Here is a 116408-nt window from a genome sequence, read left to right as displayed (position 1 = left end):
GTGTCTCGGGTTCGATTCCCGGCCAGGGCACACAGGAGAGGCGTCCATCTGCTTCTCCACCCTTCCCCTCTCCTTCCTCTCTGTCTCTTCCCCTCCCGCAGCCAAGGCTCCATTGGAGCAATGATGGCCCGGGCGCTGAGGCTGGCTCTGTGGCCTCTGCCTCAGGCGTTAGAATGACTCTGGTTGCAACAGAGCAATGCCCCAGATGGGCAGAGCATCACCCTCTGGTGGGCATGCCGGGTGGATCCTGGTCGGGTGCATGCGGGGAGTCTGTCTGACTGCTTCCCCGTTTCCAGCTTCAGAAAAATACAAAAAAATAAAAATAAAATGTCATAAGCTCTGGCCAGTGGCTCAGTGGATCAAGCATTATCCTGGTGCACTGAGTCGCAGGTTCAATGCCCGGTCAGGGCACCTGTGGGAAGTAGTGAGTGCACAACTGGATGAAGCACCTGAGTGGAACAAGTTGATACTTCTCTGTTTCTTCCTCCCCCTCTTCTCTCTCCCCCCATCTCTCCGCCTTCCTCTCAGTGGAAACAATATTTTTTTTAACCTTGTAAAATCTTGCAAGAAAATCACCTGCAAGGTCCTTTCAGCTAGCATTTTTTTTGAGAGAGAGAGAGAGAGAGAGAATGGGAACAGGGGGAGCAGGAAACATCAACTCAGACTACATGGCTGCTTCTCGTATGAGCCTTGACCGGGCAAGACGGGGGTTTTGAACCTGTGACCACGAGTATTACAAGTTGATGGTTTATCCACTGCGCCAGCACAGGCCGGACCAGTCTGTATTTCCTGATCGGCTGTTTCAAGCTCTCATCTGATTGGGCATGAGGGGCCACCAGTGCACGGTTTGCCCTTAACCTAAGTCCTTCAGAGATTTTCAACGCAGAAGTGCTCTTCCGAGAGGACTGCTCCCCAGACGAGTTCATTGACGTGATCGTGGGCAACCGAGTGTACATGCCCTGCTTGTATGTAAGTGGTACTAGCCTCTCCTCCGTTCCCTGTGGGCGGTGGGGAGCCCCTGCCCAGGCCCCGTTTCCTGAGTCCCCTTGACCCAGATGGGGACGGGCTTGTGTGAGGAACAGAGGAGCCCAGGGCTTTCTCGACCCCCCACGAGCCTAGTGGCTCCTTGAGTCTTGCAGACACGAGACGTCTCGCTGGACACTGAGGTTCTAGCCCCGCTGTTCCTGTCGTGGGGGGTGGCGGCCCAGGCCCTTCAGCCTTTCCCATCATGGAAACAGCTGGGAGGCCCCTTAGCATCAGCCATCTATGCCCCAGTGTGCAGAGGGGGCCACGGGCCAGGGTCCCGGCTGCGCAAGGACCCCTGTCCTGTATGCCTGTCTCTTTCCTCCCCAGCACCCACCTCCACCTTTCCATCCCAGGTTTATAACAAGATCGACCAGATCTCCATGGAAGAAGTGGATCGCCTGGCCCGGAAGCCCAACAGTGTGGTCATCAGGTGAGGCTCTGCCGTCCTGTGTGGGAGCCCATCGGTGAGGTCCCCTCTCCACGTCAACTAAGCAGAGCCTCCACGGCACGGCTGGGACTGAGGGGACAGCCAGCTGCTGGTGATCTGGGCTCGGTCCACCCTGAATGACACGGACGGTGTCGGTGATGGGGTGAGCTCTGGTGGAGGATACAAGGGTTTCGTTCATCAGGGTGCAGGGTCAAGAGGCTTTGTGACTCCTTCGTTAAACTCAGTCCCCAGAAGGTCCCCAGGAATAAGCCAGCGCTCTTGATACTCTGGGTGATGTGGCTGTCACCACAGAGCACAGGGAAAGGGAACTGATGCTATTAGGTGGGCAGAGCCATCGCTGACCACTGCCCCCCTGTGGTCCTTCAGGGCTGGGCCCTGAGCCATCTGCCCTCTGGCTGACAGCTGTCTGTCCCCTTCCCGTCATCACTGCAGGGCTCCTCCCCTGAGGCGCACTGGCTCGTGGGTGACTTCCCTGGTGCCCGTGCTCCCACGGGTGCCCTGCACCCTCACAGTGAGGCCTGGCCTGTGGGGAGGAAGGTGCTCAGGGACCCAGGGGGGCGACTGATACAGATGACGGACGAGGTCCTGGACGTGAGCACAGGGTCTCCGGGCGATGCCAGCGGCCACAGAGCAGCAGGGAGCCAGTGCCCCTTGCCCAGGACGGCCGCAGCTCCTGCCACGTCCCAGGCGCCCTTCGGGGACCATCTGAGGACACGCCCGCCTTCGGGTGTGGGAGCATCTTTATCTGCTCATCATGCTCAAAACAGCTGTGCAGAGGGCAGGGCCCGCTCAGGGGGAGGCCAGGGTGAGACAGCTATAAAGGATCAGCACCCCCCTGCCCCCTCCCCGCACCTGTCGCTGAACTCTGCTGGGCTGCCCTGGGCCACTTGGAAGCCCCTTTCAGACACCATGCACCTTTCACAGCAGCTGTGACCCCCTCCCCCCCCAGGAGAGGTCTGCTGGGCGTGACCACGACTGCCGACCCGAGGTGGAGGCCGTGGCAGCTGGGGAGTCGGGCTGCCCTCAGCACGCTGGGCGCGGTTCCCCTCACGCTCCAGCCGGGCCAGGTGGGGGCTGTCCTCTGCCACAGTGAGGGAGCAGAGGCCCCTGGCCCCTGAGCCCACGCCGCTCCTCTGACCGGCCCCTCCCTCCCCGGCAGCTGCGGCATGAAGCTCAACCTGGACTATTTGCTCGAAATGCTCTGGGAGTACTTGGCCCTGACCTGCATCTACACCAAGAAGAGAGGACGTGAGTCGGCCAGTGTGCACCCCCTCGGGGCTGCCTCGGTCTGCGTGTGGCACCCGGAGGGGCCCGTCGGCCAGTGTGCACCCCCTCGGGGCTGCCTCGGTCTGCATGTGGCACCCAGAGGGGCCCGTCGGCCAGTGTGCACCCCCTCGGGGCTGCCTCGGTCTGCGTGTGGCACCCAGAGGGGCCCGTCGGCCAGTGTGCACCCCCTCGGGGCTGCCTCGGTCTGCATGTGGCACCCAGAGGGGCCCGTCGGCCAGTGTGCACCCCCTCGGGGCTGCCTCGGTCTGCGTGTGGCACCCGGAGGGGTCCGTCGGCCAGTGTGCACCCCCTCGGGGCTGCCTCGGTCTGCATGTGGCACCCAGAGGGGCCCGTCGGCCAGTGTGCACCCCCTCGGGGCTGCCTCGGTCTGCGTGTGGCACCCAGAGGGGCCCGTGCCCCCAGCCCAGCTTGTCTTAAACCCGTCTCCGCTTTCCTCCCACCTCAGAGCTGGCACGGTCATCTACCGCAGGCCGGCAGAGGCCTGAGCCTGAGCCCTTACGGCAAAGAATGCCAAGTTCTGGGGCTGCTGGCCTTGGGGTGGGGGCAGTGGGCCGGAAGCTAGGTCCCATGTCAGGCCTGTAGGCGGCGGAGTACACAGCGTCTCTCCGTGACCCCGCCCCCTGCACTCACACCTCACGTAGTGGGGGACCTAGCTGCTGCGTTCTGGCAGTTTCCATCGACCTTGGTCTCGTAAGCAAGGGGAGAGATGTGGCCGCCCCCTAGTGATGCCAGCAGCTGTTCCCCCTGCTGGGACTCTCCAGATGCTCCATAGCCCATCTCGTGGGGAGCTCAGCGCTGACTGGGCTGCAGGCAGTTTGAATCCTGGACTTGGATTTGTTGTGATTTTCTCCATCGAGGCCGAGGTTATAGAAGACTGCCTGGGCTCTGCAACAAGGGTGTGCTAGAGAAGGAGGCCAGCCCAAGGCTGGAGACTGGACAGGAACCTGTGGCATGGGGCGTGCCTGGCTTACACCCACTCCCCGTCTTTACCTGTGCAGAGCGGCCGGACTTCACAGATGCCATCATCCTGCGGAAAGGGGCCTCCGTGGAGCACGTGGTGAGTGTATGAGGCCTGCCCGGGTAGGGGCTCCAGGAGCTTCCTCCATCCCCTCTGGGGTTAGGGGTCCTGCCGCAAGTTCTCCTGGCCCTCGGCTGACTCTTGGGTGACACACGCTGCAGGGACAGAGTGGCTGGGGTGGTCCTGCAGGAAACTCGGGACGTGTCCCAACTGCCGTTCTCGCCGCACAGCGAGCCTCCGGCCTCCTGTAAGAAGGATGGTGCTGCCCACCGCTGGTCAATAGGGGTGGTCGTTAGGGGATGGTCGATAGGGCGTGGTCGATAGGGGGTGGTCGTTAGGGCGTGGTGGATAGGGGGTGGTCGTTAGAGGGTGGTCGTTAGGGCGTGGTGGATAGGGGGTGGTCATTAGAGGGTGGTCGTTAGGGGGTGGTCGTTAGGGGGTGGTATAGAATGAGGTCAGGTGTGTGAAGCCCTCCACTCGCTGCTTGGTACATAGTAGATGTCCAGGAAGCCGTGGTCCCCACTGTCCTGTCCTGTCTCTGTGCTGCACGCTCCTCAGAGCCACTGAGGGGTCCTGTCAAGGAGGCTCCTGCCCAGGGTACTCCTGTGCTCATGTCACGTCGTCTGTGCCTGTGCTGGCCCAGGACTCAGGGGTTCCACGTCCTGTGCCTCAGTTCCTGCTGGCCTCTGGGTCCCCGTTCACCCCAGCCTGGCCTGCTGCTCCCTGCTGCACATCCTGCCCGCAGCCCAGGGCGGACTGTGAATGTGTTCTGTGCTCAACACAGTGTACTGAGCATCAGCAAAGTAGACCCGGTTCCCGCCAGAGCTAGGGTCCTTGAGGGTCAGCAGGTGCCAGACACGCGCTCAGAGCTGAGTGGTCGTGTGCCTCAGGGCTGGGGGGGGCACCAGGTCTGCACAGAGAGGCCAGGGGGGCTCGGGGGGCTGACCTGACGGGACCTGGAGCAGAAGCCCCCCGGCAGGGAAGCAGAAGCTGCCGAGGCCCAGGGGCGGGGGCTCCGGGGAGCCTGTGGGTCGGGGAGGGAGGAGGCACTCTGTGTCTGGAGCTCCGCCAGGCCCAGGGCTCCCCCTGTCCCCTGACCGTGGCCCTGACCACGCCCTGTCCAGCTGGGAGCACTGGGGGGAGAGCCCCTGACCACGCCCTGTCCAGCTGGGAGCACTGGGGGGAGATCCCCTGACCGTGGCCCTGACCAGGCCCTGTCCAGCTGGGAGCACTGGGGGGAGAGCCCCTGACCAGGCCCTGTCCAGCTGGGAGCACTGGGGGGAGAGCCCCTGACCAGGCCCTGTCCAGCTGGGAGCACTGGGGGGAGAGGAACAGGACACTGTCCTCCCGTGGCCTGTCCCCACTGCGTCGTCCAGCGCCAGGGATCCAGCTGCCCCTCCGAGGCCACCTCCTGCTGGCCTCCCCACAGTGCCGGGACTGACCTCCATTTCTCCCTGGGGTGCTGAAGGACAGGGGCTGTCCCCGGGGTGGGCGTGGGGTGCTGTGCTGTATGAGAGGCAGTGCCCAAGCGTGGTGACTCCAGGCTGAGGTGGGTGACCCGGCATCATCCTCGCCTGTCTCCCAGAGCATCTGTCCAGGCAAGGTGAGCCAGGGGCCGCTGACAGCCAGCCAGGTCCCAGATCTTCATCCGGTGGCTGCGAGACTCTTTCTGACCAGGCACCTCGGCCCTCGGGCAGACCTGGAAGCAGGACTCTGAGCATCCTGTAGCCGTGAGGGTGGACGAGGGTGCCCGGGACGGGAGGCCAGGGCCCCCGGAGCACCACCCGGGGAGTTCCCACTTCTGCCTTGTGCCCATTGCTTGGTGGGCGGGACGGAGCCTTCTTTCACTCTGTCTCTCTGCCCTCCCACCAGTGCCACCGTATCCACCGGTCACTCGCCAGCCAGTTCAAGTACGCGCTGGTGTGGGTGAGTCTGGGCGGGAGGCGGCTGGGGTCATGCCCAACAGAGCCCCCTGGTCAGGCAGGAGCACGGTGTGTACACTGCTCCGTGCAGTGTCCCGGTCCTCCCATGTGGGGACCAGAGGACCTGTGTGTCTGTCCCACTCCACAAGCTGTGTGTGCAGTCCCAAACTGGGCACAGGCCTCTCCATCCTTAGGATCCAGAGATGGTCAGACCGCTGCGTCCAGCTGACTGAGGCCTGTGGGGCCTGCCAGTGCAGGGGTACCCCACATTAGACTCTGGCATCCACACCCCCACAGCCCCCCAGTGCAGGGGTACCCCACATTAGACTCTGGCATCCACACCCCCACAGCCCCCCAGTGCAGGGTACCCCACATTAGACTCTGGCATCCACAGCCCCCCAGTGCAGGGGTACCCCACATTAGACTCTGGCATCCACACCCCCACAGCCCCCCAGTGCAGGGGTACCCCACATTAGACTCTGGCATCCACAGCCCCCCAGTGCAGGGGTACCCCACATTAGACTCTGGCATCCACACCCCCCACAGTCCCCCAGTGCAGGGTACCCCACATTAGACTCTGGCATCCACAGCCCCCCAGTGCAGGGGTACCCCACATTAGACTCTGGCATCTACCCCCACACCCCCACAGCCCCCCAGTGCAGGGGTACCCCACATTAGACTCTGGCATCTACCCCCACACACACACAGCCCCCCAGTGCAGGGGTACCCCACATTAGACTCTGGCATCCACAGCCCCCCAGTGCAGGGGTACCCCACATTAGACTCTGGCATCTACCCCCACACACACACAGCCCCCCAGTGCAGGGGTACTCCACATTAGACTCTGGCATCCACAGCCCCCCAGTGCAGGGGTACCCCACATTAGACTCTGGCATCTACCCCCCCACACACACAGGCCCCCAGTAATAGTGCCGTCAGACTTGGCCTCGTCAGGACTGAAGCTGACACAGCCCCTCTGCCCTGCTCCCCGCCCAGGGCACCAGCACCAAGTACAGCCCGCAGCGCGTGGGCCTGACCCACACTATGGAGCATGAAGATGTCATCCAGATCGTCAAGAAGTAGTGGTCCGGGCCAGGCCCCAGCCCCCAGCCGGCCTCCCTGGGGAGGCGGACCCAGCAGGACCCACTACAACCCCAACTGGAAGAATACAAACCTCCGTGTTCCGGGAAGGGGCCTCTCAAGTCTCTTTTTTTCCAGAAGTCTCTTCAGTAGACAGATGAGTGTGTGGGACAGGGAGACAGTTTGGGGGACTTCGGTTGGGCTGGGGACGTTTCCCCCGAGACCAGCCCTCAGACGGGAGGTCTGAGCTTGGAGCCCTGGGCCTCCGCTCTGCCCCGCCCCTGTTTGGGCGCTGAAGGAGCAAGTCACCCCCTTACTTCCCAGCCAGGGACAGTGCAGATGGCTCGCTCAGTGCTGGGCCTGTCTGTCCCTGGATGTGGTCGTTACAGTTACGGTACTGCAGCCTCGGCTCCTGCGTCTTCCCTGGTACTCGGGGAGGGTCCTCCCAGGACAGAACCCTCACCCCCTCCTTGTGGCCCGGTACTGGAAACTAGAGGTCAGTGGTTCTAAAGACCCAGCTCGTGACCTCCACAGCTGACAGCCTGAAGGGCCACCTTGTTCCAGGGCAGCCGGACCAACACAGCCCCAGGCCCCAGGCCCTGTGCAGACGCCTGGGTGGGGACGTGGGTGTCTGGGTTCTCTATTTTCTCTCTTAAGCCCTCAGATCTTGGCTCTCTCTGAAATAAAGGATGAAAACAATTTCTGTTCAGAGTGAGGTTAATTCTGTAAGTTTTCTGAACTCTCGCCAGGCTTGGTCAGCAGGTAGCAATGAGCTCAGTGATCTGAGGTGGGTAGATCCAGGGTGCTAGAGCAGTGGTCCCCAACCTTTTCTGGGCCTCAGACCGGTTTAGTGTCAGAAAATACTTTCATGGACGGGCCTTTAGGGTGGGACGGATAAATGTGTCACGTGGCCGAGACAAGCGTCAAGAGTGAGTCTTAGACGGATGTAACAGAGGAAATCTGGTCATTTTTAAAAAATAAAACATCATTCAGACTTAAATATAAATAAGACGGAAATAATGTAAGTTATTTACTCTTTCTCTGTGGACCGGTAGCAAATGGCCCACGGACTGGTACCGGTCCACGGCCCGGGGGTTGGGAACCACTGGCCTAGGGTCTTCCAGGACAAGGGGTTGCCCAGGGCCTGGAGATTCCAGCCGCGGTTCCTCCTGAGACCGGCCGGCCGAGTGCCCAGGCGGGCAGCACCCCCAGACGCCTGTACCTGGTGGGGTGCCGGGAGGACCCCTGGGAGAGCAGGGAGCCATCGTGTTCCTGCTGCCGTGGGAGGAGGGGCGGGGAGCCTTGGCACGGGGCCGAGGAGTGGCAGCCGATGTGCACCGAGCCCCTGCTGCACGCCAGGGCTGTGGGGCCCTCTCAGCAGCCTGGTCCACCGGGCAGCGGCCTGGCCAGGGCCACACGGCTTCCACGGGCAGAGGCGGCACTCGAACCACGAGCCGAGATGCCTGAGCCCTAGAGAAGGCTCCTAGAGGTCGTGTGCCTTTTGAGGGGTAAGAGGTGACAGGTTTGTGGGGCTGCCGGGCGCTGGGCCTGCAGAGGGGGTGGGGGCCCCCTGGGGGTCTTTGGGCCTGGCTGGAGTGCGGAGTGGAGCAGGCCTGCGCCAGGCTCTCCAGCCTGTTCTTGGCTCCTCTGTCAGCTGCTCAGCCCCCTTTCCAAGGACAAAACAGGAATAATAGACGTCATTAAATATGCATGGCGCCCCAGGCGGTAGGCGCAGTGGGCTGGGCCTCTTGCCCCCCTTCCCCCGCCATGCTGAGCTGCTGGTCGGGCTGGGCTGGGCCAGCCATGCTCCTGGGGCCTGTCACAGGACCCCCTTCAGGCGGTATGCAGGCAGGGAGCAGGCCACGGGACTCAGGTAAGGAAACCCTGGTCCTGGACCCTTGGGGTGTGCCCCTCACCCCTACCCCTCAAGTTTGCAGGTGGGAAGAGGGACGGGGGCCTATGAGGTCCTGCTCTGGGCCTCAGTTTCTTCATCTATAAAATGGGCATGATGATGCCCCTACAGGTTCCTCTTGGCATTGCCAAGACAGGTACATGCTCAGTGGCTCAGCTCAGTCCCTCACAATGGCCACAAGGCCAGACCATGAGGTCGTAAGTGAGGGTGTCTGCCTGGGTGGTAGTCACTGCAACGCCCTGCTCTACAGGTAGGGAAGGGCCCTGGGTTCACAAGGCATCAGACCCAGACCTGTGCGGTCCCCCTAGCTGCTTGAGAAAGGGAGAGAGGAGGCCATTGAAGCCAGGGGCCGGGTGTCCTCAGGCAGTACAGATAAAGCCATAGCCCAGAGGCTGCAGCCACTGGGCCCCTGTGCTCCTCACTGTGGGTGGTCTCCTTTCTGGGCCTGGGCTTTGCGTCCCTGGGTCGGGACCTCGGTGCCTCTCCGTGTCTGTGTGGAGTCCTTGGCCTTGGGTCTGCAGCAGGCTGGGTATGCTGTCTTCGCCTGAGTGACAGCCAGAGGCACCACACGAGCTGTGCTCACCAGGTTGATGCCAGGGGCAGCTCACCGTCTGTCCCTGGGGAGGTGTCTTTAGGGCTGGAGAAGCCCCACTAGCACCTCCCCTAGTTCCCTGTCCAACCCCACCAGGGTTAACTCCAAGGACGGGGCCCTGCCCCTGGCTGCCCCTCTGTTCTCATCCCTCCCCCACCCTGGGCCTTCTGCCTTGGAGCTCCGGCCAGAGCCACCGGGAGTCCGCTTCTGCTCAGACAGCTTGCTTGTCTTTCTGAAGGTCCCACTCAAGCCTGTCCCTGGCTACAGGGCTGTCCTCCCAGAGGGCCGCCTTCCCACAGTTTTAGGGTGCAGAGGAGCACAGGGCGTGAATGACATCCATCCATCTCTCCATGTGTCCATCCCTGTGTACTGTCCTCTCCGGCGTAGACTCCACAGGTCCTATTTCAGAGACTTCCCTGGCAGGAAACCCAAAGCCCACCTGTCCTCAGGGTCCCCCCGGCCCCGAAGTGCTGCTGGGGGACTTGCTCCACCAATGGCCGGGCACCTCTCCGTGGCACCGACCGCCTGGGGCTCCCCTCTGCAGCTCTCCGACCTGCTCAGCTCCCCTTCAACCCCTGCTAAAATCCTCACCTCCAAATACCCCACAGTCACCTACACCCGTCCCTCCCCCATGGAGGGCGGCTCCCCGGGGTCTCTAAAATCCTCACCTCCAAATACCCCACAGTCACCTACACCGTCCCTCCCCCGTGGAGGGCAGCTCCTCAGGGTCTCCACATGCCGGACCGTGGAAGACAAGAGGGTCCAACCTCCTCTCCCTCTCTCTCCCTCTCCCGGGTCTGTCCCCTTGACTTGCCACCTGCAGCTGACCCTTGAACAGCACGGCTTTGAACTGCCTGCCCAGGTACACTTACATACGGGAACTTTCTTCGATAAATATATTGAAAAATTATTTTGGAGATTTGCAAAAATTTGAGAAAACTCACAGACAAATCCTAGAATTTTCCTTAATAACATGTGCCTTTCTCTAGCCTACTTCACTGTAAGAATACAGTATATAATACGTATAAGAAAATGTTACTTGACTGTGGATGTTATCATTAAAGCTTCCGGTCAATCGTAGGCTATTATTAGTAGTTCAGATTTGGGGGGGGGGGGGTCAGAATTGATATATGGGTTTTGTGCTGCCCAGGGTTGTCTGTCCCCCAACTCCCGCTTTGGTGGCCAGGCCCCCCATACAGGCTCTCACTAAATGTACCCATGGTCACAGCTGTCCCCGGCCAGCCATGTCCTCTCTCGCCCTGCCTCCACTGTACACCCTGCTGGTCCTCCTCCACACAGGCCAGGGCTTAGGAGCTCTTTCCAGGGTCCATTCCCAAAGCAACATGAGGCAGTGGCGGACAACATAGACATCAGCTAGACTGCCTGCGCCCAAAGTCACGGTCAAGCTGTGTGGCCTCAGGCAACTTTCTAGACCTCTCTGGGCCTTCTGTAAAGTGGGAAGGCTAACGGCTGTCACTTCCCAAGGTTGTAGTGGGGTTTGAGTCAGTAGTCTGTGGCCTAGCAGTACTCAGCACTGGGCCCCATGGCTTTCTCACTGTGGGCTCTCGGCCGGGTGATCTAACCTCTTTAGGACCGAAACTTGCGTCTCTAACACGGGAGTAGCGAGTTCTAGGAAAACATTCTGCACTGAACCTGACACATAGTAAAACTTGGCTACTGTTGATTATTTTTAGTCTTTTCAAAATGCAAGTCTCTCCACAACACTCCTGCCAGGCTTAAGCCTTGCCGTGGCTCCCTACGACTTTTAGGGATGGAGACCCACGTCCCGCCCCGGCCTCCATGACTTCAGCTTCGTGGGGCCGGGTGCTTCCCGCCTCTCCAGCTGCCACTCACTCCACGGGCTCCCATCACTCTGCTCTCCTCACCACTTGGCCTTTGCACGTCCTGTTCCATCTGCCCGGAACGCTTTCCTCTTCCCTCTGACTGGCTCTCTCTCATCCTGGGGATCTCGACTGAGGGTCACCAACTCGAGGGGAACTTCTTGACCTTCCGAGGCAGTGTTCCCCCACCTGCGCTGTGACTGACCCTGGGATCTCTTTTCGCAGCTGCCGCTTCCCCTTTGATGTGGTTCTTTGCTTAAAGCCTGTGTCCCTCGCGACGTTGGGGCTCCACAAGGGGCAGAGGCCATGCCTGCTTCCACCCAACTCTCTGACCCCCCGCCAGCACCTAGCACAGTGCCTGGCACATAGTAAGTCCACGACCGAAGCTGACACCTGTGCTTCCCTCCTCCACTGGCCCTGCCCCACAGCCTCTGCATCTCAGCTCTGGCCTCTCCATCTCGCCCTGTTAATTATGGAAATCTTTTTTTTTTTTTAAGATTTTATTGGCCCTAGCCAGTTGGCCCAGTGAATAGAGTGTCAGCCTGGTGTGTGGACATCAGAGCACACGTGAGAAGCGACCATCTGCTTCTCTCCCCCTCCCTCTCCCCCTTCTCTCCCTCTCCCCTTCCCTAGCCAGTGGCGCGATTGGTTCCAATGTCGGCCCCAGGTGCTGAGGATGGTTTGGTTGATTCAAGCACTGGCCCCAGATGGGGGTTGCCGGGTGGATCCCAGTTGGGGTACGTGTGGGAGTCTGTCTATATCCCCCTGCTCTCACTTAAAAAAATGATTGTATTTAATGATTTTAGAGAGGAGAGAGAGAAATGCTGTGGGGAGGAGTGGGAAGCATCCACTTGTAGATTGTTTCTTGTATGAGCCCTGACTGACCAAGCCCAAGGTTTCAAACCGGCGACCTCAGCATTCCAGATCGATGTTGTATCCACTGCGCCACCACACAGGCGATGATGGAAATCTTGAGGGTACTCGTGACCCCCTGTAAGTCCTGTTGGCTCTACCTGCAAGATATACCACCTCCCCCCCCCACCCCTCCTGCCCCCAGCTAGGTCTAGGCCCCCACAGCCTCAAAAAGATCCTGTGGGCCCTGGCCGGTTGGCTTAGCGGTAGAGCGTCGGCCTGGCGTGCGGGGGACCCGGGTTCGATTCCCGGCCAGGGCACATAGGAGAAGCGCCCATTTGCTTCTCTACCCCCCCCCTTCCTCTCTGTCTCTCTCTTCCCTCCCGCAGCCGAGGCTCCATTGGAGCAAAGATGGCCCGGGCGCTGGGGATGGCTCCTTGGCTTCTGCCCCAGGCGCTAGAGTGGCTCTGGTCGCAACACAGCGATGCCCCGGAGGGGCAGAGCATCGCCCCCTGGTGGGCAGAGCGTCGCCCCTGGTGGGCGTGCCGGGTGGATCCCAGTCGGGTGCATGCGGGAGTCTGTCTGACTGTCTCTCCCCGTTTCCAGCTTCAGAAAAATACAAAAAAAAAAAAAAAAAAAAAAAAAAAGGGATCCTGTGAAGACTGAGGTCCAATTCCATCCATTCTCTTGACAAAAACACTCCCAGGGCTCCAGCCTTACCTGCAGTCAAAGCCAAGTCCTCACCGTGGCCCACAGTGCACTGCACACCTGCCCTCAGCCCCTGAGCTCACCCTCCGCCTTCACCCGCTGTGCTCCTGTCACCCTAACCTTGCTGCTCCTCCACCACATCAGATCAGGGCCAGCACGCTCCCCCTGAGGCCCCCTCACTCTCCTGCAGCTCTGGGCTCCAGTGTCCTTCCCAGCGGAGTGGCCCCTTCCTGCTTAATCAATTACACCTTTTACTTATTTCCATTTGTTGATACCCTCCCCCCACACACATAGGACATAGGTCAACTCCACAAGGGTTGGGTTTGTATCTGTTCTGTTCTTAGCTGTATCCCCAGTAAGACAGAGCCTGGTATACAGCAGGCTTTCAACAAATAGTTCTGAACGAATGAATGAGTAAGCAAACATAGGAGGGCCATGGGCCAGGTAAACTGAGGAATCAACCTCACCTCCCACGTGACGGCCCAAGTACCCAGGAGCCTAGCAGGCAGGAGGATCTAGCAAGGAAGGTGGCTTTGGAACCACTCAAGACCTGGGTCCGTGCTGGGTGACCTTGAACAAGTCACCTTACCTCTCCGAGACCGTTTCCTCATCCTGGAGAATGGAGGTGACAGCTCCCAACCCAGGGGCCTGTTGCAAGAATCTCATGAGCTAATAATAGTGGCCAGGGCCTCAATGTGGAAACCAGCTATAGGAGAGCCAGGGTGGCCACATAGAATGAACCCCCCACGCTGTTTTTTCCTCACATGGTCAGCGGCCACAGCCCAGAATGAGGCAGAATGTGTGGGCAGCACAGGAGGTGGCGAAGGAGAGAGTGGATGCCGCCCCTCAAAATCTCACAGGGCGAGAGGCCCAGTTTTCTGCGTGACCCCCGCCCCCACCCCTGCTCCCAGAAGCCGCCGATTGCTCCAGTTTCCATCAGGTTCCCTTCTGCTCCCTGGGGGCCGGCTGCAGCAGGCACCACCTGCCTTCGGCACGAGGTCCCGTGACTTGCTGGGCGCCCAGCTGGCTTTCGGTGAATCCTGGGGAGAAAGAGCAGAGAGACAAGGGGAAGGCGAAGAGGCAGAGGAGGAGGAAGAGGCCTTGGCCACTCAGACCCTTACCTCTCCGCTCCCCACCTGGGCTGGGAGAGGCCATCCACTGTCCCTGCTGCATCGCAGAGCAACCGAGGCCCCCAGAAGCCACCCCAAAGCATGGTGTCAGCAAGTGGCAGAACAAGCCAGAACCTCTCTGTTCTGGGGTCTCCTAGGTAAAATCCTAAGGGACCGAAGAAGTCGCTCTGGGACCTTACACAGAAGGTAGAAGACTACACAGGAGTCGAGTGAGTGGACAGCAGGACATTGTTAGCTGGAAGTCTTTCTTCAGCCACCCTGGGCCTTTTGCACGTCCTGTTCTTGGGTCCTTGGGCAGGAGAGGAAGGAACAGTGCGGAGACTTCAGGTCCCAGAGTTCTCCCTCCACCCACCCCCTTCATCCAGCAAGCCACAGCCTCTTCCTCCTGTAGCTCAGGTTCTCAGAAGTGGACTGGCCATTGGCTACACCAGAGAGGGCAGGGTCCACATGGCCACGCCTTCTCAGCCAGGGCTGGGACTGGGAGGCGAGGTCCAGGTACTCCAGATACGAACACTGTGGCTTCTGCAGCCACTTCTGCACGCAGCAGCTTCGCAGGGCCCTGCTTCCTCCTTGTGAAGGACACAGGCATGGTTTATGAGCCCCCAGAGAGAGCAACATGGCAGAACCAGGGATCAGAGCCGAGCCTGACCCGCCTGCTTCTGCGCCCTCAGCCCCCTGGCATGTGTGTCTCTCAAGACCCTGCTGCAGTCCCACTGAGATGCCCCCACCTTGCCCTACCGTCTGAGCTGGCAGCCTGGCTCTCCCCCATGCATTATTCATGCTCCCCAGAGCTGCCAGCTCTAGTTACACTGACCAAAGACCTGGGCACTTGCCCTACCTACTCCCCTTCCTCCCCTCCCCAGGGCTTGGAGGGTCCCCAGATTCCCCTCCAAGGCAACTTGGTGGGTTTTGAACATCCCACCTGGGCTCAGGAGATGCAGCTCCACTTTGGGCCCAGTGCAGAGGGACTGGGTGGTTTAGGCCGGTGGCTCCCCTCTGTGGGGCTCCTTGTCTTCCTCTGTGTCGTGGCAGTGACCCAAGCACTGGCTTCGGTGGGCTCAACCAGCCGAGGCCCAGGGAAGCCTCCATCCACCCCCTGGGCGGACACGGGGATCCTCATGGCAACTGCAGGCCAGGGCGGTGGCCCCAGCACAGGCCTCAGCCAGGCTTCCCCAGGTCCCGGGGAGACGGTCTCAGCACACTTTCCACCAGCAGCTTGAGGGTGTAACTCAAGGCGGCGTCTCGAGGAGATGAATTATGGATCCGGCCTCTTGGAAACCTGGTCCCGACCAGAAGCAGCTTAGCCGTCCCTCCCCAGGCCACCCAGGCCAGTCCCAGCTGCTCAGAACCAGAGGCCAGTCGTGCCGCCACAGGCAGGGAGATCCAGAGGATCCCCTTGTCTCTCCAAGTCCCTGAGCTAGTGACAGCGGGCCACGGCCCCCTGGGGAGCAGGCCGCCGCCATGGCAGAGGACGAGAAGAAAGCGAAGAAAGGGAAGAAGGGCAAGAAGGGCCAGGAGCCCGAGAAGCCCAAGCGGAGCCTGAAGGGGACCTCGCGGCTGTTCATGGGCTTCCGCGACCGCACCCCCAAGATCTCCAAGAAGGGCCAGTTCCGCAGCGCCTCGGCCTTCTTCTGGGGCCTGCACACCGGGCCGCAGAAGACCAAGCGCAAGAAGAAGGCGCGCACCGTGCTCAAGTCGACCTCGAAGCTCATGACCCAGATGCGCATGGGCAAGAAGAAGCGCGCCATGAAGGGCAAGAAGCCGTCGTTCATGGTCATCCGCTTCCCGGGCCGGCGCGGCTACGGCCGCCTCCGGCCGCGGGCCCAGTCGCTCAGCAAGGCGTCCACCGCCATCAACTGGCTCACCAAGAAGTTCCTCATCAAGAAGGCGGAGGAGTCCGGCAGCGAGCGCGCCACGGTGGACGCCTGGCTGAGCCGCTCGGGCTCCCACGTGGGCTCCCGCAAGCTGCCCTTCCCGTCGGGCGCCGAGATCCTGCGGCCCGGGGGCCGCCTGCGCAGGTTCCCCCGCAGTCACAGCATCTACGCGTCCGGGGAGCCCGTGGGCTTCCTGCCCTTCGAGGACGAGGCCCCCTTCCGGCACGCGGGCTCCCGCAGGTCGCTGTACGGGCTCGAGGGCTTCCAAGACCTGGGCGAGTACTACGACTACCACCGCGAGGGCGACGACTACTACGACCAGCAGTCGCTCTACCAGTTCGGGGAGGAGCCCGAGCCCAACCCGGGGCCCTATGGCCCTTATGGTCCCTACGGCCCTTACGGCCCAGCCTGGCCGCCCTACGGGGACCACCCCTACGGGTACCCCCCCAAGGACCCCTACGACTACGACCCCCTGGACTATTACGGTGGCCCTTACCACCCCCCGTCGGCCTACGGCTACGGCTACGGCTACGGCTACGATGACTACGAGCCCCCCTATGCGCCCCCCGGGGGGTACGCGTCTCCCTACAGCTACTACGACGCTTACGAGGGCGAGCCCTACCCGCCCGGCTACTACCTGGACCCCTTCGCACCTTACGCACCTTACGAGGCGCCCTACCTGCCCTACCACCTCCCGTACGACGTACCACCCAGCTTGGATCCCTACGGGCTGCCCTACGATGCGCCCTACGCGGCCCCCTACGATGCGCCCTACGCGGCCCCCTACAGCGTCCCCTACGCCGAGGGCCTCTACGGTGCCGGGGAGCAGGCCATCTACCCCCCGGGGCTGCCCTACCTCTATCCAGAGGAGCCCGCGGCCTTCGCGTACCCGTGGGCGCCGCCGCCCCTCCTGTCGCCCCACAACCCCTACGCCCACCCCATGGACGACATCGTGGAGCTGGAGGAGCCCGAGGAGGCGGCCGGGGCGCGGCGGGGCACCTCCTTCCGCCTGCCCAGCGCCAGCTTCTTCGAGCAGCAGGGCATGGACAAGCCCGCCCGGTCCAAGCTCTCCCTCATCCGCCGGTTCCGCCTCTTCCCGCGGCCCCAGGTGAAGCTCTTCGGGAAGGAGAAGCTGGAGGTGCCCCTGCCGCCCTCCCTGGACATACGACTGCCCCTGGGGGACGAAGAGGAGGAGGACGAGGAGGAGGCCGTGCCCCCCGCGCACACCCTGCCCTACGCCCACCCGTTCTGGGGCTTCCTGACGCCGCGCCAGCGGAACCTGCAGCGGGCCCTGTCGGCCTTCGGCGCCCACCGCGCCCACCGCGGCCTGGGCTTCGGGCCCGAGTTCGGCCACCTTCCCCCCCGGCCGGCCACCTCGCTGGCACGCTTCCTCAAGAAGACGCTGTCGGACAAGAAGCAGGCCCCGCGGCTCAGGGGCAGCCAGCAGGCCCGGCGGGGAGGCCCCGCGGTCCGGGAGGCGGCCTACAAGCGCTTCGGCTACAAGCTGGCCGGCATGGACCCCGAGCAGCCCACCACGCCCATCCTGCTGCGCCGGGCCCAGGCGCGGGCGCGCAACCGCAACAACTCGCACGGCCTGCCGGAGCCGCCGCTGTCCCCGCTGCCCCCGCCGCTGTCCCCGCTGCCCCCGCCGCTGTCGCCGCTGCCCCCGCCGCTGTCCCCGCGGCCCCCGCCGCTGTCCCCGCTGCCCCCGCCGCTGTCCCCGCCGCTGTCCCCGCGGCCCCCGCCGCCGCCCACCCACTGGAGCGCGCTGCTGCCCCCGCCCGCGCCGCGCCGGCCCCCCAGCCCCGCGGCCCCGCCGCCCGCGCCCCTCGCCCCGCCGCTCTCGGGCCTGCCCGGGCCGGCCTCGCCCTACGGCTCGCTGCGCCGCCGCCCGCCGCCCTGGGCCGCCCCCTTCTCCCCGCCGCCCTGGGCCGCCCCGGCGCACGTGCCGCTCGCCCCGCAGCCCAGCTGGTGGGGCCTCGTGGAGCCGCCGCCCGTGAGCCCCGACGTGCCCGTCGACCTGCTGGCCTTCCCCGGACCCCGGCCCTCCTTCCGGGGCTCCCGCCGCAGAGGGGCGTCCCCGCCGGCCCCTCGGAGGCAGGCCTGGCCGCCGCTGCCCTCGCCCCAGCCCTCGCTGCGGAGCCTGCCCGGGCTGGGCTACCGGTCGCCCCTGGGGCCCGCGTCCCCGCAGCTGTCCGGGAGGGCCCGCCGCTTCCAGCGGAGCCTGTCGCCCCTGCCGCCGCGCCGGCCGCACTCCCTGCGGGAGCCCCTGTCCCCGCTCCGCGCCTCGGGGCGCCTGGGCCCCCTGCCGCCGCCCCTGCTGTCTCCGGTCCTGGGCCTCGGCCGCAGGCACTACTCGCTGCACCTGCCCGCCCGCCTCCCGCACACCTGGCGCCGCCTCAGCGAGCCCCCCACCCGGGCCGTGAAGCCCAGGGTGCGCCAGCCCTTCCCGGGGTCCGGGAGTCCCGGGGCGTGGCGGGCGGCTGTGGCGGCCGCCGCGGCTGCCCCTGAGCTGGGAGAGAGCCAGCAGGACGCTGAGGACGCGGAGATCCCCTGGACGGTGCCCCCGCTGGCGCCCAGCTGGAACGCTGACACGCCTCCGCCGCAGCGCCCGGCCTCGCCCTGGCCCGGGGGCCCCCGCCGCCGCCACCGGAGCTCTTCCAGGCCGCCCCCCATCCCCGAAAACCCCTTTCTCCAGCACGTCGGCCCCGTGCCGTCCCCCGACTCCCAGTCGGAGGACCCAGCCTCGGACACCGGTGTCTTCGTGGGTACACATCATGACCTGGGGCCTGGAGAGCTGGCCAAATCGGCCAGCCCCAGCCCTGAGAAGCTTAAAGAAGATATCCCCCCTGAGGACCCCCAACTGCCAGCGGAGCCCAAGACCCTGACACCAAATATCCCCAAGGATGCGCCCCCAGAGCAGAAGGTGCTAAAGCCCAGCCACTCCTACCCTCTGGCCGCGTGCCACCGGATGAGGTCCACATGGCCACCAAGGCGCCGCTGGGGAACGCTGCCCCACGCCCCAGCCCCCTTGGAGCCCACTGGGCATCGGGCAGGCCCTACGCCTTTTGCTGTAGTCATGCCTCAGGTACAAAAGCCGAGTTCTTCCCAGCAAGTTGGTCCTGCCACCCTGCAGTCCCCCACCCAGCTGACCAGACCCAAGTCCAGAGCCTGGAGTCTGCTGTGGTCCTGCCTGTGGCTGCCAGCAGAGACCCACCGGCCCTGGCCACAAGCACACGCCCGCCCCCCATCCTGCCGTCTGGGCCTTGCAGCTGCCTGTCTGCCCCGTGGGGGCCCCTGGGAAGAGGTTGGCCTCAAAAGCTGGTGGAACGAGGTATGGGGGCACAGGGTCAGAGGGAGGGCTTCGGGGTTCTGCCCTGGGGACAAGTCGAGAGACAGCCTCAGGGCCCTGGTGAGCTGCTTCCTTCTTGGGCCTCAGTCTTCCCACCTATAACTTGGAAGAACAGCCCCAGGCTCCCCAAGCCTCTGGAGAATTGGACCAGGGGGGATGCCCAGCACAGACAGGCACAGGGCAGATGCTCCTCTCGAGTCACTTTGGGACGGGATCTGGTTCTGCCTGGGCTCTGAGCAGCCCGGTCCTAGTCCAGTCTGTGTGGCAGGTCCATCCTCAGCTGCGGACAAAATCGCAGGACTTGCCTTATTGACCTGCCCAGCCCTGCCCCACCCTACATCCGTGTTCCCACCGGCCCCCTTGCGCCCTCCTCTGGGGTCCTTGCTTAAGGGCAGTCCCTGGGGCCGCAGGGTTCGGGACTGTCTGAGGGGCGGGACTCGGGAATCCAACTTCCAGCCTCTTCATTGCACAGTGGGGAAACGGAAGCCCAGGAGGTCACATAGATCAGCGCTTAGCCGGATTCCTCCGCAGACTGGCCACCCGTGGGGTGAGGGCAGGCAGCTTTCTGAGGGGTGCCAAGCCCATGCCTGGCTGCCATGCTCCTGCTGGAACGTGAGCCTGACACGCTGAGTGGCCGTCAGCGAAGGGGGCGTGGTCACCGGAACCTCCCCCGGGGCCGGGGGTGGGCGGGGCACACAGGGGCTGCGGGCGGTTCTCCACCTATGAAGACCGTGCCCTGCGGAGCTGGGCCGCCGGCTAGCCCAGCGATGGCGTCCGGGGCCGCCTGGCTGCTGGGGGGGCCCTGGCCACGGCGGAGGGTGCCCAGAGCCGTGTGGGCCACAGCCTTGCGGGAGCGGGCTGCAGGGCGCCCTGGGGTGAGGGGCAAGGATGCCTGGGCCCTCCTCACCCTGGAATACGTGAGTGGCTGAATTATTCAGGGTGTGCGGCCACTGGCACACATGGGCAGACTGGTGGGCGGGAGGCCAGGGACTCAGGGTGATACTCCTTGTGGCCTACTTAGCACATGGGGCTCCCTCCCGGTGTCCGCTTTCCTCCCCTGCTCGGGGCGGGGCGTGGGCTGGATCTGAGAGGCTGGAAAGGTGAGATGCACATGTGTGCTCACAGTCCTGTGGGTCCCATGCATGCCTGCGTGCCTGGGACCTGTGCTGGGGTGTTCCACAGTAAAGCAAGGACTGCATTCGTGCGTGTGTGCATGTGTGTGCATGTGTGTGTGTGTGTGTGTGTGCGCACGAAGGTCCACGCAGCTGTGGCATTTGTGGGGTCACGAGAGTGCACATAGTCACAGCAGAAACCCTGCAGCCCAAAGTCTGCATCAGGACTTTTCTCTCGAGTCTCGCCCCCCCCCAGGTGTGGGGACAGCCCAGGTGTCCATGCCCCCGAGAATGTGTCACATGGACACAGAGAGCACGTGCCTGCAGCCAGGTACCTCAGGCCTTCACGCATGGCAACGGGCATCTTGCAAGACCGCAGGTGTGCCGTTGTCTGAACGTGTAGGTCTGTGCCCCAGGCGAGGCACCGAGCAAGGTGGAGCATGGAGTGGGACTGTCTCGGCCTGGGTCTTCCTCGAGGCCCCATGCACCAAGATACAAATGTTCAAGTTGTCACTTAAGCAAAGACTTGGGGTCCACGCTGGAAAAGGGTGTCAGCATCTGGAGAGCTTGGGAGGTTGGGGGGGGCTTCCACGAGGCCGTGGGAACAGTGCCCCTGGGCAGTGCTCACCCCCCAAGCAGGACAGTTGGAAGCACATGGGAATGCACGGGCAGAGGGCAAGGGCAGCCGTGTGTCCCTGAGTAAGGCCCCACGGCCCCTGGCAGGCCAAGGCAAGCAGGCCCGCAGGACCCGCCTGGCTACACGCAGGTTACCTGCACAACAGGAGCTGGTCCCACTTGTATCCACGCCAGGGGCCACGCCTAGGCGCCCTCCCAGCGGGTGACCAGAGACCCTCTCTCACAGATGCACTCCATCCGCAACCTGCCGTCCACGCGGTTCCGCGAGCAGCTCCGGGAGGACGGTGTGGAGGACATGACCCAGCTGGAGTGAGTGGGCCGGGGGCAGGGTCCCTGAGGGGGTGACCAGGGAGTCCCACCCTCCCAGCGAGAGCACCTCCCCTACTGGCGGTGCCTCTCACCTCCCAGAACATCTTCAGAGCCTTGACTGCCTGTCTGCAAAGTGAGGGTCAGGCGTTGTCTCAAAAGTCACATGTGGGCCCTGGCCGGTTGGCTCAGTGGTAGAGCGTGGCTCGGTGTGTGGAAGTCCTGGGTTCAATTCCCGGCCAGGGCACATAGGAGAAGCATCCATCTGCTTCTCCACCCCTCCCCCTTTCCTTCCTCTCTGTCTCTCTCTTCCCCTCCCTCAGCCAAGGCTCCATTGGAGCAAAATTGGCCCCGGGCGCTGAGGATGGCTCCATGGCCTCTGCCTCAGGCACTAGAGTGGCTCTGGTTGCAACAGAGAGATGCCCCAGATGGGCAGAGCATCGCCCCCTGGGCGCATGCGAGAGTCTGTCTGACTGCCTCCCCGTTTCCAACTTCAGAAAAATACAAAAAAGAAACAACAAACAAACAAAAGCCACATGTGTGCACGACACAGCTCCGTGAGTCAGATGGGCCTAGGTTCAAATCCCAGCCCCACCACTTACCAGCTGGAGGGCCTTGGGCAAATCACTTTACCTCTGCCTGCCTCCGTTCCTCATTTCTAAGATGGTGGTGGGGTGGCTGTTATTAGGAGGGTACTGGCACGTTGGAGGTACCCAGACCATGAGGGCCACGCTGGTCAGTATCGCTACCCAATTCCGGTGAGTCAGCCCTCACCTCTGCAGAGCCCAGCGGGTGAGTGAGAAAGGGATAGTGACTATTATACCTACTGGACAGATGTGGAGGCACAGGGAGGTTAAGTAGCTTCCCCAGGCCTCATGGTTAGTTAGGGTCAGAGATAGGACTTAAACTCGGGGCCTTCCTGGCCAAGGCCCGGCCCTGAGGGAGAGAGGACCCTGACCGCCTGCCCTTCTTCCCGCTCTCCCAGAGACCTCCAGGAGAGCACTGTGCTGTCCAACCTCAAGACCAGATTTGAACGGAACCTCATTTACGTGAGTCCTGGGTGGGCCCCGCCCCGGGCTCGGATCGGGCAGGCCGCTGCCTCCCCGTGTCCTGGGGTCCCCGTAGGAGGCGTGGATTTCTGCTGTGGGACCCCAGACTGGTGGCCTCTGGTGTTAACCCTGAGGTTATTCCTATCTGAAAATAGCCTATGAGACCCTGGAACTCTGAAATCCAAGGTCCTAAACGCAGCGTCTTAGAGCGGCGGCTGCCAGGGGCAGGGACCTGCAGCCCAACAGAGAAAACTTCCAGAGTCCTAGAACCCCTAGTCCTGGGTCCCTGGAGTGGGGCAGCCCAGGAGGGAAGGGAGCCACTGGCCACAGAATGACAGAAAAGGGGCCCAGAACCACCGTGCAGGCAGCAGGCTCACCCAGAGGGGCTCTAACCACCTCACAACCCCCTGCACTCCCAGCCCCTCCCTGGACCGCAGGCAGGGGAGCTGTGACCTTACAGTGCGGCAGCAGTCCCTGGGGCCCAGCCCTGACTGTGAACAAGTGAGCTAGGCTGCAGCGTACACAGCCACCTTTGCAGAACTGTGGCCACGGGGGGCTTGACTCACTCCAGACTCCTCCCAGCCTCCACCGGGGACAGTGCTTGAAGTCCCTTTACTAGAGTCGATGACCTGTCAAGCTGTTCGAGGACATAAGGTTCAGGCAGCCAGACATCTGTCCCCATGGAAACAGGGATCCAGGCTCCCAAGAGCAGGGGAGGGGCACGGGGCAGTGAGGAACCCGGGTCACTGAGGCCTCCGTCTGCACAGCAGACCTACATCGGCAGCATCCTGGTGTCGGTGAACCCGTACCGAATGTTTGGGATCTACGGGCTGGAGCAGGTGCAGCAGTACCGAGGCCGGGCCCTGGGAGAGAATCCCCCGTGAGTGTCTTCCGGGCTGGGGACGGGAGCTGTCCCGGGCTCTCCTGGGTCTCTCTCTGGCGGCCCCTCAGCCACAGGTCAGGGCTGACGGCAGAGGGCAGCCCACCTGCTCAGCTGGACATGTCCCCCAGCCTGGCCACTGCCCCTGCTGGGGTTGGAGGCCACTGCGGCTCAGATCACCATGGGGAACGTGGCCGGGGACCTGACTCCAAGGGTGGGTGAAGAAGCAGGATCGGCTGCTTGGCTGGACAGAGATGCCCCCTGCCCCCCGCCCTCTGGGAGGTTTGGGAGCACGGGAGACGGGGGTCCTGTCACAGTGCCCCCTGTGCCCCGTCTCTCTCTGCAGGCATCTCTTTGCAATCGCAAATCTTGCCTTCGCCAAAATGCTCGATGCCAAACAGAACCAGTGCGTAATTATCAGGTGAGCAGCCTAATTACCGGGCGAGCCGCAGGTCAGGCGGAGGACCCGTGTTTGCGTATGTGGCGGGGACAGGTGGGGGGACCTCTTGTGTCATGGTGGGACCTGGGGGGGTCCCTGAGAGGCAGCGAACCAGTGGAAGCTCACTCTGCCCCTTTGCCTGGTTAGTGGAGAGAGCGGCTCTGGAAAAACCGAGGCCACAAAGCTGATTCTACGCTACCTGGCCACCGTGAACCAAAAACGGGGCATCATGCAGCAGGTGAGTCTGTCTGTCTCCCCGGGGTCCTCAGCTGAGCACCCCTGGTGCCCCTCAGGAGGTGAGACTTCTCGGCCCCACTTGGAGGCTGGGGAGGCTGAGCCCAGGTTTGCACCGAGAGTGCCCTTAGGACTTGGGGGTCTCCCTCCTCTCCCAGGGAGCTCCTGTGGAGGATACGTCCTATCTGCATCCATGGAGCTCCGGGTGCTGTCTTCCCCCCGGGGGGTGACTAGGACAGAGGCCACACGGGCAAGGGAGTCACTCTACTTCTTCCGCCTGGCCTCACCTTCCTGGGTACAGCTCTTGGTCCATTGTGAAGGAGGCAGGAGGCAGGATAGGCCTCAATGGGGGGGGGGGGTGTCTGTGGGGCTGGGGGGCCGTAGCTGCTGGGACACCAAGGAGGCCGGGCCTGGGTCTGCAGGACTGGAGGTCTGCTCACAGTGCAGGTCGTCTGACCTGAGAATGCTAGAGGTTTCCCGAGGAACTGCTGTGTGCTGGGCCCAAGCTGGGCTCTGGGGAGGCGGGCGGCAGCAACACAGACGGACTAATGAGACTCCCACCTTCGTGAGAACTCCGTTCTAGTAGAGGAGACAGGAAAGAGAAAGAATAGACAAGTGAATGTCAAAGGATGGTAAGTGGTGGAGAAAAAAAGTGAAGAGGAGAACGGGGGGTGTTGGGAGTTGTCCTCTGAAGCGTGGTCATCGGGGTAAGCCCCACTGAGAGGTGAGGGAGTGGGCCCCAAGGATATTTGGAGGAAGAGCAGACAGGCAGTGCAAAGGCCCTGGGGTCAGCAGAGTGGCAGCATAGAGTCCAAGTGACAGAACACAGTGGCTCAGGCCAAGGAAATAGACCCCAGTGTAGCCGAGAGGCCAGTCAGTGACCTCCTGAGGGACCAGACAAGGTCCTAGTAGAGGGGACAGTCCAAGGGCAACCCCAGGCACTTGGCCCGAGCCACAGACAGCACTGGTCTTCCATCAGCTGGGTGGGCAGAGCTGCAGGGGGGAGACAGTGGTGCCCCTGAGGTATCTACAGCTTATCCACACAGAGATGGTGGGAAGGCGGAGGGTGGAGCAGGAGCTCGGAGCTCAGGGAAGGGGGTGCTGGAGACAAAGGTCCACCAGCTTGGAGCCTGACCCTCAGACTCCCCTCTCTGCGTCCATGAAGGTTTGTACGTGGCCACAGTGACCCAGCCAAAGGCCATCTCAGCAGGTGATCTCGGGGGCATCAGGCAGGGGCTGCTCAGCCCCCTGGGGGCAGCGGGCTGGCCCAGGATTTTCCGTCAGGGGGGTTACTTCCTGGCAGCCCCCCTCGGATGCCTACCTTGGCCTTCCTGACTCTGCCACCCCCCACCCCCAATCTCCCGGTGGGCAACTGGACCGTCCCGCTGCTCCAGGCAGGGTTTTCAAAACCTGCGAGGCTGGACTTCCGGAAGGATTGGGTAGGTAGGCAGGCAGACACGTGCGTGGAGCCCTCCTGAGTGCAGGTGCCTCAGTCACCCCTCCAGAGCCTCCCACCAGCCCGGGGCGGGTACAGTGACGTCCATTCACGGACAGGAAGACTGAGTGCTGGGAGGGAGAGGACTTACCCAGCACCCCACAGTGAGGGGGTAGAGGAACTGGGGTCAGCAGTGGGAGAGGACTTACCCAGCACCCCACAGTGAGGGGGTAGAGGAACCGGGATCAGAAGTGTGCGGCATGGCCCTGGCCGGTTTGCTCAGTGGTAGAGTGTAGGCCTGGCGTGCAGGGGTCTCGGGTTCGATTCCCGGCCAGGGCACACAGGAGAAGCGCCCATCTGCTTCTCCACCCCTCCCCCTCTCCTTCCTCTCTGTCTCTCTCTTCCCCTCCCACAGCCGAGGCTCCATTGGAGCAAAGATGGCCCGGGCGCTGGGGATGGCTCCTTGGCCTCTGCCCCAGGCGCTAGAATGGCTCTGGTTGCAACAGAGCGACGCCCCGGAGGGGCAGAGCATCGCCCCCTGGTGGGCGTGCCGGGTGGATCCCAGATGGGCGCATGCGGGAGTCTGTCTGACTGTCTCTCCTGGTTTCCAGCTTTGGAAAAATACAAAAAAAAAAAAAAAGTGCGCGGCAGGGCGCCCTCTGGGCGGGGGCGTGGTTGGGAGAGGACTTACCCAGCACCCCACAGTGAGGGGGTAGAGGAACTGGGGTCAGCAGTGCGCGGCAGGGCGCCCTCTTGGCGGAGGTCGGGGGCGTGGTTGGAACGGCGGGACACACAGGGCTGCACGTCTCTGGGCTGGCTTGGAGCAGTTGTGAGCAAGTGCCTTCCAGCTGGGACCCTCTGGGTCTATTTCCTGGCCCACAACTCGTCCCCTGCTCATATCATCAGACAGGCCGGATCTGGGGTCAAGTTGAGGCATGGCTGGAGCGGAGGTCTTACGTAATGTCCCTTGTCCTGGCTCCGCCCTCCCCCACGTAAGGGAACCACCCTCCCGCTGTCTCCCGTTACTCAGGAGGATGGGGCCACAGGAGCATAGCCCGTGGCTTCCCAATATGCAAATAAAAAGTCTCTCGTTGAGCTGGTTTGGGCCGTGGGTCCTCCCTGGACCCAGTCACACTCTGACCGGCAGAGGCCTGGGTGGGCCACAGGACCGAGAATGTGACGAGGGCTCCGCAGGATGGGGAGTGGCTGGGAGCTCCGCACCCCAAACCACACGCACCCCTCCCCCAACCCCCGCCTGGGAGCTGAGCTGATGGCCTAAGGAGCCAGCCAGAGGTTTCCCTTCCTGCCTCACCCGTCCTTGCCCCTGGCCACGCGCCCGGCCCTGCACAAGGTACTAGGACGAGAGAAACCTCAGGTACCCTCAGGGGACTTCCAGACTGAGGGACAGGACAGGCCACAGCCCAGGCAGACCCGGACTCAGCGAGCAATCCCACCCAGGCTGGCTCCTGCTCCGCTCGGGCCTCAGTCTACCCCTCTGTACAACGGGTACAATATTTCCTGACTCAGCGAGCAACTCCCACCCAGGCTGGCTCCTGCTCCGCTCTGGCCTCAGTCTACCCCTCTGTACAACGGGTACAATATTTCCTGACTCAGCGAGCAACTCCCACCCAGGCTGACTCCTGCTCCGCTCTGGGCCTCAGTCTACCCCTCTGTACAAGGGGTACAATATTTCCTGGGCTGAACGGGACTGTAGGAGTGCGCAGTGCGGGGAACGGGCACTTTCCCAAGTGACCAGGTGTTGCTTCTGCGGAGACTGGGCCTCCCTGGCCTCTCTCTTAAGAATTTATCCCGAGAAGAGGAGTCCGTCAGAGAATGCTGCCTGCAGCACTGTGCGCACGCCTGTCACCACGTGGTGCTCTCACACTCCCAGACACAGGACCTCGCCTCTCCGGTCTCAGGCTCCTGATATGTAAAACAAGGGTGACATGAGGGGCTACCGTATAGGATCTTGAACTACGACGTAATTAAGCCAAAGGGTCCGGCACATAGTAGGTGCTTAGTATATGGGAGCTGTGGTTAGCTGTGCTCTCATAGGATAGGGTTACCCGTTTTATCTCGTTAGCAGATGCTTGTTTGTTGAGGGCTCCTGTGTAGATGCTGGGGCCCCTGAGGGGTGCAGAGGGACCGATTCCTAGATGCCGGGGCCCCTGAGGGGTGCGGAGGGACCGATTCCTAGGTGCCGGGGCCCCTGAGGGGTGCAGAGGGACCGATTCCTAGGTGCCGGGGCCCCTGAGGGGTGCAGAGGGACCGATTCCTAGGTGCCGGGGCCCCTGAGGGGTGCAGAGAGACGGATTCCTAGGTGCCGGGGGCCCCTGAGGGGTGCAGAGGGACTGATTCCTAGGTGCCTGAGGGGTGCAGAGGGACCGATTCCTAGGTGCCTGAGGGGTGCAGAGGGACCGATTCCTAGGTGCCTGAGGGGTGCAGAGGGACTGATTCCTGGGTGCCGGGGCCCCTGAGGGGTGCAGAGAGACGGATTCCTAGGTGCCGGGGGCCCCTGAGGGGTGCAGAGAGACGGATTCCTAGGTGCCGGGGGCCCCTGAGGGGTGCAGAGGGACCGATTCCTAGGTGCCTGAGGGGTGCAGAGGGACCGATTCCTAGGTGCCTGAGGGGTGCAGAGGGACCGATTCCTAGGTGCCTGAGGGGTGCAGAGGGACTGATTCCTGGGTGCCGGGGCCCCTGAGGGGTGCAGAGGGACCGATTCCTAGGTGCCTGAGGGGTGCAGAGGGACTGATTCCTAGGTGCCTGAGGGGTGCAGAGGGACCGATTCCTAGGTGCCAGGGCCCCTGAGGGGTGCAGAGGGACCGATTCCTAGGTGCCTGAGGGGTGCAGAGGGACCGATTCCTAGGTGCCTGAGGGGTGCAGAGGGACCGATTCCTAGGTGCCTGAGGGGTGCAGAGGGACCGATTCCTAGGTGCCAGGGCCCCTGAGGGGTGCAGAGGGACCGATTCCTAGGTGCCTGAGGGGTGTAGAGGGACCGATTCCTAGGTGCCGGGGCCCCTGAGGGGTGCAGAGGGACCGATTCCTGCGCATGGAGGCTGACATATTAGCAGGGGTGGGGGAGGGGGAGATAAAATACAAAGCAGTGAGAGAATTGGTCAGAGGTGCCCACCACGGGGGCCCAAAGGCGCCGGGCAGTCCCTCCATGGCGACAGGCCGCTGAGATGGGGGCGGGAGAGGTGGCCAGTCCTACAGTGACCTTCTTCTGTTCTTGTCCCTTTCTCGCTCTCCTCCCTGCTGACCGCTCCTGAAGATAAAGGTATTTGGAGTACGTGAGCGTGTGTGTACCTGCTCACGCCCCTGTGAAATGCACGTGTGTGTGTGAGTGTGTGTGCACATGTGTGTGCATGCTTGTGTGTGATGGCAGGGTCGGTGGGAAGTGGTGTCTAACGGCCTGTCCGGGCCAGGGGCTGCCTTGCAGGAGGCTGGGGGAGGGGTCGCTGGGGTCGGCCTGAGGTGGGGGCGTGGAGGGACACTCAGGAGACCTCGGGGTGCTGTAGGGAGGCCGGCTCTGGTCCCCCCCTCCCAATAGCAGCCCTTGGGGAGATCTGTGTCCGGGGAAGCCTGAGGTGGCCCTAGCTGTGCACCCCCCTCCAGGCCCCAGAATAATTCCCACGTCTTCTGGGGTCGAGATCCTGGAGGCCACGCCTCTCCTGGAGTCCTTTGGTAACGCCAAGACCGTCAGGAACGACAACTCCAGCCGCTTCGGGAAGTTTGTGGAGATCTTTCTGGAAGGGTGAGCGGGACTGTGGAGGAACCCCCGAAGACCGGTGCGCTCCGTGCCCTGGCACGGCCACCATTGCCCTGCCCGCCGGCTGCCCGGGCCTGAGCTAACTGCGCTCCCTCCCCCAGGGGCGTGATCTCTGGTGCCATAACCTCCCAGTACCTGCTTGAGAAGTCCAGGATTGTGTTTCAGGTGGGCCTGTGCGTGCTGGGACGTGGGATGGCATCGGGGTGGCAGGTGGGGGTGTGTAGCTACTCAGAGCCTGGCACCTGGCTAAGCTGGTTAAATGTTGAATTCATGAACAAATACATGTGTATGTGTGAGCGTGTGACTGAATCCCCTCCTCTCCTCCATAACCGGCAGCCACCTTGGCTCTTCCCTGTCTCTGAAGCGCACCAGGCATGATCCTGCCTCAGGACCTTTGCACTTTCTATTTCTTCCACCTGGAGCATTCTGTCCCCAGACACCTGTGTGGCCAGATCCCTCAGCTCCTCCAGGTCTTTCCCTGAAATGTCACCCGCTCGCTTCACTGCTTTATATCTCTCCCCGGAACACTTCTCACCACCTGACATCTTTTATATATATATATTTTTTTTTTTTTTCTTCTTCTCATTTTTCTGAAGCTGTAAACAGGGAGAGACAGTCAGACAGACTCCCGCATGCGCCCGACCGGGATCCACCCGGCACGCCCACCAGGGGGCGATGCTCTGCCCCTCCGGGGCGTCGCCATGTTGCGACCAGAGCCACTCTAGCACCTGAGGTGAAGGCCATGGAGCCATCCCCAGCGCCCGGGCCATCTTTGCTCCAATGGAGCCTTGGCTGCGGGAGGGGAAGAGAGAGACAGAGAGGAAAGTGCGGCGGAGGGGTGGAGAAGCAAATGGGCGCTTCTCCTGTGTGCCCTGGCCGGGAATCGAACCCAGGTCCTCCGCACGCTAGGCCGACGCTCTACCGCTGAGCCAACTGGCCAGGGCCACATCTTTTATATTTTAACCGGTGATTTGCTGAGTGTCTGTCTCCCCAGCTAGCAGGTAGTGTGGGGGGTGCTCCATAAGGCCATGGGCTTCTGGTTGCCTGCTGTGTCCCATAGCAGCTACTCAGCCACTCTGACTAAATGAGCCTGCTCATTGGACATACGTGTGCACGGGCACGTGTAGGCAGTATACGTGGGCACCAAGCACCACTCTTCTCTGATTTCTCAAAAAAAGAAAAAAAAAATGAAACCCTGCCCCTAGCCCCTTCCTCACCACCCTACCAGGGCTCCTCCACCTGCCTCTCCGTCCTCCAAGCCAGAACCAGGCTGGGCGCTCGCTCAGCACAGAGGTGCCAGGTCTCACCTGCAGGCTTGTAGGACTGCTGATAGTTGGGGGCACACTTGGGCCTGGGTGTGTGTGTCTGGGGCTCACCTAGATGGGAGGCTCCCCCCTCTCTGAACCAACCCACCCCACCCCGCAGGCCAAAAACGAGAGGAACTACCACATCTTCTACGAGCTGCTGGCTGGGCTGCCCACCCATCTCCGGGAGACCTTCAGCCTGCAGGAGGCGGAGACCTACTACTACCTGAACCAGGTGAGCACCAGCGGGCGTCGGAGGGTCCCCTGGGGCTGATCCCCACACCCCCTCATCCCGGCAGGCAGAGAGAGACCAGTCGTGGTGTCCTGACAGCCAGCAAAGACGATGGACGTGTGTGTGGGAGGGCACGTTTGAATTTGAGGTGTGTCTCGTCCAGTCAAGTGGACAGGAGCTTCAGATCCGGGGTAGAAGCGGCCTTCCCGATTCTCCGCTTTTCCGGAGCCTGGAACGGCTATACTTCCTCTCTTGTGCCTCAGTTTCCCCATCTGTAAGACGGGGACAGCACAGTACCACTTTCCAGGGATGTGGTGAAGATTCCAGGAAGGAAACAGGGAGAGCACCCTGCACGGGACCTGCTCAGAGCCTCCCGGCCCGTGGGAAGGGCATGCCAGCTGGGTGGCTGCAGGTCGAGGCAGAGCAGGGCTCCCGGCCGCGCCCCCACCCCGGGCCCAGAGTCCCCGATCACTGGCCTGTCCTCCCCCAGGGCGGGAACTGTGAGATCTCAGGGAAGAGCGACGGGGACGACTTCCGCCGGCTGCTGGCTGCCATGGAGGTGCTGGGCTTCAGCGGGGAGGACCAGGACAGCATCTTCCGCATCCTGGCCTCCATCCTGCACCTGGGCAATGTCTACTTTGAGAAGTACGAGGTGAGAGCGGGGCGCAGCCTGCCACGCGGCCCGGGCCCCCCTTGGGGCCGCAGGCATCCTCTCAGGAGGCCTGGGAGTGACCGGGATCTGCCTCTCAGGTTACGCCACACACAGTAGCTCTCTCGTCTCCCGCTGTGGGGGCGCTCATCTCCCCCCCCCATCTCCCGCTGTGGGGGTGCTCATCTCCGCCCCCCCCGTCTCCCGCTGTGGGGGCGCTCATCTCCCCCCCCATCTCCCGCTGTGGGGGTGCTCATCTCCCCCCCCCACCATCTCCCACTGTGGGGTGCCCCGCTGTGGGGGTGCTCATCTCCCCCCCCCCCATCTCCCGCTGTGGGGACGCTCATCTCCCCCCCCCGTCTCCCGCTGTGGGGGTGCTCATCTCCCCCCCCCCGTCTCCCGCTGTGGGGTGCCCCGCTGTGGGGGTGCTCATCTTTTCCTCGCTGGTGTGTGAGAGCGCTTTGCACAGGTGAAGGAAATCAGCCCTTTGTCCCTGACAGGACGTAGACATATGTTTTCTGCTTTATTGTTTATATTTTGATTTTATGTACAGGGGTTTTGGTTTTGGGTTTTTGTTGTTCTGGTTGTTTGGGCCATACAGATCTTTAAAATTATTTTCAGGCATTTTGTTCATCAATCCTTTCTTGTATAAATTTTAGACTTTTTATCATTTTTATTTATTTATTTATTTATTTATTTATTTTTTTTTTTTTTGTATTTTGCTTAAGTTGGAAACGGGGAGACAGACAGACTCCCGCATGCGCCCGACCGGGATCCACCCGGCATGCCCACCAGGGGGCGATGCTCTGCCCATCTGGGGGGTCGCTCTGCCGCAATCAGAACCATTCTAGCCCCTGGGGCAGAGGCCATGGAGCCATCCCCAGCGCCAGGGCCATCTTTGCTCCAATGGAGCCTTGGCTGCGGGAGGGGAAGAGAGAGACAGAGAGGAAGGAGAGGGGGAGGGGTGGAGAAGCAGATGGGCGCTTCTCCTGTGTGTCCTGGCTGGGAATCGAACCCGGTTCCCTCCCACATGCCAGGCTGACGCTCTACCACTGAGCCAACCGGCCAGGGCCGACTTTTTATCAATTTTAGAGAGACCTATTTCTCTGAAATTATAACAGCTTTCTCCCATATTTTTTTTCCAAGACTTTTTATGGTTTTCATGTTTTTGTTTTTAACATTTATATCTTTGATTCACCAGGAATTTATCCCTGTAAGGTATGAAGCAGGATCCAATTTCTTTTTTTTTTCCGAGGCAGTTACCTAATTATACTAATCCCCCACTTGAGAAATACCTATTTGTCATGTACTGAATTCCTATGTGCATTATGTCTAATTCCAGACTTTCTATGATGCCTCATTACTCTAGTTACATACTGTGTATCTGTTATCTGTTTTCATTGTCCTAACTTTGTCCTCTGTGTTACCATCTCCCAGGTCTCCCTGCACTTCTATTTCAGAATTTTCTTGGGTCTTCTAGCTTGTTGATGGTTTTATACGACCTTTAAAATTAGCTGATGCAGCCCTGGCTGGTTGGCTCAGTGGTAGAGCGTCGGCCTGGCGTGCAGAAGTCCCGGGTTCGATTCCCGGCCAGGGCACACAGGAGAAGCGCCCATCTGCTTCTCCACCCCTCCCCCTCTCCTTCCTCTCTGTCTCTCTCTTCTCCTCCCGCAGCCGAGGCTCCATTGGAGCAAAGATGGCCCGGGCGCTGGGGATGGCTCCTTGGCCTCTGCCCCAGGCGCTAGAGTGGCTCTGGTCACGACAGAGCGACGCCCCGGAGGGGCAGAGCATCGCCCCCCTGGTGGGCAGAGCGTCGCCGGGTGGATCCCGGTTGGGCGCATGCGGGGGTCTGTCTGACTGTCTCTCCCCATTTCCAGCTTCAGAAAAATACAAAAAAAAAAAAAAAATTAGCTGATGCAGCTCAAAGCACAGTCCTGTTGGTATTTGTGCATGCGTGTGTATATGTGTGTGTGACAGAGTCAGAGAGAGGGACAAATAGGGATAGACAGACAGGAAGGGAGAGAGATGAGAAGCATTAATTCTTCATTGTGGCACCTTAGTTGTTCATTGATTGCTTTCTCATCTGTGCCTTGACTGGGGGGCTACAGCAGACCGAGTGACCCCTTGCTCGAGCCAGTGACCTTGGGCTTTAAGCCAGCGACCTTTGGGCTCAAGCCAGCGACCTCGGGGTTTCAAACCTGGGTCCTCTGCACCCCAGTCCTACGCTCTGTCCACTGCGCCGCTGCCTGGTCAGGCTCCTGTTGGTGTCTTACGCAGACAGATGCACAGGAGGTGGCCTCGGTGGTGAGCGCCCGAGAGATCCAGGCCGTGGCAGAGCTGCTGCAGATCTCCCCTGAGGGCCTGCAGAAGGCCATCACCTTCAAAGTGACCGTGAGTCTTTGGGCTCAGAGATTCTGTCGGAGGGGGTCGGCCCCAGACCCCAGAGGAAAGAGGTGCCCGGTCTCCAGGCCTTTGCACAGGCTGCTCCGTCTGCCTGCAAATGCTCTTTTCTCTTCCCCCTGCTCCACCTTCAAGACCCAACACAGGTGTGGCCACCTCCAGGGAGCTGGACCATAGTGACCGTGGCTGGGGCAATTCCTCCTCTGGCCTTCCGCCTTTGTCCCTGCCAGGGCTGGCCTCACTGTGCCATGTTGGCCGATGCCTCTGTCTCCCCCGTTAGACCAGTAGCCCACACCCCGACCAGCATAGCCAGGCAGAAGGGAGGAGGCACGGATCCTGTGGCATGCCTGGCTGACTCTACACCTAAGACCAGTCACGCCATCTCCCTTCCCCACACACCTCCCCCACCCAGTCCTCCGGGCACTTCCTGGAGGTGGTGGCCAGCTGGCTGCCACTCAGGGGCCTCGTCCCTCCTCAGGAGACAATACGAGAGAAGATCTTCACCCCCCTGACCGTGGAGAGCGCCGTGGATGCCAGGTGAGGGGGCGCCTGTCCCTGTCTGAGCGTCCAGACGCCTGCCCGCCCGCTGTGCCCACCCACACCGACACCATCTCTGCTCCAGGGACGCCATCGCCAAGGTCTTGTATGCACTGCTGTTCGGATGGCTCATCACCAGGGTCAACGCACTGGTGTCCCCACAGCAGGACGCTCTGTCTATTGCCATCCTGGACATCTACGGCTTCGAGGTGGGGCTTCACGGGTGGGTGAGGGGTGGGTGACATACAGCCTCATCGCTCCCACATCTCTTTGCCCTCAGCACGACCGCCATCTGCTCAGGGCCCCCCTCCCTACTGCCATTTCCCTGGTCTTCTCCAGTTCCTAAGGGCCTGCCCTTGGGAAGGTTCCCGGAGGGACTGGGTGGGCATGGGGGACACACGGTGACAAACAGATGTGGGTGGCTATAGCCATCACAGAGTCAGCCCAGCCCTGGGGGAGCCCTACAGAAACACCCTTAGCTGGGCAAGGGTCAGGGAAGACTTCCTAGAAAGGGAAGAGATGTCCCTGAGTAAATTAATTCCTTAAGAACCAATCAAGGTGGAGGGGACAGCGTATGCAAACTCGGAGAGGTGTGGTGGGGTGTGGCCTCTGGGGAGCTGGGAGTCATTTGCAGGGCTGGGGGAGGTGGCACAGCTGTGTTGAGTGCAAGGTGGGGGAAATGGTGAGAGACAAGGCAAGATCCTAAAAATGAGACTGATAGCTGGCCCTGGCCGGTTGGCTCAGCACTAGAGCGATCCCCAGGTGTGTGGGAGTCCCAGGTTCAATTCCCAGCCAGGGCACACAGGAGAAGCGCCCATCTGCTTCTCCACCCTTCCCCCTCTCCTTTCTTTCTGTCTCTCTCTTCCCCTCCTGCAGCCAAGGCTCGGGCGCTGAGGATGGCTCTGTGGCCTCTGCCTCAGGCGCTAGAATGGCTCTGGTTGCAATGGAACAACGTCCCAGATGGGCAGAGCATTGCCCCCTGGTGGGCATGCCGGGTGGGTCCCGGTCGGGCACATGTGGAAGTCTGTATCTCTGCCTCCCTCCCCCCGCCCCCCACACTTCTCATTTCGGAAAAAGTGATAGCTAACGCTCACCTGGCACCTATTATGGGCCAGGTTCTATTCTAACTACTTTGTGTTTATGAATTCACTTAATCTTTACAGCTGCCTTATGAGGTGGTATCGTCATTGTCCTTGTTTTACAGACGGGGAAGCTGAGGTAGAGAGAGCTTGTCCAAGGTCACGTAGTTAGAATGATTGGAACCCTGGCAGAAAGTTCCAGAGCCTGGGCCTTTCACCACGACCTAAACTGACTCTTGTTGGGACCTAGACTGCCCGGCTCTTCCCAGTGCCTAGTGGGTGCTGCGACCAGCTTGGCCAGGGGCATGCTCCAAAGGAGGGCGCTGCAGGACTTAAGAAAAAACACACAAGATACAACCTAGAGAAAAGATGGGTCCAGGGGACTCCCGGCCTCTAGGACTGAGAGCCCAGATCTCTGCAGCCTCAGCATATTTATTCATGTCTCTTCTCATCGAGCAAATCAGCAGAGCCTGGGTCAAGTTAGCCTAGAGTGAATTCAGGTGCAGCGAAGGATGATTAACTAATAGCTTTCAGGTATGCAGGAAAATGCCATAGGGATCAGCTGCTTCCTTTAAACCAGGGGTCGGGAACCTTTTTGGCTGAGAGCCATGAACGCCACATATTTTAAAATGTAATTCCGTGAGAGCCATACAATGACCCATGTACTTTACGCATTATCCAATAAAAATTTGGTGTTGTCCCAGACAACAGCTGTGATTGGCTCCAGCCACCCGCAACCATGAACATGAGCGGTAGGAAATGAATGGATTGTAATACACGAGAATGTTTTATATTTTTAACATTATTTTTTTTTTTTATTAAAGATTTGTCTGCCAGCCAGATGCAGCCATCAAAAGAGCCACATCTGGCTTGCGAGCCATAGGTCCCCGACCCCTGCTTTAAACAATCTTACCGGTGCTTGCCGGGGCGGCGTTCCGCTCCCGCAGGACTTGGTGCTCCCGAGTCCACCCCACAGACTTGTCTCAGGGCGGTCTACTCTCTCGCCATCTTCCTGCCCTGGGAGCTGTGGGGGGTTCCGAGCAGGGGGCTTGTCGCTGGGGCTCCCACAGCTGAAGCTGTGGCCATGGAAGGCAGAGAGGGGGCCGCGCCTGAGTGAGGTGGGCCGGTGGGAGGTGGGCAGGGCCCTGGGAGGGGCGAGAGAGGCTGCTGCCACCACGGAGGGACCAGGCACCAGCCTCACCACCCGCCTGCCCGCAGGACCTGAGCTTCAACAGCTTCGAGCAGCTGTGCATCAACTATGCAAACGAGAATCTGCAGTACCTTTTCAACAAGATCGTCTTCCAGGAAGAGCAGGTGGGCGGGGCCTCCGTCCGCACCCCCTTCCCTGTCCCCACCTGGTGCCAGTGCCGGTGCCGGTGCTGGTGCCAGTGCTGGCGCCGGTGTGCCTGGCTTGGCGACAGACAGGATATGCTGGTTCTTTAAGGGCCAGTGGGAGGTTGTGAGGAGATAGGGCGGAGGGAAGGGCATTGTAAGCCGGGGACCAACACGTGGGAAGGCTTCTGCTCTGGACAGGGAAGAGGATGGGCTCGAGCGAAGCCCTCTTGGGGGGGTCCTTTTTATGTTCTGCGGGGCTGCCTGCCCCAGGTGGAGGGAGGAGGAGGGCCCAGAGAGGGTTCCTGTTGCCTTGTTAGGAAGTGAGCTCCCTGTGCTAGGAGGTGTGCAAGCAGAGTTACCCCTGGCCAGGCCCCTCTGGGTGGATTTCACCTAGGAGGCAGGGCGGGGGGCACCTGGGTGGGATGAGGAAGCTGAACCCCATCTCCCCGCAGGAGGAATACATCCGCGAGCAGATCAACTGGAGGGAGATCACCTTCGCGGACAACCAGCCCTGCATCAACCTCATCTCCCTGAAGCCTTACGGCATCCTGCGCATCCTCGATGACCAGTGCTGCTTTCCCCAGGTGAGCCGCAGGCGCTGTGTGAGCCCAGTCAGTTGGCTGGACATCTCTGGGCCTCGTGTCCTCAGCAGGCCCACGTCCGACATTGTGTCTGCTCTGGCCTGGGACGGGGGTGCTCAGGACACCAAACCTGCCACTCACAACCTGGGGTGATTGGGGCTGGATGGGAACTGCAGATGTCCAGACAAGGGACTACACCAGCCTGGGAAGTCCTAGAGGGCTTCCTGGAGGAGGTGACCTTGGGGCAGGGCCTCCAATTCTGATTAGAAAACACCACTGTGGGTTGTGTGTTCCAGGCATTGGGATTAGAGCATGCAGAGGCAGCTGGGCTGGAAGAGAGGCAATCAATCAGGCACGCTTGTCTGCAGGGGTCCACTTAGGTTATCTCCTAACGGCAATAACGGGCAGCCAGGGGAAGAAACTGTGACCCGTCCCTCCTCCCCAGTGACCATGGGGGATCAGTTAGGTCTGCAGAAGTGCTGAAAGGCCAGGAACAGGGTGCCCCCACCCACCCACCCGCTGACCCCTGCCTGCCCCCAGGCCACAGACCACACCTTTCTCCAGAAGTGCCATTACCACCACGGCGCCAACCCTCTCTACTTCAAGCCCAAGATGCCGCTGCCCGAGTTCACCATCAAGCACTACGCGGGCAAAGTCACCTACCAGGTGAGTGAGACCCAAGACCGCCCTCGTGGCCTCCCGTGCCCCAGTGTCCTGCCACTTGGGGGCCCAGACGCCCCACACGGGCTCCAGGGCACTCCCACCCGGTTCCAGTTCGGGCTCTGCTGACCCTCCGCTGTGGAACCTTGGGCACATCCCCGTCCCTCTCTGAGCCTCTGTCTCCTCATTTGGAAAGCGGGATAATAATCGTGCCCACCTCATGGGTGTGGGACGTCCGGGGCGAGGGCGGGTTTGGTGCAGAGAAGCTGTTATCAGGAGCGATATCACTGGGGTCCCGTTCAGCACCATCCTCTCAGGCACATTCCTGCCCCGGAGCTGTCTCAGGCCAAGATTCTAAGCCGCTGTCCCCATGTGGGCCGGCCTCGATGTCCTCATCTGCAGGAGGGGGACGGGACCCAGACTGGTCACGTGAAGGCGGCTAGTGCCCTCCTACCCTGGGAATGACAATGACAGTGGGGACAGGACAAGAGGGGACCATCGCAGGAGACAGGGCCCAGTCCCTCCTAGAACAGTTAGGGAAGCAGAGGCCTGGAGGTGCAGGGCCAGGGTCACCCCAGGGCTGTAGGAAGGAAGGGAAGGAGGCAGGAGTAGGCAGGCTGATGCACCCTGGGGGGGGGGGGTAGCCCTCTCCCGTGTCCTCCCTGCTGCGTGTGGGGAAGGGACGTCCCAGCCCCAGCTGCCCTGCCAGTCCTGCCCTTTCCAGGTGCACAAGTTCCTGGATAAGAACCACGACCAGGTGCGCCAGGACGTGCTGGACCTATTTGTCCGCAGCCGGACGCGGGTGAGCAAACCTCTCTGGCCCTACTCTCTGGGCCTGCCCCAGAGCAGGCAGCCTGGCCAGGCCTGGCCACGCCCACCCCATCCCCTTCCGTCCAGCTGGCCACGCCCACCCCACCCCCTTCCATCCAGCTGGCCATGCCCACCCCATCCCCTTCCGTCCACCTGGCCACGCCCACCCGTCCCCTTCCATCCAGCTGGCCACGCCCACCCCATCCCCTTCCGCCCACCTGGCCACGCCCACCCGTCCCCTTCCGTCCACCTGGCCACGCCCACCCCCCTTCCACCCACCTGGCCACGCCCACCCGTCCCCTTCCGTCCACCTGGCCACGCCCACCCGTCCCCTTCCATCCACCTGGCCACGCCCACCCCATCCCCTTCCATCCAGCTGGCCACGCCCACCCGTCCCCTTCCATCCAGCTGGCCACGCCCACCCCATCCCCTTCCGTCCACCTGGCCATGCCCACCCCGTCCCCTTCCGTCCACTCGATGAGTGGTTCTCCAGCCCTTATTCTCTGCCACCTACCGCCGTCCCCCCACCCCACCCCCGTCTGGGTTTCCATTTTCCTCCTCGGTCACATGGGCACCCTCCTCCTGAGGTCACTGCTCGAGTTCATGAGCACGTCTGTAACAGGCCACCTCAGGCCCAGGCACCTCGTTAGGGCCTGTGTGTTCCTCAGACTGAAGAAAAAAGTAGTCGGCCCGACCACGGGACAGGTCTCTTGGAAAGGGTGCAAGCCAGGAGGACAGGGACCTCGCCGAGAGGGCAGGGGTGTCTCGGGTTTGTGTTCTGGTCCTTCCTGGTCTGAAGACGACTCCTGTCCTCTCGCTCTCCCTGCCCCTCCCCACTTCTCTCCTGGTTTCCGTCTCTCCGCACGGACGGTGGACCACCGTCTCTCCGCACGGACCACCGTTCCCTCTCGGCACCTGGACCTCTCCCCACGCCTCCCCAGGTGGTGGCCCACCTCTTCTCCAGCCACGCCCCGCAGGCCGCCCCTCAACGCCTGGGCAAGAGCAGCTCCCTCAGCCGGCTCTACAAGGCGCACACCGTGGCCGCCAAGTTTCAGCAGTCGCTGCTAGATCTGGTGGAAAAGATGGAGAGGTGGGTGTGGCTGGGGGGGACAGGTCCTCGCTTCTCTTTCCTTCCCCGGGGGGCCTCACACCGCCTTCCTCCTGCCCCTCTCTGCCCAGGTGTAACCCCTTGTTCGTGCGCTGCCTGAAGCCCAATCACAAGAAGGTAGGTGATGGGTGAGGCCCCCCCCCCCGGGAGTCAGGTCCTCCTCCCCACGCTGCAGGAGCACGGGCCAGCGGTTTGCCTCTCTGGGCCTCCCACTGCCCAGCCCACCCGTGGGGACTCTCTGCCACTGACCACAGGGGCGGGCGTGCAGCTCTTCCCTCGGGCCCCCCACAGGAGCCAGGCCTCTTTGAGACAGATGTGGTCACGGCGCAGCTACGCTACTCGGGGGTGCTGGAGACCGTGCGGATCCGGAAAGAGGGCTTCCCGGTGCGGCTGCCTTTCCAGGTGTTCATCGACAGGTACCTTCCACCGCCATGCTGCGGAGCACGCCTGCCAGTCCGCCTGGGTCCCGGGGGTACGCGCCCAGGAGAACGGGGTTTGCTCTCGGCAAGACCGCCGTGGGCTAGCTGTTGCACGGCGTATATTTATCGTCTTGCTTTTTTTTTTCTTCATGGTTTTATTACGTGTTGATTCTGAGAGAAGCGTGTTTAATAGTGATCAGGACAAATGTCTAGCAGATAGCAATCAAGGTGTCTGATTCTCCTGAAATCGTTTCTACAACTTCCTGAAGCGAATAGGTCGAGTTTTGAGGCTAGAGTGTCTTTTCTGACTAAGACACTGAGGAGAGCCACTGCTGGGACCCAGGCCTCCTGGAGACGGGGCGGGGGTGACTGTGAATATAGCTGGCAGCTGGGCAGGTAGGTCCCGTGGCCCCAAGCTGGATTTGGCCCCTGCAGGTACCGCTGTCTGGTGCCCCTCGAGCACAACCTGCCAGCCAGTGGGGACATGTGTGTGTCGGTGCTGAGCCGCCTGTGCACCGTCATGCCCAACATGTACCGCGTGGGCATCAGCAAGGTGAGTCCCACCCCGCACGCAGCCCCCGGAGGTCCCAACCAAGTTCAGGGGCTCCCTCCGACACTGGGCCAATGGAATCAGAATGTCCAAGCTAGAGATGACCGTGTCCGGGAGGCAATCTAGTGGAGCTTGGTGAATGGAATGCAAATCCCACCTACAGCCCTTGGTGGTGGGGGGGGGTGACTTCCCACTGCCTAGCATGCCTTCACTCCCTCTTCCATCTTTCCAAACCCACCCCCTCCCACCCCATCCCACCCCATCCCACCCCATCCCATCCCACCCCATCCCCCACCCCATCCCCCACCCCATCCCATCCCATTCCCATCCCACCCCATCCCCCACCCCATCCCATCCCACCCCATCCCCCACCCCATCCCATCCCACCCCATCCCACCCCATCCCACCCCATCCCCCCACCCCATCCCATCCCACCCCATCCCACCCCATCCCACCCCATCCCATCCCATCTCCCACCCCACCCCATCCCACCCCATCCCATCCCACCCCATCCCATCCTATCCCCCCATCTCACCCCATCCCACCCTATCCCCTCCCATCCCCTCCTCTCCCATCCCACCCCTCCCCCACCCCACCGCACCCTCCGCCCAGCTCCGTCTGTCTGTCCCCGTGGACTCCGCAGCGGGGGGCTCTGGGCCTGGCCGCCTGGCCCTCCCCGGCCTCACGCTGCCTCCGCCCTCAGCTCTTCCTGAAGGAGCACCTGCACCAGCTGCTGGAGAGCATGCGGGAGCACGTCCTCCACCTGGCGGCCCTCACGCTGCAGCGCTGCCTGCGCGGCTTCCTCATCAAGCGCCGCTTCCGCTCCCTGCGCCGCAAGATCATCCTGCTGCAGAGCCGAGCTCGCGGCTACCTGGCCAGGTGCGTGGGGACGGCCGGGCTCCCTGGAACCCCTCCGGCTCGGCTGGGGGCAGGCGAGGGCCTGACCTCGGGGAGTTAGGCCCCCTGTTCCGCGAGGTCTGCGGAAGGAAGATCCGGGTCTGTGTCTCTGCTTGCGGACGTCCTTCCGTTCCGGCCCCTGGTCCTTGTGACTCCACCCAGCCCAGAAGGACCCTGCCCTGCGTCTCAGGGACACCAGGTTCCAGCCTGACGGAAAGTACCCGGTCCAGCTGGTTTAATCCGGGCTCGGTCACTTGCTCTGCTCTGTGACCTTCGTGAGCCAGGTCCCTGCCCTGCCTCTGAGCTCGTTTTCCTTGGTGCCAGACGGTCCCCGCGCAGAGTGTGCCACCCAGGCCAGGCTGCCCCGGGCATATCTGCCCGTTGTTCACGCACGTCCCGAACCCCTCAGCTTCCCCCAGCGAGACCCTCCTCCCTCCCGACCCCCCAGGCAGCGGTATCAGCAGATGAGGAAGAGCCTGGTGAAGTTCCGGTCCCTCGTGAACACGTACCTGACCCACCGGCATCACCTCAAGGTGCAGGCCTCCCCCTTGCCCTTCTCCCAAGGAGCCAGGCCTGTCCTGTCCGGGTCCAGGGAGGGGCAGGGGTGGGGAGGAGGCCCTCAGCGCCCAGGAGGAGACAGCCGGTCCTGGGTTCGAGTCACCGCTCGCTCTGCTGCGCCAGCTGGGCTTCCTGGGTCCCTCCCTGGCCTTCCTTCCCTGCCCATCCTCTCTCTGGGGCTGGGGAGAGAGGGAAGCGAACACAGCGTGTGAGGGGTTTGGCCCGGTGCCGGGTGCACCGGGGGTCTTCTGTGTGCGGGTCCGACGAGGCTCTGGCAGCTGGACCGGCGCCGAGCACGGTCTTACCTTTTGCTTTTGCTCTTACCTCGGCGCCGGGCTTGGCCCATTGTCAGATAAACCAGCACTGGAGAGAGGAACGCAGTCGTAGTAGCCCGAGTGTGGCCGGCCGCTCTCTCGCAGGTCTGGGGGGGCGTCCCTCCGTCTCCCAGCGTTCCTCTGTCCCTCGCCCCTCTCTCTCTCTCTCTCTCTCTCTCTCCCTCTCTCTCGGACACGGTCTGGCTCCCTTCTCCTCCTGTGTCTCTGGCCACACACACCTCAGCCTCCCTCCTCCTGTGAGGTGGGGACAGTTCCGTCCAGAAGGCAGGCGACCCGAGCGCCTCCGCCTCCATTGCCCACGCTGGCCGCCCTGTGTCCGCGGGCCCGGCCTGTCCCCGGCTTGCTGGCCGCCCTGTGTCCGCGGGCCCGGCCTGTCCCCGGCTTGCGGCCTCCGCCTTGACCATCTGCTCTCCTGCAGCCGAGGGCAGAGTGGAGGCTCTGGGTGGAGGAGGTGGTCGGGGGGGTCTGGGTGGCCGCCCACCGGGGGCACAGGAAGGGAGGGTGGCCCGTGGGGTTGTGGCCGGCCGGTCCCTCACCCTGGGCTGTCCCTCCAGGAGCTGAGCAAGAGGGAGGTGGTCGCCGTACGGCACCTGGAGGTGCCGGCGGAGTTGGCCGGGCTCCTGCTGACGGCGACAGGTAGCTCCGTGCCGGACGGTGTGGCGGGAGTGGCCCCGGGCGGGCCAGGGAGCCGGGCACCTCATGCCTGCCTCTCCCCGCAGGCCCCAGGGCAGCCCCGGTGCCCCGGGTGGCCCCCGTGCGGACGCCCCGGCTGCAGGCGGAGCTCCGTGTCACGCTACCCCTGGATATCAACAACCACCCCATGGCCAAGTTCGTCCGGTGCCATTTCAAGGTAAGGGCTGGCGTAAGGCCCAGCGGACACAGACTGGTTAGAACTGACACTGTCCTCCGCCTGGGGCCGGCTCCTGTCTGCGCCCTGTGGCATCAGGTCTGAGCCTTCGGTTACTGGATCATGAGGAGTCGGGGGGTTGGGGGGCTCCACTGGAGGCCTAGGGAGCAGTGGGGAGCCCTCGGAGGCTCGGGAAGGGGCTATTTGCCAGCTGGTCTGGAATGACGTCAGAAACTCAACAGTTAGTGAAGCCACAGTGTGTCACCCTGCTTTAATTCTCTGCCCTCCAGAGGGGCCTCGGCAGGGGCTCAGACTGTCTCTGCCACCACCTTGCTGAGGGGAGGCTGGGGCGGGCCCCTCTCCAAGCCTCGGTTTCCCCATCTACACATGGGGGGACAGGAGCTCTTGCCTCCTGGGCTCTTGCGCTCCAACCTGGCACCAAGTAGTGGATCCAGGCATGCCCGTCTGTCCTGTCTGTCCCCATCTGTCTGTCCTGTGCCCTCAGGAACCCGCCTTTGGGATGCTGACAGTGCCCCCACGGACGCCCCTGACCGGGCTGCCGGTAGAGCACCAGGCAGAAGCCGTGAGCATCTTCAAGCTGGTACGGGCCCGTCGGGACCACCCTCGAATCCACAGCCCCCGTGCCTGAGGCCAGGCCACGAGCCTCCCCATCTGGTCCTCCGGACCATCCATCAGCTACAGCCGTAGAGTCCAAGCCCCTTCCTTAGAGGGGAGACTTCTGTCAGGGGTGCCTGCCTCCCCCCACCCCGGGCTGGGGTCTGGGAGACTGAGGATTTTCTTCTCCCAGACAATTTCCTGGCAAAAAAAAGCCCGCCTCTCTGGATGTTCCCAGGGACACCAAGCACAGATCCAGGTTCTCTCCTCAAGGATGTCCTAGTCCTGTGGTCGGCAAACTCATTAGTCAACAGAGCCAAATAACAGTACAACGATTGGAATTTCTTTTGAGGGCCAAATTTTTTAAACTTAAACTATCTAGGTAGGTACATTCCTTATCGAGGCAGCGCCCGCAAGTGGTATTTTGTGGAAGAGCCACACTCAAGGGGCCAAAGAGCCGCGTGTGGCTTGCGAGCCGCAGTTTGCTGACCACTGTTCTGAAAGGGGAGAGGGACATCTGGAGGCCGGCTAGCCCAGAGCCCAGGGCAGGGGCAGGTCAGGGAGAGCTTCCTGGAGGAGGGAGCACTTGGACAAGAGTAGAAGGAGGAGCCAGGCACGTCGTGGAGGTGGTGCAGAGAAAAGAGGAAATGGATGTGGTTAGAACAGAGGATGAGGAGTACCTTGATTGACAAGCCGGGGCTCAGATGTCATCCCGGGGGCGGACCTTATGGGGCCAAGGAGGGTGGGCCTTATGGGGCCACAAGAGGGATGTGGTCGGTTGTGTGGCCGCCCTGGGGTCTGAATGGAGCAGCGAGGTGCCTGCTGGAGGCCAGGGGTGCAGGGCGGGGCGGGAGCTATAGAAGGTTCATGAGCAGGAGAGAAAGTTGGGCGTTGATGCTGGATCTTGACTTTTCCCCGTGGCAGGGGCGACCTGCCTGGCCTCTTGGCGTGAGATGTAACTGTTCTATCGCGATGTGGGGAACGTGTGTGTGGGCAGGGGGGCACACAGGCAGGACAGGAGAGAGAGATGCACCTTGAGGGGTTGGGAACCTGGCAGTCACACCTTGCCCGGAGGCCCAGCAGCGTCTGTTTGTGGCCCAGATCCTGCGTTTCATGGGTGACCCCTACCTGCATGGCGCTCAGGAGATCGTCTTCGGGAACTACATTGTGCAGAAGGGGCTGGCGGTCCCCGATCTGCGGGACGAGATCCTGGCGCAGCTGGCCAACCAGGTGTGGCGGAATCCCAGCGCCCACAACGCCGAGCGGGGCTGGCTCCTGCTGGCCGCCTGCCTCAGTGGCTTTGCTCCTTCCTCACGCCTCAGCAAGTACCTGCTCAAGTGAGTGGAGTCGGGTGGGGGCTGGCACGAGGCCAGGGGCGTGACAGTAGGGGTCAGGAGTGAGGGCTCTCTGTGCACGGATGCTCGGGCACAGACGCCAGTCAGGAGCTGCTCTCTGTGTCTCCACCGGACTTACCGAGGAGGGTGGGAATCGGGTGGGGTTGGATCAAGGACTTCCGGACTCAGCAGGTGGCCAGGCCAGGCAGTGGGCATGATTTGGGATTGAGACACTGACCTTTCACCACAGGGGGAGATCGTGGGGTCTTTAGAAGAATAGACTCTGACGGCCAGTGACAACCATATCAGAGCTGGGTGACCTCGGGCATGTGATTTAGCCTCGCTGAGCCTCAGTTTCCCCTGTCTACCACGGGGACAGTCAGAGCACCTACTCTCCCCCACCCCCAAAGTTGGAATCGGGGAGGCAGAGAGACAGACTCCCGCATGTGCCCAACTGGGATCCACCCGGCACGCCCACCAGGGGGCGATGCTCTGCCCATCTGGGGTGTCGCTCTGTTGCCACCAGAGCCACTCTAGCGCCTGAGGCAGAAGTCACAGAGCCATCCTCAGCACCCGGGCCAACTTTGCCCCAATGAAGCCTTGGCTGCAGGAGGGGAAGAGAGAGAGAGAGAAAGAGAGAGAAAGGAGAGGGGGAGGGGTGGAGAAGCAGATGGGCGCTTCTCCTGTGTGCCCTGGTCGGGAATCGAACCTGGGACTTCCATACACCAGGCTGACCCTCTACCCCTGAACCAACTGGCCAGGGCTCAGAGCGCCTGCTTTATAGGCTGTGTCAGGGTGCATGCGAAGGGCTCAGAGCAGAGGCAGGCGTGTGGTGAGGGATATGTGAGGACAGACGGCCGTCGTCAGCATCCTGAGGGGGTCGGGGCTGGGGTCACCCTGCTGGGTTCTAAGGCTGATCTGCAAGGAATAGAGGCTCAGACAGGCCCCCCGTGCGGATCCCAGCTGCATGGCATGGGGCAAGCCACGGCTACTCTCCGAACCTCCTTCCTTACCTATAAACTGGGGGTGGTGGCAGGAGTCACCTTCCAGGGTGGCTCTGAGCTGCAGAGTGTACCGAGGTTGCCCAGCCACGGGCAGAAGGTGGGCGGCTCACTGGCCGGTAGGAGAGGGCTCTCCGGCCTGCCCGGGGCTTCCTGTGGGCACGGCTCTGGGCTCCGTTTTATAGACACTCTGGTCCTGTTCCACTGCTGCTCCTGGCCACGTCCCTTAGCACTTGGGAGGGGACAGGGAGCCAGGCATGAGAAACGCCTGCCACCGGCCACCGGCAGAGGTCAAACTCATGGGTCCTGGGTCAAGCTGACCCCTCTCAGCTGTCTCGTGTACAGGCAAGAACGTGGCACCAGGCCCAGAGAGGACGGATAACCAGCCAGGGGTGCCGGGTGCGTGGGTGGAGCCCTCCAGAGTCCTGCTTCTTGCCCACATGGTGCTGCAGACCCCACCCTGTCAGTGACATTTTGCTCCAACAAGCTGAGGGGGGCCATCCTGGACCCGCAGAGGTCTGTCCTCGGACCTCCATGCTGGTCTGAGATCCTTCTGGGCTGTGGCCCAGTCCACTCCTTCATTTTGGGCCGCGCCTCAGAACGCTGGGCTAGCCTCGGCCTCCTTCCCACGAGCCCCCGAATGAGTCGTCCCCTGCCCCGGGGCTGGCCTCAGCTCCTTCTCCTTCCTGGCTCTCACTCCCCGCAGGTTTGTGTCTGATTATGGGCGGCACGGCTTCCAGGCCGTGTGCCAACATCGCCTCATGCAGGCCATGGGCCGGGCACAGCAGCAGGGCTCCGTGGCGGCCCGCACCTTCCCTCCGACCCAGCTCGAGTGGACAGCCACCCAGGAGAAGGCCAGCATGGCTCTGGACGTGGGCTGCTTCAACGGTGAGCTGCCCTCCCTTCCTGCCTCCCTGCCTCAGGTGGGGGCCCCTGGAGTCTGCTGGCCCCGTGAGGCCCTGAGGTCAGAAGACACCACAGGAGGTTGTAGAGCTGGGCAGGGGCCCAGTGGATGTGGCCCTGGGAAGAGGTCTTGGAGTGGGTGTGGGGTGGACCTGGGATGTGGGAGCAGAGCTCGGGGCAGGGACGACGCAGACCCAGGGTCCTGGGCAGGTGGGAGAAGCCTGAGCACAGGAAGCAGGCGGGGAAGCAGCAGTCAGACCTCCTGTGGGCAGAGTCCCAGGCTGAGCCCAGCACCCGCTCTCATCCCAGGTGACCAGTTCTGCTGCCCAGTGCACTCCTGGAGCACGGGGGAAGAGGTGGCTGGAGACATCCTGAGACACAGGTTGGCTCCCGGGATGCCCTGTCCAGCACACCCTTGTACACCTAGGAAGGAAGGAGGGAAGGGAAGGGGAGAGGGAGGGCAAGGAGGGAGGGGGAGGGGGAAGGAGGCTAGGTTCCCCCCAAAGGGCCCCACGGGGTCCACCCTGGTCCCGCATGGCATCTGACTCACATCCCAGAGTCCCTGTGGGGAGTCCCTCTTGCCTTCGTCCCTCATTCATGGCCCTTCCCGTGCTGTCACCAGGGGGCTGGCAGAGGGCTGGCGAGGCTGGACCGTGGCTATGAAGAACGGGGTCCAGTGGGCAGAGCTGGCAGGCCACGACTACGTGCTGGACCTGGTGTCGGACCTGGAGCTGCTGAGGGACTTCCCACGGCAGAAGTCCTACTTCATTGTGGGTGCAGAAGGGCCCCTGGCCAGCAGGGGCGGCCCGAGAGCGTAGGTGGCTACCTGGGCCCTTCCTCCAGAGGGCCTCACCCAGCACAAGACTGCCCCCCTGGGCTGCTGGGAGAGGCTGAGCTCTGAACTTACGCTTCAAGGTTCTGGGGAGGTGGGGCTTACCAGAGGGCCCTGCCTTTAAAGAGAGAGAGACAGAGCCCTGGCCGGTTGGCTCAGTGGTAGAGCATTGGCCTGGCGTGCAGAAGTCCCGGGTTCGATTCCCGGCCGGGGCACACAGGAGAAGCGCCCATCTGCTTTTCCACCCCTCCCCCTCTCCTTCCTCTCTGTCTCTCTCTTCTCTTCCCACAGCTGAGGCTCCATTGGAGCAAAGATGGCCCGGGCGCTGGGGATGGCTCCTTGGCCTCTGCCCCAGGCGCTAGAATGGCTCTGGTCGCAACAGAGCGACACCCTGGAGGGGCAGAGCATTGCCCCCTGGTGGGCAGAGCATCGCCCCTGGTGGGCGTGCCGGGTGGATCCCGGTCGGGCGCATGCGGGAGTCTGTCTGACTGTCTCTCCCCATTTCCAGCTTCAGAAAAATACAAAAAAAAAAAAAAAAAGAGAGAGAGACATTCAATTCTGGGGTACAAAGGAGAATGTTGGGGGAGGGGGGTGCTGGGAGGGCTGCTGGCCCCTCTGGGTTCAGATGCCCTGTGTCCCCCCTCCCCACAGAGTGTTTGGGAACAGCTGGGACTCGGACGAGGACGCGCCCACTAGGCCCCAGACACTGGGGCGCGTGCCCAAAGTGGCCGACTCCAGTGGGTACTGCAGCCACAATGAGAACAGTACAGACGGGGAACCGGAGGCCCAGAGAGGGACAAGAACCCACCAAGGTGAACCAGCCATGGCCACTTTCTCTGTTCGGTGTGGGGAGGGGACCTGGGGGCTGTGAGAGGAGATTAGCAGGGAAAAAAAAAGTGACTTTTGTGTGTCTCTCCCCGCCACACCCCACCCCACTGCCAGACCTGGACAGCCTTGGAGAGCCCGCTGTGTCCCACAAGGGACTGGACTGCTACCTGGACAGCCTCTTCGACCCCGTGTTGTCCTACGGGGATGCGGTAAGGATGGGGCAGGTGTTCGCAGACAGCAGGCTCATCACGTACATAGCAAGTCACATATACCTACCGGGTGACACAGGCAGGGCCTTGGGGTGGCATGTCCAGCTGGGGACCCAGCGAAGGATGGGGTGTCCTCTCGGCTAGAGGTGCTTCTGGACAGAGGCCCAGGACTGCTCGCCATGTCCCGTGGAAGGCAGTCCCCTCGGGCCCTCGTGCTCACTCTGAGGACTCCCACGAGCCCCTCCGTGGCATGACGTGCAGCCCCGAGCAGGGCAGAGCCCCTGTCTTTGAGCTTCTGTTGACCTCTCTGTGGAAGTGGGGTGGTGAGCTGGGAGCTTGCCAGGTGGAGGGGGAGTGGACATGGGCAGAGGCTGGGCCAGCAGCGGACACTGGCGGGTGGGAGGCCCCCAGCATGGAGGCGACGGCGGTGTCGGGTGCCCGTTGCCTGGGAACCTCGGGAGGACAGCACTGCGGCGGTCACTCGAGCCCTTGGCTGCCCCTAGGACCTGGAGAAGCCGACCACCATCGCCTACCGCATGAAAGGGGGAGGCCAGCCTGCAGGAGGCGGCGGCAGCGGCACCGAAGACACCCCCAAGAGACCCCCAGAGCCAAAGCCGAGTCAGTGCCTTCCCAGGGTGGGGTCCCCTCCTGCTTCTCCGAGGTCCTGCCCGCGCTAGACGGGAGGCAGCCACGGGCATGGTGGAGGCGGGGTAGCTGTGAGGCGGGGGGGATGTGGCAGGGAATCCCCGTTTCCCTCACCCCGGGCCCCCTGCCCTGGCTCCCCCCAGTCCCGGGCCTGGATGCCTCCACGCTGGCTCTACAGCAGGCCTTCATCCACAAGCAGGCCATGCTGCTGGTGAGTGCAAAGACACTGCGGCCGTGGGGGGCTGGGGGCGTGCCCAGAGCCCACGCCTGCCTGGTCATCGCTGCCACCTCTCCCCAGGCCAGGGAGATGACCCTGCAGGCCATGGCACTCCAGCAGCAGCCCCTGAGTCCCGTCCCGAGGCCCTTGCCCCCCGAGGTGAGCCTGGCCCGCCCAGGTGAGTGCTGTGCTGCTCCAGGGTCTCGGTGTGCCTCTCTGAGCCAGGACCCCCACTGCCCGTCCTGGGGGACACGGGGCTCCTGAGAGCAAGCCGGCGGGTCCCGGGGAGCTCACCTCACACCCTGCTCTCTGCAGAAACCCCTAGCACCGGAGGCACGGCCCAAGTTCATAGGCACTGGACCCCCGGCCAAGCCCGTGCTGCTGCGCTCCACATCTAAGCCCTTGACCCCAGCCCCTCTGGCCAAGGCCCCGAAGCTCCCCACGAAGCCTGTGGCTGCCCCTATTCTAGCTCAGGACCGGGCGTCTCCAGAAGCCAGTGAGTGTCCTGTCCCTGCTGGAATGGTGGCAGGAGCCTCCCAGAGTGGGACTGGGAGGGGTGTGGCCTCCCTCGGCCCCCCACCCTCACCTCTTGCCCACAGCTTTGCCCTGCCCAGAGCTGGTCCGGTACTCAACCCTCAACTCGGAGCACTTCCCACAGCCCACCCAGCAGATCAAGAACATCGTGCGGCAGTACCAGCAGCCGCCCCCGGGAGGCCAGCCCAAGGCCCTCAGGTCAGCCCTGTGTCTCCCCCAGCCCCCGGCCAGGCGGCCTCCTCCCTCAGCCTGAGTGCCCAGCAGTGTGTGGGGGAGGAAGTCTAGCTGTGCAGATGGTCCACGTGGTCCCCTTGGGCAGAGGGGAGGCCCGGACCGCTGACTAGGGTTGTGCTGTGTGACCTCAGACCAGTCTCGGATGCGACTCTCTCTCTGGGTCCTGGTTTATAATGTTGGGGGTGGAGGGAGAGGGTCCTGACTGTAGGGACTTGTGACGGGGAGGAGGAGCTCAGTGTCCAACCCACCAGGAAGGACGGCGGGAGGGTGTTTGTGAAGCGGCCGGACCCCCACGAGGAAGCCCTGATGATCCTGAAGGGGCAGATGAGCCACATGGCGGCGGCACCTGGCACCCAGGTGAGGGGCCGGACCCGGCTGGGCCCCGGGCAGAATGGAAGGCCCAGTGGGGCCTCTGTGGGAGCAATGCCCCCTGAGCACTCTCCTTGGGGTGGGGACAGGTGCCCAGAGAGACCGTGGCCCTGGTGAAGCCAGTGACCAGTGCACCAAGGCCGTCCGTGGGGCCCACTCCTGGTGAGGAGCTGGGAGAAAGGAGGGAGGGACAGGGAGGTGGGTGCCACACGTGAGTACACCTGTGTGAGCACAGGTGAGTCTCTCATCTGTGTGTCAGTGGCATGTGTGTCCGTGTCCCGAACCCGTGCAGACCTACTGTGTGGGCGTATGTGTGATTATCTCAGCACTTACCTAACACCGATTTCAGGCCGGGCCCACCTTGGCCTCACCGAATCGTCACTGAAACCCTTTGACACGGTACCCTCTGTACCTACAGATGTTACAGAAGGGGAGGCACAGAGAGGTTAAACAACTTGCCCAAGATCACACAGCTCAAAACGTGGCAGACCAGGGATCTAGATCCTGGCCTCCTGACATCACAATTGGAGCCCTAACCTCTACTTCCTTTGCCTCCTGCTAGCCACAGTGATCTTAAGGGTTATAAATCAGCTTGCATCGAGTCCCTGGCAGAAACACTCCAGTGGCTCTGAGAAGAGGCTCCATACTCCTCACTGTGGCCTGTGAGGCCCACCCACCTCCCCAACTCTGTCTGCTCCCACTTCCCCCTCTCCACACACTCTGTTCCTCAGGGCTCCTGGAACATACCAAACCCATTCCTGCCTCAGGGCCTTTGCACTTGCTGTTCCCTTTGCCTAGAATGCTCTTCTCAAAACAGACCTTTGCATGCCTGGCCCCTTCTTATCATTTACTTCTCAAAACATCGCCTCCTCAGAGAGGTCTCCCAGACCACCCAGACTCAAGGACCCTCACAGACCTAGCCCCCGGACTCTTTTTTCCTAAATCGCCCAGTTTTATTTCCACGCCGTGGCTCCCAGCACTGAGAGCTTTGGTCATTTTCGAATTCTCTATTTCGCCCACACCTCTGCCAGGAGACTCTAAACTCAAGGTGGGCGCCTTGTTTATCCTGGTCATGGTGACAACCCCCGCCCCCCGCACAGGCCTGCCTACACAAGGTGCTTCCGTGATGGAGGGTTGAGCTGTAGGAGGGTTCCTGTGTACATGTGATTGGGTGTGTCTGTGGCCAAGGGTGTGGGCTAGATACCGCTCTGTCCCCCCTCAAGTCTCCCCAACGTGGCTGTGCTCCCCAGTGCTGCCTTCGAGGTCGCTGGAGCCAGCTGAGGATCCTGTGCAGACGCAGCTACACCGCCTCCTGAACCCCAACTTCTATGGCTACCAGGACCCCCCCTGGCAGATCTTCCTGCGCAAAGAGGTGCCTGGAGCCAGGGGAGGAGCGGAGTAGGGGCAGAGGGGCCCACCGGGACTGGAGAACCAGATCAGGGCGCAGCTGAGCTCGGGCTCCGGCAGCTGGTGCAAAGCGGGGCTCTTCCTAGGGCCGAGGGGGCGTTCGGAAGGTCCTCACCGAAGGCATCTTGCACCCCCCCACACAGGTGTTTTACCCAAAGGACAGCTATAGCCACCCTGTGCAACTAGATCTCCTGTTCCGGCAGGTGAGGTCCTCTCTTCCCTTTCTGCCTCAGTGGACTCGGCAGGGCTATAATGGGCCCATGGACTCGCTGTCTGCAAATTCTGCTGCTGCCCTCTTGGAGTTGGTGGGGTTCTTGACCGTGGTGGGTGTGGATGGGAAACTGTCCTACTGGGTCCCCCACCTCCATGATCAGAATCAACAAGCCCGCCATCCCACCTGACCAGACTCACAGTTTGTCTGAGCTCAATGGGGCCCCAACGTCAAAAATCCAAGTGCTGGCCCTGGCCGGTTGGCTCAGTGGTAGAGCGTCGGCCTGGCATGCAGGAGTCCCAAGTTCGATTCCCGGCCAGGGCACACAGGAGAAGCGCCCATCTGCTTCTCCACCCCTCCCCCTCTCCTTCCTCTCTATCTCACTCTTCCCCTCCCACAGCCAAGGCTCCATTGGAGCAAAGTTGGCCCGGGTACTGAGGATAGCTCTGTGGCCTCTGCCTCAGGCGCTAGAATGGCTCTGGTTGCAACGGAGCAATGGCCCCAGATGGGCAGAGCATCGCCCCCTGGTGGGCATGCTGGGTGGATCCCGGTCAGGTGCATGCGGGTGTCTGACTACCTCCCCATTTCCAACTTCAGAAAAATACAAAAAAAAAAAAAAATCCAAGTCCCGCTGCCTAGATGAGGAAACTGAGGCCTGGGTGGGGAGCATAGCTTGTAGAGAGAAAGGAAGGAGAGGGTCCTTGTTAGTGGGGTCTGATTGACCCAGATGACCCCACAGCTGCATAAGTGGGACCCCCCCACCCACACCTCCCAGAATCGCCCCGCCTGTCCAGCCTGGGCTCCCAGCTGGGGGCGTCCCTCGGGCCACCCGCATCGCGGCTCCTTCCCACAGATCCTGCACGACACCTTCTCCGAGGCCTGCCTGCGTATCTCCGAGGAGGAAAGGCTCAAGATGAAGGCCTTGTTTGGTACCACGGAGGGGGGGTGGGGACAGGAGAGGGTGAGCCTTGCCCCACTCACCTCCCAGACTCCCCTCCTTGCTCTGCTGCTGGTCTCTCCCATTGCCAGACGACAGGTTTGAGGTCGGCTCTGCCTGAGCCGTCCAGTCTGTCCCTGGATAGATCGGTTTCCCAGTCTGGACACCAGCAACATCATGGACCCACACCTTCTTGCTGAGTGTCAGCCCCCCTCCCTGCCAGGAAGGCCGGCAGGAGATGCAGGTGGGGAGGGTCCTAACCCTACCCTGTGTCCCTCAGCCCAGAACCAGCTGGACAGGCAGCGGCCCCTAGTGACAGAGAGCGTGAAGCGAGCTGTGGTCAGCACTGCCCGTGACAGCTGGGAGGTCTACTTCTCCCGCCTCTTCCCCGCCACGGTGCGAGCCACACCCGCCCACCTCCCGCCCACCTCCCGCCCACCTCCTATCCAGCCCCGCCCACCTCCCTTCCGGCTCCAACCCCAGCCCCGCCCACCTCCCGCCCAGCCCCGCCCACCTCCCTTCCGGCTCCAACCCCAGCCCCGCCCACCTCCCGCCCTGCCCAACCCCAGTCCCGCCCACTTCCCTTCCGGCTCCCACCCCAGCCCCGCCCACCTCCAGTCCAAGCCCCGCCCAGCCCAACCTCAGCCGGGGGCGCTTTACGGACCAGGCTGGGAGACCGTTCTCCTACACCTTTATCTCCACCCCAGGGCAGCGTGGGGACTGGCGTGCAGATCCTGGCTGTGTCTCACACGGGCATCAAACTCCTGCAAATGGTCAGGGGCAGCCGCGAGACCAGCGGGCAGTTGCGGGTCCTCCGCACATACAGGTGACTGGGCACGGGACGAAGGTGGGGCGAGCTGTGCACTGGGGCACGGACTGGCATCAGCGTCTCGTCGCTGTCTCTTTCCACAGCCCATTACTGAGCGCAGTTACTGTGCCAGGCCGGCTGCGTGCCAATCCCCTTCATCCATCCCACTTCACAGGTGGGGAAACAGGCTCAGGGAGAGAAGGTGCCTGTCTCAGGTCACATAGCCCGGAAATAGATGAGCTAGGAGCCCACCTTGCCATCCTGCCCCCTGCCCGCACCCCAGCCCTGCCCACCCTGCCCTAACACAGCTCACTGCAGTGCAGCTATGGTGCCCTCAACAACCAAGTTCCCGCGCAGAACGGAAGGGAAGGGACGCTCCAGCGTGAGAGCTTCCTACTGAGCCCTCCAGCCCCTGCTGGCCAGTGGACCTCTCTGTCCTCCACAGCACAGGGCAGAAACAGAGGCTGGCTCACCCCTTGAGCGAAAAGCTCCTTGCTTCGAAAGATGGAGGGAATTCAGTCAATGAGCGAAAAATAGATTTGTCTAGGCAGAACCTGGGAGATTGGATCCAGAGGCAAATAAGTAAATAATTCAATAGCCTGACCAGGCGGTGGCACAGTGAATAGAGTGTCGGACTGGGATGTGGAGGACCCAGGTTTGAAACTCTGAGGTTACTGGCTTGAGCCCAAGGTCACTGGCTTGAGCAAGGGGTCACTCACTCTTCTGTAGCCCCCTAGTCTACAGCAGACACATATAAGAAAGCAATCGTCGAACAACTAACCGTTCATTGAACACACTGCTGCAACGAAAAACTTGTGTTTCTCATCTCTCTCCCTTCCTGTCTGTCTGTCTCTATCTGTCCCTCTCTGTGTCTCTGTCAAAAAAAAAAAAAAAAAAAAAAAAAGGCCTGACCTGTGGTAGCGCAGTGGATAAAGCGTCAACCTGGAAACACTGAGGTCGCCGGTTCAAAACCCTGGCTTGCCTGGTCAAGGCACATATGGGAGTTGATGCTTCCTGCTCCTCCCCCTTCTCTTTCTCTCTTTCTCCCTCTCCACCCCCCTTCCTCTCTAAAATGAATTAAAAAAATAAATAAGTGAATAGCAGAGCGTGGGGAGGAACTGGAATGTGGTTGTGCCCAGGGTCCTAGGCAAGGAGTAGGGGCTACAGAGTGATCAGGGAGGGGAGGCTGGGGAAGCCCTTTGGGTGTCCTGGGGGGTGCTGTGCAGTGGTGCTGGGGTTCTGGGATGGAGCAGGAGGGGTGGAGTCCACGGGGTCCTCCCTCGGGTCCTGGGCTCCTGCCCTCACGCTGCCGCCCCGCCCCCCAGCTTCGCAGATATCCTGTTTGTGACCATCCCATCCCAGAACATGCTGGAGTTCAACCTGGCCAGCGAGAAGGTCATCCTCTTCTCCGCCCGGGCTCACCAGGTCAAGACCCTGGTGGACGACTTCATCCTGGAGCTGAAGAAGGTCAGGGTCTTCCCACGGATGCCCCTCCACCCCCACCGGGCACCCAGGGCCAAGAACAGGGCTTCCCCTACCCGCCCCAAATGCAGACCAGCCACACCTGCCTGGGCCGTACAGGTGTGTGTGTGTGTGTGTGTGTGTGTGTGTGTGAGAGAGAGAGAGAGAGAGAGAGAGTGGCCAGGACCGTAGACCGCTGTGGGCCTCAGGCCTTGGCACGGGCTTTGCCCTCCACTGGGGATGCCCTGTTGCCTGGGCCTGCTCCTTCCAAACCTCTCCTGATGCCCTCAGCAAGGGCTCCATGCACCTGCTCTGAGCTCCGCAGCAGTGGCATTCCTCCCGTCCCGCGGTGACTGCTGCCCGCCCCTGCTTAGTGCAATGGCAGTGTCCACCCCCCACCCAAGAACAGGGCCTCTCTGCCTCAGGCCCAGCCTCTGGTCTCCGTGGGGAAGCTTTGGGTAAGGGCTAGAGGGCGTAAGGCATATCCATCCACGCGCTCTAACATCCACCTGTGTTCATCACACCCAGGCCTCTAACCCTCTGCAAGGCCACCCCTGCTACTGGGGAAGCCCCACCTTCCTCCACCCAGAAAATGTTCTCTGACGAGCTGGGGAGGGATGCCTGTGGATGGGAGGGGCGGGGCAGGACAGGGAGAGAGGGCTGGCCCCAGGCCTCCAGGCGGGGTGAGAAGGGACTGTGGCCCCTCACCCTGCCCCTGGCTGACCCAGGGCTCAGACTATGTGGTTGCTGTGAGGAACTTCCTGCCTGAGGACCCGTCCCTGCTGGCCTTCCACAAGGGTGACATCATCCACCTGCAGCCCCTGGAGCCGCCGCGAATGGGTCCGTGCCTTGGGATTGGGTGGGTACGAGACAGGGGAAGGCTAAGCAGGGGGGCTTCCCCGGCCGCTGCTGACACGAGCCTGGGCCACAGGCTACAGCGCTGGCTGTGTTGTCCGCAAGAAGGTCGTGTACCTAGAGGAGCTGCAGCGGAGCGGCCCTGACTTCGGTGGGTACCCTGGGCCCCCCGGTCCAGCCTCCAGTGACCCGAAACCCAGAAACCCTCAACAGAGCCTACTTTGTTTTCATGCACGCACCCTGCGTGTGCAGGCTGGGGGTTTCTCGGTGCCCCAGAGGGGTCTGGCCCGGCCAGGTCTCCTCCTGGTGGCCACCGAGCCCTGCCCTCTGCCTGCGTGTCTGGCTGACGGTCTCTGTGTGGGCATTAGTGTTTCCATGTTTGTGGCTGAGTCTCTCTCTGTGCTGCAAATGCCCGTCCACTTCCCACCGAGGGAATGCCTTCTTTCCCCTGAGCCTCTCGTCTCCTCATCGGTCAGTACCGTATTTTTCGCTCCATAAGACGCACCTGACCATGAGACGCACCTAGGGTTTTAAGGAGGAAAATAAGAAAAAAAATATTCTGAACCAAATGGTGTGTTAAAACTTTTAATTTAAATATACCACAGTAATATTTCAACAATGTCAACTCAACAGCAGTATTAACAACCAGTAGCACTGTTATTAACCAATGAGAAGAGACTTTAATGTTCAAATACTCTTCTAGTTGTCCGGGAACCTGCAGCAGCTAAAAAAAAAATATAATAATAACATTCGCTCCATAAGACGCACGGGCATTTTCCCCTCCACTTTTTGGGGGGGAAAGTGTGTCTAATGGAGCGAAAAATTCGGTAGGTCCCCAGGGGCGTCTCCATCACGGAGCTCCGGGGGGCGGCCAGGCTACTCAAGTCTTCTGAGAGGGTCCCTTCGTCCCCGGAGGAGATCCTGTCCTCCTGTTCGCCTCAGACTCCTCCCCCCTCCCCTCCCCCCGCCCCCACTCCCTAGGCTGGAGGTTTGGGACCATCCACGGGCGTGTGGGACGCTTCCCTTCCGAGCTGGTGCAGCCCGTGGCGGCCCCTGACTTCCTGCAGCTGCCCGCGGAGCCCGGCCGGAGGCGTGCTGCTGCCGTCGCCGCCGCGGTGGCCTCCACGGCTGCCGCGTGGGAGGTGGGCCGCAGGAGAGAGGTGAGACCAACCGGCAGGGACCAGGCCGGTGGGGTCGAGACATCATCCTGACGGCGGGGGGATGGGAACAAGGTCCGCTGAGGGTGTGGGCCCAGTCCCGGGACAGGGTGGAGCTGCCCTGGTGTGACCTGTGGGATATGACCAGAGATGGGTAGAGAAGGGTTGTGTCCAGGCCAGTGGGGCGGATGGGGCCAGGGGAGCGAGAGGTGGAGTGAGGTCAGTCAGCCTGACCTGGCAGCTAGAAAAGTCAGCCCCAGGCAGGGATGGGTCTGGTGGTGGGGCCCTGGGGTCAGCTGGGCCTGTGGTGGGTGGGACGTGGTTGAGAAGGCAAGGCAGGTTGAACTGGGTGCATCCCAGGGTGGGGGCAGGACGACCTGAGACAGTCTGGGCACATCCAGCTCAGGTGTGTGGAGCCAGCTCTGGGGGGCTGGGGTGGTGGCGGGGTTTGGGGGACAGGCCCTCCTGCTCCTGCCCCCCCGCAGGGCTCCCCTGTCAGGACCGGCACGGCTGACTGCGACGGCTTGCTTCTCCCGCCGCACACAATGCTGGAGTTTGCCCAGAAGTACTTCCGAGACCCTCAGAAGAGACCCCCGTGCGTGGTGACCCCACCCCTCACCCCTCGCCCCCACCCTGAGGAGGCCCTTCTAGGGCTTTCCTGCAGCTAAGTAGAAAAGCAAGCCCCACTTCTGGTGAGGGGAGAAAGGGAGGTCCACCTGCAGCCTCAGCTTCTGGGCGCCTCCAGCCTGACATCGGGTCACGGGTTATGGGAAAAGGCTGTAGCCAAGCTACGAGGCAAGCTGTCCACGTCTGCTTCCTGCCGTAGGGATGGCCTCAGGCTGAAGTCCAAGGAGGGCCGGGAGTCCAGGACCTTGGAGGACATGCTTTGCTTCACCAAGGTACCCAGCACTAGGCCTCAGTTTCCCCATCTATAAAATGGTGACTCAGGCCCCTGGGGTGAGCAGTCTTGTCCTCAGAGAGACACCCCCCCCCCCGCTGTGCTCGGCATCCTGAAGGTCAAAGGGGAGCATCCGCCCCAGCGTTGGCCTGGCACTCCTGTTTGTGAATGAGACCCTCCCCTCACAAGACAGGACAGACCGGGTGGCCCTGGTCTGTTCAGACAGGTCCCTCCCCTCACGAGACAGGACATGACACCCTGCCTCCCCTCGCAGACACCGCTGCAGGAGTCCCTCATCGAGCTCAGCGACAACAACCTCAACAAGATGGCCACCGACATGTTCCTAGGTGTGGGGGCAGGGCTGTGGCTGGGGCCCCTGGCCAGGTGGGGTCCCACACTCTCTGACCCCACTCATCACCACTCCTCCCGTCCTCAGTTCCTTTCCATCCCCCAGCTTAGACGTGAGGCTCCTTTGAGAGCAGAGAAGCCCCCAGCTGACCCTGGCCACAGCCCCTCAGAGAAGGGCCTAGCCCGGGGTCCCCTGAGGGGGGGGGTGGGCAGCAAAGGGGCTGGTGGCCTGAGTGGGACAGGTGTCTCCCACAGCTGTGATGCGGTTCATGGGGGATGCCCCACTGAAGGGCCAGAGCGAACTGGACGTGCTCTGCACCCTTCTGAAGGTCAGTCCAGCCACCGTGGCCAGCTGCCCTCTTCCCTGTCCTGTGGCTCAGTTTCCCCATCTGCCAGCCAGAGTTGTGGGACGTTGGGATGGGCAGCTTCCTCTGTGGCCCAGAGAGAAGTACACCCCACTGGCGGGGGAGGGGACTGGGGTCGGCGTCCCGGGCCTATCTCCAAGTGCCCGTTCCGTTCCTATGTGCTGGGCCTGTGGCCTGTGGACTGGCCTGCCCCTCCCACAGCTGTGCAGGGACCATGAGGTCATGCAGGACGAATGTTACTGCCAAGTGGTGAAGCAGATCACGAACAACACCAGCACCAAGCCGTGAGTGAGCCGGGCCCTTGCCTCCGTTTTCCCTCCTCCGCTGCGGTCTGTGTCCGGGACTGGGTCTGGGTCCGGGTCTGGGTCCGGGTCCGGGTCTGGGTCTGGGTCTGGGTCTGGGACTGGGTCTGGGTCCAGGACTGGGTCTGGATCCGGGTCCGGGTCCGGGACTGGGTCTGGGTCCGGGACTGGGTCTGGGTCTGGGTCCGGGTCCGGGTCCGGGTCTGGGTCCGGTCCGGGAGGAGCAGTTCAGCCTCCCACCTGCCTACACCCGGCCCTTCCTGGCTTCTCCCTTGTCCTCTTCCTCACTCAACAGACAAAGCACATGTATCTCGAATTGCTTGGTCTGAGACAGGCCATTCCTGCGCTTGGGGCTCCCGTTTCCTCTCTCTGTAAAGTGGCAGTGACAATGTGTGCATCCAGGTTCTAGGTGGCGAGTGACAGACCCCCAGTTCAGGCTAGTCTAAGCAAAAGGGGGCCTAGGTAACCGGAAAGTCCGACATAGAACTTGGGGCGTAGCTGGATTCAGGTGTCACTGGGAAGCCGGCTGTCTCTATCCTGGCCCTGTTTTCCTCTGTGTTGATCTATCTCATTCCCAAACGACATCCCCCGTAGCTGGGCAGCTCTGGAGAGATGGTTTCCCGCTCAGCCATCCCAGAGAAAAAGCAAGACTGACCCAGTGTCTGCAGCAAAAATCCCCCAATCTAGTCTCATCAGCCTGACTTGGTCATACACCTGTCCATCTTGAAACCAAAGGCTGGAGGACACCAGAGCTGTGCTTGGCCGAACCTGGCTCCCCACACCTGTCCTCAGAGCCAGAGGGAAGCCGAGCTCGAATTTGGCTAGATACTGACTTCCACGCCCATCTCCACAGGGCCCGGACCTAGGGACGGGTGGGGAGTTTGCCAAAGGAAGCCCGAGGGCTGTCCCCACAGTGAGAAACCCCTCATGCCAGGGCAACGTAAGGGGGAACTGTGCCCACGTAGGAGCAGCACGTAGCAAGTGCCCAGAGTGTGTGCTGCTCTTGTTACCACTGGGCCCACTGTCCTGCCCCACCTCCTCACTTGCTCTCCACCTGCGGGAACTTTGGAACCACTCCGCCCACGTCCTCTGTCTCCGCCTACGTCCTCTGTCTCCGCCCACGTCCTGACTCTGCCCACATCCTCCTGTCTCCGCCCACGTCCTCCTGTCTCCGCCCATGACCTCCTCCTCTTGTCTCTGCCCACGTCCTCCTGTCTCCGCCCACGTCCTCCTGTCTCCGCCCACGTCCTGACTCCGCCCACGTCCTCCTGTCTCCGCCCACATCCTCCTGTCTCCGCCCATGTCCTTTGTCTCCGCCCACATCCTCCTGTCTCCGCCCACATCCTCCTGTCTCTGCCCACATCCTCCTGTTTCCGCCCACGTCCTGACTCCGCCCACGTCCTCCTGTCTCTGCCCACGTCCTGACTCCGCCCACGTCCTCCTGTCTCTGCCCACATCCTCTGTCTCCGCCCACGTCCTCCTGGCTCCGCCCACGTCCTCCTGGCTCCGCCCACATCCTCCTGTCTCTGCCCACATCCTCCTGTTTCCGCCCACGTCCTCCTGTCTCTGCCCACGTCCTCTGTCTCCGCCCATGTCCTCCTAGCTCCGCCCACATCCTCTGTCTCCGCCCACGTCCTGACTCCGCCCACATCCTCCTGTCTCCGCCCACGTCCTCCTGTCTCCGCCCACGTCGCCGCAGGCCTCACCTGCCGTTCCCTCTGCCCAGCCCCAGCAGGCCTTCCCCATGCCCTCCTGTGAAGACCTTTACCCAGAAGCCTCTGCGGAGAGATCCCGCCCGGGGAGGTGTTTGTGCATGTCAGGGCCTCCCCCCTTTCCTTTCCCGCCTCCCCCACTGGCTTCCCAAGCAGGACATACCTTCTGGTGTGGCGTTGGGGCCACCCCCACACCCCTGTCCTTACCAGGCAGGAGAGAACGTCCACAGGACACAGGAGCTACCTGAGAACCAGAGACCTCCTGCCCCCCCCCTCCAGGAGACTCCTGGCACGGCACGGCGGGGCAGAGGCCTCCTGTGATGGGGTCCCCTGTGTGTTCTTGCAGGGACAGCTGCCAGCGAGGCTGGAGGCTGCTGTACACGGTGGCGGCCTACCACAGCTGCTCTGAGGTTCTCCAGCCCCACCTCCTTCACTTTCTCCAAGACGTGAGCCAGACCCCGGGCCTGCCCTTCCAGGGTGAGGGGCCAACCGCACGCGGGACCCAGGTCGTGGGCCTGTCTGCATGGGTGCTGGCTGGGGAGCCAACAGGAGGGGACATCCAGAGTGTCTGGCCCTTCACAGGTGCCCGGGCAGTGTTTACTAAGACTCATTCACGGACCTGGCTGGTTGGCTCAGTGGTAGAGCGTCGGCTGGGCGTGTGGATGTCCCGGGTTCAATTCCCGGCCAGGGCACACAGGAGAGGCGCCCATCTGCTTCTCCACCCCTCCCCCTCTCCTTCCTCTCTGTCTCTCTCTTCCCCTCCTGCAGCCAAGGCTCCATTGGAGCAAAGTTGGCCCGGGCGCTGAGGATGGCTCCATGGCCTCTGCCTCAGGTGCTAGAATGGCTCTGGTTGCAACAGAGCAATGCCCCAGATGGGCAGAGCATCGCCCCCTGGTGGGCGTGCCGGTGGATCCCCATCAGGCGCATGTGGGAGTCTGTCTCTGCCTCCCCACTTCTCACTTCAGAAAAATACAAAAAAAAAAAAAGAAGAAGACTCATTCACTCCCCAAACGTGTGTGGAGGTCCCACAGGGACGGAGGCAATGGGTTGTCATATCAGCTGGGAAGGGTGGCCTGTCGGAGGAGGTGTTGCTCTGGGTAGGGATCTCCAGGTGGGCTGAGGAGCAGGAACAAAGTCCTGGAGGTGGGGAAGTGTGGCCTGTGGAAGGAGAGGAGAGGGAAGAGACAAGGCCTGGAGTACTAGGGTTAGGCCCCGCTTCTCGGGTCTGTGGGAACCAGCAAGGGCCTCGATGGGTCCAGGCAGGGTTGGGTCCAAAGCTGGTGGCAGGGTCTCAGCCCCCCCCATGGAGTATGTCGGCAAAGGGGCCCCTCCTCCACCTCATTTCCAGCCTTGTTTCCATAGCAGCTCCCTGGTTTCCCCCCCTAAGAAAGAGGCCAGGGTTCCTGTGGTCACCGCAGCAGCCATGAAAGAGGGAAACCTTCCGCTCTCTGCCTTGAGTCCCTCCTCCTTTGATTTGATTAACAAAATGCTCCCAGTGTGTCAGACGGGAAAGGGCCCCACTCCAGGGAAGGCTCCCGGAGTCAGCTGAAGGTGCCCTACGTTCCGGATGGGACCCCTTCCCAGAGCAGGGTGAGGGGACTCCTTGGAAATGGAGGAGCAGACACTGCGGTCCTTTGCACTGGGGCTCTGGGTGAGGGAGGGTGGTGGGCAAGGGAGCGTCCCAGCAGGCAGGGACACAGCTGCCTCACCTAGTCATACAGCGGAGTAGGGAACGGCTCCCCGTCGGTAGTGCAAAGGAACGGCTATTTCCAGGGCTCACAGGTAGCTAAGGGGACGGTGGACTAAACCAAAGGCCTTCATGGCATAGGATGTGAGTTCGAATCCAGCACTGAGACCCCCCAGTCCCCGACCTGGTGAGCCCGTGGGGGCGTTGGCCGGGGGAGCCTGTGGGGGCGTTGGCCGGAGGAGCCCGTGGGGGCGTTGGCCGGAGGAGCCCCGTTCCCTCCCCGCCCACCCTGGGCCAGGCCTCCGTGCTGTCGGTTGCAGGGCTCGCCAAGGCCTGTGAGCGGAACCTGCAGAAAACCTTGCGCTTCGGCGGCCGTCTGGAGCTCCCCAGCAGCATGGAGCTCCGGGCCCTGTTGGTGAGCGTGCGGTGGGGGTGGGGGCCGGGAGGCCCGTCAGTCCGGGTGGCTGGGGGCTCCTGCAGGTGCCCGCCCTGAGCCTCTTGGCTGGACACTCCCATGTCAGGGGACAGTGCTGGCTCCGATCCCACCGCTCAGCCGGCCTGTCCAGTCTCCTCACCCTTCCTTGTCCCAGGCGGGCCGCAGTTCCAAGAGACAACTGTTTTACCTCCCCGGGGGCCTGGAACGCCACCTCAAAATCAAAACGTGCACCGTAAGTCGGGGAAGGTCTTCAGCGGGCAGCCACTACCGGAGAGGGTCCGGGACACCCCAGTCTCCGTAGCGGGGTGGGAGCCCCCCAGAGGTGTCAGCCCCCTACCCCGCAAGGCAGGGTTCATTTCCAAGAAAAGCAGACTGAGCCTCCAGCTCAGGGTCATCCTGCAAACGAGGGGGGACACGCCTGAGCCTCTCAGACTCCGAACGCTGGACCCCTTCCCTGCGTGAGGCTGATGCAGAGACCCAGGAGGGGTCCTCGCCTGGCGCGGAGGGGGCAGAGGAAGGCTGCACGTGGTCTCCTGGCGCCTGGGCGGGCTGGGAGGACAGAGGTCAGCCCGGCCGGCACAGCCTTGCTCTTCCCTGTCCCCTTCTCCCCAGGTGGCCCTGGATGTGGTGAAGGAGATCTGCGCAGAGATGGCCCTGACACGCCCCGAGGCCTTTGATGAATATGTCATCTTTCTGGTCACCAACCGAGGTGTGTGGTCAGGAGGACCGAGCCTGCTGGGCTCACGGTCACCACGTGGCATGTAGGGTTCAGGTCGGAAGCCCCCACGTGGGAGGACCTGTCTGTGCACCCCACTCTGCCAGTCCTCTGTCCCTCTCTGCTCCATTGTGTACATTTGTTTCGCCTACCATACTGGGAATTCATGGAGGACAGGCCTTTCTCTCTCTCTCTCTCTCTCTCTCTTTAAAGATTTTATTTATTGATTTTAGAGAAAGAGAGAAGGAGCAGGAAGCATTAACTTCCATATGTGCCTTGACCGGGCAAGTCCGGGGTTTCGAACCAGCAACCTCAGTGTTCCAGGTCCACGCTCTATCCACTGCACCACCACAGGGCAGCCCAGGCCTTTCTCTGCTTTCTCCCTCTGCCCCTCCGGGCCTGCTCAGTGGACCCCGCCCTCAAGGCTCCCCACCTCGGGAGGTTTTCCTTTGAAAGGCTCAACCCCTGCCACCCCCCAGTGCAAGCCTTTCCTTCGTCTCATGTCCCCTTCTCTGGTGGCCCGAAGCCCCTTCCATCGCTGTTCACCCACCCTATAAACTGTGGTCAGTTCCCTCTGGCCCCCTGCGGTCAGTCCTCCGCACCTGCTGCCTGATCTCTGAACCATCCATCTGTCTGTTCTCAGCCTTGGTCGCCTGCGTCTAGCCGAAACACGACCAGGCAGGGAGAGCCGTACTGAAACGGTCAGTGTAAAGTGACACTGATAGCGTGTCCCCCAGGCACCGTCCAAAGCATTTCATTCTGTCCTCGTCTTGAACCCCCGCATTCACCCAGTGAAATGGAGACTGTCATCATCCCCGGTTATAGATGGGGGAGTCGAGGCCCCCGGAAGGTCTGGTAGTTGGCCTGCGGCTGCCTGTCACAAGTCACCACATACCGAGGGCTGGAAACAATGCTTGCTCATTATTTGATGTTTCTGAAGGTCAGAGTCCTGAAGTCAGAGGCCGCCGGGCGGGTTCCTTCTGGAGGCTCTAGGGGAGATACTGTTTTCTTGTCTTCTTTAGCTTTGGAGAGGTCACCCACATTCCTCAGCTCACGGCCCTTCCCACGTCTTCAAAGCTAGGAGAAGGCTTCATTTTCATATCTATCTCTATCTCTTTCTCTCTCTCTCTCTCTCTCTCTCGCTCTCGCTCTCTCTCACCTCCCTCTTAAAAGGACCTTTGAGATTACACTGGGTCTACTTGGATAACCTGGGATAATCTCTCCATCCCAAGATCCTTCACTTAATCACATTTGCAAAGTCCCTTTGGCCATGAAGGTAACATATTTGTAGGTTCCAGGAATTAGGACATGGATGTCTTTGGGGAAGGGGCCATTAATCGGCCTGCTCATAGAGGTTAAGGGACTTAACTCCAAGTCACATAGTTGGGATTTGAACCCAGGCAGTCTGGCCTGGAGAGTCTAGACTTGACCGTCATGTCATATACCCCCCTCCCCCCCCCCGGGTAAAATTTTACTGAAGGTGGGGAACGGAAGAAGAAATGTCAGTGCAGGAAATAAAATCTTAAGCCTCACTTAAGTCTCTCCTATGGGCTCTGACCCACTCAATGCCAGACCCCAGTCTTCCCCACCCCCTACCCATTCAGGAGCCCACCAGGGGTCTCTGCTGAAGACGTTCTGAGGAAAGGCACCCACTGGGTCTCATGATCTGCGGTCCATAGTGCTTCTCCTTGTCCCCAACCTCCCCTGGAAACGGACTGGGCTTTCTCTGAGCATAACCCCAGAATGAAGTATTCCCATCTGTGGTCGTAGACATTCCACAAACACAGGGCGCCCTGAGATCCATTACACGCTCTCCTTTGCTGAGGACGCCACGTCCCAAAGCGGGGCAGGGGGGTGGGGTGGGAGGGGCTCGCCTGCAAGTGATGCTGGTCCGGGTGGCAGGTTGGGGGCGTGTCCACGTGCTCGGTAGAGACTGCGCACGCGCCGGCATGCTTCCGCCCAGCTGTCCCTGACTCTCCGCAGGCCAGCACGTGTGCCCGCTCAGCCGCTGCACCTACATCCTGGACGTGGCCTCAGAGATGGAGCAGGTGGATGGCGGCTACATGCTCTGGTTCCGGCGCGTGCTCTGGGATCAGCCACTCAAGTTTGAGAATGAGCTCTATGTGACCATGCATTACAACCAGGTTAGCCATGCTGATGCTGTCGAACCTTCCAGGCTTTCTCCTGTGCACCCCCCACCCCCGCCATTGAACTGTGAAGTCAAACTCCACGGCCATGGCATTTGACGCTTTCATGATTCAGGGGGTCCCCGCTGGCATTTCTACCCTGGTCCCTCTGCTCCTCTGCCCCGTTTCCTCGGAGGAGTCAAATGATGTTACGCCTCACGACCTAATTCTCAGACCCTGGCAGGTGCCGTCCTTCCGCCGGGCCTTCCTTTCCTGTGTCTCTGCTTTCCTGCGGCCTCCGCAGCAGGGCTGCCCTCAATCGCACCTCTTTCCTGAGGGCTCCCCTCCTCGGGCGCATGGCCTGTCCCATTTTCAAAGGCCTAACTGGACTTTGGTTGGCATTGTCTTCTTTTGTTTGTTTGTTTTGGGGTGGGGTTTTTTTGTATTTTTCTGGAGTGAGAAGCAGGAAGGCAGAGAGACAGACTCCCGCATGCACCCGACCGGGATCCACCCGGCATGCCCACCAGGGGGCAATGCTCTGCCCATCTGGGGCGTCGCTCTGTTGCAACCAGAGCCATTCTAGCGCCTGAGGCAGAGGCCACAGAGCCATCCTCAGTGCCTGGGCCAACTTTGCTCCAATGGAACCTTGGCTGCAGGAGGGGAAGAGAGAGACAAAGAGGAAGGAGAGGGGGAGGGGTGGAGAAGCAGATGGGCGCTTCTCCTGTGTGCCCTGGCCAGGAATCGAACCCGGGACTTCCACACGCTGGGCTGATGCTCTACTGCTGAGCCAACCAGCCAGGGCCGGCACTGTCATTTTTATCTTGGTGTTATTCCCCATGGGCACTTGGTCCTCTAAGTCAGGATCCCAGGGTTTTTACAGTCTGGTTTCCTCCTCTTATTGCTAACATGTGTGTAAGTGGTTGGACTGGGCACATTCCTTGGTGGAAATGTTGCCAACACTTGGGCTTTTCCACGTACAAAATACAGGCGCATGGCTCTATGGCCGCAAGGTGTCACTGTTGCCGACTACCCCCACGCAGGACTAGGTGTGGGTTACCAGCCTGCAGCGTCCCTTGGGAACTTGTTAAAATGCAAATCTCTACGTCCTGCCCCAGATCTAATGAGTCAGTGTCTGGGGATACAGCCCATAGGTCTGTGTTAGTGACCCAGGCACGTTCAGTTTTCAGCCACCCCAGCCCAGCAGACACCCCACACACTGTCGGGTATGTGCCCACAGTCTTCCCAGGGCCGTTGTGGGGGTGACCACATGCCCCCTGGGGTTGAATGCTCCCAAATGTATGCCTGCCTGCAGACCCTCATTGGATTGCCGCCCCACCCCAGGTCCTGCCTGACTACCTGAAAGGCCTTTTCAGCAGCGTGCCAGCCAGGCGGCCCAGTGAACAGCAGCTGCAGCAAGTGTCCAAGCTGGCTTCGCTGCAGCACCGCGCCAAGGACCACTTCTACCTGCCCAGTGTGTGAGCACCTGCCCAGCTGCCAGCCCACCCCCTCCCACCCTGCCCTGTGGGCCTCCAGGTTGGACATCCCCGGTCCTGTGCGCCCCGCTTACAACCAGCAGGCTGTCTGAGAAAGGGGCCGACCTGGATTCAGGAATAAAGTCCTCCAGTTCACCCTAAGCTGGGACCCCCCTTCCCACAACAGGCTGCTTCCAGCTGGTGTAAATAGCTCAGAACAAAGTTAATCATAAAAAGGCTTTTGGGCCTGACCAGGCGGTGGCGCAGTGGATAGAGCGTCGGACTGGGATGCGCAGGACCCAGGTTCGAGACCCCGAGGTTGCCAGCTTGACCACAGGCTCAACTGGTTTGAGCAAAAGCTCACCAGCTTGAACCTAAGGTCGCTGGCTCAAGCAGGGGGTCACTCAGTCTGCTGAAGGCCCACGGTCAAGGCACATATGAGAAAGCAATCAATGAACAATTAAGGTGTCACAACAAAAAACTGATGATTGATGCTTCTCATCTCTCTCCATTCCTGTCTGTCTATCCCTCTCTCTGACTGTCTCTTTATTTTTTTATTTTTTAAATGTTTTTTTTAATTTTTTATTTATTTATTCATTTTAGAGAGGAGAGGGAGAGAGAGAGAGAGAGAGAGGAGAGACAGAGAGAGAGAGAAGGGGGGGAGGAGCTGGAAGCATCAACTCCCATATGTGCCTTGACCAGGCAAGCCCAGGGTTTCGAACTGGCGACCTCAGCATTTCCAGGCCGACGCTTTATCCACTGCGCCACCACAGGTCAGGCTGACTCTCTGTCTCTTTAAAAAAAAAAAAAAAAAAAAAAAAGATAAAAACAGAACCCCAGAGAGCTTTTTTGTATGTGGCTTTTATCTATTGACATAATTATCGTATTCAAAGTTAAAGTTGAGAAACTACTTAAAATACTGATTTATTAATTTTAAAACAAGGATATTACATCTTTTTCTTTTCTTTCTTCTTTGCAAGTGAGAGGAGGGGAGATAGATAGGCTCCTGCATGTGCCCTGATTGGGATCCACCTGGCAACCCCCGTCTGGGGCTGATGCTCTGCCCATCTGGGGCCATGTTCGCAACTGAGCTATTTTTAGCACCTGAGGTGGAGGCTCCATGGAGCCATCCTTGGCATCTGGTGCCAATGCACTCGGACCAATCAAGCCATGGCTGTGGGTGTGGAAGAGAGAGAGAGAGAGACAGAAGGGGGAAGGGGAGGGGTAGAGAAGCAGATGGTCTCCTTTCCTGTGTGCCCTGGCTGGAAATCAAACCCAGGACATTGACCCTGTTCAGGTGGCTCAGTGGTAGAGCATTGGCCTGGCATGTGGAAGTCCCAGGTTCAATTCTCGGCCAGGGCACACAGGAGAAGCGCCCATCTGATTCTCCACCCTTCCCCCTCTCCTTTCTCTCTGTCTCTCTCTTTCCCTCCCACAGTCAACGCTCCACTGGAGCAAAGTTGTCCCGGGCACTGAGGATGGCTCCGTGGCCTCTGCCTCAGGCACTAGAATGGCTCCAGTTGCAATGGAGCAACGTCCCTTATGGACAGAGCATCACCCCCTGGTGGGCATGCTGGGTGGATCCTGGTCGGGTGCATGCAGGAGTCTGTCTCTCTGCCTCCCTGCTTCTCACTTTGGAAAAATATTTAAAAAACAAACAAACCCTGGGACATCCACGTGCCAGACCAACCTTCTACCACTGAGGCAATTGGCCAGGTCAAGGATATGACATGTTAACATGAATAATTATAATGATGTATCAGGATAACTACATTACAAATAATATAAATTAACATTACGTGTTAACATAACTTATGAAACTATTTCCCCCCAAAATGTAGTGAGCAGAGTGGCACTGTTTTACATTTTGTAAATCTCTTGACCATCTGGTTTAAGGGAAGACAGCTGGATTCTGATGCCTGCTGACGCAGTCAGTCTGTTGTGGTCTCACGTGTCGCGGAGTCTCTGGCCAACGCCGAGAGCCCAGGCAGGGAGGCGGGGAACAGCTCAGCCTTATTGTGGAAGCATCTTGGACCACTCAGACCCTCGGCCACACTTTGAAAACCCCTGGTGTGAATGATAATAAGCTAACACATGGACCGAGCATGTCCTCGTGCTTGTGACGCAGTGAGGGCCCAATACGGAAAGCTCTCTTGTATTACAGTTCCAAGGGAAAAGCAGAAGAAGCACATAAAACAGTAATCCCCATCCTGGATCGAGATAATCACCGAGTTCTTACCTTTTGCCAGGCGCTCGGTGTGCGTGATCTCAGCTCATATTCCCAACTGCCCTCTGTTTCCCTTCTACAGAGGAGGCAGCAGTGGCCCAGAGAGGTTGCATGGCTTACCGGACCTTAACCAGCTAATAATGGGTGTGGGAGCGGTGGGCAGGGGGGCGAGGATGCAAAACTGGGGAGACCGGGTTCAGATACCAGGTCTTTTACCCGAGCAGTGCCAAGAAGGAACCATGTGCCAGGGTGTGTGTGGACGTGGGGGGGGGGGTCTCATGGGGCAGGGGATTCCCAGGGGGGCGGTCTCATGGGGCAGGGGATTCCCAGGGGGCGGTCTCATGGGGCAGGGGATTCCCCTGATTTTCTCCCAACCCCTCCCCAGTCTGCAACTCAGGGCGGCTGGGACCGCTGTTGGGATTTTTCAGATGTCCCGACAGGGGAAGGAGCCACCCTAGGGAGAACAGCATGTGTCACAGAGAAGGGACTGGTGTGCTGATAACCCTGGTGGGGGGGTGGTCACAGCGTTCCTCTGCCCCGTTCTCTGACCAGTGCTGCTGGTGGCTTTGCCCGCCCTGGTATTTCCACCCCGGACTCTGCCCCTCCCCCACCCTTGTCCTTCTCACCCTCTCGGGCCTGGGCTTCTCCCTGGGGGTAGGCACCACAGAGGATGACGCCAGCTTAGATGGGAGTCTCAGCCCTCCAGCTCAGACTCCCTTGGTGACCGGGTGACCTTGGACTAGTCAGCAGACTTCTCAGAGCCCAGGGGTGCCAGTCGTTGCTGAGCACCTGCTGCGTGTGCCCTGGTGCCCTGGGAGCGTGTTACGCCCACCATCTCCCACCCATCTGTGCTCACTCCCTGGCGTTGCGTCCTCCGAGGAGCTGCGGGCACCGCGCCCGCCCGTTGTGCGTGATACCTGCAGTGAGGGCTGAACTGAAGCTCTGTGCAGAGCGCATGCGCGCGTGCGGGCGGGTGACGGGCGCTCAGGACCGCTTTTCCTTCCACCTCCAGACGGGAGGTCCAGGAGTACATCCCGGCCAGGCTCTACCACACCATGTCCGGCTCCGCCTGGCTCAACCTGGTCAGCCAGCACCGGCAGCAGACGCACGCCCTCAGCCCCCACCAGGCCCGTGCCCAGTTTCTGGGTGCGAGTCCAGGGCTGGGGGGACTTTGCGGAGGCAGTGGGGTTTGGGGAGGGTGGGGATGGAGGCACCTTTTTTCTTTGCATAAAGGCATTTTCGGTGTGAGTCGAGCTGAGCTACCAGGAGACAACCACTTTCTAACAATGTCACCAAGGCACCCAGCCCTTGACTCTGGGTGGCCTTTGGGTGCAGAGCAAGCTGGCGAGCAGAGAGGAAGGAGAGCTGGGATTTGGGGGGGGGGGGAAGGCACTGAGACAGGACGGTGGAGAGTCTTGAGGAGCTGGGGACAGAGGACCCCTGTGCAGGTGGCAGCAGGGAAGACTGAGGGCTGCAGGTGGACATGCCGTTGGGGGCCGTGGCTGTCCCGGATGAGCCCCTCACGCTAACTGTCCCTCTCTCGACTGTCCCCAGGTCTCCTCAGCGCCTCCCCCATCTTTGGATCCACCTTCTTCTTCGTCCAGAGCTGCAGCAACCTCGCTGTGCCGGCCCCCTGCATCCTGGCCGTCAACCAGAACGGTCTCAACTTCCTCAGCATGGAGACCCACGTGAGTGTCCTGCGCCAGCGCACCCACTCACCCCCTCTCCTCTGAACCCCTGGCCCCGTCAGAGGGGCTGGGGTCTCTCCTGCTGTAGAAGTCCACCTCCCTGAGCCTCACCTTCCCGTCTGGGTCCTGGGGTTAACAGAGCCCACCCCGTGGGACTGTTCTGTTAGGAAGATACAGTGAGGTCAAGCACACGCGGAACACTTGAAGAGTGTCTTAGCTTTGGCGGCGGTGACAGAAGTACCACAGACTGGGCGGGGGCTTCAGCGACAGGAATTAATTGTGACTGTCTCAGAGTTCTGGAGGCTGGGCATCCAAGGTCCAGGTGCCGGCCGGGTCGGTTTCCCCCGAGGACCCTGTCCTTGGCTTGTAGATGGCTGTCTTCTCCCGGTGACCTCGTGTGACCTGATCTCTGCATGCACATGTCTGGTATCTTCGTTTTTGTCCAAACTGCCTCTTCTCAGAGGGACACCGGTCAGATTGAATTAGGACCCACCCTGAAGGCCTCAGTTTCACTTAATCACCCCTTTAAGGGCCCAGCCTCCTAAATATAGTCACATTCTGACATATGGGGGGGGGGGTTAGGTATGCGGATGTGGGTGGACACAATGAAGTCCATAAGAAAGAGGACCTCTTACCCCCCTTTTTAATTAAAAGCGCACTTGGACATGAGGACAGGACGGGAGGGTTATCTGGAGGGGAGTCTAGGACATACCAGAGTGAGGAAGTGAGATCAGGAAGGGATGTCACGCACCCCGGGAAGAGCATGTTAGCGAGCAAACTGCCGCCACCGTGGCAAGCGGCACATGTCCAGCTGGTGCCCTGGGAGACTGCATACAACACACCCACAGGCCCTGGCCGGTTGGCTCAGTGGTAGAGCATCGGCCTGGCGTGCAGAAGTCCCGGGTTCAATTCCCGGCCAGGGCACACAGGAGAAGCGCCCATCTACTTCTCCACCCCTCCCCCCTCCTTCCTCTCTGTCTCTCTCTTCCCCTCCAGCAGCCGAGGCTCCACTGGAGCAAAGATGGCCCGGGCTCTGGGGATGGCTCCTCGGCCTCTGCCCCAGGTGCTAGAGTGGCTCTGGTCGCGGCAGAGCATCGCCCCGGAGGGGCAGAGCATCGCCCCCTGGTGGGCAGAGCGTCGCCTCCTGGTGGGCGTGCCGGGTGGATCCCGGTCGGGCGCATGCGGGAGTCTGTCTGACTGTCTCTCCCCGTTTTCGGCTTCAGAAAAATACAGAAAAAAAAAACAAAAAAAAACCACACCCTGCAGAGGATGCCCTCTGGCCTGGGGTCAGGGGAGATGGGGTGTCCCCATCTGTCCTTCATCCGGGCAGGGACTCTCCCAGCTGTGGCTTTCCCTGCATGTGCTCCGAGTTTGCTCCTGGAGCTCCCGGGAGGGGCAGGGGTTAAGGAGCAGCTTTGTGATGTCAATCAGCGTCACTCCAATAAAATCCAATGACAAGATTAAAGCAAACAAACAAACAAACAAGAAGCAGCAGCAGGTGAGGTGAAGGTCAGGGCACACCCGGCCCCGAGCACCAGTGGATCCCAAGCACTGAGCAGGGGGTGCCTGCCACGGGGTAGACGCGAGCGTCGGGGTGTTGAATCCGTTTCACAGGTGAGGTCCAGAGAGTGAAACGACCACTTGCACCAGGTCACACAGCAAGTCACTGGGGATCGGGTACTCGAACCAGGGTGTCCGGCCTCCTAGTGACCTGGTCTGCAGTGGAGGGAGACGGATGGGTGAGACTGTCCCACCCATAAGCCTGTCTGCTCCCCCCCCCAGGAGCTGATGGTGAAGTTTCCCCTGAAGGAGATCCAGTCGACGTGGACGCAGCGGCCCACGGCCAGCGCTAGCTACCCCTACGTGGAGATGGTGCTGGGGGATGTGGCCGTCCAGTGCACCATGCAGCTGCAGCTGGAGCAGGTGGGCCCCCGGGACCCAGGCCTTGTCCCCAGCCCCTGCCTCCCTTATTTCACCCGCCAGGCTCTTCTTGGGGCCTGGCTCCAAGACTGGTCGAACAGTGCACCATGCAGCTGCAGCTGGAGCAGGTGGGCCCCCGGGACCCAGGCCTTGTCCCCAGCCCCTCCCTCCCCTATTTCACCCACCAGGCTCTTCTTGGGGCCTGGCTCCAAGACTGGTCAGCTCCTGGCTGGGCCTCCGGGACAATCCAGCCTCGTGCGTGGGGACAGAACTAACCCAACACTGTGCGGAACTGCAGGGCATCAGTTCCCTCCATGAAGTCCTGGAGGTGGGAGCATGGGGAAGGACCCATGGTGGTTTGCGGAATAGTGAGTGGCCAGGGCAGCAGAGGTCTTGAAGGTCCTCGAATGCCAGCGAAGAATCTGGGGCTTTCTCCCGAGGGTACCAGACAGTAACCCAGAAAGATTGAGGACATTCACCAGGGCTTAGGCTTGGAAGATGGATTTTGGAGTTTGGTGTTGAGGGTAGGCAGAGTGGGGCCCCCCCATGGGACATACAGAGAAATAGGCTCACCTGCCCTGTCCCTTCTCATATTTACAGCAACTGTGTTTGGTCCTTAAAAGGTATGTCTGGGCCCTGGCCGGTTGGCTCAGCGGTAGAGCGTTGGCCTGGCGTGCGGGGGACCCGGGTTCGATTCCCGGCCAGGGCACATAGGAGAAGCGCCCATTTGCTTCTCCACCCCCCCCCCTTCCTCTCTGTCTCTCTCTTCCCCTCCCGCAGCCAAGGCTCCATTGTAGCAAAGATGGCCCGGGCGCTGGGGATGGCTCCTTGGCCTCTGCCCCAGGCGCTAGAGTGGCTCTGGTCGCAGCAGAGCGATGCCCTGGAAGGGCAGAGCATCGCCCCCTGGTGGGCAGAGCGTCGCCCCTGGTGGGCGTGCCGGGTGGATCCCGGTCGGGCGCATGCGGGAGTCTGTCTGACTGTCTCTCCCCGTTTGCAGCTTCAGAAAAAAAAGAAAAAAAAAAAAAAGGCATGTCTGACCTCGAGTCTCCTGCCCAAGTATCACCGCCTCCCAGGGGTGGGGAAGGACCCATGTTCTCACCCCACTGAGAGAGGACTGAGGCTCACAGATGGGGCAGGTCTGAGGCTGGGGCCTGCACGTATCTGCCCTCACCCGCCTGCCACACCCCTCCTCGAGATCTGGGCCCAGAACAACACCCCCTGCCCCCTGCCAGGGCCTGCCTTGAGAGAGAGGGGCCCCCGTGGCCACAGCCCTGACCCTGACGGACAGACTCTGTGCCCCTTGGAGAACCTGCAGCTCAGGACCAGGCTTCTCAGTTGGCCTTATCTGCCAAGTCCTGTTCCTGCCAAGGCCCCTGACCCTCTGGTTCTGCTTGAACCCCCCCCTCTGAGCTCCCACCACAGCAAACCTGCTTCCTGATACCTGCTGGCCACCTGCTCCTTCTCAGGCCCCTCTCCTGGCGCCTCCTTCCTGGACCGCGCCTCCGAATGCCGCTGAGTCTGGGCCTCTCCTCCAGCATTCCCTTTCGCATGGAGGTTTCCAAAACCCACTTGCTGAGAAGGCCCCGCATTGCTGTCTCCTGTCTCGACCCCCTCAGCATCTCTCTTGGAGATGAGCTGGCCTCTTCACGTCACCTCCCATCCCTCCCAGGCACTCCGGCCCCCAACCCAGGGGCCCTCGCCAACCCTCTGCCTCTCATGAACTCTTTGACCCTCTGCCCTCACCCCTTGCCCCAGCTACCCTGGCCTCTTCCGGCTCCCTGACGACAAGGTTGCCAACCCCTTCCTGCCCCAGGCCCTTTGTACTCACTGTCCTCTCCACGCAGAATGCTTGCCCCCACCTTGCCTGTTAGAGGGTTCCCCTCTGCCTTTAACTAATTAGTTAATTGAGAGAGAGAAGGAGAGACAAGAAGGGAGAGAGATGAGAAGCATCAACTCATAGTTGAGTCTCTTTTTTTGTGTGTGTGACAGAGAGAGAGAGACAGAGAGAGGGACAGATAGGGACAGACAGATAGGAAGGGGGAGAGATGAGAAGCATCAGTTCTTCGTTGCGGCACTTTAGTTGTTCATTGATTGCTTCTCATACATGCCTTGACCCGGGACAGGGGGCTACAGCAGACCAAGTGAGCCCTTGCTCAAGCCAGCGACCCTGGGATCATGCTGATGATCTTGTGCTTATGCCGGCAACCCCAAGTGCAAGCTAGGGAGCCTGTGCTCAAGCCGGCGACCTTAGGATTTTGAACCTGGGACCTCAGTGTCCAGGCCAGTGCTCTATCCACTGCGCCACCACTGGTCAGGCAAAAAAAATGTGGGGATCGTTTTTTTTTTAAAGATCTTATTTATTGATTTGAGACATTGGAGAGAGAGAGAAGGTAAGGGAAGTTGTGGGAAGCATCGACTCATAGTTGTAGCTTCTCGTAGGTGCCTTGATCGGACAAGCCTGGGGTTTCAAGCTGGCGACCTCAGCATTCCAGGTCATCACTTATTCCATGGAGCCACCCTAGGTCAGGCCTTCCCTTTATTCTAGTTTCAGCACAAACGTCACCTCCTTCAAGCAGCCTTCCCTGACCCTCCTCCCTGATAATCCTCTTTCTGCCTTGATAATCCTCACTATGGCTTGCAAGCCATGTAGGTATTTATGTATTATCTCCCCAACCAGAATGTCAGCTACAGAAGGGCAGGGCTACGCCCATCTTGTCTATACTATGTCCATAGCACAGTGCCTCGCATAGTAGATGCTCAGTAAGTGGATGGATGGGCCCAAGGAGGCCTTTTTGTGTGTGACAGAGACAGAGAACCAGAGAGAGGGACAGATAGGGACAGGCAGACAGGAAGGGAGAGAGATGAGAAGCATCAATTCTTCGTTACGGCACCTTAGTTGTTCATTGATTGCTTTCTCATATGTACCTTGACTGGGGGGGCTACAGCAGACCGAGTGACCCCTTGCTCAAGCCAGCGACCTTGGGCTCAAGCTGGTGAGCTTTACTCAAACCAGATGAGCCCGTGCTCAAGCTGGTGACCTCGGGATCTCGAACCCGGGTCCTCTGCATCCTAGTCCGACGCTCTATCCACTGCACCACCGCCTGGTCAGGCCCAGAGGGGGCCTTTTTTGGCTTCTCCACTTCCTTGCAGCCTCCTGACCTCTTGCATGTGTGTGTGTGAGGGGGACACATTCATTCATTCATTCAACACATAACCCTGGAGCATCTCTCCGTCACGGGCTCTGCACCGGCCGCGGAGATAGTGACGTGACTGAACCCCTCAGCACTGGCTCTCACAGAGCCCTGGGTGAAACAGATATCAAAGAACTTCTCGCCTGACCAGGCGGTGGCGCAGTGGATAGAGCGTCGGACTGGGATGCAGAGGACCCAGGTTCGAGACTCCGAGGTTGCCAGCTTGAGCACAGGCTCATCTGGTTTAAGCAAAGCTCACCAGCTTGGACCCAAGGTTGCTGGCTCGAGCAAGGGGTTACTCGATCTGCTGAAGGCCCGCGGTCAAGGCACATATGAGAAAGCAATCAATGAACAACTAAGGTGTCGCAACGAAAAACTAATGATTGATGCTTCTCATCTCTCTCCATTCCTGTCTGTCTGTCCCTATCTATCCCTCTCTCTGACTCTGTCTCTGAAAAAAAAAAAAAATTTTCTCCAATAAACCGATGATGACCAGTGCTGAGAGGGTGTATGTGAGCTATCTAGGAGGTAATCAGGGAAGGCTTCTAGGACATAGTCATCAATGCAACCAACAACAGACCTGGGTCCCTACCCTGCCTACCTCTGACAGGCTGTGTGAGGGAATCTTTATTTTTTTAATATAGTTTTTAGATTTTTTTTTATGTATTCATTTTAGAGAGAAGAGAGAAAGAGACAGAGAGAAAGAGAGAAGGGGGGAGGAGCAAGAAGCATCAATTCCCATATGTGCCTTGACCAAGCAGGCCTGGGGTTTCGAACCAGCGACCTCAGTGTTTCAGGTGGGCGCTTTATCCACTGCGCCACCCCAGAACAGGCCGCGTGAGGGAATCCTGAGCAACCCTGCTTCTTACTGAGCCTCGTTCCCCACACCTGTCAAGCGAGGCGATGACCCCAGGGAGGCCCGGAGCACGGCAGCACGTGGGTGGGAGGAGGGGCCGAGAGGGAGGAGCCCCGCGTCCTGTACTCTCTGATCACATGAGCTGAGGTGGTCCCCAGCACGGGACAGGCGTGGCTAACCTCAGCAGAAAGCAGTTCCGAGGGTGGCCTTGGGCCTCGGCCCACCTGGGGCTCAAGTCCCCACCACCTAGCAGCTGGGGGCTCTGGCCTCAGTTTCCTCACCTGTGGAATGAGACCTACAAGGGTGTGCCTCCGAGGGACACTGGGGAGCAGCAGGGGTAGGACTGGGGACACTGCCTGGCACACACTTGCTGTTCTGGTTACTTTCGCCCCCTCTCTGAGCAGCTCCCCTGGGCCCTCAGGGAGGATTCCAATTGGCTGTGGTCTGAGGACCAAACTCACAGGTGGATTGCCCACAGTTCCCTGCTTCCCTTCCCCCCCTCCCCCCAGCTGGGAGCCCTGAGGCTGAGTCACGGCCCATTCTGGGCTGTGGGTGCCAGGTGCTGCTATCTGTAGCAATACACAATCAGAAACTTACCATTTACTGCCTGACCAGGCGGTGGCGCAGTAGATAGTGTTGGACTGGGATGCAGAGGACCCAGGTTCGAAACCCCAAGGTCCCCGGTTTGAGCGTGGGCTCATCTGGTTTGAGCCCAAGGTACCTGGCTTGAGCAAGGGGTCACTTGCTCTGCTGTAGCCCCCCCCAGTCAAGGCACATATGAGAAAATAATCAATGAACAACTAAAGTGCCGCAATGAAGAATTGATGCTTCTCATCTCTCTCCCTTCCTGTCTGTCCCTATCTGTCCCTCTCTCTGTCACACACACAAAACAAGAAACTTACCATTTATTGACTGGAGATATGTGTGTGTGTGTGTGTGTGTGTGTGTGTGTGTGTATTTTTTTAATCTAACGAACATACACATAGTAAAATCCCATGGAATTCTCACCACAATTCTGTGAGGCCAGCCCTGATAACTTGAGACCCTAGATGAGGCCACCAAGGCACAGAGAGGTGAAGCAACTGGCCCCAGGTTACACAGTTCACGTGCAGCGAAGCTGACAGATGCCCTTGGTCTCCTGCTTGCTCAGCCTTTCTCTCCGTTCTGCTTCTCCCGCTCCTCCGGGGCCCCAGGGGACGTGGGGAGGCTGGCCGCCTCCCGCTCTCCCGACCACACCGTGCCCCCGGTGAGGGCCGGGCCTGTGCTGGGTGTGGACCCCCGCCGTCTCTCCTGCAGGGCCTGGAGCTGTGCCGAGTGGTGGCCGTGCACGTGGAGAACCTCCTCAGCGCCCGGGAGAAGCAGCTCACGCTGCCCCCCAGTGAGATCACACTGCTCTGACCCGGCCCCTGGCCCTGGCTCTGCAGCCGCCCACTGCCACCAGGCTTGTTCTGTGGCCCCCGGGGACTTCCTGGGCCTCTCCGGGCCAGTGACCCCTGTAAGGGCCAGAACCTTGGCGGGGAGACCAAGAGAGGTGGCAGGAGGAAGGATGATGACCCAACTCCCCTGGAATCCAAGACCCATCCAGAGTTGGGATGGAGTCACAGCGTGCAATCTTGGGTCAGATAGCAGGCGGGACTTCCTAAGGCTGTCCGTTGGGGCCTCCTGCCACAGACCTACAGGGGTGCTGCCCCTGACTCCCACCTCCGGCAGGGAGGCTCCAGACAAGCGGCCTGGATGAACCGGACTGTGCATTTGGTTTGACGGGTCTGATGTACACATCTGCTCGACACCTCAGCCCCTCACGTGTCGTCCTTGGGTGCCGCCCGCGCTGCTGCTCAGCTTGGATTCGTGACCCTTGGTCATTTCTGTGCAAATAAAGGTGCATGTGGCCACCGTTCCTCCACGGAGTTGCCGAGAGGCTGGAAACCAATGGAGGGAGGAGGCGGGAGCTGGAGACCTAGCGTTCCTCTCTCTGCCTGTGAACAGAACTGCTAGCAGACACCTCCCTGTAAGACCCTTGCACCCCTACTCCACACCCCTTGGGGAGCCCAAGCCCAGGCCCACATCACTGGATGGGCCCCACGGAGTTCAAGAGTGGAGAGAGCAGTTTCATGTCAGGGGCCAGGCAGGGAGAAGTCTGGCAAAAGAGCTTTCCCAGAGAAGAGGAGTTTTGCTGTTGGGTTTTGAAAGATGAGTAGGAGTTTGCTAGGAATGGGTGGAGTGGAGTAGAGTGGAGTGAATGTTCCAGAGAAAATGGTGTTTGTGCCCTACTCTATCCCCCAGAGCCTAGGGGACGATGCCTAACCACAGAGTAGGTGCTTAATAAGTCCTTGTCACATGAATAAAAGGAAGGATCGATGAATGAGTGTTGATAGAAAATGCTGGTGCTTTGGGGAGCCTGAGGGGGAGGGGAGCACTAGGCTTGGGAGAGAAGTCTCGATAGGTTTGTGGGGACACAACTGGCTCCTAGAGCCATGGGGTCAGAGGAAGGCACTTGCTCACTTATCATTACCTGTTACGCACCTGCTGTGTAGGCAATGCTAGGCCCTAGGAGTTGCTCCCGTTGCAGTGTAAACCGGGACAAGACCTTTAAGTGGGAATTACCTAGGTGATAAGGGGAGGAAACAGCATGTGCAGGAACTCTGAAGCGGACATTACTAGGGGGGTGGACATTACTTGTGGCAGGACTTGAGAGTGGAGACTGGAGGGTGACAGGGGTGGAATATTGGATAAATCTTGGCAGACTGTACAGGATTTCATCCCAAAAGCCGTGAATAACCTTCAAAGGCTCTTCCATGGGGGTGGGGCAGTCTGCTCAGATTGTATCTTGAAAAGGTCCTTTTCTGACCACAAAGCAGAGAGCATGCAGGAGGCACAGGAGGTCAGAGGGGAGGCGGCTGTCGTGTTGGCTGGGGAGCTCTGTGATGCAGACACTGGTTGTGGTGGTGACGGGTGGGGAGAAGTAAGTGAGCCTGGGAGATTCCGGAGGCCCAGTGGGCAGGGCCGGGGAACCATCAGACCATCCTGACACGGGGAAGACACGCCACAGGGATGTGCCACTTGCACCACCGCCTCAGGTTGGCTTCCCCCAAAAGCAGCCCCCAGCGAAGGAGTCCAGAGCACAGAGCCGATCAGAGAGGGGAGGGAAGTGGGGAACGCCATGAAGGGCTACTGGCCCTGCTCTAGTGGATCCGCTCAGGCGAGAGGTGAGAGGCCTTCGGGGTTTCGGAATACAAGCAGGCAGAATAAGTGAGGCCGCTTGTAAGTGGATCCACCAGGTCGAGTCATCCCAGCTGATGCACGTGGAAGTGAGAGCCTCCTGGCTGAATCCCCGCCCAGACTGCAGATCTGTGAGCTGGATAAGTGACCGAGGTCTCAGTTTTGGGGTGCTTTGTTACAGAGCACTGGGTAAGCAAAACATCAAGCCTTTTCAAAGCATTTTAGGACCTGGGCCTTAAGGCACTGGCTCACGTTTTAACATCTGTTCCGGTTGCTGGTGGCATTAGAGAGTTGAATCCTCTTAGGAGGTAACAATCCCCATGAGGCATACTGGAAAGGTCAGGGGTGGCAGGAGAGTCAGACCATGCTGTGTCTCCCAGATACACTAGGGGTACCATACTGGGCTCCTCTAGTGGGGACGAGTCCTAGAAAGATAGGAACTCCAGGTAGTTGTGGGGAGATCCAGGGCAGAAGGTACCAAGCCCCAGGGTTCACAGCCTACTATGGGGTGAGAACAACACGGGAGAAACGTCTGTGGCACGGAAGCCTGAGACAGACACCTGGCGAAGGCTTGGGGTTCCAGGTGGGTGTAGCAAGATGCACCATATCTGCCTGCTGAAAGGCAGCTAGAAGAACCCATTGCTGCCCCTCTGTGGGACAGGGGGGGGGGGTTGGCCTTAGCCAGGTGCCAGTGTCCACATTCTAACCGCCCTGGTCTTCCCCTGCCCAGGGGTGCCTCCTCCTGCCCAAGACCCACAAGACTCTTGAAGATCTTGGCTTGGTAGTTAAAAGTCCCAGGCTGTGGACCCAGAAAGGCCTGTGTTCAAATTCCACATCTGTATGCTGATTAGCTAGCTGTGTGGCCTTTTGCAAGTGACCCGGGAGGGAGAGGTGGGTAGGGGACAGTGCCCAGGGTCCCAGAATTCTCCATTCCACAGACCCTGCTGTCCTGGTCCTGTCGTTATTTCTACACAATATCCACCTCCTAACAGGGACTGGTAAGACCCTCAGTCTACAGACACAAAAACTGAAGCCCAGACTCAAGGTCAGCAATCCCGTTTTCCATACACGACTTGACTTCATCCTCACAACTACCATATGAAGCAGGCACTAATGTTATTCCCATTTTACAGACCAGAAAGAAGACTGAGGTTCAGAAAGGGAAGTCATTTGCCCAGGGTCATACAGCCTGTCAGGAGATCAAAACTCAAATCCAGAGTCCAGTGCTTATGCCTTGACAAGCTGAGGCGCAGGTGGGGGGTAAGTGTGTGTGTGTGTGGGGGGGGGTAGGAAAGGGAGAGAGGGGAGACACACTGGTTGGGAGCAAAATAGCCAGGGAGTTGAGGTTGAAGGCAGAGTCCTGATTAAGGCACCTAAGAGGCATTGCATTTCAATGAGAATCTGGAATATTGCTAGGATGAGGTGAACTAAGCCTCAAAAAAAAAAAAAATCAAAGAGGGGTAGAAGGGAACTGGTACTCCAAGTGGAAGAAACAGCTTGGGGTTATTTATTTATTTGTTTTCCGAAGTGAGAAGCAGGGAGGCAGAGACACAGACTCCTGCATGCCCACCAGGGGGCAGTGCTCTGCCCTTCTGGAACCCTTGCTCCGTTGCTTGGCAACCAAGCTCTTCTTAGCACCTGAGCAGAGGGCACCCAACCATCCTCAGTGCCAGGGCCAGCTTTGCTCCAATGAAGCCTTGCCTGCAGGAGGGGAAGAGAGAGACAGAGAGGAAGGAGAGGGGGAAGGGTGGAGAAGCAGATGGGTGCCTCTCCTGTGTGCCCTGGCCGGGAATCGAAACCGGGACTTCCACACGCTGGGCCGACGCTCTACCCACTGAGCAAACCGGCCAAGGCCCAGCTTGGGTTTAAAGGCCAGGAGGTGGGACAGGGTATGTCTGCAAACCTGGCATTGGCAAGGCGGGGCGGGGAGCAGAGAAGGCTCAGTGTTCACGGAAAAGGGCAGAAATGGTCAGAATTCAACAAGGCGACGCAACTCGGAGGCGCTCCCACCCCGGGAAGTGGAGCAGGAACCACTAGATGTGGACCCGCCCCTGCACCCCCGAGTCGCCATGCCCCTGCTCCCGCCGAGCCCCCCGCCTGACCGCATGGCCTCGCACTGTCTCTAGTAACGATCTAGCGAGTTCTGCCTTATCCGAGGGCCCCCCACGTCCTCTCGAGTTTCCTACAGCGCTTCCAGGAAGAGCAGCCCCAGCGCCTAGGAAAGCGGAGCAAAACGCGGTGCGTCCCGCGGCTGCGCAGACACCGCCGCCTCCCGGACGTGACTCGTGGAACGTCGCCTCCCGGCGGCTGCGACGGCGGCGCGGGGGTGGGGAGCAGCAGGGCGCCCCGTCCGGGGTCCAAGTTCAAACATCGGCGTCTGCGTTCAGAGCTGAGACTCTGTGCTCCCGGTCCCCGCAGTTTAAGAAGTTTCCTTAACCGTCTGGAGGGCTTTCTCTCGGGAGGTTCTCCATTCAGGCACTCACTTGGCCACCTATTCACCCTTCAGGGGTCCTCGCCGCCCTCCCCGCCACTAATGAAGTGACGGATGCAGTAGCCATGGCGACCGGCGGATTGACAGGCATGGTGACCAACCAACTTCCGGAAGCTCCCGGTCGGTCCCACCCAGCGCGTGGCTGGTGGCCCATGAAAGAAGTGGAAGCGCCCTAAAGGGACGGTAACCGGGCAGTCTAGGTTGTTGCAGTTTGCCCGGTGATGGCGCGCTAGGGGTGGCGGTGGGCGGGGCCGAAGCGTTTTCGGACAGTCGGACGATGCAGTGACGCTGCGTAGCGACCGCGCTGGCAAGTGTGAGCGCATCCTGTGGAGGGAGCCCTTCGGTAGCGGAGGTGGGCGCGGCGTGGACGCAGGTTGTTGCTATTTCAGGGCGCTCCCTCCGAGTCCTTCTACCTTGCGGGGGGAGGGGGAGAGGTGGCGGACGACGAGCGGCTCCCCGTCTGCGCTTGCGCCTGCTCCTGCTCCGCCGCTGACCCCCCCTCCCCCGGCCCGCACGCACGCACGCACGCACACGCGCGCATGCCCTCTGCGCGTGGACCCGCGCTGGCCGGCTGCACTGCGCGTGCGCGCTGACAGAGCCCGGCCGAGGAGCGGCGCTGGCGGACGTCGGGCGAGCTGCGCGCGTGACGTCGTCGTCAGGAGCGCTTTAAAGTGCGGGCTGGGCCGGGCGCCCGGGGGTCTGGCCGGGAGTCGAGCCGGCCCTCCGCAGCGGCCCTCCGCGGCATGAGTCGCTGCTGGCGCCCCTGCCCCCCGGGACGTGGAGAAGGCGGAGGTGGAGGAGAAGGAAGCCCCGTCTAGCCGCCACCGCTGCATGACCCGCCGCCCCTGAAGCTCGACCCCCAGCCAGCGGCCCCTGGCCCCTCACCGCTCCGCCCGCCGGGTCCTGCCCATGCCCATGGGGGTCTGGCGCTGAGAGACCCCCTTTCCTCGGGGGAGGCCCTGGGGGCACGTCCCCCCGAGAGCCATGCCCGGCCGCCCCGCCCGGCCCGAAGGACCCTAGAGCAGCGTCGCGGGGCCATGGCGGCCGCCAGCGGTTACACGGACCTGCGGGAAAAGCTCAAATCCATGACGTCCCGGGACAACTACAAGGCGGGCAGCCGGGAGGCGGCCGCGGCGGCTGCGGCCGCGGCCGTGGCGGCCGCCGCTGCCGCCGCCGCCGCCACCGAGCCGTACCCGGCGGCCGGGGCCAAACGCAAGTACCAGGACGACTCGGACCCCGAGCGCAGCGACTATGAGGAGGAGCAGCAGCTGCAGCGGGAGGAGGAGGCGCGCAGGGTCAAGAGCGGCATCCGCCAGATGCGCCTCTTCGGGCCGGACGAGTGCGCCCAGATCGAAGCCCGCATCGACGAGGTGGTGTCCCGCGCCGAGAAGGGCCTGTACAACGAGCACACGGTGGACCGGGCCCCGCTGCGCAACAAGTACTTCTTCGGCGAGGGCTACACCTACGGCGCCCAGCTGCAGAAGCGCGGGCCCGGCCAGGAGCGCCTGTACCCGCCGGGCGACGTGGACGAGATCCCGGACTGGGTGCACCAGCTGGTCATCCAGAAGCTGGTGGAGCACCGCGTCATCCCCGAGGGCTTCGTCAACAGCGCCGTTATCAACGACTACCAGCCCGGGGGCTGCATCGTCTCCCACGTGGACCCCATCCACATCTTCGAGCGCCCCATCGTCTCCGTCTCCTTCTTTAGCGACTCGGCGCTCTGCTTCGGCTGCAAGTTCCAGTTCAAGCCGATCCGGGTGTCGGAACCCGTGCTCTCCCTGCCCGTGCGCAGGGGGAGCGTGACTGTGCTCAGGTAACCGCCGCGGCCGGGAGGAGGAAGGGGGCCCCCGGCCTTGCTGCTGCTGCTGCTGCTGGAACTGCGCCCCGACCCGGGAGGTCGCGGCCCCTAGGAGCCTGTGCTTACCTGGCCGGTCTGACCTCCTCTTCTGTTCTGGGGGGGGGGGGGGAGGCGGGCGTGGAAAGGGGGGTCTGCGTTTCAAACTTGTAGGAAGGACGCAGGAAGGGCTTAGGGAACCCAGTCGAGTTTTCTATCCCCAGGTGATAGGTGTGACACCTAGGTGACGTGGTCATCTACAGGCATCTTTCCAGAAGGCTAAGATTTTAGGAGCCTCTTTTCCTTTGATTTTAGCAAGTCGCTTTTTTTTTTTTTTCTTATTCTGATCTCCATTTTCAAATCTGTGGAGTGGAACTTAACTCTTTCCATATCTTTCAAACTCTGCCATTTGTGGTTTCCTGAGCAGACAGGGTTCATGGATTTCTTCACAAAAAACACAGGAGGCGGCCCTTAAGCATATTTAATTGACAAACATTCTCCGTTCCCAGGAGGGGGAGTGACTTCCCTGGAATTGAACGGAGTTGTGGCTGGGCCAGGAACAGAGAGCAGCCCACACTTAAAATTCAGTCCCTGAAGGGACAGTAGAACCCCTTGGTTTCTTTGTAAAAACGTGTTACCTGTTACCAGGATTAAAAGAAAAAAAAGCTAGTTTCTGCCTGGAATTTGATCTCGTAGTTGTGTCGGCAGCAGAACTTCGTTCTTGGCCTATTTCAGACTCCAGATTCTGCTGAGAATTAGTGCCTTGGCCCTCAGAGAGTAGTTGCCTGCTGGGACACCTTTGCTGTGACTGTGAAGCAGAACGTGTATCTGGAAGTCGTCTCCTTCCAGCCCCCAAACAAGTAAATCGAGCAGTGTACTTAAGTCATCTCCAAACCTCTTAGGAGATGGAGACTCCAGCTCTTCAGAGTTGCTTGATTGACAACCAAATTCTAGGATGTGATCAGGACATACTGAAGTTTTGTTATGAGCAGCAGTTTAACCCCTCAAGTGCAGTCAGTGCCATAGCCCAGCGTCGTGGGAGAAGCAGGTCCCTGGAGCTCTCTGAGTATCATGAGCAGGTCCTCTAATTTGAGTTGAACAGCTGAGACTCCTTTCATATCTGGGATGGCCGCAGAGCCTTGTGATGGTGAGAAGTTTTGGGAAGTCAGTAGCCACAGAAGCAGTTCTTTGGCTTCCTTATCAAATGCCAGTTGTCCCTTTGTCCGCGGGGCTTGTGAGCTTCTCAGACCTATGCATGTCGCTCCCAGATTGATGTCTTAACAGAGCCCTTCTGAATGGGATTTCCAAGGCAGACTCTCCCAGGGGCTTGTTGTGGAAGACAGCTTGGTGTCTGACGTCTTTGAAGGGTACTAGATGCTAAAAGGCTCTCCTACAAGGGCCTTTTGGTCTCTTAATGGGATACTAATTTTCACATAGTCATAGGCCCTCGGAGTTGTCGTCAGGAGGTCTGACGGGTTGGGGGTATAGTGAAATTGCAAAGGGCAGTTTGTGACTTTGAGACTCCCTCCACCCTGTATACATACACACCCTTGTATTGAAGAGCAGAAGTTTCAAGTTCTTTAAAATGCTGGTCTAGGGAGCATGTTATAAAATACATCATTGTCTCACCACTATGCTGTACCCCCAAAACCGAAATACGAAATGTAAACTCTAATTGAAAAGTGAAAAAATTTTAAATGTAGGTCTTTTATTGATCAGCAATGGGATTGCATCATTAGGAAAATTCATCTTCTCTTTAGGGTGGTAGAGTCCTAATGTTTCCCTCGTTTGTTTCTGCCTTGGTTCTGACTTGGCCGTGGAGTTAGTGTAGGAGGCGCAGCCCTGTCCTGAAAAGTGCTGCCCCAGGCTTTTAAATCCAGCTCTCATTCGCTTGGGGAGCTCGTGGGCGTTCTCTGAGCTGGCTTTCCCATATGTAAATTGGGGGTGATGCCAGCTTCCAAAGCTTATTAGAATTAAGTGTGGTGATTGGGTGTGTGATACGGGGTCTGGCACAGGGCAGGCACTCACACGGCGCTTGCTTTCATGCACACCGTTTACTGATTTCCCGGCTCTCTCTGGAGAAGAGGCTAGGGATTTGGTGGAGCCCAAAACATAGCTCTCCCCCTCATGGCATTCACAGCCCAGTGGAGATGGCAGAAGACCGCAGCTCGGGAAGGAAACTGCAGGAGTACCCTGAGGGGCGAGAGGGGACATCCTAACTCACGCCAGAGTATTGGAAGTTTGGGAAGGAAGAAGGCTGGAACAGGAAGGGTGACTAGCAGCTAGTTAGCCAAGCAAAGGCGTCTTGGACGGCAGTCGCAGGCGGTAGCCATGCTAAGGGGCAGGGTTGATGCTGACTTGAGGCAGATGAATTTATGATTAGTTCCCACATCCAAGCAGGACCTGAACTGGAATTCTGATGAAGCATGAGATTCCTGTAGCATTCGTGGTGAGGCTCTGGATCAGAGCTCCTCCACCCGGGCACTGGAGACGCTCAGGGTTGGCTAATTCTTTGCTGTCCCGGGCTGTCCTGTGTGTGTGGCATGTTAGCCTTATCCTTAGTCTGCATTCACAAGATGCCAGGAACGCCTGTGACGATCAGACAATGTCTCCAGGTATTGCAAAATGTCCCTTGGGGGCAAAACCATCCCCGGTTAAAGCGCCATTGCTCCAGGGTTCTGAACATCCCCGCTGATTTAAATCTTAGGGTGCCAGCCCACTTCCTATTCTCAGCTGACCTGGTGTGCAGGTGGGTGAACACCTGCCTGTTGTTAGTGGCTTTCTTCAAATCCTGCTTGGTATTTCCCCAGCTGGTAAAAGGCGATGCTTTCTTTCACTTTTTTGTATGTGTGCCAACCCAGAGGTGAAGAGTTAGTTGTAAGTCTGCCATTGGGATGAATAGTGCTTCTCTCCAGGTGGGGGAGGGCTCTGGTCATTCTCATCGGATTCAACTTCAGTTGCTGGTGGCAGTGGTGTCTGTACCTGTCCAAGGCAACGTGGCAGAGTACACTGTATTTATTTATTTATTTACTTCACTGATTGAGAGAGGAGAGAGAGAAAGGGAGAGGGCAGAGAAGCAGGAAGCATCAGTCCATAGTTGCTTCTCTCATAGGCCTTGACTGGGCAAGCCCGGGGTTTCCTGCTGGCAACCTCAGCATTCCGAGTAGGCGCTTCATCCACTGTGCCGCCGCAGGGCAGGCGGGAACACACTTTTATATTTAGCGGTTGTCAGCATAGATATTAGTGTGTGGTGCACATTAAATCAGCAGTGTCTAAATGTGGGCATTTGGAGCCAGGCCTCACAGACCCTTCTGGAAGTGCTTCAGACTTCTTTTCCGATGCAGTTAGCTGTTGGTTTTTTTTGTAACTTTCCCATGTTGGACTTGGGTGGATCCTCTCTTACTGCTGTTCTCTATTAAAACGTTTCCGTTGGAGCCCTGGCTGGTTGGCTCAGTGGATAGCGCATTGGCCCAGGGTGTGGATGTACCGGGTTCGATCCCTGGTCAGGGCACTCGGGAGAAGCAATCATCTGCTTCTCTTCCCCTCCCCCTCCCTCTCCCCTTCTCTCTCTCTTCCTCTCCTGCAGCTCAAGTTGGTTTGAGGCTGGGTGCTGAGGATAGCTTGGTTGATTCAAGCATCTGCCCCCAGATGGGGGTTTGCCGGGTAGATCCTGGTTGGGCGCAGGCAGGTGTCTGTCTCTTTCTCCCCTTTTCTTACTTAAAAAAAAATTCAGTTGGGTTAATTAGAATGATTACCTCAAGGCTAATTGCTTACTTGCTCCTCCTTTGAATCATTGCTGCATGGTCAGTGGTTGTGACCACATGCTGGGAGACCCAGGCCTTGGCCACCTGTCTGGAAATGACTACATTGCCCAGCCACGGGATGTTAAGAGGAGAGCGTAGCATGCGACTTCTAGTGAACAGTGGATACGGGTGGAGTGGGTCCCTCTGCCGGTTCTGGGCTGTCTCAGCATGCGACTTCTAGTGAACAGTGGATACGGGTGGAGGGGTCCCTCTGCCGGTTCTGGGCTGTCTCAGCATGCGACTTCTAGTGAACAGTGGATACGGGTGGAGTGGGTCCCTCTGCCGGTTCTGGGCTCAGTGCTGATTTTGTTCAGCTGGTTGAAAGCAAAATTTAGCTTTCTGGCTTAAAATAGTTGGGAAAGTAGGGCAGATAGGCCTGGGCCACCTCTCTGGTGTGGAATCTTCTGACTCCGCTGGAGGGGAGGAACCTCGGGGTGAGGTCAGGGCTGTGCGCTCTCAGGAGGCGCGCTGGGCCAGGGGCGGCTGCCGTTGGTTCTGCCAGGCCTGACCAGAAGACAGAGGGCAGCGGAGGAAAGAAAGCTTGCAGGCGAGCCGTGGTCTTCATCACGAAGCTTGCAGAAAATAAATAGACCATAAAAATTTCAGGGCTGGTTGGCCATTTTTGGCTGGGCAGTTGGTATGCAGCTGTTGCTAAGGTATTGCTGAGGCCAGTAAGGGCCCAAGGATAGACTGGGTCTTGTCACTGGGAAACATAAATGGGCTTTTCTTCTTATCTCTTTTTACCTACTCTCCTACCCCCCAAAGCAAACACACACAGCACAGTGTACACTGAAACCAAGAGTTTGGTTGGAGTTCTGGTGTCACCAACTTAGCTATTTGACCTTGAGCAAGTTCTTTACCCTCCCTGGGCCTTAGTTTTTTCTGAGTTATGGAAGATTGAGTCTCTGTCACGCTACTGAGTGCTTAACACTTAGGTGAGTTTCTCTGGAGGTAAGTAACCATCTTTGCTCAGCTACTCTCTGTCTTTACCTTGATGTACACAGATGTGACTCAGAGCAAGTTGACCTCCTTTATAAGAAGCCCCAGGACTTCCTATAAAATCAGGCCATGTGTCCTTTTGGAGGTCTGGGTCTTGAGCTCACAATCACCTCCCTGTGCCCAGGTGGCTGGCCTGCTACCGCCAAAAGCCTAAGCTTCTCAGCCAGGCAGGGCCATCACTGGAAACTGCCCAGAGCAGGTGACACCAGCCAGAGGGAGGCTGTCACAAGGCCAGTGTCTTGGCCAGTCCCTCCATCTCTGGTTCTGTCCTGTGCCAGGCAGCAGTGGAATAGAAGGGAGTGGTAGCCATCTTGGAAATGTACCGTAACTCGGTTTCCGAGGCTGCTCCCTAGAGGAGAGCTGTACAGTTCGTTATCATTGAGTTTTTCCACATTTCTCATTTACCGTGCGCCTCATCTTCCAAGGCACGACGTGATGTTTTGCAGATCTAGAAACTGGGGCTTCAAAGCAACAGAATAGTTGAGCTTACCACACATTTCGTTGTGTTCACTGTGTGCGGAAAAAGAACTTTGCAGAGTTTTGTCTTGCAGGGAAGCCATTTTCCACAAGGCTGAATGTAGTAGCAGAGAGGTGTGGGTGGGCACTGGGGGTTCCTGCCCCCAGGAGCTGAGGAAGGCTTCCTAGCTAGGAGACTCCTGAGGGTCACTCTAAGGCACAGAGCTAGTGGGGGACAGAGCCAGGTTTTGTGAGTCTTGATGTTTGTAGCATGCTAGTTGCTGGTTGCTGAGGGGCTCAGCCCAGGTGGGCTGACCTGCGGAAGGTACTTCCTTCCCCTCCCCCGTGAAAATAGAAGAGCGGGAGGCACTGGAACTTTCTGTATGCCAAGGGCCAGGCCGGACCCAGGGCATATTGAGTTTCAAGTTGGCAGACTGGGACCTGCAGTTTCTCTTGTAGCAAGTAGGTTCTTTAGTATAAATAACCCTCTGTGGTCTCTGCTGGACACTTTCTGCTGAAGGTTGGCCGGAAGAGCGTCCCTTGGTTAGGACGTGGAACCTCCCGCTCTCAGAGAAGCCTGGTACTTTGAGGAGGGGTCAGTAGGCTGCCAAGAAGTTCTACAGGACCAGTGCTGATGAGCTTTTCAGGTGGGGTCAGTGTGGTGGTCATTTCTGTACACCTCTGCAGCCCTGCCTGCTCACTGGTTCTGAGGCCTAGGCTCTCTGGCAGGAACCTGGCATGGCTTGTTTTACACTCTAGAGCCCTTTGGGGTGTGGGCACAGTTACGATTTGACAAAATCTGGATTTTCTCCTGAACTATTTTGAGGGAAGTGGTTCCCTGTTGGAGATGAGGAGTCAGGGCCCTCGGTAGTGCCTGTAGTCAAGTCGGACAGATCAGTAACACTTATTAGCAGTAGAGACGGGTGCCTGCAGACAGTACTGCAGGTTAAGGCCTTAGCAATGTGCCTTGGCACTTGGAACGCCTCTGGGGATTGGATTTGGCTCTTTGAGGAAGTCCTGTGTTGATAGCACTGTCCTGCAGCCCAGACCTGCCCTTTCTCGAGGTGGAGTGACCTAACGCTCCTAGCCCCGGGGTGGCGCCCAGGAGGCCTCTGTTGCTGGCAGGTCTCTGCGTGGGGAGCCCGGTCTCTCTTCTCGGCAGGTGCTGAACCCAAGGCTCTGGCTTGCCCCAGGGTGGTCCAGAGCCCTCTGGTTTGTGTCAGCTGTTTAGTGAGTGGGAGTGTGGTGCCAGGCATCCTGCATTATCTAACTTAATTCTCACAACAACCCTGCAAGTAGGCATCCCACTATTCCTTTCTAGGGGTGCCAACCAGGTAGTCATGTAACTGTAGTTCTGCCTGGAAGGGCAGAGGCACTGTCCCCCTTTAAAAATGTTTTGATCGCCTGACCTGTGGTGGCGCAGTGGATAAAGCGTCGACCTGGAAATGCTGAGGTCGCCGGTTTGAAACCCTGGGCTTGCCTGGTCAAGGCACATATGGGAGTTGATGCTTCCAGCTCCTCCCCCTTCTCTCTCTGTCTCTCCCTCTCCTCTCTAAAAAAAAAAAAAAAAAAAAAAATGAATAAAATAAATAAATAAATAAATAAGATTTAAAAAAAAAATGTTTTGATCGTTAGTGGCCACAAAAGAATGCCTAATTTATAAAGCATAACAAAATGAACACCTAGAACAGGGGTCTCAAACTCGCGGGCTGCATGCGGCCCGCCGAACAATTTTGTGCGGCCCGCCAAACAATTTTGTGCGGCCCGCAGACTAATCCACGAAGTTCAAAATATTTTGAGTAAAATTAAGTAAGCCTAGGGGCCTACTTGTATTTTTCATTTCTCTAGCATCCTAGCTAGATATTAGCTTAGTTAACAGCAGTTGTGATGTGAACTACAGTTTCTGGTCTTTTTGTGACACTGAGTAAACTGCATGTACGATTGTGCTTGTTGTACTGATTTTTTTTTGTTTTCAACTGCAGTGAGAAAAGTGTTGCGTAACAGTTGCCTTTTGTAGACCTAGTGCGGCCGCCAAACGGCTGTGATCTTGCTCTGCGGCCCACATGCTGAGTTGAGTTTGAGACCCCTGCCCTAGAACCTACCTGTGTCGTATTACAGATGAAGAAACAGGTTTCGGCCCAGCAGGTGACCCAGTGAAGTTCGCAAAGCTAGCAGGTGGCAAGCCTGTTTCAGACTCCAGGTCTCTCCAACGCCTCAGTCCGTTTGTGGCATTGGACACTGGGCCTCTACAAATATCAGCAGATGTTATTTGGGAGAAGGTTCTTTGGTCGGTGCTCAACAGATTGTTTTGCTGTGGTAATTCTCTGGTCATTTAACATACTAATGTTTTTTTTAAACTTCAATATTTCCCAAGTTGATCTGAGGGTGGGCATTTGTCCATGGTCTCTTGTGTGACTCATGTTCACAGAGAAAACTGCAAAACTCTGGTCTAGGAGCAGCTCTGAGGGGACATCCCTAAAAGAAAGGTTATTTTCTCTGTCCTCATGGTGACCTCAAATCAGAGGTGCTTCCCTCTCAGACCTTGTGTTTGCTCTTGCATCTTGCCCACAGCTGGGCATCCTGACCATTTTGAAGAGTCCTTCCCTGGCCTGCAGTGTTTCTGACGGCTAAGTGTATGTCTTTACAGCTGCCCTTGGGAAGGGAGCGGTCAGAAGCCATGCAGAGGAAGATCTGTGGTCCAGGGTGGTCAAGGGAATCATGGCAGGAGGAGAAGGCTGAGAAGGCATTGGCCTTGCTCGAGTCCTGTGGCCAGTGTGTTTCTGGCTGCACAGAACTGCCTCAGCTGAGTGGAGGAACGTGGGTGGGTGTGTCCTGGGTGCCACGCTCCCACGTGAGGGCATGTGTGTGGGCTCAAGCTGAGTGTGCTTCCACAGGACCAGGTCGGAGGGATGTTAGCTGTGAGAGGATGGTCACTACAGTCACTGGTCAGGGAGCAGTTTTAAAAATCGTGTATCTTGAGGAAGATAGAAATTTGAGTGTGATGGGCTGCCTTCAAGATTTTGGATTCCCCCAAACGGAGGTTTTTGGAAGCTTCCTTTTCAAGCAGACAGATGAGATTCTCTTTCTGAACATTGCAGGCAGCGCTGTCCACTTCTGCCCTGGCCTCCTCTGCAAGCTGGAGAGTGGAGGAAAGAAAGGGGAGAAGGGGGCAGAAGAGGCTTTTCTTATCACCAGGGTCTGTCCTGAGGTGGTCTAGCCTCCGAAGTGATGACAGGTGGACCCTCCTGGGGGCCCTTGAAAAGAGGGGCTCCTGGCCTGTACGGGGAGGTTGCTGCTTTGGCTTCGGCCAGAAGGCCCTCCTTTGCCTCATCCCAGGCGTTTCTTGCCTGGTTTCCAGACAGAAGTGTTCTGGAGCTTAACATGTTTACTTTCCATGTGGACCCTTGAGCGTCTCAGATCACGGCAGAGGGCGCCAGGGGACCTGGACCACATTTCTTCTCCTTCTCCCCCCAGGAACTTGGGTTGTCTCCTCTCAATGCTGACGTGCTCTGTTTATTTTCAGTGGATATGCTGCTGATGAAATCACTCACTGCATACGGCCTCAGGACATCAAGGAGCGCAGAGCAGTCATCATCCTCAGGAAGTAAGTGCCCCGGCGCCGGGCCCTGGCGGCCTGCCTGTCTGAAGAGGGAGGTCTGGGTCCCCACAGGCCTTGGCTCCCTGTGTCAGCAGCGTGGCCAGTGAAGCCTGAGAGGAGGGAGGGCGCGAGGCCTGTTTCTGTATTTGAGTTCTGTGAGGGTGAAGTGGTGTCAAATTAAGTTCTCAGGTGGGACTTTGGGGCTGGATGAAAAAGGTGAAGGGATTAAGCAGAAAAGCCCAAACGGCCTCATAGACAAAGACAGTGCTGTGGTGCTACCAGAGGGAGGGGTGGCGGGGGGGAAAAGGGAAAAGGGGGTGCTGGTGGTGGAGGCTTGACTTAGGGTGCTGAGCACAGTGCAGTGTACAGGTGATGTAGTATAGTTGTGTACCGAAACTACATAATTTTATTAACCAGTGTCACTCCCAATAAATTTTATAAAAAATTGAAGACCTGGCTGGTTAATTCAGTCAGTTAAGACTTATTCCAGTCTGACCAGGTGGTGGCACAGTGGATAGAGCATCGGACTGGGATGCAGAGGACCCAGGTTCGAGACCCCGAGGTCGCCGCTTGAGCACGGGCGCATCTGGTTTGAGCAAAAAGCTCACCAGCTTGAACCCAAGGTCGCTGGCTCCAGCAAGGGGTTACTCGGTCTGCTGAAGGCCCGTGGTCAAGGCACATATGAGAAAGCAATAAATGAACAACTAAGGTGTTGCAACGCGCAATGAAAAACTAATGATTGATGCTTCTCATCTCTCTCCATTCCTGTCTGTCTGTCCCTGTCTATCCCTTTCTCTGACTCACTCTCTGTCTCTGTAAAAAATAAATAAAAATTAAAAAAAAAAAAAAACAACTAAGGTGTCGCAACAAAAAACTGATAATTGATGCTTCTCCTCTCTTTCCATTTCTGTCTGTCTGTCCCTACCTATCCCTCTCTCTGACTCTCTGTCTCTGTAAAAAAAAAAAAAAAAAAAAAAAAAAGACTGTTATTCCTAAACAACAAGGTTGTGGGTTTGATCCCCGGTCAGGGCACATGTAGGAAGCCACCACTGAATTGCAACTGAGGGGAACAACAGATGAATGCTGCCCGTCCCCTCTTTCCCTTCTCCCGCCCCCCCTTCCGTCTGTCTCAAAAAAGAAAGTGAGTCCCTGGCCGAATAGCTCTGTCGGTTGGAACGTTGTCCCAGAGTGTGGAGGTTGCCAGGTTCAGTCCCTGGTCAGGGCACACACAGGGGCAGCTCGACGTTCCTGACTGTCTCTCTCTCTCTGCCTCTCTAAAAAAGAAAGAAAGAAAATTAAGTTCTGTAGCTGTTTAACTAGAGAGCTTAGGACTGAGCAGAATACATGCTCCCAGTGTTTATGGGAGCAGTCTTAAGATCTGGGGAACCCCTTTCTAGAGTTGCCCCGTGTCTTCCCCCACCTCCTTGGTTCTGATTTGTCCCATGTATCTTTGCTGATTGTGTTTAGACTGTGCCTTAGCCTACTTTAAAAATGCCTGGGTTCTCACTTGGGGGAGGGGCAGGGAGGGACAAAGGAGGCAGAGGTAGGAGTCAGGGTGCAGTGCCCAGCAGGTGCGCCATTTGTGGCTGTCCCTCATTTCTGGCCAGGGAGTCAGGGCTACTGACCAGCTCTGCCAAAACCCGCCTCACCAGCACTTCTTTCTCTCTGCTCATGGGGTGAATGGACTGAGCCACGCAGACACTGGATCAAGATCAGGCTGCCTTTAGAATGGGGTGTTGAGAGGCTGGGCCATTGCCAGGCCAGTGAGACCTCAGGGAGCAGGACCAGTGTGGAGACCAGGCTGGAGTGGGATGTTCTATAGCTTGCTGTCCTTTTTTTTTTTTTTTTAAAATTTAGGTAAACCTTATTTTTTAGAACAGTTTAGATGACAGAAAATGGCGAGGATAGTACTGAGGGGTTCCGTGTACCCTACACAGCATGTCCACTATTATTAACATCTTGTATTGGTAAGGTATCTTTATTACAATCAAGAAATCAATATTGACTTATGATTATTAATGTCCATACTTTATTCATATTTCCTTAGTTTTTTCCTAATGTACTTTTTTTGTTCTAGGGTTCCACCTTACATTTCGTTGTCATGTCCGCTCAGTCTCCTTGGTGGTGACTATTCCTCAGACTTGTGTTACTCATGGTGACATGGACTGGTCAGGTGTTTCACACATCATCTCAGTTGGGATTTTCTCATGGTTAGACTGGGTTACAGGTTTGGGGGAGGAAGACCACAGGGCTGTAAGGCCCTATTCCGCTCGGTGTCATGTCCATGGCCCAGGACTTATCCCTGTTGATGTTGACCTTGATTGCTTGAGTGAAGTGGTGTTCAGCAGATTTTAGCGTCCTAAGGTTAAACTGTTCTCCCTTTGTCCGCACTGTCCCCTTAGGAGGGAAGTCACTATGTTCAGCCCACATGTAGGGAGTGGGTAGTTAGCGCCTCTTCTTTTTTTTTTTTTTTTGTATTTTTCTGAAGCTGGAAACGGAGAGACAGTCAGACAGACTCCCACATGCGCCCGACCGGGATCCACCCGGCACACCCACCAGGGGCTATGCTCTGCCCACCAGGGGGCGATGCTCTGCCGCGACCAGAGCCACTCTAGCACCTGGGGCAGAGGCCAAGGAGCCATCCCCAGCGCCCGGGCCATCTTTGCTCCAATGGAGCCTCGGCTGCGGGAGGGGAAGAGAAAGACAGAGAGGAAGGAGGAGGGGGGTGGAGAAGCAAATGGGCATGGGCGCTTCTCCTATGTGCCCTGGCCGGGAATCAAACCCAGGTCCCCCGCACGCCAGGCCGACGCTCTACCGCTGAGCCAACCAGCCAGGGCCAGCGCCTCTTCTTTTAAGGGGGAGTAGCCACACAAATTATTTGAAATTCTGCACAGGAATTGTTTCTTCTCCCCCATTTGTTTATTTCTTTACTCAATCATTTACTTACATCATGGACTCGTAGGTATTTATTTTATGCTCAGTTTGTTGCAGGTTTGGCCATTAGGAACTCTCTTGAAGTAGTTCCTTATTTTCTGACTTGGCATTTTTGGTAACTTCAGTCTCCTGTCCTTTGAATGTGGAGATCCAGAGAACATGATGGTGGAGTTGTGGTGCAGCTGCCACCTCACTGGGTCAGAGCTCTGCTTCTCTGTCCTCTGTAGAAGGGAGACGATTTAGATCAGAGATGCAGGCAGGACACTGGGCATACTGGGAGCTCCAGACACGGGTCCGCTTGGCAGCTGGCACCCTCCAGCCAAAGGATATTCTCAGAATTCATCAAATGAAGGATTTTTATCTGCCTTTCCACTTTCTTTTCCTATGGTTCCCAGCACACGCCAAAACCCAGGACCTAGAAGGATGGAGCCCAGAGTGTAGGTGCTGCCTGGCCTCTCCCAGTCCTTCCTTCTCAGTCTGTGCCTGGCATCTCCAGCTGCAGACAGGGCCAGGCGGTCCGCCCAGGCCAGGAACTGGAGAGGAGCTCCTGGGGTGACGGAGAACGAGAGCAGCAACTTCTCTGGTGCTCCTTTCAACCTTTGCATCCTAGCTTGTCTCAGAGACATCGTCACTGGTGGTGCGTGGGAGGTGGCCACAGCGAGAGCGGCAGCTGCCTCCTCCCCCCTGAGTGGTGGCTCTCCTGCCTGGCTGCCCTGCACGGCTGGGTTGGGTGGTCCTTGTTGTAGCCAGTTGTCTCCTCTGTTAAACAGTTCCTCCAATCAGCTGTTTAGCCAGCGGGGTCCCTGACAGTGGTCTGACCTCAGAAAATGGCTAAAATGGGTGCCCGAGGCTCTTTGACCTGACTTGACTGGTCCCAGGAGTCATCCAGGGACTAGACTGGAGGGCAGACACAGGGCTCGGTGTGAGGGCTGAAGAGGCGTGGGAGGGTGCTCCCTGCTCCCCCAGGCAGCTGCTGCACAGGCCTGTCTGTGGTCTGCAGAGTAAAATCCAGGCTCTTTGTTGGGCTTTGCCTGTCCATCCAACCTGATGTCTTCCACTCCTCACTTATGTTCAGGTCCCTGCAGCTCCTAGTATGGTCCTCGTTCTTGCATCCTAGGCTCTGGCAACAGTGTGACCTGTTGGGAGTGCTTTCCTGTCTAACACGTCACCTCTGCCCCCCACCCCCCAGGTGATCCCATTCACACACTGGAAGGTGGCTGACCTAGTCATCCTGCAAGCCTTAGGTGTTAGCTGTTTGGACATTCTGGGAGCATCGTACATGTACCTATGGATACCCCTTCCCCGTTTAAACTGTCACAGCCGACATGCCTGCATGGTACATTTCCAAATCTGTGCCAACTCTGTGTTCGTTTGGGGCAGGACGATCCTTACCCATATGAGGCTCCTCGTGAGGCCTGCCCAGAGGAGGACAGTTCAGGCTGAAGAGAGGCAGGCAGCTGCAGAGTAGCCACAGGGGCTCGTCTTAGAAAAGGACAAGCTGGTGGCAGATGAAAGGGGAGCATCTTGGCCCAGGCACTGCTCAGGTATCAGGAACATGGCCTTTGTGGTACCTGGCTGCCTTGATGTCTTGTGAAGTCAGTCAGATGGGTAGTATTTGGGCATTGAGCCTGGCCCTACTCGTAGACAGAGGGGTAGAGCCGGTCTGTCTTTGCTTAAGTTCAAAAAAAGAAAAAGATTTCATAGGCTGCTGGGAGAGGGCCCCGGGGCCCTGTCACTGGCTAAGGTCATCTGGGACGCCTTTCTAAGGGGGCCTCATTGCGGGGAAAGGGGTGTGGCTGCCCAGTGCCTTCTCTTCTGGGTCAGCAAAGTGCAGCTTTTTTTTTTTTTAGTGAGAGTAGGGGAGATAGATAGACTCCCTGCATGCACCCAGACCAGGATCCACCCAGCAACCCCTGTCTGGGGCCGATGCTCGAATCAACCAAGGTATCTTGAGCCACTTAGGCCAGTGCTTGGACCAGCCGAGCTATCCTCAGTGCCTGGGGCCAGCACTCGAACCACTGTAGCCACTGGCTGCGAGAGGAGAAGAGGGAAAGAAGGGAAGCAGGAGGGGAAGAGAAGCAGATGGTCACTTCTCCTGTGTGCCCTGACCGGGAATCGAACCTGGGATATACGTCCCCGCGCTGGGCCGATGTTCTGCCCACTGAGCCAGTTGGCCAGGCCCCGGCTCCTTTGAATGTGGGTGGGTGAGTTATGCACATGGCGCTGTGTTTCTCACGGAGAGGACTAGGAGACGGCAAGTGACCCGAGACCACCTGTAAGAGTGGAATCCTTGGGGTGCCGCTTAGTGTTAAATTGGGGGGCTGTGCCAGTAAATGGCTGAGTGAGGCCCGGAACCTGGCTCTGCTGGTACTGGGTCTTGTGGTCTTGAGGGGCACAGTGCCACACCCCAAGTCCTGCTTCTGCCTCAGTGTGCCACCCAGCTACTTGCTACGAGTTTGACAAACTCACAGAAGGGTGTTCTTGCCTCTGCTATGCAAGTAAGGTAGCAAGCTGAGTGGTGAGTATTTTAAGTGGCAAGGGGCTACTCTGCAGAGTGGTGTGAGGCAGGGCTGCCAGCGGTCAGCTCCTCACGTCCCTCCGCTTCCCTGAATGTCACTGTTTCCCAGTCTGCCAAGGGCAAGCTGCCCTACATGTACCCTTGTCAGTCATTGGTACTCTGGGCAGGGGGTGGACCTAACCTTTTTGAAGTTGTAGTTAAAGTCTTAAATTACTGGTCAGAGAATGAAGAGGCTCGCCAACTTCTGGGGTGTAGTAATTCATCAGGGCAGGTGGTGGTGGTGGTCCGTTTTTCCAGATTCCCTGGTGTGCAGCCTTCTGAAGGACCTTGTGAACCGCCTCGTGCCAGACACTCACTACTAGGTGCTAGGCACCAGGCAGAGTGCGGGCTGCCCACTGATCCTCAGCATAGAGTGTGAGCTCGGGAAAAGGGCTCAGGTGCTCTAGCTAGTTTGGAGTGATCTTTGAGCCGGAATTCCTGACCTGGAAACGTGAAGTGTCCACCCGAGGCAGACATGCAGGAAACTTGGTGTTTGGTGTGTGATGGGTGGCATGTTGGATGCCACGCAGCACAAGCAGGAGGAGCGCTGTCCCAGATGTGCGGTGTGCTCCCCGGGGCTCAGGGAAAAACAGCAGAACAGTCCAGCGTGGCGGGGTTGACAGGTGTGTAAAGTAGGCTTGGTAGTGCGTGCTCTCGGGAGCATGCTCACGCCTGCCCTCTTCGGTGTGTGTCTCCTGAACTCTGAAGGTCACCATGACACTTGCATCCAGGGAGGCAGTGGGCAGTGGGCAGTGGCAGCTCGTCCGGGCCAAGCTGTCCCCGAGGCCCCCTCTTCTCTGATTTTCCAGTGAGCTGACAACAGCCCCACCATGACTCCCTCTTTCCTGTCGCTTCTTCTGCCCTAAGTCCTCCTTTGTTTCATTGTCCTCAGCTTAAATAAATGTACTCTCAAATTAAAAATAAAATAAAATAACAGTTAGGCTTGATAGGTCTGGCCCCCTGTGGGCGACACTGCTTGCCGGGCAGAAAGGGTCAGCACAGAGGCTGGAAGGCAGGAAGTGTGGAGCAGTGGGTTTTTATTTTTTTATTTTATTTTAGCAATGTTTTTCAACCACAGGCCTGCAGACAGGTTGGCCCGAAATTTTGTGCCAGTCTGCAAAAGAGTTAACCACCTTGCTGCATGAAGATTATAGACTAGTCGAATTCGCTTATGCTCACGGTGATCTGTGCCTTAGCAGTCCCTGAAATAATCCTCCTATTTTTACTGGTCCTTAAGCGTATAAAGGTTGAAAACCACTGGCATAGAGGATCCCGCAGTTGAGTGACGGGGGAAGGAGGCCTTGGATCAGCACTGATCATCAGGAGAGCGTCTGGGCCCTCGAGCCTTCCCGTTGGTGGCCAGGGCCCCCAGGACCCGGTCTTCAGGAAGCCCCGGGGGCTTCACCGGGTCTGCTTCTGTGACTTGGTTCCTGCACGGTTGGCCTCTGCAGTTACCCTGTGAAGAGGCTCCGGGCAGCGTACATGTGCTTCTGGTCAAGTGGTCCTCAGCTCAGGAGGCTGAAGCTGGAGAAAGCAGCTGGAGATTTCATCTGCCGAGTGTTGGCCAAGGCTCTGTGTTGGGGCCAGGAGTGTGGCCTCCCCTTATTCCCTTTGTTCTTGGGGGAGAGGCTGACATTTAGCGCCTCAGCAGGGACTGGCCAAGGAAGGCTTCCCTGAGCTGTGCTCCCCGAAGGTGGGCGGGCTGTGTGGGCTTCAGGCAGGCCCAGACGAGCTTAGGGGCAAAGACGGTTCGAGCAGATGCTCTTTGCAGAGGTCTGCCGTCTGGGGACTGAGGCCGTGCACTTGGGAACCAAGTAGAGGTGGGTGGAGCGTTGACCCAGTCTGATAGTCAGAAGAGGCTTTGTGCCGTGCGGAGAAACCTGGGGGGCACTGGGGAGCCCCTGACACGTGAGCAGTGGGGCAGGGACGTGCACGGGAGAAACGGTTTGCAGGAGGCTGAGGTAAATGGCTTGTTTGGTCATTCAGGCCAAGGGGCCTTGGATAGGGGAGGCCCTGAAAGCAGAGCAGCTCTGGAGTGAGGCAGTGAGGTGAGAATGGACAGTGTGCTCTGGCCGTCGTCCCTCAGAAGGAAGGAGTGAATGGACAGCTCTTGAGTCCCTGACCCTGGCCGGTCCGGAGACATCACCCCATCGAAACCCTGCTGTCACTCTGTCTTCACGATTCTTGTCCCCGAAGCCAAGGGTTAGCCCTCCCTCCTTGCCCGGTCCAGTGAGTATGTCTGCACGTGTACCCCTACCCACTTGGCGGCCTGACCAGCCTGTTGCGTTCACAGCCAGTCCAGGGAATAAGGGGGCAGTGTGGACCCCCAGGGGGTGTGGCTGGTTTGGGTTCCTGGCCTGGCTCTGCCCCCTCCTGGCTGAGTACAGTCAGTTACCCAAGTCTTGTTCTCACTTGGAAGTTGGAGCATGGTGGGGCAGGGCATGGTAAAACTTGAGAGTGCTTCTCCTAGCCCCCACCTCTTTTTTTATTGAATGTATTGTGGTGACACTGGTTAACATAATTTTACAGGTTTCAGGTGCCCAGCTCTACAACACACCTCTGTAGACCATCTTGTGTGTTCGCCGTCCCCCCCAAGTCTAACCCCTTCCTTACCAGCCCTCCCCTCTGATCTTCCTGGGTCAGATGAGGGGCTGGGGAAGGCTAGGCCGTCAGCGCATAGTGTGAGCGGGAGGACAGGGACAATAGGGGCTGTTCAGTGGCCCAGGTGAGTGAGAGCAACTTGGTGCTGGCCGGCCAGTTCCTGGAGGGTGATATCTGGACTTCACAGGCCTGACTCGGCGGGGACCCCTGGGAACCTGTCATGTACAGGCGAGCGATTGGGAAAGGCTCCCCGCGGGGCCTGGGTCTCCTCCAGGCTGTGTTTGGGAGGAGGTCTGCGGGAACCCAGGACTGTGTGCTTGGGGTGTCCTCACTGGGTGACACTCGTGCCCTTTAGGCTCTTCTGACGATAGCATGGTTCCACACCCGTCTCTGAACTTCCCTGCTGGGAGCAGGGCGGGGTTGGAGGGGAGGCTGGTGGAAGACATGGGGGCCGGCAGGTGCCTTGAGGGAGTGGGTACTATTGTAGGAGAGACTGGTACAGATCTGGGCTTTGTGGAGTCTGGTACCTAGGGGTGCTGCAGCTTAGGACTGGGGCCCAGGTGACTCAGTGGACAAGGGGGTGCACAGATACACCCACTGCACTGCTTATTGCCTCCCGTGGGATAGCCAGGCTTTATAGCACAGGGTGTTTGGTGTGGGTCGAGCCAGACGTTGGGGGAATGGTTGGCAGCAGGGCCGAAAGCGCACCTCCCAGCAGTGGTGGTCTGTCTGCACAGCTCTGTCCTGCAGTGAAGCGAGCCCACCTGGGCTCTAGGGTTGTAGTGGAATTGTAACCGTGTACCTTAGGCAAGTGACTTTGTCTCCAACATGACAGTGGTTCTCACCCCCACAGTGGGTATAATCCTCCCACCACCATCTCTGGAGGACTCCATGAGTGATAAAGGAACAGGAGTGGGGCAGGTCAGCTCCCTCCTGTCCCCTCAGGTGACATGGTAATGTCATATGTTAATTCTGTCATCATCCCTTTGTTCCAACTTCCCCTGTCCCAGGGCCCAGGCCCTGCTCTGTCCCGGGCTGTCCTGACATCCTGGGTGACCTTTCAGGGTGAGCTAGTCTGCCTGGTTAACCCTCACCTCAAGTGCCTACGGTTCCTTTGCTATGGCCTGTGGATGCTGACTCATCTGTAACGGGTCCTCGTTCCTGCTGCCACCTGAGGAAGCCCAGACCTTACTGTGAGAATGGGGCTGCTCTGCTCCAAATTTGTGGCTCTGTACACTGAACCGTGAGAGGCCTGGCCCGCGCTCTGGGAGGTGGCTGCCTTGTAGGAGGGGTGTGCTCTGAAGTTGAGCTGCTGGCGGGCTCTGGGCTGGGTATCAGGCTCTAGCCTGGCTTCCTGCACTCTGTGGCTTTTTAGAAGTGGAGGGAGGGCAGGAGCTTCTCCAGCCTTTCTGGGAGGAATTGTAACAGCCCCAGGGGATGTGTCAGAAGCTCTTTAGGGCCCCGGAGCTTATACTGTCCCCAAAGCAGGGTTAGAGATGTCTGGACTTCTGGTAGGGCCCTCTGATCATCCCTTCTTTGAGGGCCGCCCCTTGGTAGCAGCAAAGTTGTCATGTGGGGAGAGGAACACCCATCCCTCATTCAGGCGGCTGGGTGGCAGCAGGGCCAGCCCATGTCCCTGGCCTGTCATCCAATCTCAGCTGGCTGTACCTTTCCCCCCAGCTCCCCAGCGGTCCTAGACCCATAGTGAGGGGCCACCACTGCTGCCCCCTGGCCGCCCGGGCAGGCCACTCGAGTAGTAAATGGCTTCAGAAGGGCGGGGCCACACCAGGGCTTGGCCTCTGGCAGCTGTGCCTGCGTGGCAGGTGTGCTGATGTTTTCCAGCCCTGCCCATGGGAAGGTCCCTGTCCTCTTGGTGGCTGCTGTCCTCTTGCCACCAGTCACTAACCCAAGGAAACAACGTCAGGGTGCTAGGCCTGCCCACCCGGGCTTTTGGCCTGCAGGGACTTCTCTGCCCTGAGTGTGTCCTCCCTGGCACCTGTGGAATCTTAGTGTAGGACTTAGCTTTGTGGTGCCAGAGGGTCTTCCGTGAGGCTGCAGACCTTTGGAGTAAAATCCTCCAAGTCAAGCTGAGTGGCTGATGTCTCATTTGGTCTGACCTCTGCCCTGTGGACCTCTCACTGCGGGCGTGTGAGGTTGGCCTGGCACAGAAGAGGGCTCCTGGGCCCAGGTGGTTCTGATCTCCGCCTTCATGTTCGCACCCCCTCTTCCTGGTGCTCCTCTAGAGTCCCAGCCTTGAGGGAGACGACTGGTCTTGGGTTTCTGGACCCTCAGAACTAAAAGAGGCTTTAGAGCTGGTCCTGTTTGTTCCTCCTTTGCTCAGATGGGGCAGTTGAGGCTCAGAGAGGGATGATGACTAATGCTGCCTCTTCTCTTGCTGTTAGGACCTGCTCCCCTGAGGTTGGGGTGCCCAGAGTGGAGGCCCTCAGTCCTTACAGGTGGAAGTGGGCCTGAGGTGCCTTGTCCAGCTGGGAGTCCCCTGGGTTCTTTCCCCTGGGCAGCATATTCCTAGCATGGAAGTTGCCATGCAGAGTGTTTTCATTCCCTGCTCTTAAGCCTGAGCTTGAGACGATGCATCTCTGGAAGTCAGCCAGACCAAACCCTAGTTCCGTGATGGCAAACCTATGACACGTGTGTCAGCACTGACACGCGTAGCCATTTTTGATGACACGCGGCCGCATACCAGAGAAGTATGGGGCCTCATGCCGAGAAGGACATTTCATCCTCAGCTCCTGCACGGCCAGGTGCAGTAGCTGAGGATAAAACATTTGCTGTAGTGTAGACACTCTGTGCCGGAGGTCTGTAAGCCAAAACAACAGAACTCCGGCACAGAGCGTCTAGTTCTGGGACTTCCGGTTAGGCCGTCAGGGGATCTCTGACCTCACTTCCGGCCAGTGGAGCAGGGAGCAGCGGAATGCCATGGGGGACGCATCTCTGGGGGCCCTGTGATCGCCATTACCAGCAACCACATAACCACAGCAACCATCATCCAATCCACTGTTCTGGGGTGTTGTGGATTTCTAATTGACCATCATTACTGAGATAAGTGAGGGGGAGGCTGGGAGAGGCGAGGGCCTGTGCTATGGGTGCCGTTTCCCGCCATTAGAAATAGCAGCAGCCGTCTTAATTTACATAAGATGCAACTTGTAGAATTTCAAGACAGCATCTGGGCTCAGGTGTCTGTCGACTTGAGGTCAAAACTTGAGAATCTGGAACGGTGCCGTTTGGAGAATCAAGAGGAGTGCCACTACGAACAGGAAATTTGGAGTGCCTGGAACCGATTACCAGACACTTTTACCACCCTGAAAAATATAGCAATGACTTTACTCACAATTTTTCCCTCTACGTACTTTTGTGAGACCTCGTTCTCAGCATTAAATAATAACAAAACCAACAAAAGAAACAGATTGACAGATGAAGTTAGTAGCGCTTGCTTGGGCTTGAAATGTACAAATACCAACCTTCAATTGAAGATTCAGCCAATGAAATTCAGCAACAAAAAAGTCACTAACAGGCAGGTTAGTTAAAGAATTTCCCCTCCCCCTCACTCATCTTAGTTCACGGCACCCCACACAAGTTAAATAATATCAAGACCAACAAAAGAAACTGACTGAGATTTCACTAAGTCACTAAGCAGGTAAGTTAAATAATTAGTTTTTGGCTTATTAAATACAGTTACATATTACAATTATGCATTTTTGTTATTTAACTATAAATATCGCGAAATTATGGTTTTTTTCTCGAAGTGACACACCACCCGAGTTATGCTCGGTTTTTTGGCGAATTTTGACACACCAAGCTCAGAAGATTGCCCATCCCTGCCCTCGTTGAACCGCAGGAGGTTAAGGCACAGAGCAGAGCTGGCCTTCCCCACTCTCCCTGCCTGGAGAGAGGGGTCTGATGGGATCCACCCGCACCGGAGGCCCACTGCTGATCCCTCGCGTGTTTCTTTTGCAGGACTAGACTAGACGCACCCCGGTTGGAGACAAAGTCCCTGAGCAGCTCCGTGCTACCGCCCAGCTATGCTTCAGATCGCTTGTCGGGAAACAACAGGGACCCTGCTCTGAAACCCAAGCGGTCCCACCGCAAGGCAGACCCTGATGCTGCTCACAGGTACTCAGCTTAGGACCTTCCGCAAAGGCTAGCAAAGCAGCCCGATGGCCTAGCTGCAGGGTGAGATGGTAGAGAAGCTAGGATAGGTGCTAGGATTCAGGCATTGCCCACCCTTTAAAGCTTTATGTCTAGCCCCCTGGGTTGGTAGCACTGGTGACATTCCCACTTCACCCCTGACTGAGTGCCTGTATTCCCAGAGGGGTTGGGTTGAGACTGACACGTGGGAATGCTTCGTGGCCTGCCTGTGGTTTCCCCTTCTCAGTCCACCCGATACTCTCTCCGTTACACTTATGTGTTAGGAGGGAAGCTTGGGACTTGGGAAATAGCAGCTTAGGGACCTGTTTCAGAAGGATTGGGGGAGGTTTCTAAGGAAGTACTTACTGTTTATGCTACGACCAGAAAGATGAGAAAGACCTGTGGTGAGGAGAGCCGTCTGGGCAGCAGGTGCTGTGGGGGCTGAAACATGGAGGTAGGAAGGGCTGGGTGGTTTCAGGGACTAGTGGGGTGGGTGGGCAGAGAGAGGAGGTGAGAGCAGTGAGGGGGATTGAGAAGTAAAGGGAGCCCTGACCAGTTAGCTCAGTGGTAGACTGTCAGCCCGGCCTGTGGAAGTCCCAGGTTCAATCCCTGGTCAGGGTGCTTAGGAGAAGTGACCATCCGCTTCTCCACCCCTCTCCCTCTCCCTCTCGCTTCTCTCTCTCTCCCTCTCTCTCTCTCTCTCTTCCCCTCCTGCAGCCATAGCTCAATTGGTTTGAGTGAGTTGTCCCTGGGCACTGTGAGGATGGCTCTGGGGAACCTCTGCCTCAGGCACTAAAAATAGCTTAGTTGCTAAGCAATGGCGATAATTGGGCAGAGCATCACCAGTAGGGGGCTTGCTGGGTGACTCTCAGTTGGGATGCATGTGGGAGTCTGTCTCTGTCTCTCTGTCTCCCCTCCTCTCCCTTAAGAAGGAAAAAAAAAGGAAGAGAAGTAGAGGGAGGTGGCGGAACTGGGCAGGATGTTAGGCTGTGATAGGGAATGTCTCTTTCTATCTGGTGGCCTTGGCAGTGCCCTGGGACCAGACTTGGAGCCAAACAGACCCCAGAGAAGTGTGTCAGAGACTAGTAGTGCCTACTAGTAGTTAGTGGGCAGGGACGACAGTGCCATTGCTTGTGCCAGTGCCACCTCTTGGGGAGAACCACCACGCTGGAGTGTGAGCAGCCCTGCAGCTGAGGTTCAGGGCGTGGGCACAGGTGGGAGACCCTGCCCCTTGGCCCCGCCTCCCAGTAACTACTCCCACTCCGCCCCCGCGCAGGCCCAGGATCCTGGAGATGGACAAGGAGGAGAACCGCCGCTCTGTGCTGCTGCCCACGCACCGGCGCAGGGGGAGCCTCAGCTCGGAGAACTACTGGCGCAAGTCCTACGAGCCCGCGGAGGACTGCTCGGAGGCGGGCAGCCCCACCCGCAAGGTGAAGATGCGGAGGCACTGAGGCCGCCTCCTCGGGACTCTGGTTCTCCTCGGAGCCACCCCGTTTCTGTTTCGTTTTGAGGGGTTTTATTTCTGTATTTTTTGTGAGGGGGTTTTTTTTTTTTGACCCTTTTATTTTTTCCCTTGGTTTGTTGCCTGTTAAGGCTGAAGAACGAAGTGGGTTCTTGGTTTTCCTCCTGTGTGGAAAGGCTGACGGAGTGGCCAGTGGAGGCACGTGGGCACCTGTCGTCAAGTGGGGCTGTGTCCAGCTGGTTTCATTTCAAAGTAACACAACATTTTGGTTAAGGAAATTGTTTTGTTTCCAATGTAAATCTACTCAGAATTGTAATGAAGTTCAGTCCTTCCCCCTACCTGCCTCAGACCCCCTCGTCTAAGCTGGGTTGAGGTCTCCTGGGCCTTGCTAGCTCCACAGGGGTCCTGCTGTCCTCCCCAGTTACCTGTCCTCAGACTCTAGAAACCCTCACACACCCTCTTTCTCTGCCACGGTCATGCAGGGTGGCCGGGCAGGGCTTAGTCACAGCCCCTGTATCCCAGAGCTATTGGCCAAGCCCGGGACTTCCTCCGTGCCTGTGGGCCAGTGCTGCCCACGGGTCCCGGCTGCAGCGGTTCTGACCTCTGTGCTGGCTGCTCCTTTTCAGCACACGTATGTGATTGTACGGAGCAGTTAGGCCTGCCGTGTCGGGGCAGTGTTAGGGGTGGCTTCTAGCTGGAGGGACTGCTGTCCTTCCAAGTCTAGTGTTGGGGTATGGAAGATTGTTGTGTGTAGTAGGGTTTTTGTTTTGAGTTTTTATTTTCCTTTGGTCTCGTCTTCCCTTTCTTTTCTTCTCCGTTGGCCAGTTGGGCCGTCTCCCCATGTCGTTCCTATAAAAAGGTGCCTGCCCCCTCGGTCTGCCTGCAGCAAGCATCCAGGGCCAGAGCCCAGGCCTATGACGGGACTGGTGACTCTTCTGCCTCGGGGTGTGGGAGCCTGGGGGGGGGCTTTTACAAACTAGTGATAAAAGGAAAAAAGTAGTGTTTGGCAGTTCCCACTTACTGAGATTTTCTAGGGCTACAAGGTCTTGCTGGTCTAGGTTCATTAGAAATATGTGCCTCCTTGCTGGCCAGGGCCAAGACCAGGCTTGCTGAGCGCGGAGGCCTGCCCAGTCCCCCGGTGGCCCCCACCCCAGGGGGACCTTGTTTTCTAGAGGCTGGCCTGAGGCTGCAGAAATCTGGGCAGCCACTGTCAAGAAGCTTCTCCCAGGGGCCACAGCTCCTTTGCCAGTGTGGATTCCTCAAGGTGGAACTGCGTAACTTAAAGCAGTTGCAGGGTTTTTTTGTTTGTTTGTTTTTACTGCTTTTTCCCCCAAAAATGATTTGTAGTTGTGTGTGCAGCACTTTGCCCTTGATACATGTGCTCTACAATAAAAACCAAATCTAATATATTTTGAAACAGTTGTCTGATGCTGTCATGAAGAGAGGGCTTGCCTTTGCTGCCTCCTTAATCCTTTCATTTTCTCTTAAGCTATGAGCTGGGGTTTGGTGATAGGCAGCGCTCAACGCCCACCAGGGCTGCAGAGGAGACCACCAGTCGCTGCCACGGGGCTGAGGACGGAAGGACTTGCCTCCCGCCTTTCCTCCCGCTCCCGGGAGGGTGGGTTTTGTAAATGGTGTGCCCAGGTGCCCAGGGTGCTGTGGGCCCAGGAGCCAAGGTCATATGTGGCCGAGTTCTAGAACCCCCTCTTCCTGGGGATGATCAGACAGGCTGTGTGCTAGTAAGGAGGACCATGGGCAGAGGCGGCGGGGAGAGCCTGGTCTTCGCAGAAGATAGTGCCAGTGGATTTGCTCATTAAACAAGCTCTAGTGTTCTTATATTCTGGCCAAGCTCGCACTGTGGCCCCAGGAGTGAGCAGAGCTATTCTGGTCCTTGCTTTCAAAATGTGCTCAGTAGAGTTGTGGCATATGGATGCAGGCATGAGGCAGACGTTCTGGGGTGGAGTGGGATCGGGCCCTGAGCGCTTGAGCACCTCCAGACCCCAGACCTGGCGCCCAGGTGCTGGGGAAGGGCTTTGGTCTGGAATCTCCCTCGTTTGCTTCCAATGCCCAGACCCAGTCTGCTTGCCCAAATTCTTGCTGTGGAAACCTGGCAAGGCCACTTAACTGCCCATTTAACAGAGAGGAGAGTCCAGATGGGACAGGTGTCCTGCGAGGGCTCAGTCCCGCAAGTCGGTGGCAGATCTGGCCAGCTGGCTGCAGACGGGCCCTGGGTGCCCCAGAGAGGAGGAGACATTGGAGCTGAGGAGGAAGGTGACTTGCCAGAGATCGTCCAGACTGTACGTGGTCAAGGTGGGCACCCCCGCTCTCTGCCTGGGCCCCTGACTAGGAGCACGGGATGGGGGCTCCCATGGAGAGCTGGAGAGCTAAGAGGGATTCTCTTCTGTTGCTGTGCAAAGCCAGAGCCTAGTTCTTCCTAATCCCTGGGTGAAAGAGCCCCTTCACCCTGTAGGATGGAGAGACAGGAGAAGCTAGAGAAACGGGGTCCAGTCCCAGCAGGTCCTGCTGTGCCCTTGGCCTCAGTCTGTGTACCTGTCGGCAGCTCCTTGGCATCTTGGCACCCCATCTCATGGAATGTGAGAATCCTTTAAGTAGACCTCAGGCCTGTAGAGGGCGTAAGGAAATGGGAGATCCCAAACCTGACTGCCATCAGTCTCTGCCCCCAACCAGTCTGGCACAGGGGTGCTCTAACAACATCTGGCACCTGGGGGGCCCACCCCATTCCTCCAGCTCTGTTTTGTGGTGGGAGAGACTGGAGTCCAAGGTCATGTTCGTTCAGAAACTATTGGAGTGTCCTGTTGTGTGCCAAGCTCTGGGCTCTTGATGCTGAGGATACAGACCGACCTGGTATATGTCATACACACATGTTATTATAAGTTGTACTAATATAAAGGATGTGTAGCTCATAAATTACAAATAAAATATACGATGCTCTTTATTATAAATTCTGTACAGCCGGTGGTTTCTCATAGACTGCTTTTGTTGATTTCCTTTTTCTTTTTTCTGATTTCTTGTATTTGTAACCCACCTGTGGTGCTGCTAGTTCAGCCACCATACGGCAGATAAGAGTTGCGTCTTCTCTATTGGTTTCCTTTGGCTGCTGTAACAAATGACCACAGACTTAACACAAACAACAGAGGTTGATTTTATCACAGTTCTGGTGGGCAGGAGTCCACCGTCGCTACTACTGGGGCTGAAATCACGGTGTTCGGTGTTCACAGGGCCAAGCTCCTGGAGGCTCTGGTCCTTCAACAGCCCCTGGTGGCCACGGACACTCCTGGACTTGTGGCCCCTCGGCCTTCTCTTCTGTGCTGACCACTCTCCCTTTGAGCCCCCCTCTCGTTAGGACACTTGGGTGATTGGACTTAGAGCCAGCTGGATAATCAAAAATAATCTCCTGATTAAAGATCTTTAATTATGTCTGCAAGGTATAAAAAACATGTAAAATGTAAAAAACAAAAATGGGTAAGTTCCAGGGATTAGGATCTGATATCTTTGGAGGCCACTGTTCAGCTGACTACATACACTGCTCTTTTACCAGGAAATGTACTGGCGTTAAATTGGGCACATGACCTACTGATTCCTCATCGTTGAACAAATTGTTAATTGGACTGAAATTTCCCAGCCTCAGCACTACTTTTAAAGTTAACCTGCATTGTTGACATCTTCTCCATCTATTTCTTGGGTCTAGACCTGTGCTGTCCAATACGACAGCCACTGGACACACGTGCCTGTCGAACGCTTGAGATTGTGGCTCGTTTGAACTGCGATGTGCTTTAAGTGTAAAAGACACACCAGAATTTGAAGAGTTAGTATGGAAAAAAAAATGTAAAATATATCATTAGTTACTTTATATTGATTATGTGTTGAAATAATATTTTGGACATACTGGATTAAATAAAATATGCTATTTAAATTATGTCACCTGTTTCCTGTTACTGTTTTAAATCTGGCTACTCAAGAGTTAAAATTGCATGTGTGGCTTGCATTATATTTCTATTGGATGGCACTGGTCTAGAAAACCAATAGTAAATCAAGCCTGGTTTGTGGTGTTTGCCAATTTCCATGGTGTGAATACTCCCCTGGTGGCTGATGCCAAGCTGCTAATGCAGTGTAACTGAACACAGTGGTGAGAGATGTGCAGAAGCACACCACTTACGTGGGGTTTCCACCACAGACACACTTACCAGGTGTAATTAAAGAGCACAGACAGGAGCAAAATTCCGTGAAACAGGAAGTGCCTCATTTTGAACATTATCTCTGCTTTTTAACATAATTTTTTTATTTTATATAGTTTGGTTTTCAATAATGGCTTTGTTGTAACAACTGACTTGCAGGATTTTACACAATTCCAGTCGGCTCTGGGAGCTGTCCTTGGGCGCTGTGGGAACCGGGGCCTCCCAGTGAGGTTTCAGGGTGCTCGTTGGTGCAGTTCTCCCCTCTGCCCACAGTGGGGCAACAGAGGCCAAGCGACCATGCTTCAGAGTGAGACGGGCAGCCGTCCTTGGCTTTGGATGGGGAACTGAGGCCCCAGAGGCAGGAATTTGGGATCCTTACTACTGCCCTGCTGAACCAGGGCCCCCAGGGCTAGTGGGTATGCAGAGAGGCCGCAGCTGGCTGGGACACTCTCTCCTGTGAGCCTGTGCACAGGCCAGTGCCCTCTGCCTTCGGAGGCTCTTGCTAGAAGTCACCTCTGCCTTCCACCCATCTCTTCAGGGCTGCTTCTAGGCTCTGCAGACCACTGGCTTCCCTCAGCACAGCCCAGGGTGTGCTGTGTGGTCCCAGTGCTTCCAGTCCAGGGCAGGAGACTAGGACCTGACTTCCACCTTCTACTGGACTCTCATTGTAAGGGAGGCCCTTGACAAAATTCTCACCACAGCCTCTTAACACCTCACTTTGAGGCTGGGGCTCATATTTTGACTCGACCATGTACTGGCTGTGTGACTTTGGGCAAACTGCTTAACCTCTCTGACCTCGGGTTCATCCTTTGAAAAAAATGGGCCGAGGATGAAAGGGACGACTAGGGGACCTGGCACAGACTTCAGTGCTCTCAGCGTTGTTAAATGGTAGCAATTAATATACACCCCCATTTTTCAGATGAGCCAGTGAAGCTCAGAAAGGAAGTAGCAGAGGCAGGGCCTTTTGGCCCCAGAGAGGGAAGCAGCACAGAACTGCACCTTCCACCGGGCCTGTGACAGGCCCACTGTTCCGCCCCTAGAGCCTCAAACGTGAAACTCCCTGCAGGAGCCGGGTGTCCCTGGATCCCGGAGTCCTGCGGTCCAGCGTCGGGCTGGGAGAAGCCTGCCACAAGCTTCCTGGCTCAGCGTGTGTCAGGGCCCAGTCCCCTGCACCCGAGAAGGCTGGAGGCCCAGAGGCCTTGGGCAGGCCACTTCCCCCCAACCTGTTTCCTCCTTTATAAAATGGGAGTGTGCCCCACACCCCCTACCTGTTGGGTCTTTCTTTCACTGACGCCCACTCTTCACCCCCTGTTGACTGAGGGCCCCAGATCCAGTGCCACCTCCCCATACCTGGGCCGGTAAGAGTATCCTTAGCACCAGCATCAGCGTGCTACAGAGGGTGAGGTGCTCACCCCTCTCCTGGCTCGGGCCCCCCAATGGTTTCCTGCTTGCTCTCTCTTCCTCATCTCCTTCCAACCCAGGCCCCACCTTCTCCGCCTCTGCTCAGGGAATCCTGGAATCCTCCGGCCTGCTGGGCCCCTGGGGGCGCCGCCCAGCAGAGCTTGCCTGTGTGGTTCGGGCGCCAGAGGAGGGGTGTGGCCTCGGCCGGGATCCGGGCCAGCCCTGGGAAGGCCAGGCCCTCTTCCTCAGCCGTGCTCTCCTGTGCAGCTCCTGCCACTCCCTGTTGCTCCCGCCCCGCCTCCTGTCACCCCTTCTTCCCGCCACTCCGCAGGGGACTTCAGGCAAGTCCCCTTTCTGCCTTTCACTTCTACTCACTGTAGAGTGCCATTGTCGTGTCTACCTCCAGGATCGACAGAGACAGCATCTAGCTGAGGACACCCTCAATGAATGCCAGCTTGTCTTAGGGACACCCCTCCTCACCCGCCTGTCCACCGCCACATCCCATCAACCATCACCTCCTGTGGCCTCGGCTTCTAAATACGAAGTGTGGATTATTATTTTTTAATGAGATATTTCAAACACTAAAAAATACTTAAAATAACAGAGGCCACAGAAGCACCCACTACCTACACACATTAACATTTTGTCATATTTGCTCCAGATATATATATATTTTTTTTTTTTTTTTATTTATTTTAGAGAGAGGAGAGAGAGAAAGTGGGGAGGGGCAGGAAGCATCAACTCATAGTAGTTGCTTCTCACATGTGCCTTGACCGGGCAAGCCCAGCATTTGCAACTGGCCACCTCAGCGTTCCAGGTTGACGCTTTATCCACTGTGCCACCACACATCAGGCTCTGACCTTGTTAAAAATTAATTTATATATAGCCCTGGCCGGTTGGCTCAGTGGTAGAGCATCGGCCTGGCATGCAGGAGTCCCGGGTTCGATTCCTGGCCAGGGCACACAGGAAAAGTGCCCATCTGCTTCTCCACCCCTCCCCCTCTCCTTCCTCTCTGTCTCTCTCTTCCCCTCCCACAGCCAAGGCTCCACTGAAGCAAAGTTGGCCCAGGCGCTGAGGATGGCTCTATGGCCTCCGCCTCAGGCACTAGAATGGCTCTGGTCACAACAGAGCAATGCCCAGATGGGCAGAGCATCGCACCCTGGTGGGCGTGCCGGGTGGATCCCGGTCGGGCGCATGCAGGAGTCTGTCTGACTGCCTCCCCTTTTCCAACTTCAGAAAAATACAAAAAAAAAATTAATTTATATATATATATATATATATTTTTTTTTTTTTTTCTTCAAATTGTGTTGACTGCCTACTGTGTGCTTAGGCACTGGGGACACAGCAATGAACAACATTAAAAACAGCCCTCAGGAGTTCATTCTCAAGCTGGGAAGACAAGCGATATCACATGAAGTCAAAGAGGTGGGGGTGAGAAGAGGTAGTTGGAGAGAACCAGGCTTGGGAGGGCAACCAGAATGGGGGGAATAGGTCAGGAAGACTTCCTGGAGCAAGCACCATTTAAGTCAAGACCAAAAGGTGAAGTTTATGGCTAAAGTGAATCTTAAGCATTCCAGGCAAGGAAACAGCAAGTGCAAAGGTCCTGAGGCAGAAGCTTGTTTGAGACATCTCCAGTATGCCATGGAGTAAGAGTCCTAAAAAGACCTGGCTCACTAGATAGAGACCTTGCCAGACCCTGTGCTCAATTCCTATTTTGAGTCATCTCATTTAGTCTTCATGGCAGTTTATAGATGAGGAAACGGAGGCCCAAGGTGCACAAGTGACTTACCTGAGGTCATCCAGCTAGCAAGGGAATGTCTTAGGATGTGAAGCCGGACTTGGGTCCCATCTCAGAGCTGGTTTAGGGTCCTGGCGTGGTCTAGGAGGAGGAGGGGGAGGCAGGCAGAGGCCACCTCACTCAGGAAACCCTGAGAAGGCAGCAGCTCCTCCCTGGCCTGAGATGGCCCTGTGTTTGAAGGAGGGCGCACCGTCCCTCCCAGTGCTGCTGACTCAGGCAGCCTCCTCCTCCATCTCCCATGATAGGTGTGGGGCTGCCCAAGGTCACTGAAGACCCGGTGTTCACGCCCTTGCTTGGGCTCTCCTGAGCCTCCATTTCCTGCTGCCTTGGGCTACCATGGTAATCATACACCTGGGCTGCCCCAGCTCAAGGAGAAGGGGACAGTCATTAGTACCCCACACTCTCCAGCCCAGGAAGTGGTCCCCTCCCTGGAGCCATTCCCTAAACCCTGTCTGGCTGTGTGGATGAACTGGGCCTATCTGCCTCGGTCTGCGTTGACCGATTTGTACCTCAGTGTACCAGCTGAACCCCCTTCAACCTGACTGGATGGGGGCAAGTTGGGCCTCCGAGTCTCCTGAGAAAGGCCCGATTTAAAATCTGGATTCTGGGGTCCCGTGCCACAGGCCTTTGTTCACACTTGGTAGATAAACCTGTAACCCGCAGTATTAACAGGTGGGTGGAAGGAGACGCTTGGAGCACCCCTGCTGGCCAGGAGACCCCTTCTCTGTCCACCGCCAGGCCTCTCAACCTGCTTCAGCCCAGCTTGAATTGTGCCTCCTCCCTCCAGGGACGCTCGCCATGGGTCATTCTGCTGGGCTCCCGTGAGTTTTCCCCATGGCTGCATAGCGAGCTCCTGGTGGTTGTGGTGGTCTCCACTTCGCTCTGTCCCACCCCCTGGATTGTGAGCCGAGTGGGGCATGTTCACCGTCTGATGATTAAGTCCCACTTCACAGAATGGGTGCTGAGGAAGGGCAGGAACTTTCCCAGGGCCATAGAGAAGGGCTCCTATAGCAGTTAGTCAGAACTCTAATAACAGCTAACACTCACATGGCTCTTCCTGTCCGCCTGGCCCCATCCAAGGGCCTTGCGAGGACTAATTCAGTTCAGCTCCACGGCCCTTGGGGATAGGAGGTACTAGGATGATCCACATTTTTACAGCTGAGGAAACAGGCGCAGGGAACTCAAGCCGCTTGTTCGAGGCTGCATCGCT

General features: G+C 58.8%; 3 protein-coding genes across 3 annotated transcripts in view; all 3 read left to right on the top strand.

Annotated features, from left to right (window-relative positions):
• DRG2 (developmentally regulated GTP binding protein 2) overlaps nt 1–7480 on the top strand; it is an 18598-nt gene extending 11118 nt beyond the window's left edge. The window contains exons 8-13 of the mRNA XM_066365029.1: nt 872–969; nt 1380–1456; nt 2634–2722; nt 3760–3818; nt 5652–5705; nt 6698–7480. Coding sequence (XP_066221126.1) covers nt 872–969; nt 1380–1456; nt 2634–2722; nt 3760–3818; nt 5652–5705; nt 6698–6784 — 464 coding nt within the window. The 3' untranslated portion in view covers nt 6785–7480. The remainder of the gene's footprint in view (nt 1–871; nt 970–1379; nt 1457–2633; nt 2723–3759; nt 3819–5651; nt 5706–6697) is intronic.
• Nucleotides 7481–15277: 7797 nt separating this feature from the next.
• MYO15A (myosin XVA) lies at nt 15278–80008 on the top strand. The gene is made up of 65 exons (XM_066364583.1): nt 15278–17285; nt 17421–19024; nt 21017–21099; nt 22082–22145; nt 22916–23025; nt 23372–23446; nt 23612–23702; nt 28405–28410; nt 28784–28887; nt 29004–29067; nt 30328–30441; nt 30929–31090; nt 33365–33478; nt 33966–34024; nt 34110–34233; nt 36322–36417; nt 36891–37022; nt 37560–37685; nt 38404–38481; nt 39431–39579; nt 39669–39714; nt 39889–40013; nt 40452–40569; nt 41270–41445; nt 41912–41996; nt 42911–42992; nt 43076–43206; nt 43709–43804; nt 44920–45155; nt 46860–47041; nt 47366–47438; nt 47679–47870; nt 48540–48700; nt 48831–48925; nt 49429–49543; nt 49714–49781; nt 49869–49946; nt 50103–50283; nt 50387–50519; nt 50807–50912; nt 51014–51086; nt 52175–52296; nt 52475–52534; nt 53396–53471; nt 53760–53875; nt 54187–54305; nt 55613–55754; nt 56477–56588; nt 56680–56754; nt 57585–57763; nt 58246–58355; nt 58587–58659; nt 58933–59005; nt 59262–59335; nt 59573–59655; nt 61732–61862; nt 63393–63487; nt 63663–63740; nt 64121–64217; nt 66207–66367; nt 67691–67824; nt 71061–71194; nt 71603–71736; nt 73519–73659; nt 79000–80008. The coding sequence occupies exons 1-65, from the start codon at nt 15278–15280 to the stop codon at nt 79099–79101; spliced, it is 10536 nt and encodes a 3511-aa protein (XP_066220680.1). The 3' UTR covers nt 79102–80008.
• Nucleotides 80009–83636: 3628 nt separating this feature from the next.
• Nucleotides 83637–111740, top strand: ALKBH5 (alkB homolog 5, RNA demethylase). The gene is made up of 4 exons (XM_066365028.1): nt 83637–85226; nt 94029–94109; nt 106171–106326; nt 107618–111740. The coding sequence occupies exons 1-4, from the start codon at nt 84451–84453 to the stop codon at nt 107790–107792; spliced, it is 1188 nt and encodes a 395-aa protein (XP_066221125.1). The 5' UTR covers nt 83637–84450; the 3' UTR covers nt 107793–111740.
• The last annotated feature ends 4668 nt before the right edge of the window (nt 111741–116408 follow it).

Source organism: Saccopteryx leptura, chromosome 2, assembly GCF_036850995.1.
Source record: "Saccopteryx leptura isolate mSacLep1 chromosome 2, mSacLep1_pri_phased_curated, whole genome shotgun sequence".
In the NCBI taxonomy this organism is placed as follows: domain Eukaryota; kingdom Metazoa; phylum Chordata; class Mammalia; order Chiroptera; family Emballonuridae; genus Saccopteryx; species Saccopteryx leptura.
This window is presented reverse-complemented; position numbering and strand designations above follow the sequence as displayed.

Excerpts from the sequence above, each read along its gene's own strand:
- MYO15A (XM_066364583.1), top strand. The coding sequence starts at position 15,278 with ATGGCAGAGGACGAGAAGAAAGCGAAGAAAGGGAAGAAGGGCAAGAAG. Across the intron at positions 19,025-21,016 it reads TCAAAAGCTGGTGGAACGAG|ATGCACTCCATCCGCAACCT; the intron begins GTATGGGGGCAC and ends CCTCTCTCACAG. Across the intron at positions 41,446-41,911 it reads GCTCGCGGCTACCTGGCCAG|GCAGCGGTATCAGCAGATGA; the intron begins GTGCGTGGGGAC and ends CCGACCCCCCAG.
- ALKBH5 (XM_066365028.1), top strand. The coding sequence starts at position 84,451 with ATGGCGGCCGCCAGCGGTTACACGGACCTGCGGGAAAAGCTCAAATCC. Across the intron at positions 85,227-94,028 it reads GGGAGCGTGACTGTGCTCAG|TGGATATGCTGCTGATGAAA; the intron begins GTAACCGCCGCG and ends GTTTATTTTCAG. Across the intron at positions 106,327-107,617 it reads GACCCTGATGCTGCTCACAG|GCCCAGGATCCTGGAGATGG; the intron begins GTACTCAGCTTA and ends GCCCCCGCGCAG.